This window comes from Chrysemys picta, chromosome 2 (genome assembly GCF_011386835.1).
Source record: "Chrysemys picta bellii isolate R12L10 chromosome 2, ASM1138683v2, whole genome shotgun sequence".
Classification (NCBI taxonomy): domain Eukaryota; kingdom Metazoa; phylum Chordata; order Testudines; family Emydidae; genus Chrysemys; species Chrysemys picta.
In genome coordinates, this window is record NC_088792.1 from 139,706,921 (window position 1) to 139,851,099 (window position 144,179).

Below are 144,179 nucleotides of genomic sequence, written 5' to 3' on the forward strand. Positions count from 1 at the left end.
CCAAATATGGGTTGAGAAGACCAGCTTTTAGGCACTTATATTTGAAAATCTTGGCCTGTAATGAATCCTACTGAAACTTACTGTGTGTAAGATTCTACAGCAACTCTCAACCTGATTCATGTTATGGATTCATATTACTCAACAAATAACTTTGAATGATATAGAGAGATAAAATGAGGCAGTTTCCCACCTCCTCTCCTCACCATTATGTCATTCTATTAGTACAAAGCCCAGCACTGTGAAGTCAGCAGTGAAATCAGGGTGGTACCTGAGTGGGAGATGAAGTCTCTACTACCATTTTGGGCCTCATCTCACTTTGCTGGTCTGACCGGAGAATGCAGCTGCAGCATAGTGAGAACAGAGTGGCTAGGAGCACAGTCTCCTGGGGATGCACAAGAGGAAGGTGAGGGAAAGAGAGAGAGAGAGAGAATAGAAATAAAAGAAGTCAAGTAGAGATTCAAGAGGCAACATTATTGTGTGATAATTAGTGTCTAAATGTGTCTCAATGTGTATAGTGGGGCTTTGGGACAAGCCTGGGGAAATCTCGAAAGAAGTGTGGCTAATAAATGGGGAACTGTTTAAGAATATAAGAATGGCCATACTGGGTCAGACAAATGGTCCATCCATCCCAGTATCCTGTCTTCCAACAGTGGCCAATGCCAGGTGCCTCAGAGGGAATGAACAGAACAGGGAATCATCAAGTGATCCATCCCCTGTCACCCATTCCCAGCTTCTGGCAAAAAGGCTTGGGATGCTTCAGAGCATGGTTTTGCATCTCTGCCCATACTGGCTAATGGCCATTCATGGACCTATCCTCCAGGAACTGCCCATTAATTTTATTTGGTGGCCCCTAGTTCTTGTGTTATGAGAGAAGGAGTAAATAACACTTCTGTTAGTCTTAAAGGTGCCACAGGACCCTCTGTTGCTTTTTACTTCCTTATTTACTTTCTCCACACCAGTCATGATTTTGTAGACCTCTATCATATCCTCCCTTAGTTGTCTTTTTTCCAAGCTGAAAAGTTATATTCTTATTAATTTCTACTCACATGGAAGCTGTACCCCTAATCATTTATGTTGCCCTTTTCTCTTTTTTGAGATGGAGCGATCAGATCTGCACGCAGTATTCAAGATGTGGGCGTACCATAGATTTATATACAGGCAATATGATATTTTCTGTCTTATTATCTATCCCTTTCCTAATGATTCCAAACATTCTGATTGCTTTTTTGACTGTCACTGCACATTGAGTGGATGTTTTCAGAGAACTATCTTCAGTGATTCCAAGATCTTTCTTGAGTGGTAACAGCTAATTTAGACCTCATCAGCTGATATGTATAGTTTGGAAAACATAATCGCATGCGCATTACTTTGCATTTATCAACATTGATTTGCTTCTGCCGTTTTGTTGCCTAGTCACCCAGTTTTGTGAGGTCCCTTTGTAACTCTTCATAGACTGCTTTGGACTTAACTATCCTGAGTAGTTTTGTATTCTCTGGAAATTTTGCCATCTCACTGTTTGCCCCTTTTTCCAGATAATATATGAATATGTTGAACAGAACTGGTCCCAGTACAGACTCCTGGGGACACCTCTATTTATCTCTCTCCATATTTCTAATATTTTTCAGAAGTGAGTTGGGAGATTATCAAGTGATATCTTTCAAATATTGGTTTCATTCCTTTTAAGCCAATTTACATATGTTTAAAAAAAATCTGTCTTCTTGTGGGGGTTGGAATTACTTTTGTGGGACTGGGGACTCGATTGGAAAAGATGGTCTGGAGACAATGCAAGAAAGAGATTTAAAGCATCTGTTGAAGAACTCAGATACCACTGTGATACCACAGAATAGAATAATGGAAATAAATGTTACCACCTACTCTGGTTCAAAAGGGTAATAGGCTCTACAAGGCTTGTCAGGGGAGCTTGGCTGGGAGGTATTGCAAAAGAATTGAAGTCCTGACTATCTCTAGGAGTTTGTATCGGAGGGATTGATGCAGAGGGAATGGGAGATTCATGGGTCCCATAGTATTTGTTTTAGGGGATTGCAGCAGGTTCTTTTGGAGATGAGGCTGAATCTGTTACTTTTCTGCTACCCCTCTGCATCTTACAGCACTACAGGACACTTCTTTCTTACTGAAACAGATGATAAATTAAGTCACCTTACAACGTGCAGAAAGCTATAATCCACCCTAACAAAGCCATCAAATGGAGACTTTGGGGGAGCAGAGCTTCTCCTGGTTCTAACGGCTTTCCTTCTCAATCTGTACTTTGCCTGAATGTTAGTTTTGTGCATTAAACATAAAACACACCATATGCACTACTGCTAACTCCCAGCATTCAAAAAAGATGAGTTCACTCTCCCCACCCCATCACATGATTGGTTTAAAAATCCCAATTGTGACTCGAGTGTTTAGTTGGTGACCTCAGGTGTATAAATGGGCAGTGAGGAATTCTGGCTTTTTCTATGCTCCTTCGTTATTCATGAATTTATACATGTCTTTCTGTGTGTGCATTTAAAGGTGTCTAGAATTTGCAGAGCAGCTGCCCAACCAAGAGTAAAATACAGAGCTTCCAAATATCAGGCAGCTCATGTGACACTCATATGTTTGGCAGCCCTCTCACGCCTGCCCACATCTCAGCTGGATTCGGATGCCTGCAGCTGAATGGTAGGTAGGCTTGGCAGAATTCTTTTTATATATATGTATATATAATTTCAATGGATAATATCAACATTTATTTTTAAGCATTTTTTCAATTTTTAGTGATTTAAATTTTTCACAGTTGTGCAACATTATGGGTTTTAAGCATTTTTTCTGAATTCTTATTTATTTAAATTTTCACAGTGGAGGGCATTATGGGGTGAGGGGGTCGTATCATTAAAACACAAATTGTCAGCAACACTTGCCAAAATATACAAAGTAAAGATCATTAAAGTCTAAGAAGTTCTCAAGTAGCATTTTTTTCCTTTGCCTCTCTGTAAACGTTGATGATTATCAGTGGAAATATTTTTTTATCGGTTTGTGTGCGTACAGTGAAATCGATGTTTACTGATATCTACCAACACAAAATCTAATTCTTCCAAGCATAGCTATAGCCAGTCTGCAGGCACAGTGAAACCCCACTATAACACGCCCCGCAATAACGTGAATTTGGATATAACGCGATCATAAGGTGGCTCCGGCCGCCCCAAGCAAAAAAAAGCGTCCGGAGCGCCACCAAAGCACACAAAAAAAAGCACCCGGAGCGCCGCCGAAGCAATAAATAAATAAAAAATGTGCCTTCCCCACTGCCTCTTTCCCCTACCCCCGCTTTTCCTTTTGGCGAGAAGAGCCATTCTCCCCCCCAGCTGCTCCTCGCTCTTCCTCTGCCCCTTGCACGTCTCCCCCGCTCTCCCCAAGTGTTTCCCTCTCTCGCTGCCTGGCTGAGAGCCCCCGCTGCTGAAGCTGCACCCTTTCTGTTACTGTTATGGGCAGTGCGCAAATGCAAGTCATTTTCTGCCCAAGAGAAATTGACCAGCTTGAAACTGACTGGCTTGAAATGGTAAAGTTTTGTAACCTCGCTATACCGCAACCCCGCATTTATCGCGATTGAATTTTTTGGACCCCAATCATCGTGTTATAGCGGGGTTTCACTGTATTTGCTGTGCTGACAGCAGCACAAAGTGAAGGGATGGATACTGCCCCAGGCTCTTTCATACACCCCAGAAAACAGGCCCAAGCACCTTATTACCAATCCAACCCCAGCAAGCCCCCAGGCACGCAGCAACCCGCCTCCCCAGACACCCAGTAGTAAATCCCACACATCCTAGGAACCCAGGCAACCAGTAAACATGCACCTACTCTAGCAGCACCTCCAGCTACCCCAGCATCTCTGGCACCTCAGACAGCTACTAGCTAATCCACGAGAGCCCTCAGATTTCCAGCACCCACCAAACCCAGCATCCCGATATGGTAGTACCCTGAAGTACTCACCCACCCACCCAGCATCCTCAAACATCTTCCCACCTACCCTAGTGTGGCACAGGGGTGCCTGGGGCAGCCCTTACTGGAAATGCCAAGGTCAGGGCACGCTGCAAAATGGAGAGCAAACACTCCCAAAATTGGTGATTAACACTAAAGTTAAACTCGTCAACCAGTCACAAACTGTGCTCCTGATCCCCCACACTGGAAGCAAAAAAAAAAAAAAGAAATCACACAGCCCCCTTCAGTGCATTCCAGTTCTCTGGCTCCCAATCAGCACCTAGGTGCAGTAAGGTAAGGAGTTGTTTAAAAACTCTTCTCACTATGACAAGGTCAGCTCCCAGACTACTGCACTGGGCAACACAGTATGGGGAGGAGGTGAGCAGCCCTCCGTGGTGAAAGAACAGGTTAAGGAATATTTAAAAAAGCTGAATAAGAACATAAGAATGGCTGTACTGGGTCAGACCAAAGGTCCATCTAGCCCAGTGTCCTGTCTACCAACAGTGGCCAATGCCAGGTGCCCCAGAGGGAGTGAACCTAACAGGTAGTGATCAAGTGATCTCTCTCTCCTGCCATCCATTTCCACCCTCTGACAAACAGCCACGATGGGTAAGGAATGGTGTCCCTAGACTCTAATAGCCATTAATGGACTTAACCTCCATGAATTTATCCAGTTCTCTTTTAAATACTGTTATAGTCCTAGCCTTCACAACCTTCTCAGGTAAGGAGTTCCACAAGTTGACTATGCACAAGTCCATGGGTCCATATCTAATGCATCTAAGGGTGCTGAGGGAGTTGGCTGATGTGATTGCAGAGCCATTGGCCATTATCTTTGAAAATTCACTGTGATCGGGGGAGGTCCCGGATGATTGGAAAAAGGCAAATATAGTGCCCGTATTTTTAAAAGGGAAGAAAGAGAAACCGGGGAACTACAGACAGGTCAGCTTCACTTCAGTCCCTGGCAAAATCATGGAGCAGGTCCTCAAGGAATCCATTTTGAAGCACTTGGAGGAGAGGAAGGTGATCAGGAACAGTCAACATGGATTTACCAAGGGCAAGTTATGCCTGACCAACCTGATTGCCTTCTATGATGAGATAACTGGCTCTGTGGATATGAGGTAAGCAGTGGATGTGATATATCTTGACTTTAGCAAAGCTTGTGTTACGGTCTCCCACAGTATTCTTGCCAGTAAGTTCAAAAAGTATGGATTGGATGAATGGACTATAAGGTAGATAGAAAGCTGGCTAGATTGTCGGGCTCAACAGGTAGTGATCAACAGCTCGATGTCTAGTTGGCAGCCGGTATCAAGCAGAGTTGGTCAGTCCTGGGGCCGGTTGTGTTCAACATCTTTATTAATGATCTGGATGATGGGATGAACTGCACTCTCAGCAAGTTCGCAGATGACAATAAGATGTGGGGAGAGGTAGATATGCCGGAGGGTAGGGATAGGGTCCAGAGTGACCTAGACAAATTGGAGGATTGGGCCAAAAGAAATCTGATGAGGTTCAACAAGGACAAGTGAAGAGTTCTGCACTTAGGAAGGAAGAATCCCATGCACCGCTAAGGGCTGGGGACTGACTGGCTAAGCAGCAGTTCTGCAGAAAAGGGTGGAGAAGCTGGATATGAGTCAGCAGTGTGCCCTTGTTGCCAAGAAGGCCAACAGCATATTGGGCTGTATTAGTAGGAGCCTTGCCAGCAGATCGAGGGAAGTGATTATTCCTCTCTATTCGGCACTGGTGAGGCCACACCTGAAGTATTGCATTCAGTTTTGGTCCCCCCATGACAGGAAGGATGTGGACAAATTGGAGCGAGTCCTGCGGAGGTAACAAAAATGATTAGGGGGCTGGGCACATGACTTACAAGGAGAGGCTGAGAGAAGTGGGCTTGTTTAGTCTGCAGAAGAGAAGAGTGATGGGGGATTTGATAGCAACCTTCAACTACCTGATGGGGGGTTCCAAAGAGGATGGAGCTCAGCTGTTCTCAGTGGTGGTAGATGACAGAACAAGAAGCAATCGTCTCAAGTTACAGTGGGGGAGGTCTAGGTTGGATATTAGGAAACACTATTTCACTAGGAGGGTGGTGAAGCACTGGAATGGATTACCTAGGGAGGTGGTGGAATCTCCATCCTTAGAGGTTTTTAAGGCCCGGCTTGACAAAGCATTAGCTGGGATGATTTAGTTGGTGTTGGTCCTGCTTTGAGCAGGGGATTGGACTAGATGACCTCCTGAGGTCTCTTCCAACCCTAATACTCTATGATTCTATGATTCTATGCAAAATGTTTTTCTGAACCCCAAAGGGCCAGCCACATTGCCAGGTCAATATTAGGTTGGATCTTACCCAAAATACCATGCTGCCAGCCAATCCTTTAGCATCTAAAACTAAAGGTTTATTATAAAGAAAAAAGAAAGAGCAAGAAGAGAGTAGTTAAATGTAAAGCAGTCACAGACATATAAAGCAGGGATCGGCAACCTTTGGCACGTGGCCTGCCAGGGTAAGCATTCTGGTGGGCCGGGCTGGTTTGTTTACCTACCGCGTCTGCAGGTTCGGCTGATCATGGCTTCCACTGGCCACGGTCCACTGCTCCAGGCCAATGGGGGCTGCGGGAAGTGGTGCGGGCCGATGGACATGCTGGCCGCTGCTTCCCGCTGCCCCCATTGGCCTGGAGCGGCGAACTGCGGCCAGTGGGAGCCGCAATCAGCTGAACCTGTAGACGCAGCAGGTAAACAAACCGGCCCAGCCCACCGGGGTGCTTATCCTGGCAGGCTGCGTGCCAAAGGTTGCCGATCCCTGATATAAAGACTTCAAAGTCCATATATAAGGTTCTTAGCAGTATTGGTGAGTTTTCTGGCTTAAAAGTCTCTCTGGAACACATCCAGAGCTTGGATGGGTCATTCAGTCCATTGTTCAGAGCTTCAGTTTGTAGTAAAGCTCCTCCAGAGGTAAGAAGCAGGAATGAAGACAAAATGAAGATGATGCAGCTGCCTTTTATAGTCTTTTGCCATGCAGCTTGAATTACCTTTGCTTCAAACACAAGCTGCCCAGCACATGGCCTGGAAACCTTAGATTTCTGGCCATAGGCATGTCCCCTCATGCCTTGCCGAGTCATTAGGTATAGCCCCTGACCCTTTCAATGAGTTCATTGTACAGTTGATGTCCCCTGATGGGCCATCTAGGCAGTGCTGATGCCAATCTATTTGGGGGTGTCACCAAGATGCACAGCACCAGTTTGGAAATACAGATATACCATTCAATATCTATAACTTACAATACAAAGGTGATATAAACATATAAACAAGATTATCATCCTTTGCAAATCATAACATTTTACAGATACCTTACATGGCATATCTGGTCAGATTCCTTGCAATTTTACAATATTGGTATCAGCAATATTATAAACTGTCCCACATATTCCATACAGCCCTTTGGGGTTCAGAAAAACATTTTGCATAGAATCATAGAATCATAGAGTATTAGGGTTGGAAGAGACCTCAGGAGGTCATCTAGTCCAATCCCCTGCTCAAAGCAGGACCAACACTAACTAAATCATTCCAGCCAAGGCTTTGTCAAGCCAGGCCTTAAAAACCTCTAAGGATGGAGATTCCACCACTTCCCTAGGTAATCCATACAGCATCACACCGAGTACCACTACATGCCATCACTCCTACCCTGATATCCACAGGTAACAAATTTTGTGTAGCTTCATTTCCTAACCCATCACTGCTTGGGCTAGGACTAATTGAAGATTATGCTTATATACAAATTAGCCTATCAAATGATTTGCATAAAATGTCACAGCTGCACAAACTTCTAATATTTGTGGTCAGTGATGACTAGAAACTCTCTGATAGATAGAAAAGTTTGTCTCACATTTTATGGTTGAATTGCTGCAGGGGTAGAGGTTAAGGTACTTTGCTGGAGTGTTTGCTTATGATTGTACTGGCTGATGCACATGTATTGAATGATGCCAGGTGAGGATTGTATTTTATATAAGCTTTGGTTAATTGGTTGCTGTGAGGTAGATTTGATAGTTTAATTTCTTAGTTTTTAATATTTGGGTGGATGGTGTCTGTATTTGAGAAACCTGGACTGAAGTATTTTTATATTGGATATGGAACAAGGAGCTATTTAAGGGCCATCTTCTGCTATCTTTATTCATGTTGAATAGTAACTTATTTCATGATCAGTCTCATCGATTTCAGTGGGACTATTCCTGTGATAATGTACGTCTCAACTTGAGTAAGGTGCAGGGGGCAGTATCTGATGCTAATTGAATTTTATATTCTGGTCTTCTGATGAACTCTGATTGAGTTCTGGGCTGCAGTCATCAAATCCTTTTCCATCCCTCCCTGTTCAGGAGATCCTATTCTGAAAGGTCCCAAGAGAGGAATAACCTTAGCTACTATGAGCTAAGCAGCAAGGCATCATTCTGTAACTAGTGAATTTGTGCCCTCTCATTCTCCTTTGCCATCAAAACTAGTTTTGATTCTTTTATGAATGAAGTGGAAGCTGTTAGATTAGAAGACTCTGAGTATGTTCTCTTCTCTGGGTCTCTTTACTAGCTCTCTGCCCTCTGCAAGGCTACAGAGTGAACATATAAAAGAATGTAATGGTCAGATTTCTGACATGCTGAATTGTCTTTTATTACTATGTGCAAAAGTGAATAGCTAGCTTAATTTATATGATGCATTTCTAAAGAGAGTGAAATGCAAATGCCTAATAAGTACTCAAGGCAGTGTCCTTTTTGAGGGGTAGTTAGGAGTAAAAAAGGCAGCATTTCCTTACAGAAATATCAATATCACACTAACTGTCCATTTGTATACAGAAGCTTTAAAAATAGATTGAATAAAATCTGGGGCTAGGGAATAAAACAGGCCACATTGAATGTTCATGCCAGACATTACATTGTGAAGGGACACATCTGTGTTCTGTTACTTTAATGGTGTTTTGATTAAAATAGCTCTCCCCCTACTCTCCCTTTTAATATTCTCCTTTTAAAAAACAAGATCTGGATTAATTTACCAGCAATTTTTTCCTCACAAGTTTCTCCACTGTCAGAAATTGCTGATTTAAAATACAGAACACATGGAATAGGGTTAACTGGGGTCAGCATTTGTCATTTCAGTTTTCTTTCTTTGACAGTTAAACTCTGAAAGGAAGCAGCATGATGCTCAAATATAAAATTGGGCACATATGAAACAGTATCTTTAATGCTACTTCCCAAGACCAATTCACTAGGTGATTTCTGTCTACAGTAACCATTTTCTAGTTAATAAAAATTACACCCACCATGTGTTCGAACAACATGGAGGCTTTTGCTTTTGTCCCACTGTTAACAGATATACAGTGAACCAGTTTATCAATACTATCTAAGTAGATCCAATGCTCCAATGAGCGTAGGCACTGTTGGGCTTATAGATCAGGGTCAATAATTATGATTTTAAGTCTGCATTTGCTCCAGTAAAATACCATTTCATTTTATTCCCCAATTTACCTCTTTTTTATATGAACAGAAACGATTTCATTGTTCTAGTAAAGATGTTCACTTTTTTGTTTTTTTTAAAATGTGTATTATGCACATCTTCTTTATTCCCCAAAGATCTGGGAGCATAATGCTGATTTAGAACAAGATTGTGGCTTTCTGTATGTGCCCATTGTGACCCCTGATGCCTTCAGTGCCAACTGGCAAAAGGGTTACAAGAATATCTTGATCCTGGTATTTGCATTCTGGCTCACCAAAGAATATGATGTGAGATCTTAAATGAAATCTGGGATCACATTGCTCATTAATATTGTGAAATGTGTGTACAGTTACTATGTAAGGAGTGATGTACATATATTGAAAATATCTTCCTGAAGTTTGTATTCAGGCAGAGTTAACAAACAGGTTTTTCTGCCAGACAAAAGATGTTTATTTACCTCAGTCAGCATGTAAATGAAGCATTGTAAGCCAACACAATGGGAGCTCCATTTACATTCAAAGTCAATGGGGGGGGGGAGGAGGAAGTGAACTCAATGAGGAGGCAGCACTCCAGTGAATAAGCTACAGGGATGTTATTCTGGCTCTGGGTACAAACTTTGGGGGATATAAGGAGAAGGCAAGGAAGACACCCCTTTATTCTGCACCTAGGAAGTAAATGGACAGTGCATTTACATTCATGAAAATGGGATCTTGACCAGGCCTGGTTGAAATGCTGCAAAGAGCACTTGGGGTGAGATAAACTTTAGACAGAAGGTTAGCCTGCTAAATTACATTTAGTCTCTAGCATAGAATATCAGGGTTGGAAGGGACCTCAGGAGGTCATCTAGTCCAACCCCCTGCTCAAAGCAGGACCAATCCCCAGACAGATTTTTGCCCCAAATCCCTAAATGGCCCCCTCAAGGATTGAACTCACAACCCTGGGTTTAGCAGGCTAATGCTCAAACCACTGAGCAATCCCTCTCCTTGAGCCTTACTTACTATCTCTTGACTCCCAAATTTTAGCTAATTAACTTGTTGTTTTCACTATAAATATATCTCAGTGTTATGGTATTGTACTAGGCATGATCCTGAGTAGAATTATTTAAGTTGGGGTGAACACTGTTCCCTAGGGTACAGCAGACCTGGTACTCTTGTGAGTGTTCAGTGGAGAAAGGACTGAACACAACAAGAGAATGCTTCAAAGGGGCTTGAGGACTGGGATGCACCTATTGTTAACCTGCAAGACAGAGTAAGGGTTAGTGTGGCCCAGAGGCGATTGTTTGAGTAGCTAACAGGCTGGTGGAGTCAGGGAGTTGACACCGAGTTAAGCACAAGCAAGTCTCCATCTTACTGGAGATAGGGTGATAACAAGGTGATTCATAGTCCTGGATTCCCCGAGAACCGTCACACAGAGGACTAAAGGGGTGTAAGGTGACCCTTTACTCCTCTGTGTGGGCTACCTGTATCATGGCTAGGAGAGTAGCTTCTTCAAGGCACTGCACGTGGGCGTGGAGTGGGAGAAAAGGGATGAGAATGGATGAAGCCTTGATCTGTACCACCAAAGTGCTGGCCAGTGTGGTTTAGCCAAATTGGCAGGGGAAGTAATCTGCTACTGGAATATACCAGCAGCAGATTATTATCCTCCTAGAGCAAATAGGAGCCAGGAAGAGAATTGTGACTCTCAAAAGTTACAATTCCCTTCTTGGGCTGCCCTTAGTATGGGGCAGCTGGACATTGCCCCTTACAATGTAGGCTGAAGGTAAACATTCAGTTCTCAACAAGTGACAGAGACATTTGGTCTGAGCAAAATTTTTAAAAAATTGTGTCAGGGCACATATAATATTTTTATTCAATTACATATATAGAGAGGAAAGAAAAAATAAGCAATGGAGATGATAAATTACATATTCCTCTATTCTCTGTTCTATAGAAGACTTGCCCTTTTTTTCCCTCATCAGTCTAATGGTGGAGACAGCGATAAGACTAAAGTGAGGTTAGTTCTGAGATAGATTAAATGTGTCAGTGTACTCTAAACTTTGGCAGGACTCCAATCAGCCTGAAAGTTATTGAACTGAGCTGAAGAAGGTCTTTACAAAGCTGTAAACTAAAGACATGTCTGCATGCTAATACCTCACATCCAGAAACGCCTATGAGCTTTTCAAGAAATACCACATCTGCTTCTAGTGATAAACAATATTCTTCTTCCTAATTATCCTCAAACTGGACTATGTATATCTTCTACCTGACTTGCTGGCAACTGTCAAGTTTGGATACAAAGTTCTTCTGTTAATATTTTTAGATTATTTTTAAATATGTAGGCCATGTACATTGAAGGCGAGAAATTTAAAGTACTGGCAGTAATGCAATCATTTGCAGTCAATACAAATACAAATACATTCTTCCTGTATCCTAACTCTGACAATGCATTTCAGCTCTGACTTGATCTACCCATATTATTTCAATATCTGGGTTGAGTAGAAGACAATATCTGGGGCTGTCTTTTGATATTCACAAATGGGAAGTGGGATAGGAGCACTGTTATGGGGTTCAGCTGCAATCCAGACCAGTAAGGGGTTTGTGTCACCTCTTACCCTGTAACCTTGGTTGGGTTCCTCTAAGTGCTTCACTGCTGTAACTTCCAACCTGTGATGCTCCCACCCAGCCTACAAGCACGCAGGTCACACCCAGAGTGTTTGTGTGCTAGACAGCCCTGGTTCAGCATCTCTGACCCAGCAGCCTCTATACAACCCCACAGCCGCATTCTGGCTTCCACCAGCCTTGGTTACAACCAGTAGGGTGACCCCAACACGCTCACAGTCTTGAATTTTCCCAAAGCCATATGCTCTGCAATGTCCAGCTCTCTTCTGGATAGTTCATAGAAATAATGTTTATTTGTTCCTCTAAAGACACAAAAGCACATCCCAGCATATTAACTTTACTGGGGTAAATACATCCTTCCCTTTAAACACTGCACTGAGTTGGTTTATAGTAAAAATGAAACAAATTCATTAACAACAGGACATAGGTTAAGTCAGTGGTCCCCAACCTTTTTCATGGGGCGGACGCTGGATGACTAGCTGCTGAGGACTGTGGCCGTCGGACAAGCAGCCGCCAAAATGCTGCCGTGAAGTGGCAACGTCAAGAGGCGTCACTGCCAAAATGCTGCTGTGAAGCAACGTCATCAAGAGGCGTCGCCGCTGAAATTCAGCGGCATTTCGGTGGTAGCACTTCTTGACGTTGCCGCTTCTCGGTGGCATTTCGGCAGCTGCTTGTCCGGCAGCCAGTAGGCGGGCACACATGGATGCCCCGGCAGGCACCATGGCACCCGCGGGCACCGCGTTGGGGACCCCTGGGTTAAGTGATGCCAAGTAAAAGGACGAAAGTTTGGAAGGGTTACAAGCAACTAAAAGTGAAAACATGCATTTAAAGTCTAAAATTTAATCTAGCGAAGTACAGGCTTTGTTCAAGATGGTTTCTCTAAGTAGTCATTCGTCTTCCCAGCCATTGCTGACTTTTCCTCAGTCAGGAATCGGACCTTCCACAGAAGTATAAGAGGCACCTTGTCTTCCTAGGTGCAAGGTCTTTGCCTAAGTAGGTGACTCACCTATATTCAGTTTCCAGAGACTTCAACCACTGCTTGTTTGAAGGACCCCTCTTTCTCAGCTTGCAAGAGCTCTGTTCCCTTGTGTCTGTCTAGTGATGGATGTCAAGGATGACTTCTGTCTTTGAATATATCTTCCAAAGTTCAGTGACTTTGTTCAAGAGGCAGGATGACCTCATGCTGTTTTTCCCCTCCTGTGGCCTTCCCATTCTCTTGTTGATTACTATGTAAATGGGGCTTCCATTATTTCTGGTCACTTCTTGCTTAATTTCATTGGAGAGAGGTAGATAGCTGCCTTCCCTTCTAGCTGGGAAAAAGCCTGTTTCACCCTTTGTTTGGTCATAGACTGAAAGCATAAAGTATCCATATTTCCTCATTCAAACTTCACAGCATGTCATTAGCTTTCAAAAAAGACCTCGCTCTATACACTCTCATAATACAGTCATATTGTATACAATCAGTTGATTCAATTGCTTATCACTTGAAGTTCAGACCCCCTGTCTTTATAGACTAGTAAACCTAGGGTGACCAGACGTCCCGATTTTATTGGGACTATCCCGATATTTGCTTGTTTGTCCTGCGTCCCAACCGATGTTCGGTCGGGACACTGGACAAACAAACAATTTTGCCCTCCGCTCCAGCGCACAGGCGGAGCCCAGAGGGACTCTCGCCCCCCCCACCCCAACTTCACCCCTTCCTTCCCCCATTGGATCTCTCCCCAAATCCCTGCCCCCTTACTGCCCCATTGGACCCCGAGCCGGGCCTGGGGAGGGGACGCCTCTGTGCAGCAGCCTGGGCACACGGGCCATGCCGGCCGGGGCCGGGAGCGCTGCAGTGCAGCACGGAGGCTGCTCCAGCCCTGCAGCCCATGGGGCAGTGCGGTGGGTCCGGGGGCAGCGCGGAGCGGGCAGGGCCCGGGTGGGCAGCGCAGCCCGGGGGCATGGGCCACCCGCCGGAGACACGCGGCGGAGAGGGGCTGCGGGGGCGAGACTTGTCCCAGGCGGGGCGGCCTGCGGACAGGGGCGAGGAGCTGGCCGGGGTTCCCCGAACCGATAAACTTTCCCGCTGCTGCCGGGGAGCCCCGCGCCTCTCCTGCTCGGCTGCGCTCCAGCGGCTCCTTCCTGGGAGAGGGAGAGGCGCGGGGCTCCCCGCCGGCGGCAGGACGCGCCGCATGTGCCCGGGGCGGGCTGGGGGGTGGGAGGCTCAACCCCGTTTTTTTTGCTCCGCCCCCCTTCCCCTTCCCCTCACCCCCGCATCCCGATATTTCATCCCTGTGATCTGGTCACTCCAAGTAAACCTTTGAAATGGATTCTTCTGTGGGTTATCTCTCAAAGTAAAGGGTATTCAAGTTATGAGGAGGGTGACATGGAGTCTGGTGTCGAAGTAAGCTCTATGCTCTTTCTTCCCCCACTTGTTAGCTTAATAGCTTTGTTTACCTAATATGTAAAAATAGACCTTCCCTGTCTTTTCCTGAAGATTGGGCTGGTCAGAGAATCAAACACATACTCCTTTGTCTAAGGCAGACCCATTGCCAACTTCTCCATGTATGCCTAGTTTAAACACACTTTAGTCATAATACTAGTATATATCCATAACTCTTAATGCCCAGAACCTACATACATTACAATAGTGTGTAGGGTGAGAATACAAAGGTGCTTAGTGTCACAACCTCCCAAATCAATTCTTCTTCAGTCACCTGCACTGGAGAGTGGGCAAAGTTTTTTTTTTATCATTAAAAAAAAAAAAGAGAAAAGAAATGCTGGATGCGTTTTTGTTGGATTGCACCACATGTCATGTCAGATCAATTTATGCTGTGACATGAAATAATGTATCCTGGCAAAATGCAACATCATGTCTACTTTGGCATCAATGAGAAAATCTTATTTTTTTAAGCAAGATATCTGCCTTTAATTTAGAATGTGGAAATTTGATCAGTTTTGACTGCAGGGGTGCAAAATTCATTTACAAAAAATAAATAAATAAAAGTTTTTTCTGCAAACCAGTCGGTATCCTGGTTCACCAGCCTTTTCAGTTCTTTCCACTTGTTCAAATCTTGTTCAAATCTGTTACAACAGAAATTTTCATAGGAGCAACATTTTATAGTCTAAAACATATCTGGCACATAAAGTACTTAACTACAGAAGTCAGCACTGACAACAGGGATAGTAAGATGCAATTTTGGAGACTTCATATCAGCTACTACTAAAATCTTTCAAGCAAGAGAACAGATATGGAATTGATTCCACTGTCACAGATATAAGCGAACTAGTTTTTCTTTCTTGTTTGAAAAAAAAACCCTGTCTATTATGCACTACTGTAATTAAATAATAATGGGTCCAATCAAGTCTGAGACCTGGGATCATCTTTTTGTTCTGTGTTTGTACAGTACCTTATGTTGTAGAGTCTTGGTCCATCACTGGGACTCATAGGTGCTATAATCAATAATAATTGTGTTTAGATTATTATTTAAATATATTGTTATAATATCATTATTATTAATATAATAATATATTGTGATATTGTTATACTAATAATATCATTAAATAGTGGTTTAATATAAAACAGTGATTTTTGTTTTGTGATACCAAAGACAGTACGAATTAAAGTAATATATTTTTTAGCATGGCATCTCCAATCCTACTTCCTCTGCTGTCAACAGCAATGTTGCCACTGATGAGGCCCAATATAAGCTCCCGACAGTTAGTAGGTGAACCTCAGTCTTTTACAAAAGTCTTGGGGAAAAAATTGTTTGGAAGTGTATGTGAATTATCTGAACACTTTGACTTCAGTGGAGTTGATGTACACCTGGTCTGAGTTAGGTCTTTTGAGTCTGCAAAATAGTGCTGTAAAGTACAAAGTAGGTTTTCTCATGAGATTCCCAGCAGCTGCATTTCTATCCCCAAACTAGAAATGCAACAACAGGCAAAAATGAAAGCAATTAATGAAAAAAACACAAACAAATAAAAACTTCAGAATTTTCAACAAGGTTCGGTTCTAAAAACAGGCTATGGCTTCGGGGGAGAGGAGGGCGGGGGGGGGGAATAAAAGTGTGCTCTCTCATTTAATGAAATGGGTTCATCCATACTTCCTCCCGACTGGCTTGTTCTGTCATGATATAGATTCACAGTTAAGGTTGAAAGGAACTTCTCACATCATCTAGTCTGTCTTCACTGCTCAACCCCATGAATCCTGCAGTATTGATTTACCTATGAACTCTGATATTGCTTCCGAAAAGTATATATAACCTAGTGCAGAGAGCACTGGATTGGGGTTCAGGACACACGGGTTCTATTCCTGACTCTGTTACGAGCCTGCTGGGTGAGCTTGGGCAGAATGTTTCACTTCTCCATGCTTCAATTTCCCTATCCATAAAATGGGGATGATGATACTAACTTTCTTTGTAAAATACTTTGAGATCTACTGATGAAAGATGCTCTACACAAGGTAGGTATTAATAATAAATTATTATTGTTACTATAACTTCATTTAATGTCTGATCCAAATCCCATTAACTATAATGGGGTTTGGATCAAATATTTACAAAGAAGTTTGGTGGAGATTATATGCATCTATGTTACCTGGACCCAGCATTTAGATTTTAAAAGCCACAAAATCTATGCTTTTTATTATTTTTTTTAATTCAAAAATATGGAAAGTTATGTTTCTTTGAACTAGTATCATTGTGCCTTTAGACTATCATTGACTATAAAAAAAATTGTTTGCTTTTTTTCTTTTCAAGTTTACTGCTTCAGAGTCTATTAAGTGGGATTCTTGGATGAATACATTTTGTCTAACCTAACTGAATATAACAATCTTTTAAATAGGGTTTCTGAACCACCTTATTTTCCATGAGATAACTTATGAGTTTTTTTTTAAAGATGTCCTATCTTCTGTTCCTGTAAAATAGTAGTGAACATCTATGAAGTCCTAAACATCCCTGAGTCCTGAGCATCCACGCCGTACCCCAATTTTTCCAAATTGTTCATCCCCAGACCAAAGAAAATCCACCTTCAGTCACCCTAAGACAAATCCCAAGCAATATGTTTAGTGAAATTGTAAATTTCCACTTTGCTAATGCATGAGAGGTGACCTAGACACCGCACTGTTCTGTTCTTATATATAATTCTCTACAGAACAGCTCTCTGAATACTTTACTATATTAAATTACATGTATGAATTTCACCTGAAAGCAAAATCCAAATGACCCACACAACTCAAACTACTTTTGAATTTAAAATAGTCCTGCTGTTTCCTAAAGGCAAAGTAGTTTAGGCATTGTGGACCCATTACATCTAAATTCTGTGGGTAGGAATTTAAAAGCCTGGTGTTGGCTTAACTTTCTACTGAAGTCAATAGGAGTTTTATTGTTGACTTCAATGGGACTACTCAGTTTGTAAAGTTAAGTATGGGAGCAAGTCATTGCATAGTGAGGGCCTTAGGCAGAACCAGTAAAGGACCACTGTGCAGCACAAGCTGTGTTCCTTAGTCTGTGAGTGCTAGAGAATCTGGGGACACTAATGTTTGTGTTTGCCCAGCATCCCAGACATAGCATCCCCTTTGTGTTTATTACACCTGAGTCCTACGTCTTCTCTGTTGTGAGGGACACTCCACTTTCTGCATTTGACAGCATTCTGAGTGAGATTCTGTGTTGCACCTCTAAGACATATCACAGAACTTTCTGGCTATGGAAGAGAGACTAAGGTGGCTTTAAGCCACCTTTGTGCTCTTCCAATTATGGGCTTCTCTGTAGACAGGAGTAGCCCCTGACATAATTTAGACAGCACTAGGAAGCTGCCTATATTATGACAGTCTGTCCCCAGCTGCCCAAGGTCAGCAGCGCAGCCCAGAATTTCTGCAGTGCTACATGCTGAGGGCCTGTCCTTGACATGTCCTTCCCACCCCATTTCCTACAACAGGGCTTGCAAATCAAGGAGGTCCTTGGAAGGCAGCCATATGGCTGTCTTCCTTTGTATCTGGGCTGGGGAAATTCTTCCTGTGCCAGAACAGTGTGTGTGTGGTTTTTAGGGCCCCTTCATGCCACTCAGGACACTCACCAGGTGGTTGAGAATCTCACCCTTTGTATGTAGTCAGTTTTATTGTTTTCCTCTGTTGGTCAGTTAGCTAGACAGGTTCACCTGTTGTTTGTGTGGGTCTTTCACACAGCAACTGGGGAGAAAAACAAGGTTTAAATAGGAAAATGTGGGCCAGGCAAAAAATGATAGTGCTGTATGGTGTGGTTCCACTCAGTGTCTGCTACCAAACAGCAGAACTTCACAGCATACTTCGCAACAGGTCAGTGCCCCTGCAGCAACACCTGAAGGGTGGCGTTGGCTGTACACTCATCACTCGGATCATTAAAGATCATAGCCATGGCTTGAATGAAGTTCTCAAGTTGGCCCATGAGTGGGTTCGGTTTCTCTAGGATGCCCACGCCAGAGCCTCCCCAGTCAGCTGGCTGATGATCAGTCCCACCCCGGATTGGTCCCTGGAGAATGACCAGCAGAAACAGGAGCCAACACTGATTAAAAAACCCTCTACATTTGTCACTATCACCATTCAAGTTGTCAGGAAGGGGAATTTTTGGCTCACAGGGATGGGGGTCAGAGTTGGGGATGACGCTCCCTGTCCCTTGTGGTGCCACAGTCTGCACATGCAGGGTGGACACTTGGACCTGCAGGGTCTGTAAGGCATCCACTATCTCTGGCCAGGAAATATTGGTCTGGGAGGAATCCACACTAGTCACTGGGCTGGACCACTTATCAACTCTTCTTCCCTTTTTTGGTTGGAGCTGCTCAGACTGCCAGGGATGGGACATGGGCAGTCATGCCTAGTGGTTAGAACAGGAGTTGGTAGCCAGGAATTGGAGCTGAGGATCAGAACCAGAGTCAGAGACCAGATGCCAGAGCCAAGGGGTAGAGCTGAATGTCACAGTAGACAATAGCATAATGATGTTAATCCATCCTTTGTTGCTTAGTGATACCTTCACCATTCGGATCTGTTAGACCCTGGATAATGCTGGCTCCTCACCATCCCCTGAGTTCAGGTTCCAGTGTGGAATTCTCTACCACAAGGGCTCTATACACACAGGAGGAACAGTCAAGTTCTGAAGTTATGACATGCCCCTTGCAGGGCACTTGGCCATCTCAAGACCTGGACCCTAATTGTGGAGAGTTTCTGGTTGCCAGGTTTGCACACCTCAGTCAAGAACTACATAAGATCCTGTGACCTTTGCGCCCAGACCAAATGTCCATGCTCAAAACCATTCTGCCTTCTCCAGGCCATGTCCCTTCCATCTCAGCCATGGGCTACCATACGCATTAACTTCATCATGGAGCTGCCCCATTCCCAGGCTCATATAGCAATCTAGTCGTGGTCGATTTCTTAAACAAGATGGTACACTTTCTGCCATCCTTACTGCCCCAAAAATGGCTCTCCTCTTCTTGGAGAACATCTTTTGTCTCCATGGATTATCAACAGGCTTTTGTGTCAAACAGAGGTTCTCAGTTTGTTTCCCGGTTCTGGTGGGAATTTCTAAGAGTTCTGAGGATTGAGCCTCTCCTCCCATCTGCCTGTTAATGGAGAGATGGAGCAGGTCAGCCAGATTCTCGAGCAATACCTTTGCTGCTTCCTGAATTATCATCAGGATGACTGGTTGTCTCTGCTTCCATATGCCAAGTTTGCTTATCATAATGTCACCCATGCTTCCACCTAGTAAACACCCTTTTTTATGGCCAACTACAGGTTTCATCCTCGCTTTCATCTGAACATCCCTTGTACCAACTGTTGCAGATCTAGCTACCCATCTCTGCCAAGTTCAGCAGGAGCCCAAGGAGCAATTAAAAACTGGCCAAGAAAGTTATAAGCATCACACTGACTAGGGCTGTCAGGCCTCCCCTGACTTTGCTGTAGGAGACAAGATCTGGGGGTCCACCCACACTCTTAAATTGAATTGCCCCTTGGCCATACTGGACTACCAATAGCTGGGCCTTTTCAAGATTGAGGCACAGATCAACCTCGTTCAAATTGCAATTATCTAAATCCCTGAAGATTCATCCCATGTTTCATGTCACTCTTCTGCAGCCATATAGCTAGAACCCCTTCCTGCACTATTCCAGATAGTAGCAATCCAAAGGCAAGATGAGTACATAGCATGACAAGTCCTTGACTCCTGACTTATTAGGAGACAACTCTAACAGTTGGTGGATTGGGAGAGTTAGGGCCTGAACAAATAGTCCTGGGAACCAGTGTAATGCATCCATGCCCTGAATCTGTTGTGAACTTTTCACACAGCCTACTCTGAGAAGCTGGGCCCGGGGATGCCAAAATAGTGCCTCTGAAGTGTGGGTACTGTCAGGAATAAGGTCCTGCAGCTGTGCTTGCTCAATCTCCTGACAGCCTAATGAGCACAGCTGTGCTGCACCCGCTAGACCACCTGATGGAACGGAGCACCTCACCCGGGTGGTTGGAAGGGTATGCAAAACAGCTCTTAAGCCCAACAGTTGCAGCAGGAATTCAGCACTGTCTCAAAGTGTTTGCTCATAGTGGTGATAGCCCCTGTGCCTGCTTCTTCCCAGCCCCAGTCCTACCTCAGACCCAGCCTTGCCTCACTCCAGGTAACCTGGTTCTGACCCCCATCTCTGACACCTGACTTTTGTCTTCAGCTCTGACCCTTGGTCTGGCATCTGACTTCTGACTCCAGCTCTAACCTTCAACTCCGATTCCTGGCTACCGACTCCAGCTCTAACCACTAGGCATGATCACCCACATTCTGGTCTCTGACACATATGTTTACTCTTAAAAAGCACAGGTGAGTTACAGGTCTATGGAAAACAACAGACTTCTGAACACAATCCCCCTCAGGATCCGCACTATCTCTGTAAAGCCTGGGTTTCATCTGAGTCCTTAGGCCAAGCAGCTCTTCTGGCGTTCTTGGCCTGACCATCTTGCTTTTGTTTCTGGTAGTGGAATGGCTCCTCTTCCCTGTCTGAGATTGCAAGGGCAGAGCAGTCTCTTTGTGTCTTCCTCCCCACCCAGCTCTAGAGGCCCCAGCACAATCCGGCCTTAGTAGATGTACTGATAGGAGTTGGCTCATATATTTATGTCTTTATGACAATTTGCATAATGTTACCCAGGACTCTCTATTGCATATTTTTGTTACTGACAAGTATTATCATTTGGCAACCAGCCTCCAAATCTGGTTAAGGGATAATTACGACACTTCATCTTTATGAATGTTAGAATTTTTATTAAAAGAAAATCACATTTAAAGGGATTTTTATTGCATGAATTTAACAAATGACATGGATCCAAATCTGCAATGCCAACACTGTAGGAGTTAATGAAATTCAGCTTCAGGAGGGGATGAAAGAGTACATAATAGGAGCCCATTCTTTTATGTAGTCCCTTATAGCAGGCATTAGGGCATGAGCAGCATACTCTAGTGAGCGAGAAAGGATTGTTAGAGGGAAAATTGCTTGTTGGAATTTCACCAACGAGAAGGAATCAGACGAGAAGCTATTAGGCAGCATTATTGTTCAGTAATATAATCATAAAAGAATGAGATCTGTGAAGACACAGATAAGCTTCAACAAAACAATTTCCCCCCAACTTCCTCAGCAGTAGTTTCCTTCCAGAAGTAATAGGGGTGCTTTGAAGAATATCCCTTTCCTCCCTGCGCTTTCTATCTGGGAGCCTGTAGCATTATCTTTGAAAGAGGATTTACGCCCAAACTCTTGTCTCCCTTGTTGTAGTCTTTCTCTTAATCAACCACCAACCATAGCACTGTGAAAGGCAACTATTTATAATTAATTTTTGAATAATCTTTTTTTAATTTTGATAGGCCAGTAAGGGTGACAAGCTTTTTGACGGTGTCTTTTTATTATAGATTGTGGGTAGAAATCCTTGCCCTTTCGTGAGTTTCTTTTCGATGGTGCGTTGCAGTGCTGTGCTAAATCTCCAGATACCTGCTTTTATGTTAGTGTGAATGATTCTTTTAATCACTGCAGCTGAATTTCCTTTCAAAACTTCCTTCTCTGACAGTGCTCCAAGAGATAATGTGTCAGAGTGGCTGATGCATATTATAGCAAATCCCTAGAAAATTATTCAAACAACACACTGCCTAGAACTTCCCAAGTAGTTAAATACATCCACTAGTTCCCTGAACATGTGCTATGAGAACTTATCCTTCCACCTCCCCTTTACCTACAGATAACACGGACCATTGCAGTACATTATTGCTTCCAGATGTACTTCCCCTGGCAACTGAAAAATGATTGACTGATACTGTGGTATCTCTTTTAGAAGCATAATAGAAACTAACATATCAGATGACATAGTATCACCTATACAAAAATAGTGGGATGGGTATAGCTGCCCACTAAGGCCCCACCGCTGTAAAGATTTACACACATGCTTACCTTTGCATATTGCAAATAGCCCCATTGGCTTCAGTGCGGCTACTCATAGTACATAATGTCAAGCATAGAATATCAGGGTTGGAAGGGCCCTCAGGAGATCATCTAGTCCAACCCCCTGCTCAAAGCAGGACCAATCCCCAGATTTTTACAGTTCCCTAAATGGCCCCCTTAAAGATTGAACTCACAACCCTGGGATTAGTAAACTAATGCTCAAACCACTGAGCTATCCCTCCCCATCTTTAAAGCCCCACAGGATCAAGGACTGTGACATTTACCCTTATATTGTGATGTACAATTTACTCCAATTTTCATGAGTGTATTTATCACATCCATTCTTAAAGCAATGCAGTTGTGTTGGTACATTAATTCACACCCCTTTAAATATTCTTTTCTCTTTTAACTGGCAAATATACAACACGGTCCATACCTCTGACCCTGCTAAGGCATATAGATGGGAAATTGAGACCCAAAAGAGTGACACGAGGAAATTAATGCATGAAGCTTTAACTCCCTGTTTTATTTTAGTGTTGGCTATCATCACATTGTGTTAAGATTTTAAAATCACCAGGAACCTAAACCAAAGCGAAATATGAGTGGGAATGTTACCAATGGCATCAATTCAATACTTCAGTATTCCTGCAGCTACTTTGCAGGGGAAATGCAGGTCCCTGTGCTAATCGCTAGAGTTGGTTGAAAATATTCCTATGGAATGTTTTTCTGTTGGAAAATGCTGATTCAACAAAATCTAAACATTTCACAAGAATTCCTCTCTGCCCAGAAGCCAATTGGGAGCTGGAGCCTGTGAATTCCCCAGTAGAAGTGCACTGGCAGAAAAGGTGTCAAGGCTATTCTATTCAGATTTCTAAATGGAGATATGCCTTCACACATAAACAGACTCTAGCATTTAACCACAGTTACCATCACTCTGGCAGCAAAATGAATGTAACAGAAATGTAATAAATCTCACCAAAAAATGTGCACCATTCAACTATGAGTGTGACTGTCTCACTTACAGCAGTTTTACACTTGCGTCACGCCACTGACTTCAGTGGAATTACTCCAGCTTTACACCAGTGAAGAGTGGGAGCACAATAATGCCTTAAAATCCAAAAGCTTACAACGTGTTTAAAATGGTATTAGTCGTATTTAGAATTGCATATTTCTTCCTACTATGACCTCTACCACTAATAGGTGACAATCTGAAGGTTTTACTCAGTTGTTACTCAGGCAAACTCCCATTGACTTCACTTCAGAATCTGTCCTACTACATACAAGACATTATAGAAATTTCTGTCTCATATAATCACTGAGAGATTTTCTACAGAAAAGTTTGTTTTAGTTACAAACAGCCAAATCCCAAAGTCCCTATGCTGGCAAAACTCCTATCGAATTCAGTAGAAGCAGAATGGTGGTACAGATACCAAAAGCTTAAAGTGGCTTATTTTCCTTAGGTAGATGAGAGGGCATGTGAGCTTGTTGCTCAATTTTTAAAGTAAAATTACTATTTGGCTTAGTTTTCATGAAAAAATTACAACATGTACAAAATGTACCAAAATAGATTTATTATGAAATACTCCCATGCTAGTGTGGTTACGATATTGTATGCATAAGAAAGAATGCTGGACTCAGGAGTCAGCTCTTTATCAAATGAAGCACTGATATAGCTGCCAAGAGATTCTGCAGCTAAGTTTTGACCACAACATTTATCACCCTACACACCATTCATCTATGCAAGCACAAAAAAGTTAGGAAAACAACTAAGACAGAAGTTATTTTTATTAGTAGGCCATTCTCACTCTCTCTCTCAGCTGAAGTAACTGAACAAACAATAATGTTATGCTACCACAAATGTCTATTTGAACAGAATTTTTATGTGGAATTTGTGTGAATTCAAGAAAAAAAATTGGTTTGCTATTATAGAAATATTTGCAAATAGCGTTGCTCTGTTCACAAAGCACAGAATGCATTACTTTTGTAGTGATAATCAAGATGGCCCATTTTAGACAGTTGACAAGAAGGTGTGAGGATTCTTAACATGGGGGAATAGATTCAATATGTGTAATGGCCCAGCCACTCCCAGTCTCTATTCAAACCCCAAGTTAATGGTATCTAGTTTGCATATTAATTCAAGCTCAGCAGTTTCTCGTTGGAGTCTGTTACCCAGAAGTCACCTACTACAGGACAGGCACAACAAAGAAAATAACAGAACGCCACTAGCCATCACCTTCAGTCCCCAACTAAAACCTCTCCAGCGCATCATCAAAGATCTACAACCTATCCTGAAAGATGATCCCTCACTCTCACAGATCTTGGGAAACAGACCAGACCTCACTTACAGACAGCCTCCCAACCTGAAGCAAATACTCACCCGATGCCAACTCTGTCCACATATTTATTCAAATGACACCATCATAGGACCTAATCACATTAGCCATACCATCAGGGGCTCATAATGGAAATTTCCAGAGGCAGGTATAAATATGCAGGCAAGAATCAGTATGTGAGGTCCAACTGCTAGCAGAGGACCTCACCCTCCATGATTGAACAAACCTCGTTATCTCCATACTGATTCTTGCATATTTATACCTGCCTCTGGAAATTTCCATTACATGCATCTGACGAAGTGGGCATTCACCCACGAAAGCTTATGCTCCAATACATCTGTTAGTCTTAAAGGTGCCACAGGACTCTTTGTTGCTTTTTACAGATCCAGACTAACACGGCTACCCCTCTGATACTTGACGTCAGGGGCTCGTTCACCTGCACATCTACCAATGTGATATATGCCATCATGTGCCAGCAATGCCCCTCTGCCATGTACATTGGCCAAACCGGACAGTCTCTATGCAAAAGAATAAATGGACATAAATCTGACATCAGGAATCATAACATTCAAAAACCAGTAGGAGAACACTTCAGCCTCTCTGGTCACTCAGTAACAGACTTAAAGGTGGCAATTTTGCAACAGAAAAGCTTCAAAAACAGACTCCAACAAGAATCTGCTGAGCTTGAATTAATATGCAAACTAGATACCATTAACTTGGGTTTGAATAGAGACTAGGAGTGGCTGGGTCATTACACATATTGAATTTTCCCCCCTAGTAGTTTGACATTGATCAGGGGTGTCAGGTTTGTAGAAATTTTGGTGGTGCCCAGAATGCCCAGAGCCCGCACCCCCAAACTCCACCCCCCACCTGCCTAAGGCTCTGGGAAGGAGTTTGGGTGGGGGGAGGAGGTCTGGGGTGCAGGTCCTGGGCTGGGGCAGGTTATTGAGGCGCAGGACGGGTGAGAGGTTGGGCTCTGGGAGGGAGTTTGGGTGGGGGAGGGGGTCTGGAGTGTAATCTCTGGGATGGAGTTTGGGTGCAGGCTCCAGGCTGGGGCACGGGGTGGGGGTGCAGGAGGGGGTGAGGGGTGCAGGATCTGGGAGGGAGTTTGGGTGCAGGCTCTGGGAGGTAGTTTGGGGGTGGGAGGGGGTGCAGGCTCTGGGAGGGAGTTTTTGGGTGGGAGGGGGGTGCGGAGGGAGGGGGTGCAGGCTCTGGGAGGGATTTGTGGGCTTGAGGGGGTGTGGAGGAAAGGGGTGCAGACTCTGGGAGGGAGTTTGGGGGTGGGAGGGGGTGCAGAGGGAGGGGGTGCAGGCTCTGGGAGGGAGTTTGGGGATGGGAGAGGGTGAGGAGGGAGGGGGTGCAGGCTCTGAGAGGCAGTTTGAGGGCCAGAGGGGGTGTGTGGGAAAAGGCTGGGGGGTGCAGGTTCTGGGAGGGAGTGGGGGAGTGGTGCTTACCTGGGGCTCCTAGGCAGGTGGTCTAGGAGGCCTCCATGTGCTGCTACCCCCAGGCACTGCCCCTGCAGATTCCTATTGGCTGCAGGGGTGCTTGGGGCAGGACACAGACCCACCCCACCTAGGAGCCACAGGGAGGGGCCGGCAGCCACGTGGCGTGAGCAGGCAGGAAGCCGCTCAGCTCTGCTGCGCTGCTGGAGGTGAGTGGGGGACCCGGGCTGTTTTAAATGGCCTGGGGGATGTGGGAGGAGGCGCCCAGGGGCAGAAAGCGGGGCCGAGGGTGAGATCGATGCTGGAGCCAGGCCCGTGGTGCCTGGGCACCAGGAATATTCCTGGTGCCCAGGCACCATGGGCCCATGGAACTCGCCACCCATGCCATTGATTAGCTATGTTGACAGTTGAAAGGAATGATGATATTATGCGGAAGGATGGTCCAGTGAATAGGGAACTAGCCTAGGACTTGAGACCCTGGGGCCAGTCCCTGCTCCTCTAAAAACATACTGTGTAATCGGGCAAGCCACATAGTCTCTCTGGGCCAGAACCTAAAAGATATTTAGGCAGCAACTCCCACTTAAATCAATCACAGCTGATGTCAATGGGAGTTAGGCACCCAAATGCCCTTGAAGATCTGTGCCTCTGTGTCTGAATTCATTTTCTTTTGGTCAAGATTTATCTCTAAAATGGGGATGATTGCATTTTCCTACATCACAGGGATGTTGTGAGAATAAATATATTAAAGACTGAAGTGTTCAGAGATGGGAATGAGGGAAAAATAAGTACCTTAGATAGGTAACTATCAAAATCTTTAGGACCACGTCTGTCAGAACCCACATAGGCCACAACCATTGCATTATGTACTATGAACAAATTCAGAAAATGGATGGGCAGTAGAATTTGAAAGAAATAATGTGTCAGGACAAGTGCCTCTGATGTTAAGGCAGAGCAGCAGCTGCAGAAACACAGCAGGTATGTACCATGGTCAGGGACATTTGGAGTTACTTCAGTTACACATCATGGCAACTTATGAAGGAGGTAAGAATCAATTGCCCTTCCACCAGATGATGAAGGAGGTGGTGGAAATTAATATTCTACATACTGGAATGGCTGTACGGACACATCAGATGTACTCCAGTCAGATCCAGAGGGACACCAGTCAGCATCTCGCAACACAATAGCCTATCCAGATGGACTTTGTCAAATCTAATCAGCCATATGATAATATCATAAAATTGCATTATGGCAATGATGCCATTACTTGCTAAGCAATATGTGTCATCGGACTGCTTGAGAAAATTTAATTCTCCATTGTGCAACTGGGTGACCAGCTAAATACTATAATTTTTGCAAAGATAGCATATCAATTTTCTAGGTTCTTTTAGAATTCAAATAAAAAAAAATTAATGGAGATATCCCATCTCCTAGAACTGGAAGGGACCTTGAAAGGTCATCAAGTCCAGCCCCCTGCCTTCACTAGCAGGACCAAGTACTGATTTTGCCCCAGATCCCTAGTGGCCCCCTCAAGGATTGAACTCACAACCCTATTCAAATAGTTCTGGTTGTAAAAGGCCGCATAAGGATTTAAAATATTTAACCTGAACTATAAAAGTTATTTTATAGATGGGACAATCAGTGTAACCCCAATGGTTAGAAAAGGCATCAACAGCCTAGGAGATCAAAGGCAACGTCATTGAAATTTATGTATTATATGAAAGCCATACAATTTATATACACCTGTAGAAGTTTGCAACCTTATTCTCTTTCTGTACTGAGCAATAACAACAATGCATCTCTCTGCTGTACAAATAAAATATGTGATTTTATTATGTGTACTTGTAAAATTTATCTAAACATTCTTGAAACAGCTGTTTTGGCCATGGCTGCCAACAATGCATACCTATGGCTTCACCCATTGTAAAACAAAATCAGAAGCATTATAAATCCATGTCATTTATTATGTCTCCAGAACCTCTTGGTGCTATGACATTCTCATTACATTCAGTTACATCCCTGCCAAATTCCCTCACTGAGTGGTAGACACCTGCAATTTTTTGTGGGATGGGGGTGGGGGAGCAGTTTCAACACTTAACTCTCTGGCTTTGAAAAGTCAATAATGACTTCAGCCAAAACACTATTCTCACATCATAACATAGCATCATGATACCATGCTAAGTCAAACTAATGCCACATCTGTATGTTGCAATGCTATCAGTGCAGTTTATAATAGGTGGCAGAGCTCCTCATACTGTGGTCCACCACCTGAATCCACCTTCAGTTTGAAAGTCTGCATGATGTATATTACCAAATATCTCTTTTGGAGAATAGTAAAACACAGAGCAAATCTGAGATGGAAACCAATGGCAAACAATAACTGTGTTTCAGTGTTTCTTTATGATGACTTGTCAGAGTGTAACCATGCCAGGATCATCATGAAAGCTGTGTGAAATTTTCAAACCAAAATAAAGTACCTGATGCCAAACAACAGGTACCAAAACAACAGGTTTCGGGCAAAGCTGAAGAGGCTTTTTGGATCCACCTGACAAAAGGTGTTTGGATTCATCCAGAGACAATGTGTTACTTGGCTAGATCGTTAATGATAGTTATCTGAACTGGGCCAAGGTGAAGTCTTTACAACACTGAATGGCAACTCTTTGCCTCAGAATCCACTCTTGCTGTCACATTGTAGGGATATAAAAGAAGGTACTAACAGTGATTCCCCCAAGTGACAATGACCCCCCTCATAATTTGTCCCCCACACTTTAAAATCCAACAGTTTCACCAAGTACAAAAATCTCTTGGGTCTTCTGTTAAAACTTGTAAGCTACTGTCTGTAGAAACCATTGATTATATCTATCCTGTGAAAGATACTTTATTACTATGTAAAACTTACAAACAAATTAATTGACTTTGTTCTTGAAGTAATTGATACAATGTAAACAAACACTATAAGCTGTTAAGTGACTTTCACTTCATTCAACGGCTCCTAGGACAGAGCCCCACCCTCTGTGATTAAAGGGCCGGGAGTCTCAAATGAATTAGCACACACCCCGAAAGTGGTGGAGACAATAAATTAAAATATGGTTAAGATATGGAATGTATGTTGATGAATGCTTGATGTACATAAATGGTTAGGGAGGTGCCAGCCTAGAAAGGGAGTATCCATCGGCCGAAGAATGTGTCAAGTAGGACCACCAGACAACCCCCTGAGAGTAAACTGGGATCCACCCCATCACCTGGAAGGATGAGAAACACAAACTTTGGACAGTTTGGAGCCACCAGGAATGTGCCCAGGAATGTGCCATCTGCTGATTGAGTCAGCAACAGTTCCCATAGACTAACATAGGAATTAATTCCTATAAGAATGGACTCTAAAGACTGATGACTTTGAGTCTCTGGTTCTGCTGCCAGCCTCCAGGAGCATCAGGTGCACCTGACACAGACTCGGCTCCATACTCATGACCAAGATACCTGGCCAGTAACTTGGCATGAGCAACTTCTAGGCTGGTAACTATAACACCTATACAGAACTTGAATGAATGATTGTGTGAATGAATCTCTCTCTTGCTCTATATATGTGTGTGTGTGTGTGTGTGTGTGTGTGTGTATAAGAAATAAGTAGTCAAACAACGTTGTTTACTTTTATCTTTTGTTTTATCAGTATATTTACATTAAATGTGGCATCTTTGCCTTATCACTCTTAATAAGATCCTGCTGGTTTTTATTCTATTGGTATAACAATATGATTTCTGTATGACTTCTGAAGACAACAGTTTTAATTATTTCAATTTGTTCCAGACACTAAGGCTTTTAACCAATATTCAGCTAGATTAATCCCCAATATAAATCCATTGATGTCAATGGCCTTATGTCAGGGATAGGTTTTACCCTTGAACTTATCGAGAACTGAGTGGACTACTTAACAACAAATACCCGGAGAGCTTTAGGAATGTTATTGACAGTGTTTTCTTCAAATAGATTTTTCATTCTGAAAGCATTTCAGGTGGTTTTAGAAGAGTCTTATGATTCTGTATGTTATACTATATGTGAAAGCCTCATCCTCCCTAAGGTTTCTGTGGTTCTAATAGGTGCTCAGTGCTGAGGGCAGGAATGAGCCAGGTGAACATTTAGCTTCAGTTTGAAATATAATACTTGAATTTGTGATGTTCAAGTGGGCATAGCAATCTTCCTGTACAATTCATCCAGCTGCATACTGACATGGTTCAGTAACCAATAGGCAAATTGTATTTACTAAGTTATGCCTAATGCTGTGCTCAGCAAAGCTATTCATGCAAAGAACAGATAAATACTAGTGACTAAGGCCCAGATCCTTAATGGTACTTAGGCACTTAACTCCCCTTGATTTAGGCACTGAAATATCTTTGAGGATCACAGCCTGATTCATCTACAAGGGTTTACCATTGCTTTAGTGTTTAAGAAAAAAAATCCTAAAATACCCATATAATTTCACCTGTTTTCCAGTCCACTATAATATTAAGTAGTTATATGTGTCCTGGGCTTTCCATCTACTTGTGAGACAATGAACTTCTGCATCTGTTATGGCAAACAACGCTGACCAGCCAGAAGTAAAAGCTGGTGAAGATGGTTATTAAATGTGAGCTTCAGATTTGAGCATGGCAAGTAAGTAGCAAAACAATAGCATTGCGAAGAAACATGACTCTTTGTGGCTGACTTTTTCCCCATCCTGGAAACTTATCCTGGCCACAGAATAATACTATTTGTTTCTCTTTTTCTAATTAAAGCTAAGGTCAAGTTAATGAACTCTAACTCCCAGATAATTGAGCTAATTGTCTGGATCTAGTACCTACTCATCCCAAAGTAAGGGGCAAGATGTTAAGTGGCAATATACAGTGTTTGTTTACTTATAGTTAAGAGACTCCACAGTAAAAGGGCCCTATCCATTGCTTATTAAAGTTACTGGGGGGAAAATCATATTTAATGGGAGCAGGATTGGGTACAGATGGAGTGAGGGAACTTTTAGCATGCAATAGATGAAGCAATGATCGTGCCTTCTTTTTTTACTCCTTTACATCCTTTTTCAATTCAAATGCAGAAATAACCCCTGACAAACATCGCTGCTGCTACAGATAAACATCAGCTGATTTTACTTCTGCTTTTTTTACTAGAGTCATAAGTTTTCAGCTTTTTGCATTTAAGGAACTTGCATTTAAACCTTGGTAGCAGCTTTCATACCGTCTCTTGGAAGTTCCTCATAGTATTGGAGATGGGGTTTTTTAAATGTGCAAAGTTAATTTTCTGCAGCAACATGAACTAGTCCTTTCTTCCTGTAATCGTGAACTTTAAAATCCCTTTAATTGTAGAAAGTAACAACTGAGTGGTGATTATATCTCCATTTGCCAACCAAAGAGAGAAAGTTGCCTTAAAATGCGGAATAATCTCATAAAGCTGATGCCACAGAAATGTGTGACGCCAGCATACTGTAGATGTCAGCAAGAAATAGCCCAAGTGATTGTTTTCACTTTGTATTTTCCCCTTTCAATCCTAGGTAAGACTTTTAAGAAAGAAAACATTTTGGTGTTTCCATGCAGGTGTTGGAACATTTAGTAAAGCACTAAGAATCAGGTTGGCTGGAGAAAAGGTGGAGCATATTTTGTATTAGCTGCAGGAGTACTCAGCTCAAACGGAGTCAGGCAGGCTGCATAGGCTTCTGGAAGCACCTAGTTCATATTGGGCATGCTCAAAAGTTATTAGCATAGATAATCCATTACTGGTAACATGATACTTAGCCTTACCCAATAGACTTATACCTTCTCAATAGACTCCTGGGTGCTACTCTCTGGTCAGAGTAGGAAGAAAGGACTCATTTACAACCTTCCCTCAGGATGCTACTACTTAGAGGTTTGTGAACTGTTCATGGTGAAACTGCATGGTTTTGTTAAGGAAGCAAAATATTTGTAGGTTCAAGTGAATCTCCCGTTTAGGTTCAGAAACCTCTGATTCCCCACTCTGGGGATTTACTCTTCACCTCATACAGATGGCCAGCTGATGCATCACTTCCGTCCTGTTTTAAGGGTGTGGGTGCAGGCAATCTTTGTTCTCCCCCAGAGCCAGTGCTAGGCATAAGCAGACTAAGCGATTGCTTAGGGCCCTGAGCAGCTCAAGGGGGCCCCCTATTTGCTTTTTATGATAACAACATGCCTGCTTTAGTATTGTGTGTGTGTGTGTGGGGGGGGGGGGGGGGGGGATATTCCTGCTTAGGGCCCCCAGTGGGCTAGCACCAGCTCTGCAGGATGCCTCTGAGCTCTGGTGATGTGCAGTAGGCTTATTTCCAGGCTACCCAAACCTAAATTGCTTCTTCCCTGATGAGGAGCTGGGAGTACTCCAGAATGCTGCATGGCATTGGGGAGCAGCTGCTCCCTGCAGGCCTACTTCCCCTTTCTCAGCTGTCTGTGCTGCTGCTCCCTCAGGCTGGGTGGGGGAGTGAAGATGCACCCAGCAGTGTCTTAGGTCATGGGGGAAATGAAGAGGGGTGAAGAGCCTCCAGGAGCTGCTTACCATGCCCCCAGGTTTCTCAAGGTGTGTGTGTGTGTGGAATTAGAGTGAAATGCTTTGGGATGAGTTGTGGTGGGGGATTGCAAAACTGATGCTAGTGAAAGGGGATAAGTGAATAAAATATCTAGGTCTCACTCTGTTCCTCTCTTCTTGTTTGTGCTGCTCCCCTTTCTCATTCTTTTCTTTTCCCTCCTCCTTCTGTCTCTCTTTCAAGGTCCATGCAAATTAAGAAAATCCATTTATATTTATGGTCATTATACAAAATATTAAATTTCTGCAAACCGGTATTCTATTGATATTTTCCTACAAACTTTTGGCAGGTTTAGGAAACCTGTGTGTGACCTGAAAGCAATCGCTCACATAAAGTCTTGCTGCCAGTGCCTGAGATCTACTGCCAAAGGCTGTGGCGTGAGCAGTGCCAATACTGTATAGTAGATTAACACCTCTTTTAAATGTTGCCCCTTGGCATTAGGTATCCATTAGAGGTACCTACATGGCTATTTAGGTGTCCGGATTCCTATTTAGGTGCTGAAATCAGCTCAAGGGATTATCCACAGGACAATCATTGAGTCAGAGATAGAGAAAATATGAATGACTCTGTAGCCTAGTGGCTAGGGCACCCACTTGGGAGGTGAGACCCTGGGTCTGGTCCAGTCCCCCTGCTCCAACCACTCTTTCAATAATTATCCACAGTGGAATAGCTCTAACAGGAGAAATTGAGGGAGCCCCACATCAGAGTAGCTTAGAGGTTAGAGGTTTTTAAGATCAGGTTTGACAAAGCCCTGGCTGGGATGATTTAGTTGGGAATTGGTCCTGCTTTGAGCAGGGGGTTGGACTAGATGACCTCCTGAAGTCCCTTCCAGCCCTGAGATTCTATGATTCTAACTCTCCTGAAAAGTGGGAGACCCCATCTCAAATACTTTCTCCCCCTCAGGCAACTGAATGTGGGTTTTCCACATCCCCCAGGAGTAATCTAACCACGTGGCTAAAGTTACAAGGGGACCACCACCTCTTTCTCCTGGACTGGACTTTGAATGGTATCCAATCTGGTAAGTAGCTTCTGAGCACACCTACTGGATTGGGCCTTCCATGCAACTTAGGTAGCCAAATGCCTGTGGTTCTCTGGTTTGTGAGTCACTCTGAGGTGAGGTGTCTAGACACTGAGAGGGAGGCAGAAGTGTGCATGGTCAGAGGCAGAAACATAGGTGCTGAAGGAACTTTTACCATGAAAAAGTTGGGCACCAAGGGAATTTAGGCACTCCCGGACTTTGACAGAATTTTTGTGGCTTGTAGTGGAGCCAAAATTGGGACTTAGGTGTCTAAGTACTTTTGTGGATCCCACCATAAGTACCTAAAATAAGTATTTAAGTGCCTGTTGTTGTTATTACTATTATTATTTTGCATAATACATTTCAAAATTTGTTCCAGTATAAACAGAATATTCTATCTTGTGTACTTCTATGAATCCACAATAGTGCCTCCCACTGTTTCATGGATTTATCCTCACAACACCCTTGTGTGGTAGGGAAGTGCTATTATAATATTTTTTAAATAGCTGAGGAATTGAGGCACGGCGCGGCTAAGTGACTTGCCCATCACACAGGAAGTCTCTGGTAGTACAGGGGATGGAATCTAGGTTTCCAAAATCCAAGGATAGTGCCCACTATCCCTATCCATCCTCTTCAGATTACAGGTGCTGTAATGAGCATGCAATGTATGATTTGTTGTTTCTTTGTTTTATTTATAACATTAACATTTAATTATATAATTCCAAAGAGAGAAACCAGATATGTACTAGTTGTCACCTAACCCATTCAGAGTATCATTAAACCACTACAACCCATTCTCTGTGATGACCACATCCTGAAAGAATTTTTTCCTGAAACCCCTCTTCTGGCCTTCAAGCAATCCCCCTGCCTCTCCAAACTCATTATCAGAAGCAAGCTTACTACAGAGCAAGACACACCAACTCAAAGTAGCACCAGACCATGGCAGAACAACAGATGCAAAATCTGTAGACACATCTTGATTGCTACAATGATCAACACTCCCCATAACACACCTTTCAAGATCCATGGGTCCTACGCATGCCTGTTACAACATGAGGTGTACTTTATCAGTGTATTAAACACACCAATAACAACTATGTGGGTAAAACCAGATAATCACTATGCTCTTGAATGAACTAACCTGCACACACACACACGATAAAAATGATCACTCTATATTTGACCTATCAGTCCTTGTCCTCAAAGGAAACCTGCACAACACTTTCAAAAGCTGAGCTGGAAGCCTAAATCCATAACTTTGCTAGACACAAATATAATATAATTCTTCCCAGTACAACTAGATTCAACAAATTCCAATAGATTAGTACAAAAGACAGCCTGGGCCACTCAATAGGGAAAGGTAGCAAGACCTAAGTTTGTTTCCCAGCTTCTGCTGCAGACTTTGCTCTGTGGCATTAGGCAAAGGCACTTAATGTCCCTTTTTGTTTTGTACAGATGTAAGTTTAGATAACATGCATAGAATATGTTCAGAAAGTTTGGTGGGATGTATAATGCTTTAAGGATGGGCCTGAGTCATGCTCAACCCCAGAATAAGATCTGAATCTGAGAAGAGGTTTGAATAAAATAACGTTACACTATTTTTCTCTTTTTACAATTTGTTCTTCATTTTTACAGATTTGCATTAGTTTGTTTAAATTCCTGTATCTTGTAAAGGTTCTAGCTTCCAGCGTTCCCCCACTTCTTTCTTTCTTTCTTTCTTGGAACCTCCTACACAACTTGTGACTGCTTGAAAAAAGCCCTGTTACTGCTTCTTTCAGATTTCTCTGCACTCTGTGGTTTCCCCCCTAGAGGTTCACAAAGCAGAAAAGAAATACAGTACGTAGTGCTTTGGCTGTGGAAATTGGGGCCTGGGGGAACAAGGAGCAGAAGTCCTTGCAGATGTTGGAGATGGAAGGTGCAAACCTCCATAAGCTTGGATAAGTAACAAAAATCTGAACTTTTGAATGTTTATCCATACTGAATCTCCAGATCTCTTGAGGTTCACTCATTCTTAGTTGATTCTCTTATCCTTCTTTTCCAGCGAAATGTTGTCTTGTGAGGATGTTGGCAAAGCAGCATGCTTTTGTAGGGGAATGTCTGCTACTTAATACAATTATCTTCTCCTATATTTTCTATGTCATTCTGACCTATGAAACATAAATGGTAAATTGCCACATAACAGATTGAGCTAGAATACTTGCATATGTGCCAAGGTTTCTGTAGCTGGGTCTTCATTTATCATTTGTGTGACTGAGAAGGGTTTAATAACTTTGGTTTGCAGATGAGATGTCTTATAAATGAAACAATTTCCCCAGCTAGTTTATTCACTAAAGATAAACAATTTTTTTTATTCTTACACATTTTTATGTACTCATCCACAACCGTCCTCTTCCCTCCCCCCCCCCAAAAAGTTTATAAGAACAGATAGGGTATGTGTGAACACATCTGCCTTTGTGGTACCCTCTTTCCTGATGATATATACTGTTATTTACTAAGTGCCAACCAAGTGGTCAGCCCTGTAGAAGACACAATGTTCCCCTGCCTGAAACAGCATACTATGTGTAATAAACAGAGGAGACATGGGAAGCCCAGAGAAAGATTGCATATGGAGGTTTTATTTAATTAAATAACCTCAATTTATAAAACAAATATACAAGTCAAAAACAATACCTTAAATTTCACCCAGAAGTGAATAGGCCATGAACATCTAACACAGGCCATGAAGCAAGATGCTTATGGCAAAATATTCTTCTTAACAAGTAGGCAGCCTCACTCTGCCTGTTCCAGTGGAAAGGGAGGACTCCTGTTAACTTCAGTAGGCTTTCAACTGGTCCCTAAATTAAATGTTTGAGTGGTTTAAGGTGTGTATTACAATAGTGGCAAGAGGGGATATCTGTAACAAAGTCCTTATCCAAGAGACAAGATTGCATCCATTTTACCAAAAGTAGATGGGGAAAATAAGTCTTAGCCACAGGTAATTCCTGTTCAGATATAGTCCAAATGATATTTCAGTGCCATCAATTCAGTGTTCTTGGACTTGGGTGATATGAAATGTTATTATATTCAGAAACAATTTTAAGAATGATTTATTTTACTGTGCAGTTGGAGCTGGACATGGTAGTGATTACATAAGCAGAACAAAACCATAAGTTAATAGGCATACTTATACCCCAATCCTGAAATGAACTCTGCATGTGTGCCGGGATATACTCACATGAATCTCATTGCAGGATCAGCACCTTATAATCAAAAGATCATATACTTATATCTTTCTAGGTTTTTTTTTTTAACAGATCCATTACATCACTATTTGGTTCAGACTATAGTTTGGAAACGAAAAGGTACTTGTCCAAAGAATGTTATTTTGTCATCGTTTGAGATCCTATGGTTGAGGGTAGAGTGATGTGGCCAGTACGTTACAAGCAACTGAAAAGCAAGATTTTGTAGCTTTAACAAAATCCTTCTGGTTGAAATTTCATAAGCTTGGCTTCAATCCTAACTTATTTTTTAACCCATTAAGTTTCTTTTGAGTAATGTGGCTATGACAATTTATATTTTTTCCCCTAGTCTCTCTCTCTCTCTTTTTGGGGGGTGGGTCGGGTGGGGGTGGGAATAACTTAAAAAGGACTATGAGGAGTCCGGTGGCACCTTAAAGACTAACAGATTTATTTGGTCAAAAGCTTTCGTGGGTAAAAAAACCCCACTTCTTCAGATGCATGGACTTCTTCAGACTCCATGCACCTGAAGAAGTGGGTTTTTTACCTATGAAAGCTTATGCTCAAATAAATCTGTTAGTCTTTAAGGTGCCATCGGACTCTGCATTGTTTTTGTGGATACAGACTAACACAGCTACCCCCTGATACTTAAAAAGGGCTGAAATTCACAACTACTATACACAGTTTGCAGAGAAAATTTACAGTAGCCATAGATTATCTTTTGTGTAGTTACATTTTCAGTCTTACTGCTGTTCTAGCATCATTTTTGTACTTATTTTACTGAAAAATTATTTGTAACTGTAGTAATCTACTTTGAAGGCCGTAGCCTCCTAATGTTCCTCACTACAGTGAGGGTCTATTCCTGCGCTCATTGAAATCCATAGGAATTTTTCCATGAGCAGGATTGCATCCTGGGACTTTTAGCCTAATTTATATGAAAATTTTGCAACATGGCATTTTCCACACTATGGAATTATTGAAATGATTCTTCCTTTCATAAGCTCCTGGATCTCTCGGGCCACCGCTATTCAAGTTACATCAGAGGTGGTGGATCCAACAAGGGCATTCACATTACTTGTTTTTCCTCTTGTGAAACTTAAGACATTTTCAACTTGATGGTCCCCTGATCACTTTAAAAAAAATTCACTTGGGAAACAAACAAACAATCACATTTACCTTACAAATGGGGTTCCGGAGTTTAGCTGCTCAGCTCCTATTATAATCACCATACCTTCCCCAGATTGTATTCATGCTATATTGCTATTGGTCCTCCAGTTCTCCTTTTGTGGGTTTAGGGATTGTATGTATCTTCCAAACTATAGCCTGCAGTAGTGCCAACTCTGCTCTTTTACTTTCCTTTTCCATGACAATATCACAGCATTAACGGCCCAATCCTGCAGTCCTTTGGTATGCAATATTCCATTTCACTGCATTAGGGGTTGTGTGGGTGTTTAAGAGAGGTTATCCTAGGCTGGTATTTTCAATAATGCAACCACCCTATGTCTGGCTTACTCCAATATCTTGAATCAGTGAATCAGATTCAAAGCTGATCTATTGATTAAGCCACAGTCCTGCTACCCTCCTTCATAAATGGCTAGTGGTAAATTAAGGCAACATTTTAATACTATTTCAGATTTTTCATTTCTTGAGACCTTATACTGTACTTGAGCCAGTGAGGTTTGGATAATGAAATATGAGGCCTTAAGTCAACGTCAAACCTTTTCTGTCCTGGTATGGCTCTGATGTCAGTTGTGAAGAAAACCAGTTACCCAATGTTTTTAATACATGCAGCTAAAACATTGGGGAACTGCAACATATAACCTGTGAATTGGTAACTGGATATGGAGACATTTCTTTTTAGTTCCTACCCCGGGCTCTCCATGTCCAAGAGTCATTACTATTGAAGGCTATTCGGTAAATGTGTGAAATGAATTGCTGTTCTCAGACCAATTTAAAGGCTTGACCAAGCCAAAGTCAGCCTACCTCAAGAATTATCTGGCCCATGCTTCTCGTAGGCCGGAGGTCAATGAAAACTGGTATCCTGGGGTTGTAGTCAGAATACAAAGCAAAGGGTTTCTTGCATCTTGAGGTTCAAAACAACCAAAAAGAATGTAGCTTCCTATGGCCTGAGTCTTTTCAGCCCAGAATACAATTTTCTGAAGCCAGAATCTTTGAAGGGAAGAACATGTAGGGTTTTATCTTGGTCTATTTTGTTTTCTCACATTAGCCCTTTGTGTGTGAGAGAGAATTTCCGAACATTTGCCTTTATATTGCTTTGTGATGAAGAAATAATTCCCAATTTGTTTGTCTCATTGCCCTTGGCTAAGTCACATTGTAATGCCTGCTGTTACGGCAGATATCTGGTGCCCATCCTGTTGGGAACGACTGGATGGGGTACATATGGCCTGACAGTAAGATATAATTCCACTTCAGGTTATGGTAAATGTATAAGAATGGCCATACTGGGTCAAACCAATGGCCTTTCTAGCCCAGTATCCTGTCTTCCGACAATGGCTAATGCCAGGTGCTTCAGAGGGAACAAACAGAACAGGATAATTATTGAGGGATCCACCCCCTGTTGTCCACTCCCAGTTTCTGACAGTCAGAGGCTAGGGACATCCAGAGCATGGGGTTACATACATGCCCATCTTGGCTAATAGCCATTGATGGACCTATCCTCCATGACCTTATTTAATTATTTTTAGAACCCTGTTATAGTTTTGACCTTCACAACATCCCTTGGCAATGAGTTCCACAGGTTGACTGTGCAGTGTGCGAAGAAATACTTCCTTTTGTTTGTTTTAAACTTCTATTAATTTCATTGGGTAAAATGAAATTAATTGGTTCTTATGTTTATGTGAAGGAGTAAATAACACTTATTTACTTTCTCTTCACCATTCATGATTTTTATAGACCTCTATCATATCCACCCTTAGTAGTCTCTTTTCGAAGCTGAAAAGTCCCAGTCTTTTTAATCTCTCCTCATATGGAACCTGTTCCATAACCCTAATCATTTCTGTTGCCCTTCTCTGTACCATGTCCAATTCTAATGTATCATTTTTTTGAGATGGGGTGACCAGAACTGCACACAGTATTCAAGGTGTGGGCATACAATGGATTTATATAATGGCATTATGATATTTACTGTCTTATTATTTATCCCTTTCCCAATGGTTCATAATATTCTGTTAGCTTTTTTGACTGCTGGTGCACATTGAGTGGATGTATTCAGAGAACTATCCACAGTGACTCCAAGATCTCTTTCTTGAGTGGTAGCAGCTAATTTAGACCCCATCATTTTGGATGTATAGTTGGGATTACATTTTCCAATGTGAATTACTTTCAGTGTTGATAAATGCAAATTTATACACATCGGAAAGTGCAGATCTGTGCCAATGCTTAATAACTAAGATTACATATAATTTAAGACTGGTCATGCTAAAACAGTTGATAGCACAATCTGGCTGGCTAGAGTATACAAGATCAAGCTATGTTCAAACATTTTGTAGGTTGGGTGCTGTAGTGAAGATAGGGCCTAACCGGCATCCTTACTGACAGTCTCAGTGAGGCCACAAATTGAGGAGACGTGGAAACTTTAATTGCCCTTTTGCCCCAGGGATGGTCCATCAAGGTCAGGGGGGAGGCACATTGTTTGAACAATGGAGTGAAACTTGAACTGCCCAGGCAGTGGATGAATAAAAGATTTCTGGTTCCTGTGCTATCAATTTGGTTCATTTCACCACCGATAAGTTCATTTAAAAGGAAAAGGAGGAAGAAAAGGTAATTGCAATGTCAAAGTACTTCATGAATGAATGACTTAAAATAATTTTTGTTCCCTTTTCCTTTGTGCCATGCTTTTTGATACTCTATGGGGGGAAAAGCCATATTTAAAAAGACACTGCTCTCCATATATTAAATAAAGGGAAGTTACATGCTTTATTTATTAATCAAAGAAATGGGTTTTCTGAGTATAGTAAGCCAAATGGGGAGTTTTAACTCGTATCTCTAGCTAGCATATCTCAGTGAGACACACCACACTCTACTCATGGGTTTGTATCAAAGAATACATTTCTTACATAATATTTTCCCATAATAAGTAATAGGCTTATGGCTGGTCAGCCCTGTCATGTTGCTATAATTGTTCAGCTAGGCTTGCACTCAGATTTTCATCATAATAAATAAAATAATAATAATAAAACAACTTGTTGAGGGGGTTTTGTGGGTATGGAGCTTAAAAAAAAATAGAAGAAATTGGACTTGTGTATTGAGGTTTTTCTGAGACAGAGAAACATTCTAGTTCTCCTTTCCATGAAGTGTATGTGGTCATAGCCAACAAGGGTGGATTATACCCTTGAGAGACAATGTTTCAATTCAAATGGTGATCCAAATAATAATTGCAACATGTGGGGGGTGAATCTTTAAAACTCAAAATAGCTGCTAGCTGGGCCAGGATTCTCTCTGGAGAAACAGGGGAGTTTTACAATGGAGGAAGGATTTATTTATTTATTTATTTTTGCCATTGAAGGAGCTTTAGTGTATCATTCTTAGAAAAGGAAAAAAGAAACAATATAAGGAGTTTGATGAAGTGCTCTGAAAATTAAACCAGATATAAAATATCAGCATCTGTCTCAGATTACATTCCAACTGAGAGAAGGCCTTTCAAATAAAAACATCAAACAAATAAAAAGACATTTAGAGGAGTTCTTGGCTTCTAGTCAAAGTCACCTTGCAAAAACAGTGAGATGCTTACTGATTATAGACATTTATTCTACATCACGTCACACACTTTTTCTCTAATGATTTAAATATGTCTATTAACCCTAAAGACTGTTTTGATTTGAATTTCTTTCTGCTTAATACAGGGGCAGAATTCAGTGTCTGCCTAAATTGTGACCTTACTTGAGGATCCCCTGGAGCTTTGGTATGATCTAGGCACCTGGGTATGTAGATGGATGCAGCTGTGCATGTGCTCTCTGGTAGAAATTCAGGATCCTACAGAGTTTGGTGGCACCTACAGGGCTGCCCGGAGTGTGTGTGGGGGAGGGGCAAGTGGGGAAATTTTCCCCAGGCCCCGGGCCCCACAGGGCCCCCCCCCGAGAATATAGTATTCTATAGTGCTGCAACTTTTTTTATGGAAGGGGCTCCTGAAATTGCTTTGCCCCAGGCCCCCTGAATCCTCTGGGCGGCTTTGGGTACCTAGGGTATTTGAGGACCTCACTGGTGCCTAAATGTTGAAGTTAGGCGTATTGTGGATCTATCCCTTAGGAATAATTTGCAGAAAAGTTTCTGTACACAGCATTACTCAGTGTTTGCGAGACATCTACATCTCAAGTAAAAATTCCACATTATTTAAAAAATATGGGCCAGATCCTTAGCTGGAGTAAATCAGCATAGCGCTATTGACTGCATCAGTTTTACACCATCTGAGGATCATCTGGCCTTCTATATTTTTGTTTAGTTGCTATTTTGCAACATGTTCAATATATTTGCAATTTACCTTTAAGACCTGGGATCAAATAATTCAGACCTGGTGTGAGGGGGTCACTATTACACTGAATTCAAAGGACTTGCATCCACTTATACTAGGGCCATATTAGCCCCTTGGTCTTTGAATTTGCAGAATATAGTTTTCAATTGTTACTGTCAAAATATTTGTAAACTTTAGGCCCCCAACCCTGCAGACACATAAGTATTTAACTTTGGCCCCTCATTCCATTGAACATGTGGGTGTTTGCCTGCTAGGGAGCTTAGTGTGCAGTTTGGTCAATCTATGGATCTACCAAAGGTTTGATTAGAATTTGCGAACATTGTCTGAAAAAGAAAGTATTGCCTCCTACTAGCTAAGTATAGACAAGTAGCTCTCCCTTCCATCATGGATGTAATTCACATAGGATCATATCCCTTCTGTCAGTTTTAAAAAGACTCTTTCATGGAATAAAAAAAGCATAGAAGTTGCCGGCTAACTTCCCAAATCCTCATAACTACATGTATTTACTAGATTCCCGATGGCCTTTTTTTTACAGGTACCTGCAAATTGAAGATCTTGGATCAAATTCTTCCCTTAGTAATCAGTGAAATCCCAGTAAAACCAGTTCAATTCCCAGAATAAGTTCACTTGTGAAATGAAAGGCCACAGTGTAATCAGATAAAGATTTACAAAATTAAGGGCCAGATTGGTTCAAGTGTTTAGGTGCCTAAAGATGCAGATAGGCACCTGGTGGGATACTCAAAAGCACCGCAGCACCTAACTTTGTTTTCAGGGTTTTTCAAGCAACTTCTTAAAATCACATTGTGGTTCATTTTGTAGTAATAGGTAATAATTCTGATCCTGGTTGTCTTACTCAGCCAAAGTTCCCACTGAAATCAATGAAAGCCTTGCTTGATCAAGTGGGGGAGGATTGAGTCCATTACCTACCTTGACATTGTAGTGCAAGGCTTAGCTAATATTTGCAAAACACTTTGGAAGCACGGAATGAAACAAGTTCAAAGTATTATCAATTGTGCTGTGGGTACAAACATTTCTGCAGAGCTCTATATGCTGCTCAAGGTTATACTACATCACCGTGTGCTGAATACACAGATAAAGGGAGTTCCCACTGGTAGAACAAGTAGCATGTATTAATCTCACCTCTCTACATTGCATCTTCACTCGCGCTTGGATAATTATCATATCAAAGATGAAAAGCCAGCAGCCCTGTATCTGCTGTGCACAGAATTTGGTTTCTAAGGTTATTTTTAAGGATTAGGTAGTTTTTTCTTTAAAAGAGAAAAATCCCGTGGTTCCTAGGCAACTACTATAAATACATCTCCAACTGCTGAGAAAAAGAGAGAGGATGGAGAATTCTCTCTCTCAAATGGAATTTAATTTATATCACTGAAGATGAGAGCACAGTGACACAAACCACACAAAATATGTGAAGGCACAAAGAGTATCGTTATCCAGGTTTTCTTAGTTGTGGAAGTACATCTGGATTGGCTGCGTTTCCAGCAAAATATTTTAGTGGTTTTTGGCGAGACAGGTATTATAAATCAGACTCTCGCTGGATTAGCTAAAATCTGTACTGTGATTTAACTTAATAGAGGAACTTGTTAATGAAATTGGAGAGTAAAAATTATATAGTGAAGGCTCCCCAACAGTCTCGGGGTATCAGTTACTTCATTCTCTGTTTAAAAAGCTCAATATAATTTTGTTACGAAATAGAAGAAAAATAATGAGTATAAATTAAGGAAGAAACTGTATCTAATTATTGACTTTTGACAGAAAATAGTACATGTCTCTCTTCTCCATCCTGCTGTGTGGCTTAGTCTTTGGCTTCTAATTTTGTGCATGCTGCTGGCATTTCTCTTCTACTCATGATCTTTGGTGAAGACTCTTGAAGAACGATTAGCTGATGGTAAGGGCGGGGCATCTTCTGATGTCCTTTGTCAGGGTGGAGGTTTCAGAGCCCCAGGGCTACTATTGTGCAGGCTCTACCTGTGACTCCCTCCAGTTTCTACCTGTAGCCTTGTTACGTGCAGTATGCCAGATGATCGTAGTTACTGTGGTTGGTCCCAAAAGAGAAGGTGGCTCTATTTCATTTGGAGATTTAGATCAGTAGCAGATTTCAAAGTGGATCAGGTAGTGAATGGGAAGCAGCTTGTGAAGCCCCAACATGTTAGGTTCTCTTTGGCTTATCTGATATATGACTTGAATCATGGCCGTATGCACTAGCTGTTGCTTGTTTGTGAACTTCTCACTTAGAACAAGGTAGAGGGAATTACAATAGTTCAGTGGAGAGGTGACAAATGCATGCATCTCCTTGACAGGTCATTCTTAGAGAGGAACAGATGGATTCTTTCTAGATAGAGAAGGCACTTTGGGTCCCAGTCATCAGCATGACCCAAAGCTTGCACCTTATCTTTATGGAGGAGAGAGTTTCCATAGAGCAGGGACAGTGCTCCACAACAGACAAGATCAGCATTGGTCTTACTTGGGTCTGGTCTGTGTGTGTGTGTGTGCATGTGTGTATGCTAGCCGCACTCTCCTGCTTAGCCAAGTAAGACAATGACATGGTCTAACCCTAAATATTTATCAAGTCTGACTGTCCACCTCATTAATAAGTTTCCTGCTTTTTTTCTTCCAAACCTGCAGCTTGGATTTTTCTCCATCAATTTTAGTTTTGCTCTGCTGGCTGGTGGAAGAGGAGTGGAGAAGACACATACATGGTCCTACTCTCACTCCAACCCTGCCTAACCCCTGTGGCATTGCTAGAACAGGAAATGAGGACTGTGACTGGCCCTTCATAGGATCACAATGTGGGAAAAGACTCATGTTCTCGCGCTCTCTCTCTCATCCTTGAACACCGGTATAGATCCAGTCACAATCAGGCCCTTCATCTCTAAAAACCTGCCTATGATACCCATACTCACACTGAGCAATACTTTTCTCCACAGGAGATCCCTCTCAAGTTAAGGAGTAAGGTACTACTCATTGTTAATAAAAATGTTAGAATTTATCCCTAACTAAAGTGTTCAATTTACCTCTGTCCTCAGGGGGGGTTGAAAATATTTATTTTTATCTCTATCCCAGTTATTCCATATAGCCTGGCCTTCATTGACTTGGTGAACCATTCTTAAAATATGGCTTAATTCCAGTGTAGACAGGATCTTAGAGGAAAATTGTTCAGGACAGCAGCACTGACTGTAGGTATCTGATTTTCTTGACTCTCTGCTACCGTATTATTATTCTTAATTGCATTAAAATAACTCTGAGATGAGATCATTTTAATTCCCTACTATTTTCAGGCTTAAAACTAGTGAGGCAGTTTGCTTCTTGAATGGCCTTTCTACTGATTCCAGTGACCATCTGGTCAAATTCTGAGTCCAGAGAAACAAGAGCCACAGGAGACAGCTTAATTTGTTTTGTTTTTTAAACCTAGTAATTTCTGCTTTTAGCTCATGAGTGCTGCTTTTTGAGCAGAAGACAGAAAATTCTTCCATTATGTCAGTGGTAGGCTTAGCCATCACACTTCTGCTCATAGAGCCCTGGGGGATCTAATTAAACTGTTGTGCAGACAAAGAATCTGTGACTCCCTCCATACAAACTATTGACCAGATTTTGTTTCCATCTTTGGCATCTCCAGTACAACACGTGGCATTACCCCTCTTTCCCCCTCCAGGGTCTTACTCTGACTTCAGTGGGAGTTGAATATTTCCATTGGCTTCAGTGTGGGTTAGATCAGCCCTGGCATAAGTGGGAACAATTGCATTGACTTCAGTAGAATTGTGTCTCTTTCCACCTGGGCTAAATTTGATCCCAAGAATCTCTTGTACAGCTTCAACATAAATTAGAAGCCAAAGGAAGAACAGTCCAAGTTTGTTTAACTGCACAGATTTGCAGGGCCAGCCCACAACATTTTGGCACCTGAGGCAGGGAGCTCAAATGATGCCCCCAGGCCTCTTCGCTTGGGCCAAAACTTTGAAAGGTCTCAATTCTGCCTTCTTCCTGTTCTACTCCTCTCATGATACTGCTCTGCTACCTACCCCAATAAAGGAGAACTAATACTTAAAATTTTTGAACAAGGCATTTTAAGTTAACACTTAACTTTCAAACGCCTGAACAGCAAATGTAACTTTTCTTGTCTGTATAGTAAACACTGGTATTTTTATCTACAGTATTTGAATAACCAAAGTGGTGCTTTCCGTGCCTTCTTGGTTGCAAAGATTTGAACTGCTTCCTGAAGGTCCACAGTCTGGGCCAACTCTATTGAGATGATTCCAAGGCCGACCAGCCTCTCCTGTGTCATTGTGAAGCGTAGATGGGTTTTTATTAACTTCAGCTTGGAGAAGCTGCATTCTCCACTGGCAACTGTTACAGGAAGTGTTAGAAGTACGTGCAGAGCAACAAAAGCATTTGGAAGGAGGGTGGTCATTTTATTTGTGCACATATATTCCAGAACAGCGTTTGGAGTTGATCTTGCTGAAATGTATCTTGAAAGGGCTTTCAGTTCATCACCTAAATCACTCGCATCAATATCGCGCATGTCATCATGTGTCAACACTGTCTCTAGTACCCTGCATTGCTGGTGTAGGTCTTCTTCAGGTATAGTGAGGAGTTTTGAAATATCATACAACATACCAAATATACTGCTGTGTTCCTTGAGCTGCATGAAATGTTCTTCAACTGACTGTATTGCACAATCTAGCATCTGGTTAAAGATGTTTGGTGTCTTTTATGGGATTATCCCATGCCTCATAATCAAAATGTCTTCTTCTTCGGTGACTCTTGTATTCTTGAATGGGTGGGAAAATAGCTTCAGTGTGAAGTTCCTCTGCCAACTTCTGTGCACTCTTCAGAACGTTTTGAAATCCCTCATCTGACCGGGAAGACTGTAGGTATGACTTTGCTTTGTCCAGTTGTTCCATTGCTGCAGATATATCAAGGTTAACACCTTGGAGTCTCTTGCTTACAATATTTATTTCAAACAGTATGTCATACCACAACACTAAGCCACACAAAAATTTGTAGTTATGTATGTTTCTGGTGATTCCATTTCCCTCTGCCACTGTTCTCCCCCGAACAGTTTCTGTCATAGCATTTCCTGTATAATGGCAACTATGGGATCATCTATCTTCCCAATTTGGTGTTTGATAGGCTTTATCGCCCCTCCCTCCCCGTCTGCCAGACCCAATCCCCCACAGTGCACAGGGAGGGTGGTGCGGTCCCCCTCCCCCAGCCCCAGAGCACCGGGTGGGTGGGCAGTGTGCCTCCCCCAGCCCCAGAGCACAGGCCAGCCCTCATTAGTCCCAGTCTGGGGCCCCAGCCACAGGGGGAACAGTGCCCCACAGCACAGCGCTGGGAAGCAGGAAGGAGTCGGGGGGCAAAGTTTGGGTGGGGCCACGCAAGTTGTTTAGGAAGGCTCAGCCTTCCCCTGCCTTTGATACCCACTGCCTGTGATGCCGCTTGCTCTGATGACACCTCATATATAATATACTGTGTGGAGAAAGAGTTATTGATGCAGTATAACTTTATGGTGTGGGTTCACGAATGCAGAAAGAGTTCTCTGGACCCTACCATAACATTAATTACTTTAGAATCTCAATGGAAATTTTGCTTTTTCCAGAACTGTCCATTGCTTGGAGAGTCTAACAAGACAAAAGCATCTTTATTTTGTGTAGCACCTTTATGCAAACTAGGTGACTAGAGGAGTGAGGGGATTTGTAAAGAGATATAGCACCTGTAACTGGACGTGCTCCATTCCCATCCCCTGATGCCCCAGAAACCACACAGAATATGTTCAGTAAGTGGCAGCTTCATGTGAATGTATTTATATTTCCATCACCAACACCAGTACAGTCTCACGCAGCAAAGTATTTACAGTGTTTCTTGCCCTCTAACCCTTTTCCACTGGGGCACTGTGCTTGGAGATCTCTTCCTTGCAATCTCCAAGCATAGTGGGCTCAGCTAACCCAGGTGCTCCTGCTCACATTTTTTTTATAGCTCACATTCCAGAAAACACCATCACAGCCAACACTATCTGGCATCCTTGTTACCAGTCCAAGCAGAAGCACCAAGAAGTGAAGGGAAGACTGAATTACAGTACCCTCCAACCCATAAGAGTGGTCCCTCCAGGACAGCATTGTGGAGCGTGGATGGGAAGTGAGGAGGAAACCCATGACAATGTTCCATGAAGAAGTCAGTCTCTAGGGCACTCAAACAAATTTCACAAACAAGACATTTCCTCTTAAAAATCCACAGTAAATCTATTGCAAAGTGTTTTACAGAATTAACTTGATGCTGCCAGGAGTTAACTATTTTCTAGCTGAGGCACCAGCTAGTGGTAGCCAGGAGTTGCTTGCAGTTGACTTCACATTTATTTATACCTCCCAAATTTAAGAAAGGAGCTCCTTGTCTTTGTACTCTTGTAACTGATTGGAAGAGATGCCAGTTCTCTAGGCAGCCAGTTCAAATCCGTCACTTCCAAAAAAGCACTGATTTTTTTACAATATCAAACCAACACACACCTCTTACTAATCTCAGCACATGGCTGGGAGGAGTGTTAGTGAGTAGAATGGAAAACTAAGGTATGTTTGGCCGCTCGTTATTAAAGTCGTAACAACTGTTAAAAAGAACTGACCCTGGCTGGTGGGGGTTTGGAAGAAGGAAGCACAGAACACACTAGATTGTCAATTAGGCATGACTGTGAGTAGGGGTTAATGTGGAAATTGTTTTTGAATATCATGGCCAAACAATTTCTTTTAATGGAAGGTTTTTTATTTATAAACAAAACACAAAACTACAGTTTGGGTAATCAGGGATAAATGCTTAGACTTAATGCTAAGAGCAGCACTCATCTTCTCTCAGATTTTCAGAGTGCAAGAAACCGGGAAATACTTCTCAGTTTTATTCTTAAGTAGCCGAGGAGACAAAAATAAATGGAATCTCCAGAGAAGCCAGAAACTCCAGTCCCCATCCATACAAGTGCTCTAATCAGACTGTTCCATAATTCCACAAAACAACCAATCAAAAGGGCCTAATTCTTCCATCTTTTTAATAGTACCACGAATGCGCTCATTGATTTCAGTGGGACTACTTGTGGAATAAAGGACTATAGTATGCAAGACTAAAGGTGGCAGAATGGGCTCAATTTACATTAGCAAAAGCCACTCTTCTTCTTTGTTCCCCTTGTCAAGGTAACCAAGTGTGTGAAGTTTAAATTGAGACTGTGAGCTATGACAAAAATAACTTATATAAATACTGTTTTCCCTCCCGGGAATTTTACCCATCGAGTTTAATTAAGCTTTTAAAATGAGAGAGAACTTGCCTGCCGGGGGATGTTTTCAAGTTTTCACAGCTCTATTTTTATTTTTAATTGAATTTACTATGTTAGGGGTTGATTGATGGTACTGCAGTTGAAATTGAAGTCCTCTGTCAATAGAACTCGTGCAGACCACACAGGCAGTGGAAGTTTTGCTTCCCAGTACTGCCTTGTGCCTCATCCCTGACCTGGTGGGGTCAGAAAGGTAACCATAATTCACTGTCCCTTTCCTGTCAGTCCTGGGCCTCTTTTCTGAGGCTGTCAACAAGGGTGCCCATTAGTGCTAATTGTGAGGATGAGTTTCATGATCAGGATGCCTTTCCATAATAAAATGGGCTGAGAGAACCAAAGATTCTTGGTCCCTACTGACCCGGTGCTTTATATTGCTCACAGCTCGAATTTTAACCGTTCATAGATTTTATAGCCTTTAAGGCCAGAAGAGATTATTCAGATCATGTAGTCTGACCTCTTACATCACATAGACCATGGAATTTCAACAAATGATTCCTGCATCAAACCCATAGCTTCTGGTTGAGCTAGAGCAGGGATCGGCAACCTTTGGCACATGGCCCGCCAGGGTAAGCACCCTGGCGGGCCGGGCCAGTTTGTTTACCTGCTGTGTCCGCAGGTTTGGCCGATGGCGGCTCCCACTAGCCGCGGTTCACCGCTCCAGGCCAATGGGGGCTGTGGGAAGCGGCACGGGCCAAGGGATGTGCTGGCCGCCGCTTCCCGCTGCCCCCATTGGCCTGGAGCGGCGAACTGCGGCCAGTGGGAGCCGCGATCAGCTGAACCTGCGGATGCGGCAGGTAAACAAACCGGCCCAGCCCACCAGGGTGCTTACCCTGGTGGGCCGTGTGCCAAAGATTGCCGATCCCTGAGCTACAGCATATCTTTTAGAAAAAAAATCCACTCTTGATTTAAAGACTTCAAGTGATGGCAAATCCACCACATCCCTAAGGAGGTTGTTAATTACTCTCTCTTTCCGTGAGAAATTTCTTTGACTATCTTATTGATAAGAGTTTGCTGAAGTGTAATGAGAGGACCTGGATCCCAGGACTGGAAGATTTAACATGCTTCCTTGGTTTTCTTGTTGTCAGTCTTTATTTTGGTCAATTAAAGTGTGAGAAAAGAGTGTGAGTACCAACCTCAAGACAGACTGACAAATTTAGGGCACAAACCACAAATTGGTTGTTTTTTCTAAACTGAGATTTCACCCAACCAACTGCACCAAGTGCAAACTCCTAAGGCACTTTAACAGCCTAAACACAGAGTCACAGATATCCCCTTGGGTTCTCTGGTCAGTCTTGCCACCCAGGGGATCATATCTCTGTGATAGTTGGCCCCTTACATCAAGCATCACCAATATTCATATTACTACTAATATCAAAGGACCAGTCACTTACCCCTGATGAATTGTGCTTTAGGTCTCGCACCAACGATGTTTGTAGCCAATCCTATAGTAAACTATATGAAGATTTGTTAAATACAAAAAGGAAATTAGAGTTATTTACAAGGTTAAAGCAAGCAAAGATACACAAATGAGTTACAGTCTGTGCTTTCAAAAGCAATATAGGCTTCTATAATCATAAGAACATAAGAACGGCCATACCAGGTCAGACCAAAGGTCTATCTAGCCCAGTATCCTGTCTACCGACAGTGGCCAATGCCAGGTACCCCAGAGGGAGTGGACCTAACAGGCAATGATCAAGTGATCTCTCTCCTGCCATCCATCTCCATCCTCTGACAAACCGAGGCTAGGGACACCATTCCTTACCCATCGTGGCTAATAGCCATTAATGGACTTAACCTCCATGAATTTATCCAGTTCTCTTTTAAACGCTGTTATAGTCCTAGCCTTCACAACCTCCTCAGGTAAGGAGTTCCACAAGTTGACTGTGCGCTGCATGAAGAAGAACTTCCTTTTATTTGTTTTAAACCTGCTGCCTATTAATTTCATTTGATGACCCCTAGCTCTTGTATTATGGGAATAAGTAAATAACTTTTCCTTATCTACTTTCTCCACATCACTCATAATTTTATATACCTCTATCATATCCCCCCTTAGTCTCCTCTTTTCCAAGCTGAAGAGTCCTAGCCTCTTTAATCTCTCCTCATATGGGACCCGTTCCAAACCCCTAATCATTTTAGTTGCCCTTTTCTGAAACTTTTCTAGCACCAGTATATCTTTTTTGAGATGAGGAGACCACATCTGTACGCAGTATTCGAGATGTGGGAGTACCATCGATTTATATAAGGGCAATAATATATTCTCTATCTTATTCTCTATCCCCTTTTAAATGATTCCTAACATCCTGTTTGCTTTTTTGATCACCTCTGCACACTGCATGGACATCTTCAGAGAACTATCCACGATGACTCCAAGGTCTGTTCCCTGACTTGTTGTAGCTAAATTAGCCCCCATCATATTGTATGTATAGTTGGGGTTATTTTTTCCAATGTGCATTACTTTACATTTATCCACATAAAATTTCATTTGCCATTTTGTTGCCCAATCACTTAGTTTTGTGAGCTCTTTTTGAAGTTCTTCACAGTCTGCTTTGGTCTTAACTATCTTGAGCAGTTTAGTATCATCTGAAAACTTTGCCACCTCACTGTTTACCCCTTTCTCCAGATCATTTATGAATAAGTTGAATAGGATTGGTCCAAGGACTGACCCTTGGGGAACACCACTAGTTACCCCTCTCCATTCTGAGAATTTACCATTAATTCCTACCCTTTGTTCCCGGTCTTTTAACCAGTTCTCAATCCATGAGAGGACCTTCCCTTTTAACCCATGACAGCTTAATTTACGTAAGAGACTTTGGTGAGGGACCTTGTCAAAGGCTTTCTGGAAATCTAAGTACACTATGTCCACTGGATCCCCCTTATCCACATGTTTGTTGACCCCTTCAAAGAACTCTAATAGATTAGTAAGACATGATTTCCGTTTACAGAAACCATGTTGACTATTGCTCAACAGTTTGTTTTTCTATGTGTCTGATAATTTTATTCTTAACTATTGTTTTGACTAATTTGCCCGGTACCGACGTTAGACTTACCGGTCTATAATTGCCGGGATCGCCTCTAGAGCCCTTTTTAAATATTGGTGTTACATTAGCTAACTTCCAGTCATTGGGTTCAGAAGCTGATTTAAAGGACAGGTTACAAACCTTAGTTAATAGTTCCGCAACTTCACATTTGAGTTCTTTCAGAACTCTTGGGTGAATGCCATCTGGTCTCGGTGACTTGTTAATGTTAAGTTTATCAATTAATTCCAAAACCTCCTCTAGTGACACTTCAATCCGTGACAGTTCCTCAGATTTGTCACCTACAAAAGCCGGCTCAGGTTTGGGAATCTCCCTAACATCCTCAGCCTTGAAGACTGAAGCAAAGAATCCATTTAGTTTCTCCGTAATGACTTTATCATCTTTAAGCGCTCCTTTTGTATCTCGACCATCAAGGGGCCCCACTGGTTGTTTAGCAGGCTTCCTGCTTCTGATGTACTTAAAAAATATTTTGTTATTACCTTTTGAGTTTTTGGCTAGCTGTTCTTCAAACTCCTCTTAGGCTTTCTTATTACATTCTTGCACTTAATTTGGCAGTGTTTATGCTCCTTTCTATTTGCCTCACTAGGATTTGACTTCCACTTTTTAAAGGAAGTCTCTTTCTCTCTCACTGCTTCTTTTATATGGTTGTTAAGCCACGGTGGCTCTTTTTTAGTTCTTTTACTGTGTTTCTTAATTTGCGGTATACATTGAAGTTGGGCCTCTATTATGGTGTCTTTAAAAAGCGCCTATGCAGCTTGCAGGGATTTCACTCCAGTCACTGTACTTTTTAACTTCTGTTTAACTAACCCCCTCTTTTTGCATAGTTCCCCCTTTTGAAATTAAATGCCACAGTGTTGGGCTGTTGAGATGTTCTTCCCATCACAGGGATGTTGAATGTTATTGTATTATGGTCACTATTTCCAAGCGGTCCTGTTATAGTTACCTCTTGGACCAGCTCCTCCGCTCCACTCAGGACTAAATCTAGAGTCGCCTCTCCCCTTGTGGGTTCCCATACCACCTGCTCCAAGAAGCAGTCATTTAAAGTATCGAGAAATTTTATCTCTGCATTTCATCCCGAAGTGAAATGTTCCCAGTCAATATGGGGATAATTGAAATCCCCCACTATTATTGAGTTCTTAATTTTGATAGCCTCTCTAATTTCCCTTAGCATTTCATCATCACTATCACTGTCCTGGTCAGGTGGTCTATAATAGATCCCTAATGGTATATTCTTATTAGAGCATGAAATTTCTATCCATAGAGATTCTGTGGAACATGTGGATTCACTTAAGATTTTTACTTTATTTGATTCTACATTTTCTTTCACATATAGTGCCACTCCCCTCCCCCCGCACAACCTGTTCTGTCCTTCCGATATATTTTGTACCCTGGATTGATTGTGTCCCATTGATTGTCCCCACTCCACCAGGTTTCTGTGATGCCTATTATATCAATATCCTCCTTTATCACAAGGCACTCTAGTTCACCCATCTTATTATTTAGACTTTTAGCATTTGTGTACAAGCACTTTAAAAACTTGTCACTGTTTATTTGTCTGCCCTTTTCTGATGTGTCAGATTCTTTTTTATGTGAATGTTTATCATCTGATCAGGGCCTTACATTATCCTCCTCCATCCTCTGCTCCTGACTATAACCTGGAGATTCTCTATCATTAGACTCTCCCCTAAGAGAAGTCTCTGTCTGATCCACTTGCTCCTCTGCAGCAGTCGGCTTCCCCCCATCTCCTAGTATAAAAACTGCTCTACGACCTTTTTAATGTTTAGTGCCAGCAGTCTGGTTCCACTTTGGTTTAGGTGGAGCCCATCTCTCCTGTATAGGCTCCCCCCATCCCAAACGTTTCCCCAGTTCCTAATGAATGTAAACCCCTCCTCTCTACACCATCGTCTCATCCACACATTGAGACTCTGAAGCTCTGCCTGCCTACCTGGCCCTGCGCGTGGAACTGGGAGCATTTCTGAGAATACCACCATAGAGGTCCTGGATTTCAGTCTCTTCCCTAGCAGCCTAAATTTGACCTCCAGGACATCTCTCCTACCCTTCCCTATGTCACTGGTACCTACATATACCACGACCACCGGCTCCTCCCCAGCACTACACATAAGTCTGTCTAGATGCCTTGAGAGATCCGCAACCTTTGCACCAGGCAGGCAAGTCACCATATGGTTCTCTCGGTCATCACAAACCCAGCTATCTACGTTTCTAATGATCGAATCTCCCATTACTAACACCTGCCTTTTCCTAGCAACTGGAGTTCCCTCCCCCGGAGAGGTAACCTCAGTGCGAGAGGCAACCCCAGCACCATCTAGAAGGAGGGTCCCAACTATGTGAAGGTTTCCCTCTGCTCCTGTTGACTGCTCTGCTTCCCTGGACCTTTCATCCTCCTGAACAGCGCAGGGGCTGTCTCCGGAGGTGGGACAATTCTACAGTGTCCCGGAAAGCCTCATCAACATACCTCTCTGCCTCTCTTAGATCGTCCAGTTCCGCTACCCTGGCCTCCAAAGTCCATACGTGGTCTCTGAGGGCCAGGAGCTCCTTGCACCGAATGCACACATACACCACCCACCCACAGGGCAGGTAATCATACGTGGTGCACTCAGTGCAATAAACTGGATAGCCCCCACTCTGCAGCTGGGCTTATGCCTGCATTGTCTCCTAGTTAATGAAAGGGTTATTTAAGCAAGAAGTTTTTAATGTAGTTTGGTTAATAGGTTTTAAGGGGAATAAAAGGGAAACAGATAGAACCAGCAAGGGATCCCCGCTCCCTTCCCACTCCCCTTCCAAACTCTCTTGCGAAACTCCCTGTTCGCAGCCCCTGTTCGCAAAAGCTAAAAAAATAAAATAAAATTTAGAACTGGAAGGGACCTTAAAAGGTCATCAAGTCCAGTCCTCTGCCTTCACTAGCAGGACCAAGTATTGTCCTGGTTTATTTATTTATTTATTTATTTGTCCCAGATCCCTAAATGGCTCCCTCAAGGATTGAACTCAACTCTGGGTTTAGCAGGCCAATGCTCAAACCACTGAACTATCCCAGACATAATCAGTAAACTTTTTGTCCTTTAGGGCTAACCCAGGCTAAGCAGCTGGGGATCTCTTGCTTATGCCTAGAAAAACATTGCTCTCACAGAGTCAAAGCAGCATAGAGAGTCTTAGTTCCTTTGCTTTCGGGTTCTATCCCCCTCCTGCCATGAGCTCTGAGCTGCAAACTCAGCTGATGGGAGGAGTCCACTTGTATGACATATCTTCACGGGAAGGAGAGCAGAATAATAATAAGAGTCTTTAGTCCATTTGCTGATGATTCCTCAATCCAGATGTGGGAAGTTTCCAGTTGCAAGATCCAACAATCGCCCATCTGGTATCAATGGGTCTCCTCTTTTGGAAGGGGCATAACAATTTCTGAAGAAGAGCAGCATTCATGCTAATTAATGTCCCTCTACTGTTTGGCGATTCATACAGGGTCTATACAGCAAAAAAAAAAAACCATGGCTGGCCTGTGCTAGCCATCTCCGGCCCACGGCTCTTGGGCTCTGCGGCTCTTTCATTGCTGTGTAGACTTCAGGGCTCGGGCTGGAGCCTGTGCTCTTGGGCTGGTGCCCAAGCTCTAGGACCCTGAAGAATGGGAGGGTCCCAGAGCTCAGGCTGCACCCTGAGCCCCAAAGTCTACACAGCAAGGAAAGAGCCCCATGAGCCAAAGTTGGCTGGCATGGGCCAGCCACGAGTTTTTCTTTGCTGTGTAGACATACCCACAGAGGCTCCAATACAACTGCTCAAATAACACATTAAGTATGGAACACAGACATTACAAGTAAGATTCATACATGCAGCAACTCACAAGCACTCAAGAGAGTGCAAACACTAAACACTTTCTTATAATTCTGATACCTGGTTTATAAATATTAACCCACAACTGAGCCAGATGGATTCCAGCCATGTATCTGTCAGTGTCTAGTTGAGACACACAGGGGACCTTGGCATAAGCTGGCACCTGGCCTGCCAACATAATAAAAACGTATATAGTGAGATAGAAAAACTAAGAGCAAAATTAGGAGAGACTCCATGGTTTCTGAATGTTGTCTTAGGATAATGGTCTCTGGTTGCAACATGAATATCAAAATGAAGGAAATACATTTCATAGCCACAGAGATTGATCCTTTAATATAGTGGTTCTCAACCAGTGCTTTGTGTACCTCTGGAGGTATGCAGAGGTTTTCCACAGGCTACATCAACTCATCTAGATATTTGCCTAGTTTTACAACAGGCTACATAAAAAGCACGAATGAAGTCAATACAGACTAAAATTTCATACAGAGAATTACTTGTTTATGTTGCTCTATACACTGAAATGTAAGTGCAATATTTATGTTCCAATTACTTTATTTTACAATTATATGGTAAAAATGAGGAAGTCAGCAATTGTTCAGTAATAGTGTGCTGTGACACTTATCTTTTTATGTTTGATTTTGTAAGCCAGTCGTTTTTAAGTGAACTTGGGGATACGCAAGACAAATCAGACTCCTGAAAAGGCCTCATCCACTGGTACAAGAGAGCAGAGAAACTCCATTAATTTCAATAGAATTAACTGCAATTCTCACCAGTGTGAGGGGAGAATGAGGCTCAGTTTATTCTATGATGAACTGAGCATCAGAAATCGGAGCCCCATATGCAATGCACACACATACATCATGAAAGTGATGGGCCCTGCCTCAAACAATTTACAATCTAAGCATATGATGAGGGCCAACAATTATATTCAACAAATACATGCGTAGGGAAGGGGGAGGGCGGCAAGGGAACAGTGAAATGATTATATTTAGTATAAGCAGCAGTTACAGCATACCAGCTGATAGCTACATGAAATTATGGCACCAATATTCTCCTCACAGTTTGCATATATGAATTTAACCCCTGTCTGCTCTGAAAATATACACAAGCAGTTCAACATTTCTCCAAGTCTATTAATAGTTTGTATTTAGTAGAGAAATATCTTTTCATAATTTTCCATAACTGGGACTGTATGACTTGGTTGTGATTGGTCAGAGAAGTTACATAATATTGTTTGTTCTTTGACTGAATGAATGTGCAAGCATTTCTGGTGCCAATTGTTCTTCATGGACATTCAGAATTCAGTTTCTATGAACGGTCAGATGGGACTATTCATAAACATTTGTGCCAGTAAAACTCAATCGCTTCAGTAGTCACAGAAAGCTAATGCAAAAGCGGCATAGTCGTGGTGAACAAATGACTATCTGTGAGAAATGTTTTGCAGTATTCACCCAAATCTAATTGTGCACGTTGGCCTACTGGAAATCATTATAGCCATAAAACTGTGTAGATGGGCCAATGGCCTGATTTTCAGTGGTGCTGAGAACCAACTGTCCTCAATTCAAACCTGGGTGTCCATGAGTAGACACCTAAATCTACTTTTAGACATATATTTAAGTTGCCTAAAGTCCATGAGGATTCGACAGCGGATAGATCACTTGATTACCTGATCCGTTCATTCCCTCTGAAGCACCTAGCATTGGCCACTGTCGGAAGACAGGATACTGGGCTACATGGACCTTTGGTCTGCCCCAGTATGGCTGGTCTTATGTTCTTATTGTTTGTTCCCAGCACCTCTGAAAAATCAAACCAATTATTTCAATACCTAGTACCTAGCTCCTGCTCCTATAGTGCATCTCATGCAAGTGCCCAAAGCTCATTGCACTATCAGGGCCTACTTTGCTTTTTGATGGCTGAAGTTTTACTGTTTTTTTTTTTTTTTTTTTTTTAATAATCTATTTTGAAATGTAGTCTTATGGTCTTTACACAGGCAAAATTCCCAATGAAATCAATGGGAATTTTTTTCTGCTAAGCAATGCAGGAAGATGCCTTACGTAGTCATTGTGCATTCAGCAGTCTGAGAAGTGTAAATTCAGTGTATGCACTGAGGAATTTGTTTATTTCTAAGCTGACCATCTCTGTATGCAGTATCTAGGCTTACAGAAAACTAAACAAAAACTGGGCCCAGTGCCCAGAGAAACCAACCAGTCCCTCAACTTCCTGAACAAAAACAATGTGCTGACACTTCATATGCCTGACATAACACCACTATGCCTCTCCAGCTTGAACACTGTAGAGAAAATGACCCCTTTGGTTCATGCTAATGAGGGTTTCTTTGCAAAATTTGTTTTTTACTTTAATTTCATGCATGATAAGCATTATTATTTATTATCGAAGCATCCTCCAATAGCGTCTTCCTGGTTAGACAGTAAATAGGTATTTCTTATATCAGTAGTGATATTTTTTTTTATTCGTGTGTTCAAACCTGCAAATCCTATACATTTACATCACCTTTTTTACTAAGGCTGATTTAGAAGGTCTGACCTCGCACTCCTGAAACACTGTGGGAATCTTATTTTTGGTCTCACAACTGAGTTAATTGTCGTGCCCTCAGATCAGTCACTGTGGGAGTAGCTGACAGCAGAATTTACACAATTCGATCTCTGCTCAGGAAATCCCCCAAAATAAGCAAATCATTTTTTTTTTTTGAACAGCAAATCTATTCTCAGCTCTGCAGAGAGTGGGCCGCAGCAGACGTGGAGGCAACTGGTGAGGCTGTGCAGAAAAGATCATACTATGAGTTTTGTTTAATAAATAATTGTGCTCTTTTTACATGGAGACATTGAAGCCTTTGATCACAAAAAAATGGAGCCTGTGGTTTTCTTTATTCATTGGTGGTTTCCCCCCCCTTCTGTTTACAAATGACTGACTCACCACTGTGTGATCCTGAGGGGTGCACAATCTAACAATGGAGTGAATCAGCCAAAACAGAGTTACGTCCTGCGTTAAAAGAGCTGAACATGCATATTCAGAAGCACCCTGGCTTCAAAAAGCAAAGTGGCAACATTGCTGACTATTAGATCCAAATGCAAAGGAGCTTGTCCTTATGATAAAGCGCTGTTGGTGCTCTCTAGTAGGGATTTTGATTCCCGTGCCCCAAGATAGTTGCAAGCCTTTGGTCGGTCCTGCAGCAAGGAGACATTTCTAGGGACATTTGAATGTCTGGAAAGCTGACATCATGGCTGGCAGGTACCAGGAAATCTGTGACTAAGGCTGATTAAATGGAGTTGCTGAGTTGCATGTGCCACAGGAGGGGGGACTTAAATCTCCATGGCCATGCATTGGCTCTGCCACAGGCATAGAAACACAGAGCTACTTCATTTAAACAACAAGATATCATATCCTGGTAGGATACAGACATGATAATTAATGCATAGCTAGATAATATCATAGGCCTGATTTCCCCACTGCCTAGCACTTTGTCAGTTACTCCTGTGCAAAATGAATACAAAATGAGTGTAAAATGCTGCCAAATTCGAAAAACAATGTTTTATACCCACTTTGCACAGGTATAAATAACTCCACAAGGAGTGAGGCAGGTCCAGATTATCAAAACGCTTTAGACTGACTCCAGTTTCTTGTGTCAATGCTTCATATGGCTCCATTATAATTAATCTAATACTAAAGGGAATGACTGTACACACTGAAGGAAGAATATGCTCCTTTTTAACACGAATAGGAAAACCTGCTGATGCCCTGGGTTTTGTAAAGCCACTTGACTTTCTTCAAGTTCAAGTCCACAGTCGACATTTGTACTTGCAAAATGTATGGTCATATATGCAATTTTTCATGAACACATTGGGAGGCTGGGGTTGAAAATGTATCCCTAATACTCCAAGTTAAAATAAAGACCATGTCAAGTTTACTGAATACCTGATTGAAATCCTTTAGAAAGGACAGGCTGACAAAATATTCACTAGAGACATGTTGGTGAGTCAGTTGTCTTCTACTACTCAATTACAAACAGATAAAAAATAAATGTTTATATTGCTGTAGCTATGAATACTTTATATCTGGAAAGAAGTATCAGTGGAGGTTTCAATTACTGTACCTCTTTGTATTGCCCTTCTAGCATTTTTCTCTGAATCTCCTTTGTTGCAGTAAGAGTGAAGGACAGTCATTCAGTGGTAGATTTGAAAGAGGCCAAGGAACAGAAAACACTTAAAATTGTTAAAGTGCATTAGTGTTTCTTAGACCCTGACACTCTCATGTACACACAATCAACATAATGCAGCCTTGATAACACACCCATTTACTCCTTCTTGGCCGCTTGTCAACATTAATTATTCTGAGCTTTCTAGAATTTCATCATCATTCACATTCATCAAATAATCCTTCAACATGTAGTAAGGATTTTTTCTAACAAAGAACATGAAGAACTCACTCACTCCTTCATGTTTTATTAGAATCAGACCTACAGAATTCAGGGACAAACTGCAAGCAGAGCTGCCTATAGTATTAGTAATTATTTGTATTACAATAACCCCTAGAGGCCCCTATCAGGTACTGAACGCAAACAATTAAAAAGCAGCCCTGTCAGGACTGAGATCCCCACTTTGAACTTTAGGGTACAAATGTAGGGGCCTGCATAAAAACTTCTAAGCTTAATTACCAGCTTAGCTCTGGTTCGGCTGCCACCATTTTCAATGGATTCCCTCCCTGGGAAACCTTGAAAAACCTTCACCAAATCCCTGGTGAAAACAAATCCAACCCCTTGGATTTAAAACAAGGGGAAATTAACCATTCCCCTCCTTCCTCCCACCAACTCCTGGTGAATCAAGATCCAAAACCCCTTTGGATCTAAAACAAGGAAAAAATCAATCAGGTTCTTAAAAAGGAGGTTTTTAATTAAAGAAAAAGGTAAAAATCATCTCTGTAAAATCAGTATGGAAATCAACCTTATAGGGTAATCAAACTTAAAGAGCTCAGAGGACTCCCCTCTAGTCTCAGGTTCAAAGTACAGCAAACAAAGAGAAACACTCTAGTAAAAGGTACATTTACAAGTTGAGAAAACAAAGGAAAACTAACACGCCTTGCCTGGCTATTTACTTACAAGTTTGAAATAGGAGAGACTTGCTTAGAAAGATGTGGAGAACCTGGATTGATGTCTGGTCCCTCTCAGTCCCCGAGAACGAACACCGTCCCAAACAAAGAACACAAACAAAAGCCTTCCCCCCCCCAAGATTTGAAAGTATCTTGTCCCCTTATTGGTCCTTTAGGTCAGATGCCAGCCAGGTTACCTGAGCTTCTTAACCCTTTACAGGGAAAAGGATTTTGGAGTCTCTGGCCAGGAGGGATTTATAGTACTGTACACAGGACAGCTATTACCCTTCCCTTTATAGTTATGACAAGCCCCTTGTTCCAAAGATCTTACAATTTTGACATATAATTACATATAACAGGTAGATACACCAAACAAATGGATGGGGGAAAGGAGGGTAGAAGAAACAGGAAAACAATCATTTTCTATTACAATAAGTCGCAGTCACAGCACACAAATCACCTACCCCCAGTGAAATTACAGCACCAATGTTTGCTGCTTGATTATTTGTATGTGAAGATGTGAGCCATGCTTTGTTGTCAGTCACTTCAATTAAATGATCTGCCTTTACATAGTTGTAGCTGACATGAAAATCTGGCCTATGAATTTTTAAATTTATTTCCCTCATTTTACCAAGCAGGGAGCATTTTTCTGAGTGCTACCTGAGAGATCCCTTTGCCACACAAGTGGAGGCTATCAGCTGAATGACTCCTCTAACGGAGGCTCCCAGAGGTTCCTACCAAGGTTGAATTAAGTCTAAAAATTCCTATTTATTCTTGTTTGGGGAACACTAGGGACAGTGTTTCTCCCAAGCCAATACTGAAACTTAGGGGCCTAATTTTGGCTGCTGAATTCCACTTTGGACATTCAAATTGTCATGTATGCTCCAAATACCCATTTAGGCAACAAATTTAGATGTCTTAATTTAAAGGCCTGCATTTTAAAAATTAACTCCCCAGATTTAGTGAAAGGAGAACTCTGCAGTGCTATTGTAGGAGTGTTGGTCCCAGGATATGCGAGTGACTACTTTCATTGTATAGCTTCATGCACTTTTATTAGCTGTATTGTTAATGCTCAGTGCACTTAACTCTGTGAGGGGTCCCTGGTTGTGGATCGCCAGCAGAGATAAGCTTGCCCCTACAGCCTGTATTTAGGCACCTATTTCCATGAGAGAATCAGAGCTTAGAATATACACCTCTTGTCAGCATCTCCCAATGCATAGCTTAGGCAGGGAATTGCCTGGTGTTCTGGCTTTTGTTGATCCTATTGTTAGGCCTACCTCTCCCCATTCATTGTATTGGGAGCCTATGCACCTACCTCAGGCTTTGTGGATCCCATTGTTGTTCTAGTACTTTTCTAGGGTGAGCCTATGTCCTTTTGTGGACCCAGGCCTCTAGGAGAAGCAGGTATAGAATCCAGTTCTTCAGGGTGGTGTTTAACTGCCTTATCCACAAGACCATCCTTTCTCTTCCTGCAATCCCTAAACTCATTCACTATCCACCTTCCAACTTCTGTAACAGCAAAGGCAGGGATACCACAGACAATCATAGAATCATAGAATATCAGGGTCGGAAGGGACCTCAGGAGGTCATCTAGTCCAACCCCCTGCTCAAAGCAGGACCAATCCCCAACTAAATTATCCCAGCCAGGGCTTTGTCAAGCCTGACCTTAACAACCTCTAAGGAAGGAGATTCCACTACCTCCCTAGGTAACCCATTCCAGTGCTTCACCCCCCTCCTAGTGAAAAAGTTTTTCCTAATATCCAACCTAAACCTCTCCCACTGCAATTTGAGACCATAACTCCTTGTTCTGTCATCTGGTACCACTGAGAACAGTCTAGATCCATCCTCTTTGGAACCCCCTTTCAGGTAGTTGAAAGCAGCTATCAAATCCCCCCTCTTTTTTCTCTTATGCAGACTAAACAATCCCAGTTCCCTCAGCCTCTCCTCATAAGTCATGTGCTCCAGCCCCCTAATCATTTTTGTTGCCCTCTGCTGGACTCTTTCCAATTTTTCCACATCCTTCTTGTAGTGTGGGGCCCAAAACTGGACACAATACTCCAGATGAAGCCTCACCAATGCTGAATAGAGGGAAATGATCACGTCCCTCGTTCTGCTGGTAATGCCCCTACTTATACAGCCCAAAATGTCATTAGCCTTCTTGGCAACATATCCTTTGACTCATATCCAGCTTCTCATCCACTGTAACCCCTAGGTCCTTGAACTAGCAGTGCATGGGATTCTTCCATCCTAAGTGCAGGACTCTGCACTTGTCCTTGTTGAATCTCATCAGATTTCTTTTGGCCAAATCCTCTAATTTGTCTAGGTCCCTCTGTATCCTGTCCCTACCCTCCAATGTATCTACCACTCCTCCCAGTTTAGTTTCATCTGCAAACTTGCTGAGGATGCAGTCCACACCATCCTCCAGATCATTAATGAAGATATTGAACAAAACCAGCCCCAGGACCGACACCTTGGGGCACTCCGCTTGATACCGGCTGCCAACTAGAGATGGAGCCATTGATCACTACCCGTTGAGCCCGACGATCTAGCCAGCTTTCTATCCACCTTATAGTCCATTCATCCAGCCCATACTTCTTTAACTTACTGGCAAGAATACTGTCGGAGACCATATCAAAAGCTTTGCTAAAGTCAAGGAAGAACATGTCCACTGCTTTCCCCTCATCCACAGAGCCAGCTATCTTGTCATAGAAAGCAATTAGTTAGTCAGGCATCACTTGCCCTTGGTGAATCCATGCTGACTGTTCCTGATCACTTTCTTCTCCTTTAAGTGCTTCAGAATTGATTCCTTGAGGACCTGCTCCATGATTTTTCCAGGGACTGAGGTGAGGCTGACTGGCCTGTAGTTCCCTGGACCCTCCTTCTTCCCTTTTTTAAAGATGGACACTATATTAGCCTTTTTCCAGTCATCCAGGACCTTCCCCGATCGCCATGAATTTTCAAAGATAATGGCCAATGGCTCTGCAATCACATTCACCAACTCCTTTAGCACCCTCAGATGCAGCGCATCCGGCCCCATGGACTTGTGCTCCAGCTTTTCTAAATAGTCCTGAACCACTTCTTCCTCCACAGAGGGCTGGTCACCTCCTCCCCATGCTGTGCTGCCCAGTGCAGTAGTCTGGGAGCTGACCTTGTTTGTGAAGACCGAGACAAAAAAAGCATTGAGTACTTTAGCTTTTTCCACATCCTCTGTCACTAGGTTGCCTCCCTCATTCAGTAAGGGGCCCGCACTTTCCTTGACCTTCTTCTTGTTGCTAACATACCTGAAGAAACCCTTCTTGTTACTCTTAACATCTCTTGCTAGCTGCAACTCCAAGTGTGATTTGGCCTTCTTGATTTTACTCCTGCATGCCTGAGCAATATTTTTATACTCCTCCCTGGTCATTTGTCCAATCTTCCACTTCTTGTAAGCTTCTTTTTTGTGTTTAAGATCAGCAAGGATTTCACTGTTAAGCCAAGCTGGTCGCCTGCCATATTTACTATTCTTTCTACACATCGGGATGGTTTGTTCCTGCAACCTCAATAAGGATTCTTTAAGATACAGCCAGCTCTCCTGGACTCCTTTCCCCCTCATGTTATTCTCCCAAGGGATCCTGCCCATCAGTTCCCTGAGGGAGTCCAAGTCTGCTTTTCTGAAGTCCAGGGTCCGTATTCTGCTGCTCTCCTTTCTTCCTTGTGTCAGGATCCTGAACTCGACCATCTCATGGTCACTGCCTCCCATAGAACAACTATGATTTGTACCCTGAGCACTATCCTTCCTGTACATTGAGTGAGGCAGGGGACCTAGGGGAGGGGAAATATGTGATCACGTAATTCAAAATTGTATCATGCTGCATATACACAAGAGGGTTTAATTAAGGCTCCACAAGCAACCTTAATTCTGGCATTTCCTAATTTCAAGTGTCTCTCTTTGCATCCTTAACGTTCTTTAAATGTACGCTACTGTCATAACTATAAAGGGAAGGGTAACAGCTGTCCTGTATACAGTACTATAAAATCACTCCTGGCCAGAGACTCCAAAATCCTTTTCCCTGTAAAGGGTTAAGAAGCTCAGGTAACCTGGCTGGCATCTGACCTAAAGGACCAGTAAGGGGACAAGATACTTTCAAATCTTGGGGGGGGGGGGAAAGGCTTTTGTTTGTGTTCTTTGTTTGGGAGTGTGTTCGCTCTCAGGACTGAGAGGGACCAGACATCAATCCAGGTTCTCCACATCTTTCTAAACAAGTCTCTCCTATTTCAAACTTGTAAGTAAATAGCCAGGCAAGGCGTGTTAGTTTTCCTTTGTTTTCTCAACTTGTTAATGTACCTTTTACTAGAGTGTTTATCTTTGTTGCTGTACTTTGAACCTAAGACTAGAAGGGAGTCCTCTGAGCTCTTTAAGTTTGATTACCCTGTAAGGTTAATTTCCATACTGATTTTACAGAGATGATTTTTACCTTTTTCTTTAATTAAAAGCCTTCTTTTTAAGAACCTGATTGATTTTTCCTTGTTCTAAGATCCAAGGGGTTTGGATCTTGATTCACCAGGAGTTGGTGAGAGGAATGAGGAGAATGGTTAATTTCTCCTTGTTTTAGATCCCAGGGGGGTTGGAACTGTATTCACCAGGAGTTGGTGGGAGGAAGGAGGGGGAACGGTTAATTTCTCCTTGTTTTAGATCCCAGGGGGGTTGGAACTGTATTCACCAGGAGTTGGTGGGAGGAAGGAGGGGAATGGTTAATTTCTCCTTGTTTTAAGATCCAAGGGGTTTGGATCTGTATTCACCAGGGAATTGGTGAAGGTCTCTCAAGGCTACCCAGGGAAGGAAATTAGCCTTGGGATGGTGGCAGCGGACCAGAGCTAAGCTGGTAGTTAAGCTTAGAAGTTTTCATGCAGGCCCCTACATTTGTACCCTAAAGTTCAAAGTGGGGATACAGCCTTGACAGCTACATTGAAAACATTTGCATTAAATTCAATTGATACAGCGCTACCATACCACCTATTTTTGTCAACATGTTGGGAGACCATTACTCCTTACGTTTACATACATTTTTAATAGTCCATAGAAATAAGGTGTTGTGTGGAGTTCTGTGATGCTGGTGACTTTTGTTCAAGATATAAAGGTGCAAAAAATTCTTTTTCTGAAACAGTTTTCAGTTCTATCACAACTGAACAAATGTACACAAATCACAGTAATAATTGTTGATACAGGGAAGTGTTGCATGCCTGTGAAGCCAATGGGGCTCTGCGCAGGCACAAATGTACACTTTTGCACATCTTATTTCAGGACTGGGGCCATAGTTAAGTATATAACCTCACCAAATAAATTTTCTTGATAGTCATTTCTTAGAGATAGGTGTCACATTCCACCTTAAGCTGTCTGTCTGGAAGTAGTAACTTGGGTTTGATCCTCAGTCATTTTTAGTTTTTTCAGCTCTCTCCTCCATTCCTTTACTCCCTTGATGTCATTTCTCAGTCATCATGCTTCATCTACTCAAACTCCCTGTGGCTGCTTCTTTCAAACTTCTTCCAGTAGCTTCTTTTATACTTCCCACCTACATCTTGCAGGCTTCAACAGCACAGGCATAAAATCTAATAGCTGAATGACAAATGACGTACATGAGAGAGACAATGTAGGTGAGGTAATATCTTTTATTGGACCAACTTTTGTTGCTGGAATGTACAAGCTTTTGAACTACACAGGGCTCTTCTTTGCTGAAAAACTTGTATCTCGCTTATCTTGTCTCTCTCATATCCTGGGACCAACATGGACACAACAACACTGCAAATGCATACATGACAGAGAGTGTGTTTGAAGGACGAGCGAGAGAGTCTGATAACAATGAATACAAAATACATTTTTTCTTCATATGAATGGTAGGATACAATATGTGTATCTTTCTCTATTGTGAGAGACATTTAGATGGGAAGAGATATACTAATGTTAGCAAAAGATGTCATTTTTAGCTTTATGCAGTCAAAATTGTATTTTCTTTTCAATACTGTAATTTGCCCTAAAATACACAACTGCTTCAGACTGAGTCAGTGTCTTTGTACTGAAGCTCTAAGGGGGGGGCGGGGGGGCGGGGAAAGGAACAGCAGTTGCTTTCGTGCTAATGATTGCTCCAGGGAAGTGCTTAATTTTGAAATTCATAAATATCATTAGATTCTACTTTATAAACATAATCCTCTGAAGATATAAAGGGCCTAATCAGACAAAGCCAATCAGACCTTCTATATGCTTTTTTTAATACGTTGTGTCTGTCTGGACATTCTCAATCTTATGATGGCCATTAGACTCTATTAATGAGAGCACTGCACTGAACCAATCTCCGCAACTTGCAGCTCTACCAGCAAAATGCTCTCCTGAGGAATATTGATTTCCCTTCTTGGCTGTCCTTAAGCAAGGCTGGCACTGCAGACATCTTAACCTGCATGTGCATTAGTCTCCGGAATACTGCTGCACTACAGCCTCTTATTTATTCTGTGCTTTGGGAGGGGTGTTATCTGAGACATGCATCAAGAGAAGGTCTGTAATAGGCCACTTAACAGTAACTAACATGCAGAGAAATGGAATTAACATTTTCTCAGAAACCTGCCCACTTTCCTACAGTAGGCTGTTTTGACGATTATCTGTTTCTGGCATAAAAAAAACAAGAAGTGGTGGGGAAGCAGGGGGAGGGCACAGGATGTAGTACTAAATTCCCTGGGGGTGGTGGGGAAAGCTGGCTGATTTCCCAATTCTATTAAAATATACGTTTAGCATTTGTGTAAAAGCTTCAGCAAGAGCTTTGCAACAGCTGCTTGGAATCCTCAGTGCTCACAGTTTTCAGGATAGGAGAGACGACTGGTGCCAATGCCTCTGTTAAAGATTGCAGGAAAGCTGGGCAAATGCACAAAAAATTATTCACAACTATTCTTAAAAATAGAGCCCACTAATTTGCTTTGCTGATATTTGTGACACTCCCCGCCCTTTCCCCACACCCAATATGCACTTGAAGTGTGAGCATACAAGGTTGTATTTACAAACCGGATCATGGGACTCAAAGGTGCTGTGACTATTAGGATGAATAAACATTTGCTGCTGAAGTGTGTACACCTGCACTCGCACTTAAAAAAATAAATGACTGAGACTAGATGTAAGAATTCATTAGTCCTCAGCTGTGACGAGAGGCACATCTACAGGATAGTTGCATGTTTGCATGGCCATTTTGAAAAGTATGTTTGGGGATTTAGAAGCACGAGGATGAAGTTTCTTGCAGAGCAGAAAGAGGAATACTGAACAAACCCACTAAATAAAATGTGCAGCAATAATCATGTGGATATGAGCTGCAACCATAACCAGGAGAGGCTGTAAGTCATGGCAGCACTTCAGGCATGGTGATGCACACCTAGTCATTCAGCTGTGTGCCTGGAGTATATCCAGGCTGTGAGAAGGAAGAACAACTAGACCCCCTGCAACCAATTTTTAGAAGTTACATTCAGAGGCTTATGCTGCATTACATGCAACCTGCGGAATCACTGCTCTCCATGCCACAAGCACTGCTTGGGCTTCCAGGATTGTACAACAGAGGGAATGCTAACAGGACCACCACCGCCAGAGGATGAGGACTGCTGTAGCATCAGGCATAGTGGTGATGGAGAAGGACCTGAGACTGGGACCTCAGGTGCAGAGAGAGGGCAATCGAAGGGCTATGTAAATTCTGGCAGCAGGGGATCAGGCACTGATGGAGAGAACTGTGACTGCTGGCACTGCAGAAGCATGTTTTGCAGGAGGGCCAGTGCCTGCTCTGGGAGCAGCAGGAGGAGGCTGGTGTAGGGTAGGCTTTGTTGAGATGGTGGGTCTGCAGTCTCTTCTTGTGCTTGCTGCTGTGTTGGATTCTGTGCCAGTTTACCGTGCCAGTTTGTGATTCTTGTATTGAACAATACAGATCTTACTACTGTCTGCCTCCCCACTAAAGTGGGGTAAATGATTTGGTATGGAACATATAGGGTGGTCTTCCAGTGCAACCTTCCCTTTCCCCATCTCCTATGCATGGCCTGTCTACAACTCAGTCCTTCCATTAACCATGACCTTTGTATTAAGTTTCAGGTTTTGATTTGAAATAGCTTAAATTTGAGGACATCTGGATTCAAGGTTCTGGTCTGGGCCAGTCTCTCCTTTTTATTGGTCGGCTCCAAAGCCCATCAAAGTCAGTAGACTCCAATGACTTCAGTGAGCTTTGGGTCTGTTTTGTAAACTTAAACAACCAAATGCAGTGTGTTGCTATTTTACAAGTAACGTTTTTTATTAGAAATTAAAATAATGGCTGTGAATTTAGACATCAGCTATGGGAGATTCAGCTCACATGGTGTCAGGGCTGGGTCATAAGCAGCCAGACCTAGCAGTCAGAGCCAGAGTCTACAGTCAGGAGTCAAGAGTAAGGTATCCAGGGTAAGGATACCAGCAGGTCAGAAGCAGGAGACAACCTGGAGATCACAACCACAATTGGAGATCTGGAGCCAAGCCAGGTCGGACTACCAGGAAGTCAAGCCACGGGAGCAGGGAGCACAGGGTACACAGTCCAAAGCAAGGTGTACCTCAGCTGCTTGGACAACTTCCTGTGCCTGTTGATGGCTTAAGTAGGGCCAGTGGGCCAATCAGCTGCTCTGGGACTCTGCCAATGGGACTTCACGGGCAGAGAACCTCAAATTGGGGCTTGGCTTCATGGGGCCTGGGTCAGCAGTTGTCAGCAGGCTTCCAAGTGGAGGGTTGAAGTATGGCTGCTCCTGTGGACCCAGGTTTGAAGCCTGTGGGACATGACATGAGGCAGAACCTTCTGAGTGGCTCCAGTTATGTAATTTTAATTGGTTCCAGAAACATTTCCTGTGGTAGTGAGCTACATCTAAAGCTTCAGTGTGATCTTGTGTGGTCCTGCCCACCTTGGTTAAATATAGCTATAGGGAATTATCTCTCTTCAATTCTGAAAACACTATTTTATGTATGATTTCCTCAGATTTAGTTTTCTTTATCTTTCCCCTAAGCTGCATGGCCAGCTAAGTGTGGTGTATTTGCAATATTCAGCTTCAAAAAATGTAAATATGGGCCAATTGAGATAGTGCATGCACCAAACATGTATAGGTCTCAAATATGGCCATAGCGAACTCAAGTCTTGTAGATATATAGAGCTATGTAAGATATATGCATGAATTCCAAAAATGGCATGACATGTATTTCCTACCTGACTTACTCAACAAACATCTTCAGAATAAAAATCCTGTCATCAAGTTGATACAATACATACCATAAAAATGAATCAGCTAGTGTGTATAGTGACCACCGGATGGGGTCAGGATTGCTCAGTTGTTTGTCATAGGCCACATATTGCCAAAAGTTAATGAAGATTCTCTTGTAGCTCAAGCAGCAGGGGGCTCTGCTTTTGGAACAAGAGGATCTAAATTCTGTCCCTGATGTTGCTAAGAAGTGATGTGCAGCAATGACAACTGTGGCACTGTAGATGACTGATGAATTGTTACAACATCTTTCAGTTTTTGGCTCATCTGCACTTTCTGGTTCCAACCAGGATCAAAATGGGAAGGGCCAAAATACTAAGCCAAAAGGTGTTTGAATTTGTATTTCCAGCATGAGGTGAAACAGAAACTCCCAGAAATATTATGGAAACTTGTTCTCCCAAAATTTCCAGCCCAGTGTTTTGGACTCAAGAAGTTTGAATGAGGTTCAGAAGATCTTATCTGAACCAAGCCAAACCTCCAAATCTTTTCTCTGTCTCCCACATTACCATAATCAAGATGATCTTTGAAAATGTACTCTATAAACAGCCTCTGAATTAGGGTAATCTGAAATTGTTGCTGGGTGTGTCAGAAGTTAAACTCAGGACATCCCAGGAAAGATGAGAGGTTTTTTTTTTTTTTTTTTGCACCCATGTTAAATTGTATGCTTTTTCCATAAGACAACTATGCCTGCTGAGTCGTTTTTGGCAGGGAATCAATACTTTTCACTGAAGAGGATTTATTGATTCACTTTGTGCTGAAGCTACATTGATATAGGCATTGCAATTTTTAAATGATGAATATAAAACTGTATTGATGCATCTTTTCAAATCTTTGCAAATGTAATTTGCTAGCCACAAGAGTGGTTACATTATAGTTACAAGACTGAATTCTAATGCTATCGATCATATATACTAAAACATTCATGTTTGTTTTCAGGTTTACATTTTCAACACTTAATCTTTTGCCAAACTATGCAGCAGAATATTTAAGCATTTTCTATGGAAGCCATAACAAAAATAGTACAATACTCTTATTTTCATGAGTGTTTCCTGCTGCTCCAGCTGAAGTCCTGGAGGACAGCATACTCTGACCACACATTGATCAGATCTTTGTTTTTAGGAGCGTATAACTGATGGTTCTGCACATCCAGATCAGATAAGATTAACAGTATAAACTCTGAAGTAACTCTCATCGACTTGCTTTACCTTTTTAAAAAAGTGTGAATGTATTCCTCCTGAAAGGTTGAAAGGATTGTCGATCATGGAGACCTAAGTCCTCCGTTTATGTTCATAATCCCGTCTCCTGTATCTGCAGGAAACTTGCTTTCCCCCACCTCCCCTGCCTCATCATTTCCTTGTCCTCCACTTCAAAAGCGACAGTCTGCTCTGGATTGACCTCAACTATCCAAGTCATTAAGCCTTGTTGTTGTTTTTGTTTAAAGTATGTATATCTATACATAGAAGTTGATATTTGTGTTTTATATACATAGTAATTTCCAGACTGGTTCAGACCTGAGATCCATGTAGCACAGTATCTTGTCTTCAACAGCTTCCAGCACCAGATGCTTCAATGGAAGGTGTAAGAACCATGCAGTTGACAGAGGTCGGATAATCTGCCCCCCACATTAGGTCTCATCCTGAGCTCTAATTAGAGATTGGCCTAACCCTGAAGCATAAGTTTAATATCCCTTTCTATCACTTATTCTCCTAGTCAAAACTTCGAGACTTGCACATGTAGCATGTATGACAAATAACTACATCATTTGTTATGCTGCTTCTCACACCTGTTTTTATTTATTCATTATGTGTTGCCTAAACTTCAGCTTGGGGGGGTCACTGGGGCATGGAATGCTTCCCCAACGTTTAGAGACTTGGTGAATAAACAATAATTAGTGTTTGTGTCAGTGAGAAACAAACTTTACTCACAAAATGTTAGAACGGTATCGAACCCATTGGGGATTCTGGTTCTCATTTTCTCTTGTTCATGTAACCCTTTCACAGCAGGGTCTAAATAGGCAAACACATACATGCTTAACTTTATTCATGAGTGTAGTCCAGCTGAAGTTAATGGGAAGATTCATATGATTAAATTAAGCATGTGGATAAGTATTTGCATGATTGAGGCTTTAGCAGTCCAAGATATAGGCTGGGGGATTTTTTTTTTTTATAGTTTGCAAAATTAAGAATTGATTTAACCCATTGAAGTCAATGACAATCTTCTCATTTATTTCATTGATGACTGGGTCATACCCCATATGCATGAGGTTTAGTGACTTTTTTTAATGCTGTTTGCTGGACCACTTCTTTAATATGGCAGAATTAGAGGGGGTTCAGAGAAGGGCAGAGAATGGTTAGGGGAATAGAAATTCTCTCACGAAAAGAGATTGAAAAGATTGGGAGTTTTCTTCAAAAAGGCTGCATGGTAACAGGATAGTCTAGAGAAGATAGAGCTGGAGTTTCTGTTTTCTGTCTCTCATAATATAGGGGGATATGCAATGAAATGGTAAGGCAGCAAATTCAAAACTTGGTAAAAGGAAAGGCTATTTCACAGAATGTGATTAAAGTGGGGAATTTATTGCCACATGGCACTGTGCCAAAAACATAGCAAGATTCAAAGAGGATTGGGCACATATATGGGTAACAAGAATTAAAATAGTTAAAGCTAAGAAGTTTGGGAAAGGCTATAAATCCTCATGTTTGAGGGTTTAAAATAATCTCTAAATTAGGGATTAGGATGAGAAGTTCAGGGGGGCAGTTTATCCTACATCTGTCAAGTGTGGGGCTTCTTGTGCCTTTCTCTGAAGTAGCTAGTGCTGGCAACTATCGAAGACAGGGTGCTGGACTAGAAGGATCATGGTTCTGATGCAGTATGGCAATTCCTATGTAATACCATCCTAAACTGATCTCTCTTTTCTATGACTGGGTTACAGTAGTCAAGATTTGTTTTCTATGTTAGCTGGTGCATTATAGTAGTTTAGGCTGGCAATGTATCTAAATGAACTGTTTTTCCTCTGACTGTCTCTCTTGTCCTCACCTGGTAGGGAACTGTAACTGAGGGCGTTCATTGTATCTGAAGGTCTCTCTCCTTCTGTTTCTCACATACGCAAACCCAGGTAAGTGTTTGGAGCATTGCACTTCAGGCTCAAGCTTTCCTTAGAGTAGTTAATTTACTATACTTGTTTTTCCTCTTTGCAAATAGAGATATAGGAATATATAGCTATAGATATCTGTGGGGTGGTTATAGGCAACCCATTTTGTCTGTTGTATTGTTTTAGGTGTAAACCGTCTGTTAGATTACCAGGGGATATGAGTTGTTACTGACTACAGGGCTTTTGAGTTCTTGACAATAAAGCTCTCAATCTCTAAATACAACCCTGTGCTTTACGTTTTTTCCTACTTTCCCTCCAGTTACATATCTTGGATCTCCTCCTTCTCTGTGTCTAATGTTCCTTTCTTTTTTTTTGTCCCACATTCTCTTCTCTCCCATTTGTCTCTGCACTTCTCCCCACTCTAATTTCTCCCTTGCCTTCCTGCACTTGTAAAAATGTCCCCTCATCCCCCATTACCACCCCTCCTTCCCTCCCTCCTCTTTATACAACAGTGAGGGATTTCATCATCTGCATTATACACTTCCAGTACCAGGCTATTATTCACTCTATCGCTGACACCAAGCCTTACTATATCTACTCCATGTGACTGTTTGTCAAACTGAGTTGGGAAATTTAGCTGTTGTATTTTTCCCTCCCCCAATACCAGCTGTACCCTACTTTCCTTTCCTTCTCCAGGTCTGACTACCACCTAGTTAGGAAGTGCTCACAGGACTAGCTCTCAGTGTATCCTCTGGAGCCTGTAATCATGGCTACTGCCAGAAAACAGTGCTGTGTGGCATTAAGCTTGCAACTTCTTTTCCTCCTCCTTGCCCATCAAGGAAAGGAGAGAAGAGCTGAAATCAGGATGACCTCTGGTTCCAGCCTCTTCCCTTCTCTGTTCCATGGAATGGAAGGGAGTAGTGTCAATGAGGGTTTACAAGGTGCCAGAGCTGTGTGGGGCTCTGTCACAGGAGTACAGAGGCAGCGGTAGTACTGTAGATCCCTAGGGAAGCCCTTTCAGCCTCTCCAGAGGATGTGGCACAGAGACGGAAACCCCTGCTTTAGAACAGTGGCTCTCAACCTTTCCAGACTACTGCCCCCCTTTCAGGAGTTGGATTTGTCTTGCATATCCCCAAGTTACACCTCACTTAAAAACTACTTGCTTACAAAATCAGGCATAAAAATACAAAAGTCTCACAGCACTGTATTACTGAAAAATTGCTTACTTTCCCATTTTTACCATATAATTATGAAATAAATCAATTGAAATATAAATAAATGTACTTACATTTCAGTATATAGCATATAAAGCAGTATAAACAAGTAATTGTCTGAATGACATTTTAGTTTGTACTGACTTCGCTAGTGCTTTTCATGTAGCCTGTTGTAAAAGTAAGCAAATATCTAGATGAGTTGATGCACTCAATGGAAAGACCTCTGCATAGCCCTGGTTGAGAACCACTGCTTTAGAATATCCGACATGATTCCAAACTTGTTTTAAACTTTCTTATCTTGAAATTGGGCAGGAACTCTCATGCGATTTCTAATTAAATCCTCCAATTTCCTGGTTTGACTCCAACACACTCAGTGTATCCCTTTCGGATTCCTCACCAAGACTGGAACAAAAGATGATATTCCTTCCAGGGAATCCAATACAGGTTGTAATACTATTGGAAGTATTAGCTATCTGTAATAGTCCCATCCCAGATTTTACAGAGTCCAATGCCTGTGGGGACATAACTTTGGTGTATAGTCAGTGCTGTGTGGATACTCAGTACCTCAAAGTTTATATTGAGTACCTCTATCAAGAGATTGTGCTTTGATATAAAGAGCTCCCTAGTAAACTGGAGCATTATAATGTCCAGAGGGAAATCCTATTTGGAGAGTCTTGCAGCATTTTGATATTTTTGTTTCTGGATGAAGTTTTTTGAGTTAAAGTTCAGCCCGGAACTTAGTTTAGTAGAACGGTTTCATTCACCCCTACTCAGTGCTTTTCTGACCATATATTACATGGGCTCTCATTATTCTCGGTACAATTTAGCATCTGCTTTTCTTCTGGCAACTAGATATTAGATCTCAGCAGGTATACATCAGCATAGCTCCTTTGAAACCAATCAAGCTATTCCCGTTTATACCAGCTGAGATGCCCTGTTTTTAGGAGGTGGAGATATCAGTTCTCTAGCCCTTGTTGCCATGTAACAATGGTGAATCTACAGAAATGAGTAAAATTAAACTATAAAAGACAAGGGTCCACTTAGAATGCACTAACATGTTATAAGTGTAACAAGTTGTACATGAGAACCTGCACAACTTGCATGAGGCTTATAAATCTTTCTGTTGTTTTTTAGGGTGTCTTGAATATTTTGTCCTTAGATAGTTTATAAGGTGTAGAGAAGAGTTGTTTTCAGATGATGTACTTAACAGTGGACTCATTAGTAGACTTGCAAGATTTTTTTTTTTACTCAAGACTGAAGGTAATCTTGGATCTTTTTTCCCTTCCTTTTTAAAGACTTAGTGGAAAGAGTCCTGTCCTTACTTTCATACAGCTCAGTCCAGTAGTAAAAGTGAAGTAGTCCTGGCCACCTGTCGAGAGCCATCCTGCCAGTGCAGAGTCAGACAGTTCAGGTTAGTGAGCAGGAAGGGGAAATGTGCTGCTTGGCATGTTTTTCAGTCACTCAGACTAGTGCATGTTGCTCTCCACAAGAGCTGGTCAGAAAAACTTTAATGGGACTATTTTCCATCAGAAAATGCATTTCATCGAGATCTAAATGCTTCATGAAATCACCAAAATATTTCAGGCTTCACTGCATTGCCTCATGGGAGTTGTAGTTCAGGTGCCTGATGCCTCTCTTCTCCCCTGTGGACCAGGTTGCCTGATACATAGCAGCCAGGAACTCCCATGATATGATGAAATGTGGTGGCTCAGGAAGAGCGTGGACTGTGGTGAATCATGAGACGTAATCTGGCTAGAGATCCCATGTTAGAGGGCTTATTCCTTCACCCGCTCACTTCCCTGGTCCTTCTCGCATGAACAGAGAGCAACAATACCCGAAGTCTGAAGGTGCAAACAATTAGATGTTTATTGGAGTGAACTTCCAGCAAGCATGATTCCAGTTTCCTTCCTCAGTGTCCCCCTTCCCAGCTCTGACACCACAGAACCTTGCCTGTGTCTCTGTTCCCATTCCCCTCCCTTTAGCAAAACATGATTCCAATTCCCCCACCCCCATTCCCTGTTCCCATTCCCTCCCTTACTTCCTGATTGACTGCAGACTATATAGTAAAACTTGAGTTCTTCTTAGCTATACCTTAACCAATCATTTTACTGAAATTTAACTAACCAATCCTAACATATTGTAACGATTATTTAACCAATTATATCCCACCACCTTAATTGGTTTACACCCAACAAAATTAATTATACAGCAGACAGAAACAATCACAGAACCAGACAGAGATTATACAGACAAACAATAGGGAAATAGGGACTACAGTGATAGAACAACAAAGAAATGAGGATTTCACATCCCAGCTATTGATAAGTGAGTTCTTGGCAGACAGGATGCTATCAAACTAAGTTTCCTTTTACATCTTCTAGGCTCTTCCCTTTCTCTGGAGGTGATAGGCATTATCAGGACAGGATTGTATTCCTAACAGCCCAATAGTACCTTATTTCAATGTGACTAGTTTGGGATGTGAGGATGTGACCGTTCACTTCCCAGTTTATGGCTGCCTCTGCTGCTTAGCCGAAGGCCTCAGAACAGGGCCTCAGACTGTCACAGTACGAGAAGGCCCTTACACAGACGGACAGTGATTTTGATTCTTTCTTTTATACCTCTATAACTAGCTAAGTCATAAGAATACACCTAGATTCTTAAAGTATAGGCCTTTGCAGACAGGCCTGAATATCTATATCCTAACAGCCCAGCCCTAGAGGAGAATGAGGGCACGAGGCATCCAAACAATGACCCCCATGCAGCACAGTGACACCATTTCCAAATCAAGTTTTTGCCTTTCAGCTGAAAGTTCTTGTTCATTTTGTAGTTTTTCATGGGTAAAACCTCATTTTCCAATGAGCTGTTGTTCAGACCCTGCAGTGTTAGTGAAAAGGCAGGACCTATGCTGTTTTACAATGCCTTTTTCAAAATAAAGAAAGCTGTTGAGACTTGGAAAGCTGTTGGAAAGAGAGCTTTGATCTAATAGCAGCCCAACCTTCACTTCCTTTTCCATCCCCCTGACCAAGAGCTAATTGATCTGATCCACAAATAAAGAAGAGCAAAGGGGAGACAAGCCAATGGCTTGGTGATTGTAGTGTTCTTGGCACAAGCAGAGTGGGTCATTCGATTATCTACAGAGAATTGGTCTGTATAGAGCTCTTGAATGATAAAGGTACAAGAAAAGGCAAAGCCCTCTGATTAGGGGAGGGAAAAGATAGATAGATGGAACAGGATGTACAAAAACATGCTTTGTTCTGTGTTTTCTTACTGTCTCTTGCTCATTTTGAAGAATAGTTAATGCTGTTGATATGGCATTGCTAGTGTTTTGGGGACCTTCATCTTGTGCATCAGAAAAAAAATCTGTCCTTAAAGTTGACCTGCCTAATAGATTTAAAATATTGGATTTGTGCCCTTTTTTGCTTCTAGTATATAAACTATCAGGCTCTTTTTATATATTTATTCTTTAATAACCTAACATTTGGGTAGAGCTTGTTAAATTCTACAGATGTGGCTTGCAAATAGTTTCACATATAAACATGGTGAGCTCACTGTGATTTGTGGGATTTTATTTGTTGTTCATGGGTATTTGTAGGCTTGTCAGTTATTTCATGAAAATGTTTGCAAGTCTTGAAAGTGTTTAATACTTTGTTGCAAGTGTGGTTCTTAGTCTTAAATTCATGGTGGAAGTGCATTCTTCGCGAGCCATACTTCATTATTCTCTTGTTTTACAAGTTTTAGTCATCCGAAGAGAGAGCAGAAAGAACACTACGTAACTAATCACAGATCATAAATAACCATAGTTGAAATAACAGTTTGCAGACAACCCAATAGCTGAAGTTTCTTCTCACAAGGTATTTGGTGAGTACTTGAGATTAACAAATAGAGATGCAGAAATCAGTTTGAAGTTTATCTGAATTAAATGCTGTGCATAAACTGTACATTTTAGGATAGGCTTCCCTTGTTTTGCTGGGATTCAGTCTTAAAATTGATTATAATTGAGTCTGAAACAAAGTACCCCTTATCTGAAGTTTTCCTTGGAAGTGGTATCTCTTTAGAAACTGCCTCTAGCCTTGGAAAACACAACTTATATAAAAGGATCTTGGACTTGATCTCAATGGCCATGTCTACACTAGCATTTTTCTTGAAGTTTTCCACTCTTCACTACCACAGGTGCAGCTTTTTTGTTTGTGAACAGAATACTAAAAGCAACCAGTGTTTTAGTCATGCTGTTTTGATTTGCTGTGAGCACAGCTAAACCCCAGTGGCTAGTCTGCATTAGTGCTCCCAATGTTGCTACCAGCAGTAGAGCTGTATTGGTTGTAGTTCAACAGTGCAAGGAAAATGGCTGAATCTACGCTAACAATGTGTCAGGAGCGAAACAAACATCTTTTCAAATGGGGGCAGTGACTAGAACAAAAGTTATGACACAATATTTACAAAAGTACAACACATGCTATTTCCCTTTTCCCGTTACACTACTTCTTGTTTTCCTTTAAAATGTACCCTTTTAATATCTGCCTTCTTTGCATAATTTCAAACATATGTTTCAAAGCACACGCAGTTTGCTCCCTGTTATCTAGTTAATTATCTTTAACATTTTCTGTGTGCTTCAGGCACAGTGAAAAAGTTGATTGACATTAAGGGCCTGATTCTCAGTTACACTAAGACTCCTTTATGCCGTCAGATTAATGAAAACAGAAATCAGGTTTTACATAAAGGGAGAGTGAAACATTTAAGGCAAATACAAGGTTAGAGAACAGTCAGTGTAATCCCTTTGAGAATCATCTATACACAGATTAAAAATGTAACAAGCTGGGCACAGCCAATGGTATTTTCACTTTTAGAATAGCAGGGGAAATTAATGAATTTGCTATTGGGTTTATCTCTTAAAACAGAATGAGTAATATGTAATTGGACTTTAGCATACCAGTGCTATGCAGGTAAACTGTTAATTTCCACATGAATATATTATTTCATTTTCTACCACTCTTACAAATATCCTGGGAAATATGACACAGGCCTTTGTTACTTCTATAATGTTTTCTCAATGTGCCCATTGTCCTTTGCCTCACTAAGGATGAAATGGTGTGTACGAAGAGAGAACTGTGAAACATACAACAAAATGTCAAGATAGGCCATCTGTATGAGGAGAGCATTTGTAATGGCATAATTCATTTTTGTGAAGGATGAAAGACTTTTCGTGACATTGTTTTTGTAAGAATAAGAATGATAGGTTTGTGATAATAATTCACAGTCTTTTAAACTATTTCTTTGGCTTCTGAAATGAACTAAAAATGAAAGGAGAACTGTTTAGGGTCAGCACTGAAACCAATGTCTGTTAGCAGTAGCATTTTTTTATTTGTTTAAAAGGTATTTTAATGCATTCATCCCTAGTAACTGGGTATCTCACAAACATTAATGTCACATTTGCCAACAAGTACATTTTTATTGATGTTTTCCTCTTGTCTTTGGTGGCTAACATGCCAAATTTTCCTGTGTTATCTTGACGGATCTATAAGTGTTTTACAAGTGCCAAGATTTTTACATCAGTTAAAATACTTCTGTTTTTCAGTAGTTTCCCCTGCCACTAATTCTCTTCACCTGTGTCAGCCAATCTGAATACTGAATAGCAGATCTGGTTAAAACCAATGATATAGGGCTACCATTATGTGATTAGTCCCATTGGATTCAATCTGATTAATCACAACAGTCCGTATCTTCATATTGTATTTCATTCAGAACTCTTATTACTGAATTTGAGTTTAAGCTGCTCCGTAATCTCCTCTGTTAGAATTTGGTCACCATGGCTTTCTTTTTAAAGTGTCTTTGGAATAGGAATGTCCCCGTAGCCTTTGGTAGAGAAGCCAAAGGATTCACTGGATGTTTCCACCACTTCATCCTGTTTAATTGCCCTCTTGGTGGTGTAAAGGGCATGCAGTTACATAATCTTCTTTATCTCATCTATTGAAATACCTTTGTCTCACCTTGGTATCAGTCAATACAATTTGTTCATAATATCCTAGTTTTGCACTTTTATTGCTGATTTACTACTCGGGTAAATTTTTAAATGCCCGAATGACTTAGGAATCTAAATACTGTTTTCAAAAGTGACCCAGGAACCTTACGAATCTATATTGTAGGTTAAATTAGACCTTTTAATTGGGTCACTTTAATTCCCCAGCCTCTTGATATTTCACTAGGGACGAGAGAGTGAATATGTAGAGTACCATCAATGTTCACAAGAAACAGTTCCTGTTCCAAATTTTTTCTAATTTATTAAATAGCTTAACACTTCAGCTATCAAAAGGATTCTGTTCAAGTCAATACATGAGGCACAGGGTTCATGTGTGCTGCTCACATTCTTCCCATGAGCTCACCTTCCAATACAGTATTTGCATTCTTAAGAAATATCTCTACTTAATCAGATATGTTTGATAATGATGTATTATAGCATTTTCCAACAAAACCTGCGCCCAAATGTTTTACAAACTCTTACTGATTTCAGAGGCTATATACATTAAAACACATTGCTCACTTTTGAATAACCGCCACTTCTGGGGGAAACATGGCAACTGTTAATAGCCCACAGTGGTTTGGGACAGGAAGTGATACCATATCTGTTGGGAATTCCAGAGGAGGGATGCATGTTCTCAGTAACATTCTGCAAGTGTATTTCTGAGGCACTTAGTGGCATCATTTCTCATATAAGTCAATGGGAGGGGGAGAATGCTCAGTATCTCTAAAAAGACAGTTAGTACATTGCAGACACAGGTCCTGATATAATTTTAAAATGCATCTAACAGGATCAGGCTTGTCATTATTTTTACGTGCCTGCATATTCTCCTGATCCTAAAAGTGACAGAATCAAGATATCTCAAGAAAGGCAGCGCTCAAATTTGTGGTCCAAAATAAGCAGAAAGGGCCATAAATCTAGCAATAATTCTGCTCTTGTGAAATTTCCAGCCCAGTTTTGCAAACTCAAGAGGTTTAATGGCTCTGATAAGATTCAGATTAACATCTAAACTTTAAGTGCTTATCTAACCAAACTAGAAGATCTTGAATTTTGCTTGTTGTTAGTGACAGATACTGAGGGGCAAATACGGTGCATATTTACTACTTGGTGTGCTCTTATTAATGAGAGAGACCTTACATTTTATTTGAAGAGCTTAACAGTGAAATCAGAGGGAAGAGGGCTGATAAAATTAGAACTACTTCAGTAGATAGGCCAACTACAAATCAAATAGTTCAGAGCCAAAAAATGGAAACCAATACATTTCATTTTTTTTTGTCTCTGAGCAATTTGATTTGTAATCAATAAATTTAAATTTCAGAAGTATCAATGCTGAAAATACTGAAAGAATGATCTGAATGTCTAAATATTTGTAGCAAATATTTCATCCATAGATGTTGCTTTCCAATCTTTTCCTATAACTTCAGCAGGACCCTTTTGTGAATGGTCTTGTGATATCCTTCATTATAGCATGACATTCAGAAAAACATATAGAAATTCCTTTTAGTTAAGCCAATACAACAATTTTAGCCAAGTTGCCTGCTCCTTTGCCTCTGGGTTTGGTCATGCTAATCTAAAGGTACCTGTTTTCCTATTTTATACTCAACTCCTAGTCTAAATATTGTGTTCCTAGTACCTATAAATTCATGCAATTTACAGCCACCCTGGGGGTAGAATTTCAACAGTGGCTGGAGTGACTTAAAGCCCTGAACTTGCTTTCATGGAAGCAAATGGCAGAACTCACTGACCTCAACAGGAGCAAGATTAATCAAATCTAAGGGACCATTATGATCTAGTCTTACCTCCTGTATCTCACAGGCCAAAGAATTTGGCCCAATAATACATGCATCGAGTCCATTTCTTGTGGTTGAGCTAGAACGTATTTTGTAGCCAGCCATTCAATCTCAATTTAAAGACTTCAAGATGGAGAATCAACCACATCCTCTAAGCTGCTGCTATGTTTAATTTCCCTCACTGTTTAAATATTTATACTTTATCTCTAATTTAGCAGACACAGGCATTACAAGACCCAATGGCTGGAAGATGAAGCCAGATGTCCCTCTTTAATAATCTGAGCCTTTGAGGTTTAAGAGGAAGAGAGTCCAAATAGGAAACTTGATAATAGAAAACCGCCAAGAGGAAATGAATAAACAAAGTGTACATGTGAGTGTGACACTCCCGAGGGGTACCCAGGATTTGAGGCACCTCACCACCATGTGCACTTAGCGTGAGGAAATCTTGTCTGTGACTGCTGTGGATTAGCTCCCTGTATTCTTCAGTCTCTGACAACAAAAGCACTCCCTCTCTTTCTCAGTACAGGTAGCGATAGGCACACACTAACCACTGAGTCCTTGGAGCATTCCCTGTAGTATCCAGCCATTTATCCCCCTTCCTACCACTGTTATGAATAACCTCAACTCTACATATCCTTCCACACCTTTAGTATTTCTTCACCCCCAGTCCAGCCTGCCTGTCTTGACCAGCGAAACTTAGATACATCTTGACTTCCCTTCAGCTAAATGTCTCAGTGCCAGGTTTACAAAGGTTTTTAGGTGTTGAAAGATGCAGATAGGCAGCTACTGGGATTTTAAAAAATGCCTAAGCTGGTTGTCTAAGCAAGTATCTAAGTCTCAGGCATCTAACCTGCCTAGGCATTTCTGTAAATCCCAGTAGGCACCTATCTGCATCTTGACCCTTAAAAACTGAAGATGCTCCTCTTCCATTAAGGATAAGCTCCACACATCACACCATCTCCCTATAAAAAAGTAGTATTCTGATTTCTTCTCCATGGTCCATAATTAAATAAAGGCCCAAGCTTTCCAGACTCTAGGAATTCTTCTGCCATTATCACTTCAGATGTACAACCAAGAATGAGTGTGCTATCCTCACCCTCAGTTATGCTGGCTCTCTGTTCATTTCAGGACCCAGTTCAAACGTAAAGATTTAATGTTGACTTTTTCCCTTGACTTACCTCATGGGTCTCCTTTCCTCTTCATTCTTTTCTGTTCCTTAACATTTGCTTCCTCTGAGGCTTCCTACTGTTGGAGGTAGGGAGAGAAATCTTCTTCCCTGCAGCTCCTGTCTTTTTGAGCAGTTTTCTTATATCTCTTGATCTCACTAATTTTATCTTTTTTTCAGATTCCCTCTTTTTCTCCCTACACAAACCATCTTAGTGAAGAGTTTCAAAGTAGTGCGGGAGAGGGGGGGCGTTTAGCCACATCTGTCATAGAAATTAACAGAAAAGGAATATTGCTAATTCCCCTGCACTACTTTGAACAGTCTCTACTCTAATTTTCCATTCCTCTGCTATTAGGCTCTAATGGATTGTATTTACATTTGCTTTGTAAAGTATTTTGAGAGTCTCAGTGACAGACTAGGAAATAAACTTTTAAGCTTAATTGAAAGAAGATCTGTGTTTTATGTCCAAACATGCAATATACTATTACTGATTTTAGATCTTAAATAGTCTTTAAATGATTGCCACTCATTCTCCTGCTTTAAATTAGCCTTGCAATGGAGGGTTATTTGCATTTTTTTTAATACTGGAATAAAAATGTTTTGTTAAGCATTCCTACAAATGTCTTTGCAAGCTGGTAGTTTTTTCTTCAGTAGTCCCTTGGTAAATGCACTGGATTTCTATTTTTTAATTTCCAGTGTGTGATTAACCTTAGGCTCAAGTGTTTGGCGTGTGAAATAAATCATATGGCCAAAAGAGCAAGAATTTACAACTCAAGCTGAAACATTTGCTGCTGTTGTTACATTATGCTCATGAACCCATGTGGATTCTAATGCAAAACTGCAGCTATGATATGAGTGCAAAATTGATGTTAGGATGCAGAGGGAGATCTATTGAGTATGAGAGAGTGACAATTTTTAATAATATAATAGCAGGAGAAGATTTTCCAGATTGTTGCAAAAAATAAGATGACCTGTCTAGACCTTACCATATGTAATTTTACTATGTAGCCCTCCTATACACATCTTCAAAATGCTATAATCTATTAGACCTGATCCCCCTCATCTTTAATCAGCATGGGATTTGCACTGGTCTCAGCCCTGATACTGCTGTCCTTCTCAGATATGACTATCTACTAAGTAGGGCTTGATCCTGTCACCTATCCTGTGTGACAGTTCCAGTTCAATGTAAGGAAAGGCTCCAGATCAGACCTGTAACGTTGTGATCTTCACTGTTCCAGGGATCAGTCAATCTAGGCAAATGCCATTTTCAGGCGACTGGTATCCCCCGTCCTTCACTGATATATTGTTTTATATGCTGAAAAGCCTGAATGAACTAAAGGAGAGTCTAGTGTCATGTGACATTTTGGTAGCTAGTTGGGAGCACTGTGAATACTGGTATGCTAAATCACAGCTTCATATGACACAATATTCGAGCAAATAAAAGGCCAACATTCACATCGCTAAACCTCCCCCTCCTACTTGCATAAGATGTCTTACAAGTTTTATTCAGGTGACATTAATTTCACTCCAATTGCTCAACTATTGCCACCACCTTTCCTCCTTAGTTGAAGTAAGCTTAAGCTAGCGGCGAAACAGAGTGTAGCTTCAGAGCATTGAGCGATGGCTCTTGCCTTGATTTAGAAGATTACAGTTAGATAAAAATATATCCCACCAGCTTTCAAAGTTATGAATTGTGACACATTTGTCACTTATGCCAGGGTTATAGCATCAGTCAAATCCTGCAGCCAGCAACTGTAGTAATTATGTTGTCCAGTACTGTCCTATCTAATTATTTTAAGGGACATTTCCAGAGCACAAGACACACAATATTTTTAACTGCAGCTGCATGGAAACAATCAACATATTCATTTAACAATAAAACAGTCTTAAAATACTGCCTGTTTGTTCATGGTATATTCAATTATACTACTCATAAACTTATACCACTGACTACTAATGCACACGCTTGTTTGCCATTACCATCTCCTCCACTACTCCTTCCTATCTCTTGTGTATTTTCCAAATGCCAAATCAAGTTTTGGGGTAGAGACTGTGTGCATTACGTTTATACAGTGCTCCTTATGCCTGTTTGGTGTCCTCAGGTATTACTACAACAGAAATAAATATTAAAATGTAGATAGGACTTGAAGGCAAGAATCAAAATGTCTCCATTTCTGCACAAAAGCATGATAGTGTTTTAAACTTAATATGCTAATATCCAGTTTAGTTTTTTGCATGATGTATACTATGTCCATGACATTCCATGGCTAGGTCGTCCTACTAGTTACATTCCACTGGAAAAATGAAACTGATGACCTAAAGGGATTTTAGTTCTGTTCTTATTTATTATTTTTTAAATACAGTATTTAAACTGTCTTAGGAGTGTGAGCCAGCAACGGGGAATCAGCGATGTGGTATGATGAAGGCACTGCAGGAGAAATGTGAAGTTTGTATAATATATGGGATCAAGGAGGTTGTTCTAGATGTGGGAGAAATGTGGGCACCAGTGGAAGATAGATGCAAAGGAACTGAGACAAGAAGCAGAATTGGGACAGAAACAGGGCCTGAGTGTAGGTGTGGCTGGAGATGCAGAGAAAGTCAGCTCTGTGTAGTGCCTTGAAGACAAGGAAAGTAAGTTTCCGCTTGATGTGGAGGCAGTGAAGAAGTCTGAGAATGGGATGAGGTCAGACCAGGCAGAGGATGGTGATTAGATGGGTGGGATGCGAGGCAAGTTCACGTAGGCCAGAGAGATGGTGTTTGCAGTAGTTCATGAGAGAAGATTACCAAGGCACGGACAACAGATTTGGTGGTAGTGATGGAGAGGAGGGGACAGATTTGGTAAATATTGTGGAAGAAATAAGATTAGCCAATGGCCTAGATGTGAGAGGTAAATGGGAGGAATTGAGGATGAAGGGAGGTTGCATGCCTGGGAAACCAGAAGCCTGGTGTTGTTTTCTACCATGAGAAATAAAGTAGGAAGGACGTAGGGGGAGTGCATATGTTGAGTTTGAGATGATAGAAGTGCATTCTGGGAGAAAGAGAGACATTTTACTCCTGGGGGAATTCTGTACCACCGCGCATGTGCAGAATTCATGTCCCCTGCAGATTTATTTGCTTCCCCACCGAAAAATAACTTTCTGAGAGGGAAGCAAAATGAAGCTGCAAGAGCAGCCACTCACCACTCCCTAGCAGCACAGGTACATTGTTTCAGGCACCCAGAGCAGCCGGCAGAGAGGTAAATCTCTGCAGGGTTGGGGACACTCCAGCCAGTGGCTCCTACCCTGAGCTGCTAGTCCTGGCTGGGCTGGAGGCAGGAGAGGACTGGACTTCTTTTTCCTCTGCAAGGAGTGGCCGGGGCTGTGTCAGATCCACCTCCAGAAACCTTCCCCAACTGCAGGAAGCTCGGCATACTCCCCGGCTTCCTCCCCCCATCTCTCCTCAGCTGTGGGGTGAGGGGTCACTGTATGGGGAGCTGCTCCACCGTCCACCCAACCCCCATCCATCCAGACCTCCCAAACTCAGATACCCCTGCCTACCCTCACCGGGTACATCCAGAACCCCGCTAGTCCTCCATACCCAAACCCACCCCACTGAACCTCAACCCCTGTCTCTGGATGCCCCCTGCTACACTCAGACCACACCCCAATGAGCTCCCTGCACTCAAACCCCCACCCTGATGCCCCACCCCCTATACCACCCTGAGCTCTCACATCCAGACCCCCATGCCACTGACCTCCAACTAGCTGCACCCAGACTCCCCCAGCCACCCAGACCCCTCTGCTGAGCCCCAACCACCTTCACCTGGAAGCCCCTGCAAAGTCCCATTTCCCCTGCACCTGGAACCCCTCCAACAAGCCTCTGTGCATCCAGATCCCTTCCCACCAAGTTCCCCCCCACTGAGCTGCCTGCACCCAGATTGTCCCACACAGAATCCTCTTACCCCACACCTGAATCCCCCCACACTTAGCCCCTCTACACTTGGATCTTGCCTGGTTGAGACTGCTGGCCCCATACCTGGGGTGCCTGGCACAGAGGGGCAGGGCCTCAGGATTTTTCTGGGGGCAGGTCCAGGCCTTGTGCTGTGTCAGGGTTGGGTGCAGCCTGACCACTGAGTCTATGTCCCCCAGGTTGGGGGACTGCAGGGTGATCTCCCACCTTCATGCAGCCAGTGGCCTCTGCTCCCCACAGCCATGCTGGAGCCTCTACATTTATTTATTGACAAATAAAACTTGCAGAATTTTGCAGATTTTTAAAATATTGTGCCCAGAATTTTTAATTTTTTGGCACAGAATTTTAATTTTTTTTGGTGCCGAATGCCCTCAGGAGTAACATTTGCAGATGGAGAACTGCTTGCCTGAGCTAAGAGCAGGCTCTGCTTTGTGGGATATTAAGTGGATGTAAAGTTAAACAAATAAGATTTTATTCTTAACAAGCAGTTCTTTTGTTAATGAGATATGAGAGTCAGCTACAAATAGGTTTAAGTTGTTTTCAGGTGACTGGATTGTTGCTGAATATTGTATATCCTGTCTGTGAATGGAGTGTCTATTGGCGTTTGGTCCTTATGATCACTCAGTTGTCAGTTAATGTTACTGGAAGATGTTAAAGTTAATATGAATAGTTTTGATTCAGCAACTTATTAGAGAAGTCAGCACAGGACATATTTAGAGCAATGTGATTGGATGAAGAAATCCAGGGATAAGCTGTAGAGGAAGAAACCACAGACTGAATGCTGAAGGCCACTGACAATGTGGGAGGTGGGATAAGGGGAAATCAGAGGATATTCACTCCTGCTGCAAACCTCAGATGCATTGTTTTATATGTGGGACTTACCTAGTATGCTTATTTTGTATGAATGTATTTGCCCTTTAGTGGCACTCCTATTCCCACAAGGAGGTCTGTAGCTCAACAGATAGAGGTCTGAGTTTGGAGTTCATGGACCAGGGTTCTTCTCCTAGCTCTGTGTGTGTTTCATTACATAGTAACTGTTGGACTGCAGTATGTAAATTTACTCAACTCCTTACTTCCATCACACCTTGTATTCTTGCCCATTCCCATATCTCATGTGGCTCTTTTGTTCTGCATCCCCTTTGCCCTGAAATCTCCCATAATCCCCCCCCTTTTTTTTATACTAAGGAGTCCTCTTGACCTCTCCTGATGGTCTAACAGCAGCAGCAGTTTTCTTTCACATTCAAACTCCTTGACTGAGCTGTCTGTTCCCAGTGCCTTGACTTCATGTGAACTCCCCTGTGCAGTCTGGTTTGCCCCCTTCTCTCCACTAAGACTGTCTTACTGGGGCCATTAATAACCTCCTGGCAGGCAGCTTCTCTACCCAGGGACCATAGCTGCTGGCCCTTAATGCCCGGATCTGCAAGATGGCAGGGTAAGGTGAGTGTCTCCCAGTCTTCTTCAAATGGAAGTAGAGAGAGAGGCTCTGGATGGAAGCAAAGGCCACTTGGGCTGTGAGCCTTGAACTGGAGTTTGCCCTAACACTGAGATATGTCTAGCACTTTTTCTCTTCTTGTAGCCCTGTTTGGAGAAGTTTGGTTAGTTTAAAGGGGCAGGATGCTATTTTGATTTTTGTTGATTAATAGGAGAGCAATTAAAAATCTTTGTCCGATTTTATATTGGTTTTCCAGATTTAGTAAAGCATCTACTTCCTAATGCATATGGTTTACATACCATGTCAGGGAATTCAAAATTTAGCCAATTTTCAGTTGTTCCTGTGATTTAAAGTGTGTGTAACCCAAATTTCCCTCTGGTCACATCATCCCAAACCTCTAGCTGATGTCTGAGTTCATCCAGGAGGGATAAATCATCAATTACATGATTATATAAATAATTCAAAAATGGCTGAAGGATTTTTCTTCAAACCTTCAAAAAACAAACCATGCCAACCACCAAATTTCACCTTTGGTCACAGCTTAAACACAGAATTGAAAATTGACATCCAAAAAGGGGAATGTGTCAGGAAGTGTGGAGTGTGAAAACATGATGGTGTTACAGGAAATGTTTTTGCAACCTTAAATGTAGTGATCGGTACAAGTAGCACTGCAATACTGTAAACTATTTAATTTCATTACCATTTCTCTCTAGAGCATTAGGTTTAATAAAATCTCTCCTCAAAACTGAATTGCTGAAATCTATCCAGTGCCTGGTCTTTAGTGTAAGCTGCAAATAAACAAAAAAAATAAGCACAAATAGGCTTTTCAAATCTTTGAAGGCCAAACCAGTCCAATCTTTGCACTACTATGGAAGAAAACATATTGCTGGCATTGCTAATGACAACAGAAAGCATTAATTTATTTGAGTAGCATTAGAATACAGGACTCCTGCAGTGCTCACCAGTGACTTGCTTGGCACAGCTGCCTTCTCAGCTGGGTGTTCTGAATCAGCCCCGAGAACAGAGAGAAATGACCATAATGCATTTGTTCATTACAACAATTTCCCTCACAGTGATGGAAAGGTACTGTTCAATTAATACCCTAGCCTTCTGTTTTCTAACAGACTTGCTCCCATATTTTTTTCATTCACTGTATAAATTCAGTCAACTGAAAATGTCTTGGTGCTTGTAATGATGGTACTAGGGAGCTGGTCTTTAAATAGGTCCACTGAAAACAAAGAACAGAGCTAGCGATCATGAGACATACATATTATATATTTACTATTAGTGGTAAGTGTGTATTATAGATATACAAATATTTGTACCTATGCAGGTCTCTCTCCACAAATACACAGTGTACTTAATCCTTTGGTCTGATGAATTCTTCTCTGTGCAGAAACTAAGTTGAGGGCAAAAGTGGGTTTATGTGAACTTCATGTTACACCTGACCACCCCAGGTCTGATCAGGGATGTTACACTGGCTGAGGGACACAGTACAGCAGCACTCCTGGTATACTTCCCCTGGCCATGTCCCCTATACCAAGGGGATGTTTAAGGGAGGGCTTAAATTGGCTGCACTGTCTGTATTACTTGGGGCTTCCTCCCTGCTGGGGGAATCCTTAACATCTGAGTGGTAACATTTTACACTCACTTTGCACTAGTGTAAATAACTAAACAAGGTGCAAGGCAGTGGAAAATCAGGTCCTTCGATTCTATATCTATTCCAAAATACACAATTCCAGCAGCAGCAGCAGTATCCCCTACTACCATTGTGGGGCAATGGTTTAGAATAGGCTAGACGGGGAGGGGATGAGAAGAGAACAGAACCATCAACTGAATCACCAGTTCAGTTGCAACACCTGTTCAGAAGGGTGTATTTAACATATTTGTTAAAAGCTAAGACACTCAACTGACAGAAGATATACGTGGTTTGCATAAATGCCTTTGACTCTATGCTTATGAAAGTCATGGATTAACAGGCATAGGATGAGTTCATTAGATAAGCTAGGGGTGTGTGTGTGTGTGTGTGTGTGACACTGAGATTTAAGTTTCAAAATGCATCAGCCGCAAATGAATACCAGCTATTTTTTAGTGGTTTATATGCATTGCTTTCCACATTACACTGCAAATGCTGCATTATATCTGAGGTGCTATATAGACTGGATGCACGCATACACAAATCCCATTTATTTCAAAGAGATGTTGCCTACTAAGATTTGCTTTGTGATAGATATTCAGAACATTTTGCTGGGATTTTGCATGATATGGATGGCACGTTATTCCACTGGTATTCTTGATGGGAACAGTGCACAACTGAAGGAATTCCATTAACATTTCATTGGATTAAACAGAACTTCGTATCCAACAGTGTCCGTGGTAGAAGTGGCCAACTCCTATTGGTTTCTGTGAGAGAGCAAAGGGAGTAAGAGGGTATGAGGGAGCTAGCTGCCTTCAAGAGACTTGAAGCCTGGAGCAGGCTTGCTAAATGAGCTAACCAGAGACACCTGGCACAGGTAGGGAACTGCAAGGAGCTAGTTCCTTATAAAAGAGCCGAAGCAGTTATTTGGGGGAGCTGACTCTGGGAAGTCAGCTCCGAGCAGAACAGTGACAAGCCAAACCCAGGCTCTCAGGTAAGAACCATGCCTGGGAACAGATTTGTGGAACTCTGACTTTTTTGTTTTTGAATTATTGTCTGAATAAACCCAGACCTGTAGCAAGGTGGTGATTGGATAAGCAAGTGTGTGGAGTCTCTGTAAGGGAAAAGAGCCTAGAATTGGGAGAAGAGAGGGCATAGCAGAGCAGAAGCACCTTGGGCACAAGGGGCCAGGTATCTCCTCTACAGTTTCAAAATATCAGTGGAAATTCTGCCTGAGCAAGGACTGCAGGGGCTGGCCGCTATAATGTCAGTAGGAAATTTCTTTATAGTTGTGCTCTGCTAATAGTGGATGAAGCTATTAGAAATGCAAATAAGGTGCTGTGAGAGGTAGTTGTTAGGGTTTTAGCTTGGGTCTTGGGAGAACTGGGTTCAGTTCCCAGCTTTGTCTCAGACTTCCTGTGTGATTTTTGGAGAAGTCCATTTAAGTCTGCCTTAATTCTCCACCCGTAAAATGGGGCTAATAGGTGAGTGTAATGTCTCATAGGGCTGTCATGAGGATATCATTAAAGACTGTGAGGTGCTCAGATATCACTGTGATGGGGGGCCGTATAAATACTGAAGACAAATAGCCATGTCAGCCAAGGTAAGCACTAACCCAAACACCTGAGGTCCAAAGAGATTTATATTTTATGTACCTCTCTGGTCCTGGTTCACAGTGGATTATTACATATATTCAGCACATGTTACTCTGAACACAGGAGGCAAATTCTTATCTGGGGTAACTAGACTGACTTCAAAGGAGTTGCTACTGCAGAGATATTCATGCTCCAAAGGATGCCTCTACAACTGTCTAACCTGTGATGAGGAGGGTATGCGGGGGGCAGAGCAGGTTCAACAGATGGCACAGCAAAGAGGGAAGAGTGATGCCAAGTTTCCATTTTCACTGAAGATGCTCTACTTGCTTGACCGGCAAGTACTTGGAAGTTGTCCACCTATCCATCAGTCAACTGGCTCCACTTGGGTCAACCAGCACCCTTTGGAACTGTGGGAGCAGCACAAGGAGTTGTTGCTCAACAGAGGTATAGCAGAGAGCTGCAACCCCTCTTGTTGGTGACCAGTAGATGTGGCTATGCAGAGAGGGACGAGAGGAGCCATACCGCTGTAGGCTTGTGATGGAGGTGGTGAGCTGAGGGCCCAAGACAGTATAAGTAGAAGGACTGTTTAAGGAGAAGTTTATGGGGGTGGGCCACTTTGATTCTGAGCTTGGGAATCCATCCAAACATTGTTATGCCCATGTTCAATGGAGTTGTGCCAGAGAAGTTTGGTTATGGCTTTTGTCTGAAAGCAAAAATTGACAAATACATTCAAAACTTGGCCCAAGTTCACTTAAAACTTGTGCGAACCTCAGTGAAAGCTTTTGGCAAACCTAGCCCAAGTTTCACTTGATTTGGAGTTTTGTCACAAGTTTAACACTGCTTTATTCTCTACTTCCTGGCTTCTGACTAGACTTGAGTTTTTCAGTCAGGTATGGAACCTGATGTACTAGTAGTTTAAGAAGCTATTATGATAGTCTCAACTAATTCAGAACAAGGAGACACTAGAAATCTTACTAGGCATCCTAATATTGAAATGAAAATTCAATTCTGAAGCTTTTTAAAGCAAGGCCTATCCATTGAAAGGAAAGGCACTGACTATGTAGTTAACAATTTCCCTTCCTTTTTCCATAGGTCTATATTTTAACTTGGACTACACATCGACACAGGGGAATATGAGCCCTCCTTAACCCCTACCCCAATGTATCAGTCCCTAATCACTCACTCCTTTCTGGAAGCAGGTGCATGAGGAGGGGAGAGAATGGCTTGCTGTTTAATGTAATTGAGATCATGTGTGGTAAAGGTTGGAATTTACTGCTGATATAGGCCAGCAGTAAATTCCATCTGTCTAGGAGGGAAGAGGGGACGAACTGTTGCTCAATGTGTATTCAGGTCACAATTGCTCCTGGGTCAGCACATCTTGCTCAGGGCTGTGCTGAAAGTCACAATCTAGCCCATAGTGTGGTGTTTATTTTGTTTGTTTTTTTTCATTACTTATGTTAATGAAAGTTTTAGAAAATTAAGATGTACTGAGAGATAGTAGCATAAATCAAATCTTGGACCAAAGAATGTGTGTAGCAGGGCTTTGCTCTACACATATCATTTCCATAGGCTCTGCAGCCATGAAGTATGCACAGGGCTCTGTGTTCCCATGCTTGGCTTCTCCCAGGATGGGTTTAAGCAAATCTGGACTCCCCTGCCAACTAAAAGATTGGGACCCTGGGATACAAGGTCTAGAAGTCAGCATGTGATCTCTTGTATCCCCCCAATTCCTATGCCACAATGCTGGAGCTGAACCCCCCACAACAGGAAGAAGGAGAATAGAAAATATGTCCAGATCTGCTCTGACAGTTTGTGATGTGCGTTAGGAAAAATGGCTGGAGAGGAAAAAAGCTGGTGATGTGTCCTAGAAAGGGTCATGAAAGAGGAGGAGAACTTGAGCACCTTGGGGAATTAGCACAACATCACAACAGATCATGCTGTCGGCATGAAGCAGCACATCATGTGGCAGTGGGGCTGGAGCAGTAAACATCATGCTAGCTTTTCACCTGTCCCTGCTGGGAGGAGGTCCCGCCCATCAATGACTGCAGATTTGGCAGTGTTGTCTGAACCAGCACTGATTTCTCCCCTGCTTTGTCTGCTGTTGCAGTGGAAATGCAGAATTTCCATTGCTGTTGGGTCTTCTGTGCCCTTGTGACTCGGATACTATTTACTTTTTTAAAATGCATTGCTGAAAGAGGAGTACCGGTGTGTAAGTGTGCATCATAGATTAAATTTTGTGTATACAGTTGTATGTATTTGTATATATGTTGAGGCTGTCTAGCATACTAATTTAGCCACCTGTTCTAGCCTCTTTGCTGCACAAATTAGATTGTCTCAAGGGAGCCTATGCAGTTGATTGGGTCTGCCTTGTTACTAAGGCAACCATTTTTCTCTCTGCTATATGATTTAGACAGTGCTTATAACTCAGGTTCACCAGGCAAGAAATACAAGGGAAAAAAATTGGTCCAGACCTTGGGGATATCAGTACTTAATAGATGCTCTTAGCACACTTATTTATTCAGACAAGAATACAGTTCCCAAATGTTGTTAAAGTATTGAAGCAAGCAAAGTCAAATATAACAGCACACGGTGATGCTGATAAAGACCAAATTAAAGATGTGGAATAATTTCTACTGCAAATAGAGTATGAATCTTAAGGGAAACTATTATTCAATATACTGTACATATTTCATGTGACACTGTCATTACACATACCAGCAGTTGTTCCTATCAAGGATAGCTATGTCCAAAAATACGTATGCAAGGAAAATCCAATAATGTAGGGCAAAATTCTCTAGCCATATCCACAGGGTGGATGTGCTGTGCGGCAGAATGGTGGTTTGTTAATCTCAAAATGGAAATTGCTCTTCACTGGCTGCTTCCACCTTTTCGATAGTGATTTGGGTTTATTCAGAACATTGCAGATGAGGTGTGCAAATTCCCTAAAATGTGAGGTGGTTTAGCTACAAAAAGGGCCTCTTAGAGTCCTTTAACAACAATCCTATCCATAATCAAGCCAAGTAGTGTAAAGGACAAGTAGCTGGTGTGCAGCACTTAATGCAGAGGGGGAGCTACTACAGCTACTGATGGACTTATTGGCACTATGGGCCAGACTTATTTTTTTTTATATATAAGGTTTGAGGTGCACATGGGAAAGCCTGTATACGTATGCACAAGCAATTACACAGTTGCATGAACATATCCGGCATCCTAGGCATATAGAGTCTGATTTACATGGAAAACCACCCATAAACAGAATTCCCTCTCTAATTTTGTATTTGGTGGGTTCAAATGAAGTTGTTTGACATCTTTTAGTATTTGTGCTCACCATGCAAAGCACAAGGCACAAACTTGTGGGTATATTTATTTGCAGATGCAATACTGTACTTATGAAAGTAGAGCAAGTTGAGACCAAACTGAAAGTCAGGACCCTCATGAGCAATCTGTATGCTCAAATGAGTTGTGTATGCAACTGTAACTTCTCCCATAAATGTAGGTGGACAGCACAAGTGCCCTTTCTTGTGTGTGGATCTCTTAATTAATTTGAACCTGTGTACAACCAAATGTGCTGAGGCCAGCTCGGGAGTATGGACTTTAGAAGTATGGACTTCCCCTTCCACAGATCTGATTGGGGAGAAGGAAAGGGGAGCACCACTGTGATGGGTTTGGAGGGTGGAGCAGAGGCATGGTAGCAATGGTAAGATGAGAGGTGAGGAAGTTCTCCTGACTTTCATGGCATCCTAGCAGCTGTGAAATTCTACCCAATTACCCACTTCCCTCCTTTAGATGGCCAGGTATGACTCAGTGGGTAGCACTTTGGATTCATTTCTAGGTTAGGCTCCAAAGGTTCAAAAACACCACTGCATACAGTTTCTGGTGATGGAACTAACTTTGACTATCAAGCTTTCATTGAAAGTCTGTCTCCTACAGCCCATAAATATTGGCTGACAAGTTGTGACGGACATGATCAGATTACCATGTCTCAAAGGATTTAACACATAAGATCAGAATATTGGTCCATCAAGGCCAATTTGTCAGTAGCAGTACCCAATACATAATTCTTCAGAGGAGTCCCCTCTATACCTCCATACCTAATGCAACTATTCTGGTAGGCACCAATATACAAAAATCCCTTCCTTGAAACATGAGATTTGGTACCTTTACATTATTTGCAGTAGGACCAGTGATAGGTATCATAAAATGAGCCAGGTCTTGTTAAAATGTAGACTAAGTATATGACTCAATGACCTTCACTCTAGGATGTGTGAAGGAACGATTTTATTTGTTCTAAAGCTCTTACCTTTCCATGTCAAATAACCCCTTGGTTTCATTAGGAGAAATGGTAAATATATATATTTTCCACAACACTTCACAAATTTTAAATTCCTAAATCAATTGCCACCCAGCACTTGACTCTTCCTGAAAAATACAGAAGGCTGGATTCTCTTCTCACATTTTTATACTAGTGTAACTTTGGCTTCTGTGAAATTATTCCTGATTTGTAACTGTTTAGTGAAAGGGAGAATCAGGCTCAGAATTGATTAGTTTCGGCAATCTGTCAGATCTGATTTCCACTAACAATCTTTTTTTTTTTTTTTTTCCTGTGGACTTTTAAAATCTGACCTAGATCAGAGAAGTTGAAAGTGGAATGTGAACAGTGCACTGAATGTTGGCAAACTCCCTTCCCCTTTGATGTAAATGGAATTATTTTCTATCCCACCTAGAATGCTCCCACTCATCCAGCTTGTTTTATTAAACTACTGCTGCACATTAGGTTGACATCTTCATTCAGCTATCCAAAACTGCTCCTATGTATTTTTCCCCACTGAGAGAATCCTATAATTTCTCAGATCATTGGTGTGTTTTGGGAAGTTAAGCTATTTTTGCCAAATGCATGTTACCTCACATTTATCAAATTACATATGCTGTTGTGCTGCACAACCTAATGCATTAAAATCCATCTGCAGTTTCTCACAATCCTCCAGATTATTACTATCTGAAATAACTTGCCCAGTGGCATTATCAACAAGCTTCAACAGCCCATCCAATCTCTCCTCCAAAACATTAATACAGGCAATAGCCTTGGTCACCAAGCGCCTGTTTCCTAGTGGTTGACCATTTTTAAAATTCCACATTTTGCTTTTTTCACCCTACACGTATTTATTAAAGCTGTAATGAAGCAAAAACCAGGGCTTAATTTGACCTTCATTTTGAAGAAGCAGGCTGCATGTGAATTGGCTGTCTCCATTCCTCATGGAAGTAGTGCTCTCTAGGGCCCTACTTCAACAAGGCATTTCAGCATGTACTTAAGTCTACCCCTATTAAGCATGTGTTTAGGCACTGTGCTTAACTCCAACTGTAGTCAATGGGATTTAAGAACATGCTGAAGTGCTGTGCTGAATAAGAATAGACTGCTTGATTAGAACCCAGGCTCATAAATCTTATATTTAATTTGTTTCTATTTTTATTCTCATATCCAACAGATGGATTAACTTGGTCAGCAATTTCTTGCAGCTCTGGTGGTGTAAATATTTAAACACATTATTTATCTATTTTTGACTTCCTGTCTGTTCATTCTAGCATTAACTCCCTATAGGTCCATTAATTGAATAGACATATCAGTACCACAACTGGAACCAGCTCTGCTTACTATAGAAATAATGTGGCACGAGGAGAAAGTCGATGTGTATGACCAAAGACCACTTGGGTCTCCAATCCCAGGGGGATTGGCTACATAAGGCGGGCAGGTCCTAGTGCTGACACATACATGATGCCAAACCTATTGTAAGTATCAATAGGTTAGGGTCAACCATAATAAAAACTGAAATAGAACTAAGAAATTCAAGGGTGCTGCATAGCTTATCACAAGAATGGCATGAGATTGAATCAGGCTGTATATGGAATTGTCTTTGTAGGTTCAGCACCATGTAATATTTTGTTTGCCAATGGGTAGGTATAATCTATAGGCAGCAATTCCATATCTAAATAAAATGGTCAGATCCAAACAGAACAGGCTTTACTATTGTTTGTATGATCAGCTACTGAAACTTTATTTCTCCTGACAATAAGCATTTCTCTAAGATCTAGTTGCTATTCACTTAGTCTTGCACGTTCTGCTTATTTATCTGCAATACTGGCAACTGGAGATTCTTACTAAGGTTACGTTGTAGGCAGATGAGGGCTGAAGCAGGACGGAGACCTCTGGTTGTGCCTTTAGAAAGTTGCTTAATTATGTCTTTGACGGAGATCTGCAAATGGAAACTAAGATCCTGGTCTACAATGCAGTAGTCATCCCCTCTCTTTTATGGGTGTGAGACATGGGTGACCTATTGAAGCCATCTTAAGCGTCTGGATTGGTACCAGCCCTGCCTTAGAAAGATTCTCTATATTACATGGGAAAACCATCACACCAATGACAGCATTCTCTCTGCAGAAAACACCTTTTCTCTACTTAGTCATGGTAAGAGGACCCACGGGGGACAGAGGAAATGCTACAAGGACACACAAAATATATCTTAAGAAGGGAGGCATTGACCCCACAAATTGGGAAGAGCTGTCTGGCAATAGACTGCAATGGTGTTGCATCATACATCAAGCCTCAGACCGTTTTGAAGAGAATTGCTTTGTTCAAGAGGCTGGGAAATGGCAGAGGAGGGAAAGGGTGTAGCATCCCAGCCAGCAGTGGTGCTCTCTCCAAGCAACCACCAGTCACATATGTGGAAATAATGGTAAAGCATGGATTGGAAACCTCAGCCATCTTAAGTCTCATCAATTACTTTTTTACCCCAGCAGACATCCTCGTACTGAGGGATAGCTGATGACGATGACATTGTAGGAGCTACAACATAAAGCATTACATTATACAGTAAACAGTAATAACACACACCATGTTATGTGGCTATTTAGTTGTATGCACTTTGAGTCTTGGAGACACTTTGCTCATGCCCAACGCTCCCGGCTTCAAGCTGTGCGCCTCCTGCGCTAAGCCTATGCCCACGAGCGACCCGCACGACTCCTGTCTGAAGTGCCTGGGAGAGTCCCACCAAACAGATAAGTGCAAGATCTGTAAGGCCTTCCGACCAAGGACCAAGAAGGAGCGGGACTTTCGGCTCAGGCAACTCCTGATGGAGGCGGCACTTAGCCCGGACACTCCTTCTACGGGCCAGGCTCCGGCGCCTAGCACCTCGGTGCGCAGTGCCCCGGCGGCACCGGCTATGACGACCACGCGAGTGGCGTCAGACAAGCCTCCCCGGCACCGGACTTCGTCGGCACCGCAAGCACAGCAAGTGCCTCGGCGCCGGTCATTATCCCCGGGGCATAAAAAAGCCCATAAGACGGGGACATCCGTGCCGAAGACGCCGGCTCCCCCAGTGCCGGGGGTAGAGCCGCGTCCGCCGGTGGAGCAACGAAAACAGGTGCCTCCAGCACCGTCGACTCCGGCGCCGAGGCCGTTGAGTCCGGTGCAAATAGCGTCTCCACCGAGGCCGGCGGTGATACAGTGTCTCCCGTCGACTCCAGAGACCTTCGCGGCGGCGAGAGACTTAATAGCTCTCACGGAGCCGGCACCGCCTCAACCACCGGCACCGACTGCACCGTTGACTCGCCCGGTCCAGTCGAGGGGGAAACCTGCCTTGATGCGCCCTCCATCACAAGGGCTGGAACCTCGGCACCGATCCAGGTCCCGAAGCAGGTCCCCACGCCGCTCGCAGTCCCGGCACCGAATATCGTCTCGGCACCGGTCGTACTCGCGGCCAAGATCTTCTTCGCGGCACCGCTCTACGTCTCGGCACCGATATGATCGTCGGCACCGATCAACGTCGAGACGTAGTTCTCGGCACCGCTACGGTCGACGCTCGACGTCGAGGGGCCGCTCCCGGCACCGGGCATACTTCAGGTCCTCGTCGAGGTCCAGATCCGACTCCCGGCACCGACGAGGTCATCGGCACCGGTCGCGGTCCCGGCACCGATCGCCGGCACCGCGCAGAGATAGATCATCTCCGGACCGGCACCGTGCGGCACCGCAGCCCACGGGGATCGTTTCATCTCTCTCGGCACCGCCATGGCCGTCAAGATCGGTGTCTCGCTCCTCGGAGGACCTGTCGAGATCGGCATACCCCCCTCAAGGGCAAGCCGAGGAACGAAACTTGGGCCATTGGCAGGAGATGGCAGAGGACCACTCTCATGGACCATCTCACTGGTCGTTTTGGACCCCGTGGGCGTACCACCAGGAGCAAGGGGCTCCAATACCATCGACCTCTCGCTCGGGTCACTCGGTCAGAAGGGCCCCAGAATCCACCATCTCTCGGCCTCCGCCAGGAGGCATGGAGGCTTCCGTGTCCACGCCACCCGACACCATGGACCCAAGTGCAGGTGATGCTCCGGCCCAAGAGCAGGGGGATCAGGACCCCCCCTTGGATCCAGTACCACCGGAGGCATCCTCCTCCTCCTCTCCGGATGAGGCAGTGGCGGGCACTTCATGTACGGGTCCCCCTCCGATAGATCTTCGGGCTCACCAGGATCTCCTGCGTAGGATGGCCCGTAATATGGACCTGCAGGCGGAGGAGATAGTGGAGGTGCACGACCCGATCGTGAATATCCTTGGAGCGGATGCCCCATCGAGGGTGGCGTTACCCCTGATCCGCACGATCCAAACGAATGCGGATACGATATGGCAAACTCCTGCCTCTATTCCACCCACAGCGAGAGGGGTGGAAAGGAAATACTTTGTCCCGTCTAAGGACTATGGGTACTTGTATACCCACCCCCAACCGTGTTCACTGGTGGTGGAATCAGTGAATGCACGAGAGCGCCACGGCCAGCAGGCTGCAGCGCCTAAATCAAAAGAGGCTAAGCGGCTCGATCTGTTTGGCCGTAAGGTTTACTCAGCCGGAGGGCTACAACTTAGAGCGGCGAACCAACAGGCGCTACTGAGCCGCTACAATTTCAACTCCTGGAACTCTATGGGGAAGTTTAAGGAGTTGATTCCCCAAGAGTCCAGGGAAGAGTTTGGAGCCATGGTAGAGGAGGGCAAGAAGGTGGCTCGGACCTCCTTGCAGGCCTCCTTGGACATTGCAGACTCAGCTGCGAGGACCCTGGCTTCGGATATCGCTATGCGCAGGATCTCCTGGCTTCAGGTTTCGGGTTTGCCTCGGGAGCTGCAGCAAACCCTACAAGATCTGCCCTTTGAGGGTCATGGATTGTTCTCAGATAAGACGGACTCTCGCCTGCAGAGCCTCAAGGACTCGAGAACAATCATGCGCTCCCTGGGGATGCATGTTGTGGGCCCTCAGCGCAGGCCATTTAGGCCGCAGCCTCAGCGCTTCTACCCCCCCCCGCCTCGTCAGAGACAGGACTCGGCCCGGAGGCGAGGGCGAGGTGGTAGAAGAAGGTGGACCGGCCCTCAACCTGGTCAGAACCAGGGGCCACCTAGACCACCTTCAGGCCCTAGGCAGAACTTTTGAAGGTGCAGTCGAGGACGGCGCCCCAGTCATCCCCCAGGATCCAGCCCCCTCCTTTCGGGATCGCCTCTCCCACTTCCACCGTGTTTGGTGCCTTATAACTTCGGACCGTTGGGTCCTTCGCACGGTGGAGAGGGGATACGCTATCCAGTTTTCTTCAATCCCCCCCTCCCACCCCCCTTCCCCGTCCCTCTTCAGGGACCCTTCTCACGAGCAACTTCTTATACAGGAGGTTTCTACGCTCCTTGCTATGGGGGCCATAGAGGAGGTTCCAGTGGAGTTAAGGGGCAGGGGATTTTATTCCCGTTACTTCCTCATTCCCAAGTCCAAAGGAGGTCTGCGACCCATCTTGGACTTGCGCGGACTCAACAAATTCGTAGTAAAGTTGAAGTTCCGCATGGTCTCTCTGGGGGCCATTATCCCTTCCCTCGATCCTGGAGACTGGTTCGCCGCCCTCGACATGAAAGACGCATACTTTCACATCGCAATTTACCCGCCTCACAGACGCTTCCTGCGATTCGTGGTAAACAGGGTGCACTACCAATTTGCTGTCCTTCCCTTCGGCCTATCCTCGGCCCCACGGGTGTTCACGAAATGTATGGCTGTCGTGGCAGCGTACCTTCGTCGGCAAGGGATACAGGTGTTCCCGTACCTAGACGACTGGCTGGTACGCGGTCGCACCAAAGAACAAGTTCGAGATCACGTCCACATAATAGTGCACACATTCAACAAGTTGGGTATCCTACTCAACAAGGACAAATCCACTCTAGAACCTACCCAGAGAATAGAATTCATCGGCGCGGTTCTAGACTCCAGACGCGCACAAGCCATCCTGCCAGACAATCGCTTTTGCACCATCACGAGCCTCATTCAAGGACTCAAGGCCTTCCCAACTACCACGGTGAGGTCGTGCCTTACCCTGCTGGGTCACATGGCTTCCTGCACGTACGTAACCAGGCATGCCAGACTTCGGCTTCGCCCACTCCAGACCTGGGTGTCATCAATATACCGCCCACATCGGGACAGCCTGAATATGGTGGTCACAGTCCCGAACTCGGTCCTGACCTCCCTCACATGGTGGCTAGATCACAATGTGGTTTGCGAAGGGATGCCGTTTCACGCCCCACAACCCTCTCTGCACCTGGTCACAGACGCTTCATCTCTGGGTTGGGGCGCCCATCTCAACGAGCACCATACACAGGGCCTGTGGTCTGCACCCCAGCTAGCCCTGCACATCAATGTTCGGGAACTGATGGCGGTGCGCCTGGCGTGCCAGGCATTTCTCAATCTCCTACGTGGTCGTTGTGTGTTAGTTCTCATCGACAACACCACGGCCATGTTTTACATCAACAAGCAGGGAGGAGCACGTTCGTCAATTCTATGCCAAGAGGCCATTCGCCTGTGGGACTTCTGCATCGCCCACTCAATCCTTCTCACGGCATCGTTCCTCCCTGGAGTCCAGAACACTTTAGCGGACCGACTCAGCAGGTCCTTTCAAACACACGAGTGGTCTATCCGTCCGGACATCATACATTCCGTTTTCCAGAAGTGGGGGTTTCCCCAGATAGACCTATTTGCATCTCGAGACAACAGGAAGTGCCACGTGTTCTGCTCCCTGCAAGGTCGAGCTCCCGGCTCCCTCTCGGATGCGTTTCTCCTTCCCTGGAAGGACCACCTGTTTTATGCCTTCCCTCCGTTTCCTCTGGTCCACAAGGTACTGCTCAAATTGCGCAGAGACCAGGCACAGGTGATTCTGATCGCCCCAGCGTGGCCGAGACAACATTGGTACACCACGCTGTTGGAACTCTCGGTTCGGACACCGATCCCGCTTCCATTATGTCCGGATCTCATCTCTCAGGACCACGGCCGGCTGCGTCACCCCGACCTGCAATCCCTCCACCTCACGGCGTGGCTGCTCCATGGTTCACCCAGGCAGAGCAGCAGTGCTCGCACTCTGTCCAACAGATTCTGCTGAGCAGTAGGAAACCCTCAACACGGACCACATACTTGGCCAAGTGGAAGCGGTTCTCCTGTTGGTGCGAACAACGAGCCACGTTCCCGTTACAGGCACCTATCCCTCTCATTTTGGAATATCTCCTCTCCCTAAAACAGCAAGGGTTGGCGATATCTTCAATTAGAGTTCACCTGGCCGCTATATCGGCCTTTCACCCAGGGGAACTCGCGTCTTCGGTATTCTCTAACCCGATGGTTGTTAGATTCCTCAAGGGCTTAGACCGGATGTACCCACAGCAACGTCAGCCCGTTCCGACGTGGGACCTCAACCTGGTTCTTTCCAAGCTCACAGGTCATCCATTCGAGCCACTGGCCACCTGTTCACTTCTGTACCTATCCTGGAAGACAGCCTTCCTCGTAGCCATCACCTCAGCAAGGCGCGTTTCTGAACTCAGGGCGCTTACATCCGAGCCCCCTTACACAGTTTTCCATAAGGATAAAGTGCAGCTTCGTCCACATCCTGCCTTTCTCCCTAAGGTGGTTTCTCCTTTTCATATCAACCAGGATATATTCCTCCCGGTCTTTCATCCTAAACCACATGCCACTCGCCAGGATCAACGTTTGCATTCTCTGGACGTACGCAGGGCCCTGGCCTTCTATATTGACCGCACAAAGCACTTTAGAAAGACGACGCAACTCTTCGTTGCAGTGGCCGACCGAATGAAAGGCTCACCGGTCTCCTCACAACGCCTATCCTCCTGGATTACGTCTTGCATCCGGACTTGCTACGACCTGGCAGGTGTCTCAGCACCACACCTCACCGCTCACTCCACGAGGGCCCAAGCTTCCTCGACGGCTTTCCTGGCGCAAGTTCCGATCCAGGACATTTGTAGAGCTGCGGTTTGGTCGTCAGTCCACACGTTTACAGAGCACTATGCACTAGTGCAGCAGTCCAGGGACGATGCTGCCTTCGGGTCAGCGGTTTTGCACACAGCAATGTCTCACTCCGACTCCACCACCTAAGTTGGGCTTGGGAGTCACCTAATGGAATGGATATGAGCAAGCACTCGAAGAAGAAAAGACGGTTACTCACCGTTGTAACTGTTGTTCTTCGAGATGTGTTGCTCATATCCATTCCAAACCCGCCCCCCGTCCCCACTGTCGGAGTAGCTGGCAAGAAGGAACTGAGGGGGCGCCGGGTCGGCTGGGGTATATATTCAGCGCCATGAAGGCGCCACTCTAGGGGGCTCCACAGCCGACCCGCCGGTGTTGCTAGGGTAAAAATCTTCCGACGATCGTGCACGCGGCGCGCACACACACCTAATGGAATGGATATGAGCAACACATCTCGAAGAACAACAGTTACAACGGTGAGTAACCGTCTTTTCTCCTTCTACCCTCAAATTATAGTAGACAAAGCCCAGGAAAAGGTAATACTGTCCTGTACCAGTGAAAGATTTCATGTCTGCTCTCTCAGAACCCAAAAGGGCTAGAAATGCAGGTTGAGATTTTAAAGACCTCTACAATATTTAGAAACCACTCTAATGAATATTAATCTGCTCTGAAACTTTCAACCAGTAGCTTGATACTATTGGAAAGGAGAGCTTCCCAATGGCTATCCAGCATTGGCTTCCAGCCCTGGAAATTCGTGAGATCTTTTACATTCAAATGATATTTTTAGATGTCAGTTAACATTTCTGTGCCCTGTATATTTGCACTCATGATACTAGTGGATCTGCAATGAGGTTAAATTGCTTTGGGATTTGCCATGGTAACTAAGGAAGCCTGGTTTTTCAGAATAAATGTGGTAAAGTACCAATAAAGTTTAGAACTTCTAATATTTACAAAATATTTTGCTGTCAAATGTTCTACAGGAGGCATGATATCCCCTACTATCCTTTGTCATCTCTTTTGAGAGCCATGCATGCATGGAGCGGAATCCTTTAGCTGAGCTCTTTACTAGTTAGCAAGATAACAAATCTACTGTGTATGCTGAATGTGATATTTTGTAAAGCTCAGAACTGTCATCAAAACAAATATTCACTGCAATACTTAAAAGCCCTCAATGTAGAAAAGTGTTGTTTCCAAGCCAAATCTCAACTTTCTACCTCTGGCCATTTTGGCAGTAGAGCTGTTTAAAACAAGGTCTCTCTCTCTCTATTTTTAAAGGATAGTACAGATATTTAATTCAACCTGCTACTGAACTATTTCTCTTTTTTTCTCTCAAATTTTCCCAAAACATTTCTTTAGTCAGAGAAAAGGACATCGTGCACACACAGCTATGGAAAGTTACAAGTGACTGAACTACAGTTGTGGTTTAGGATTGAAACAGTGATGCATTCTTAACAATAGTGGTGGATGCTACTCCTATTGTGTATGTGTAAATATATATGATCTCCAATTGATTTTTATGTAACTAATTTATTATCTAAACTCTTAATTTAATAGGAAACATTTTGCAAACTTTTCTCAAACATTTCCATGAAAGCAATGGCCATTGCAAAGTATTCTGGGAGATTTGTGTATAGGGCAGTCATTAACTATTTATTTAAGCAAAGTGTTAAAATATACCTTAGACCATGTGTTAAAATAGGAGTTTGGATTTTGGTATGTCAGGTCATCCCTTATGTGAGCATGTGGGGGGCAGGGGATATGGTACTGAATCTCTGCCTTGCATCTTGTAAAATTATTTATATCTGAGTAAAATGGGTGTACCACTAGCATTCTGATGTGGTAGAATTTCACACCCACTAGGTACAAGTATAAATGACTGTACAAGATGCAAGAATGCAGTGTTGCTGGAGCCATGTCAGTCCCAGGATATTAGAGAAACAAGGTGGGTGAGGTGATAGCTCTTATTGGACCAACTTCTGTTGGTAAGAGAGCAGCTTTCAAGATTCCCAGAGCTCTTCAAGTCTGGGAAAAGTACTTGGAGCATCACAGCCAAATAGAAGATCAAACTGGGGTGTGTGCAGGAAGTTAAATTTGACCCCTTTTGGGGGAAGCTCACTGCCCTCTCCCATCCCCCCCAGGAGGAGCTTGCTGCCCCTCCCTCCTTACCTGGCCCTGGCCCAAGCCTGATCTTTGAGCTCCTGCCCAGAGCATGGTGAATCTTCCCTCCCTCCATGCTGCCCCAGCCCCAACAGGAGCTCAATCTTTCCTGCTTCCATGGCCCCAGGGCCAGAGAAGTTCTGTGTCCCGGATGATTATTGGGGGGCGGAGGGGGAACCCTGCTTGACACTCTCCCCATGCCCCCTTTGTGCATACTCCTAGATTGAACAGATAGTTTGGCAGAAGTATCAGGGGGTAGCCATGTTAGTCTGAATCTGTAAAAAGCAACAGAGGGTCCTGTGGAACCTTATAGACTAACAGAAGTATTGGAGCATAAGCTTTCGTGGGTGAATGCCCACTTCATCAGACGCAAGTATGGGAAATTTCCAGAGGCAGGTCTAAATCAGTATGAGATAACAAGGTTAGTTCAATCAGGGAGGGTGACGTGCTCTGCTAGCAGTTGAGGTGTGAACACCAAGGGAAGAGAAACTGCTTCTGTAGTTGGATAGCCATTCACAGTCTTTGTTTAATCCTGATCTGATGGTGTCAAATTTGCAAATGAACTGGAGCTCAGTTTCTCTTTGGAGTCTAGTCCTGAAGTTTTTTTTGCTGTAAGATGGCTATCTTTACGTCTGCTATTGTGTGGCCAGGGAGGTTGAAGTGTTCTCCTACAGGTTTTTGTATATTGCCATTCCTGATATCTGACTTGTGTCCATTTATCCTCTTGCGTAGTGACTTTCCAGTTTGGCCAATGTACATAGCAGAGGGGCATTGCTGGCACATGATGGCATATATCACATTGGTGGAAATGCAGGTGAATGAGCCAGTGATGTTGTAGCTGATCTGGTTAGGTCCTGTGATGGTGTTGCTGGTGTAGATATGTGGGCAGAGTTGGCATCGAGGTTTGTTGCATGGGTTGGTTCCTGAGTTAGAGTTGTTATGGTGCGGTGCGTGGTTGCTGGTGAGAATATGCTTAAGGTTGGCAGGTTGTCTGTGGGTGAGGACTGGCCTGCCTCCCAAGGTCTGTGAAAATGAGGGATCATTGTCCAGGATGGGTTGTAGATCACTGATGATGCGTTGGAGAGGTTTAAGCTGAGGACTGTAGGTGATGGCCAGTGGAGTTCTATTGGTTTCTTTTTTGGGCCTGTCTTGTGTACCCAGAAGCCTCCTGCTACATCTGGCTCTGTTGATTTGTTTCTTTGTTTCCTTGTGTGGGTAGTTTTGAGAATGCTTGGTGAAGATCTTGTAGGTGTTGGTCTCTGTCTGAGGGGTTGGAGCAGATGCTGTTGTACCTCAGCACTTGGCTGTAGACGATGGATCGTGTGGTGTGTCCGGGGTGGAAGCTGGAGGCATGAAGGTAGGCATAACAGTCGGTGGGTTTTCGGTATAGGGTGGTGTTAACAGGATCATTCAAGGTGAAGTGGGATGCTAACACCCCTGTAGTCAGAGGAGAAAAAGGGGGATTAGTGAATTATAGATTATTTGTAAGAAGCCATAAATGGTGTCTGAAGACCATGATTTTCAGTGTCTACAAAACTATGAATTTGAGTCCCCAGGCTCATCTTTTGAAGGTGTTGTGCAGGTTTCCCTTTGAGGGATGAGACTGATACCTCATATATAGAATGCAAACACTACACAAAATATAAAACAATTGAGAATCAGGTCCTTGTTTTTCCAAGTGCTTATGAAAAAGGGTCACAATTTAGGTAACTAGGGAAGACTTAGTTATGGTAGCTATGCCTTTATACATTTAGGAAGAAAGATTGCAGGCCATACCTATAGTGTGTATGTGTGGAGGGCATGGGGGGGGGCAGAATCCTAGAAAGAGTGACTCTGAAAAAGATTGGTGGCCAAGCAACTAAACATGAGCTCCCAGTGCAATACTTCAAATCCTTGGATGTATACACAAGTGAGAAGGAGAAGGGAGGTGATTTTTACCTGTATATGGCATGGGTGAGACTGATAATGGAATATTGTGCACAGCTCTGGTGTTTACATTTTAAAAAGGATGATGAAAAATTGGAGATGATGCGAACAAGCCACAAAAGTGATACAATGGCTGAAGAAAATACCTTACAGTGAGAGACTTAGTTATATTTGTCTAGCTCAAACAGAAGATTGAGAGGGGACTTGTTTGGTCATTGATTACTACAGTGGCATAAAGCTGCTACCAGTGACAAGACTCGGATGTGTTCTGTACAACTGCATATTTTCATTCATAAGAGGACCACTCTTTAAGCTGCAAAAGTGTACTTAGGCCTGGACAAGACAGATAATTTACAGAAAAGCAGTCTATTCTGTGTAATTTTTTTAAAAAATTTTTTTCACTCATCCCTGCCCTTCTGGCATGGTGAAAACAAACAGCTGGGACCTGTACCAACAGATTGGCAGGTTTCCTTCAAAGGAGGCTGTGACCATGGGTCCACACTGAGGGTATGTCTACATTGCTGCCTGCCAATCCAGCGGGTAATCGATCTAGCGGGGGTCGATTTATCGCATCTAATCTAGACACGATAAATTGACCCCCGAGCGCTCTCCCATTGACTCCTGTACTCCACCGCCGCAAGAGGCACAGGCGGAGTCGATGGGGGAGCGGCAGCAGTTGACTCACTGCAGTGCAGACACCGTGGTGAGTAGGTCTATGTTCGTCGACTTCAGCTACATTATTCACGTAGCTGAAGTTGTGTAACTTAGATCTTCCCCCTCCCCCCTCTTTTCTTCTCTTCCCCCACCCTCCCCATCCCCTCTCTAGTATAGACCAGGCCTGAGAAAGCTTAATCAGGGCAAACTGTTTGCACCATTCTTTGCAATCACCAAAACTGGTGGTTTATTCTTATAATTAGATTAACCAAGCCAGTCACAAAACAACTTCTGTAATACCTTACTGGTTACCAAGAAGCCAAAAATGCAGTTCCCCTTAAGCAATCTAGTTGTTGGCTCTCAACCAAACAGCCAAGTCAAAGGTAGTAAGGATTACTTAAAATTTTATTCACCAGATACAAAGTTCTACTAATCCCAAGAAATCGGACATATTACCACCAGATCAATGAAGTATTTGGGTAAAACCTGAAATAATGCTGATAGCCAATTCTTATTAATTAATCTAAGATTTATTAAAAGTTACGTGGTTAAAAGATCATTCTGCATACAGATATGAATAAAGTTCTTAGGTCAATTTCATAGTAGAGATAGTGAAGATGCTGATTTATAAAAAGTCTTCCAGAATCAATTCAATGGGTTATAGACCAATAGGCAATCCATGCATAGAGTTTGTTCAAATTCTTCCATGAGAATTTGCAGAGATATTCCAGCATAGGCCTGGAGACCTCAGTCTTGCAGCTTGAACTTCCTCTGACCAAGTTTAAGTAGATCTGAGATGGTGAGTGTCATAAACATACAGCTAAGGGTAGGATAAATCCTTCCTTACCCTGCAAAGGGTTAATCCCTTCTTTACTTGTAAAGGGTTAAGAAGCTCAGATAACCTGGTTGGCACCTGACCAAAAGGACCAATAAGGGGAGAAGATACTTTCAAATCTGTGGGAGAAGGTTTTTGATTTGGGTTCCTTTGCTCTCTCCAGGTCAGCAAGGAACCAGGGCAGGGAAAATACATCTCCCTAAGCCATATCTGAACTAAGCATCTAATATTACAGAAATAGTAAGTAATAGCAAGGAAATGCATTAGATTATCTTTTGTTGTAGCTTGTGAATTTTCCATGTGCTAAGAGGGAGGTTTATCCCTGTTTTTGTAACTTTAAAGTTTTGCCTAGAGGGGAAATCCTCTGTGTTTTGAATCTTTTTGTTATCCTGTAGAGCTATTTCCCATCCTGATTTTACAGAGGTGATTCTTTTATCATTTTTAAAAAAAATAAACTTCTTTTAAGAACCTGATTGTTTTTCAGTGTCCTAAAGACCCAGGGGAGTTGATCTGTACTCACTTAGTTACAAATAGGTTAGGATATTCTCAAGCCTCCCCAGGAAAAGGGGTGTAGGGACTTGGGGGGATATTTTGGGGGGAGGTAGGGCTCCAAGTGGTCCTCCCTGAATGTTTGTTTAAATCACTTGGTGGCAGCAATACCAAGGGCAAGGAAGGAATTTGTGCCTTGGGGAACTTTTAAACCTAAGATGGTAGAAATAAGCTTAGGGGGGGGTTTCATGTGGGTCCCTGCATCTGTACCCCAGAGTTCAGATTGGGGAGGAAACCCTGACAGTGAGGATCAGGCCTGAAGCTTCCTTTATAGTTCTCCAGAGGGCTAATAGCCTATTGATAGCAGACATCACATCAGAGGCCTTCCAGGATGAAGAATAGGCAGTGTATATTGTTTGGTTAATTGCCTTATGGTATTCAAGCAGTTCATAGACAGTTTATAGTAAACTTCAAAGAGACAATGATATTATTGCACCACCAGTTTCACCTAAATGTTAATATCCCTTTTGATCTCTGAATCAATATAATATAGTAATGAAACAGATAAGAAAAGTTTAGTGTCTACAACCTAATTAGACCACATTGTTAATCTTATAACAAGATATAGATAAACCCAGACAGATATAATTGGCACCTACTCATAATACTTTAACACTGCAGGTTTACATTTTAAAGAATTTAGTCTACTTAACATGGCTTTGATAACTATATACAAGAAATGGCCCTGTTTACCATTTCAATACTTCTATAATATGTCCTTAAAGAATGGGTTTTTTTGCGGGGGGGTCACTTAGCCTGCTGGTTGTTTAACCCTTGCTGGCTCAGTGTCAGAGGCATCAGCCACAAGCCTAGAATATATAGTAGCCAGCCATAATTCAACAAAGCACCACTTGACACTAGACTGTTCAAAATACCACCATCCATTTCTAAGCAATTGTCGGTCTCCAGCACAGCTTTTTTAGCAGTCAGTATTCTGATTCTTTCTGAGTATGGTCTTGTCGTCATTAGAGGAGGAAAAAAGAGTGTTGTTAACATGTTTAAAACTGCCTTGTCTATGCTAGTATTTTGTGTTAGCACATGTTAGCTGGTTAAGATAAAGTCAGGGCCGGCTCCAGGGTTTTGGCTGCCCCAAGCAGCCAAAAAAAAAAAGCCGCAATCGCGATCTGTGGCGGCAATTCGGCGGACGGTCCTTCGCTCTGAGCAAGGGACCGTCTGCCAAATTGCCGCCAAATAGCTGAACGTGCCGCCCCTCTTCCAAGCCGCCACCCCAAGCACCTGCTTGCCAAGCTGGTGCCTGGAGCCGGCCCTGGATAAAGTCTAAGTAAAATCTGTTAGCTGGTCGGGGGGGAACCAACCCACACACCTTTTTTGCCTAGTATAGACATGACTTACCAAGTCATAGAGAACAGTTGTTGGTCCTGTGGATGACTTCTTTCTGCTTAGAGACAAGGAAATTAAATTCATACTTCTGCTGCTGGACCTTACTGCAGCATGTTAGTATTGATCAAACACTCTCTTGTTTTGTCTCCAGGAAACTGAAGGGATGACCTTAGACACCCTAAAATGGTTCAAATCCTTCCTAGAAGAAACCCCAAATATATAATGGGCAACTGTTCTTGCTTCTCCAGATCTATCACTTAGAATCACATAGCTCTGATTTTTCTCTCTATCACACATGCATTTGGAAATCTCTGTGCACTGTCGCCCTATTAAATACAAAGTCCAATCTGAGGTCTGTGGTGATATTCAAAGTCTTCCATGGGATCAGCCCTAGCTGCCTAGGAAGTTGCTTCTCTCATCATGACCATATCTTTCCAGAACAGCAGTAATCCACTGGAACCATGAACCTATGGCTAATAGGGGGGACTCATTAACAAGATAGACAGAATACTCTCAGGAGCTGGGCCTAAACTAGGGAATTCACTCCCACAAGAGCTAAAAATGATGCCAGAACTGAGTTCAGAAAGAAATTCAAAACTTGTATTTGAGTTGGCTTTCCATTGAGAATGTTGCTCATACATATACCAATTTTCTGACCCTTCATAATCATTTTTTAAAATAAAGCAGATTTGTTTTAGATGCTATTGTCATCAGACCCATTTAAGTACCTAGAGCGAGAGAGCTACATGAAATGTGTACTGATCATGATTTACACTGACCCTTAACAGGCCAGATTATATTTGTAACTAGTGACTTACTAAACAGTAAATCAATACTAATACTATGGTAAAACTGCATAACATTATATTGCATATAAATTGTGCAAGATGGGAAGAAACAATTACCAGCAGCCCCCACTAAATAATAAGCTGGCACCACCAGTGTTTGCTTTCAGAGGATGTCACTGAAAACACTTGGGTGAGAGTAGATTTCATTTTGTTGCCAAGCGGCTATAGAAAGGGAAGCACTAGGGCTCAGCAGGGAGTATCTCCTCTGTAATTCCTGTGTGCAGGCAGAGCTGTTCCTCAGAACCCCTGGTGAGTGAATGTGTCTTTGCTGCTGAATTGCTGCTTAATATCGGTCACTATTCAAAACTGCTATCTGTAGGAGATGTAAATATTCTAACTAAATGTAGTCTATTAATCCTGTGTCTGTGGCCATTTTTTGCTTTCCTGGAGACAAAATAATCCCCTCCCAATGTCCAGAGCTTCCTGACCATGTAGGAGTGGTAACAGTACTCTAGGCAGTGGGGAACTGCTATCTTTCTTAGAAGCTGTGTGTGCTTACCTGTCAGCTACACTTTCTTTTCATCAGATACTGTTGCTAAGGAAACCACCTCCTTTATATGTGTTCAAAGTAGCAGCCTCATTTTGGAGTGTGAGTCTGGGATTCTAGCCAGACACACAATTCCCAAATTCAAGATTACTGCAGTTTACTTAACCTCTGCAGGGGCCAGAGATGCATTACATGGCATTATTAGCTTCCTCCTTCTCTCTCTCTCTCCCTTCTCTTCCCTCCCCCCCCCCAGGCTCCCAAGAAAACTGGAGCAGTACCAGGTCTGAGCTAGGGGCGTGGTGGAACCTCTTACAGTTTAACTGTAAAGAAGGGCTAGTGATTCAAGTCCCAGCTTGGAGGATAATTCAAGTCCACTTTGAAATTCTCTAATGCTGCTATAATAATGTAGTGTAAAGAGAAGCAAATGTTAACCATCAAACCATACCAGGATAGTACTTTTTAAAACCTATTCCTCATTGAAAATATTTGACTTAGGCTGTGCAGACAAGTTCATAGATTCATAGATTATAGGACTGGAAGGGACCTCGAGAGGTCATCGAGTCCAGTCCCCTGCCCGCATGGCAGGACCAAATACTGTCTAGACCATCCCTGATAGACATTTATCTAACCTACTCTTAAATATCTCCAGAGACGGAGATTCCACAACCTCCCTAGGCAATTTATTCCAGTGTTTAACCACCCTGACAGTTAGGAACTTTTTTCTAATGTCCAACCTAGACCTCCCTTGCTGCAGTTTAAACCCATTGTTTCTGGTTCTATCCTTAGAGGCTAAGGTGAACAAGTTCTCTCCCTCCTCCTTATGACACCCTTTTAGATACCTGAAAACTGTTATCATGTCCCCTCTCAGTCTTCTCTTTTCCAAACTAAACAAAAAGATTCACAAAAGATTGAAAACAAGCCTGAACTGTCTCCTGTCTCTTGATTTTATACAAAGCATAAACTGTTTAAAAATATATGGTGGTTCTCAATATAAAACTAAAACAAGACCAAAACATAATGAGCAGGGCCGGCTCCAGGCACCAGCCGACCAAGCACGAGCTTGGGGCGGCACCTTATAAGGGGCGGCCAGTGTTGGGGTGGCAGGGGGCGCTCGCGGTGTTTTTGTTTTTATTCGCAGGGCTGCACTCAAGGGTGGGTTTTTTGTTTGTTTTTGTTTTCGGTGGTGCAGCGCTGGGGGGGGAGGGGGCGGGGGCTTCGGCGGCATGGCCCAGAGTGGCGTAGCGCAGCGCTCCGCTGGTTTGGGCAGCCTGGCGCAGCGCTTGGGGGGGAGGGGGCAGGGGTTTGGCCGGCACGGTGCTCTGGGGGTTTGGGCGGCGCAGCGCTCCGGGGGGGTGGGGGTGGGGGGCGGCGCTCCAGGGGTTTGGGCAGCCTGGCGCTCGGGGGGGGGAGGGTTGGGCGGCCCGGCGTGGCAATCAGGGGGGCGGGGGAGTCGGCAGCGCGGCACTGGGGGGGGGTGTTACGGCAGGGCGGCGCTCTTCTTTTTTGCCTGGGGCGGCAAAAAAGTTAGAGCCGGCCCTGATAATGGGACAAGTAGCCCTCTTCCCCCAAGAGATTCAGTGTTCCAGACATGGCTGCCACATCTTGCCTTCCCTCACAAAACCCTTCAAGGGACAGTAGAACTAGATAAGCTTCCTATTCCATGCCTGACACCCACCTTTGCAGATCTGATTGTGGGGGGGAAAGCCACAGTAGAGCCATGTTGCTGCTGAATTAGAATGTAGTTTAAACACTGGAGGCATATAATCTCACAGCACACAAAGGTTTAATTTAGTGAGAGTGGGGGCCAGCAGAATGTCTGCAAAGATTATTTTCCTCCTGCTGCCATAGAGGGCTGTGTAACCTCCTCTGACTTAAACATTGCTGTTGCTATATGGAGGTGAGGGATAAAATGGTCCCCCTTAAAAATAATCCTACTGCTGAGCTGGATATGAGGGAGCACAGATATCCCCTGAAGATTGTTCTCTGCACAGATGGGAGAAGAGGACCATGGATTTGAGGAAGGAGAAGTCACAATGACTATCAAAGGCAAAGATGGCTATTGTGGCTGGAGGGGGGAAAGATGTGGGCCTATCAGAAGGAACTGGAATCTTTTTGGGAGTAGACCATGTAAAATAGGGGGAGAGGGGAATCTAGATGGTCATGAAAGAGGAAGGAGGCTCTCAGGAGAGAGCCTAAAAAAATCAATGAGCATCCTAACTTTTGAATAATTATCCTTAATAAGGCCCTAATCTTCTAAACTTACTCATGTTTTCAGTGGGATCACTGTCCTTGTGCAAGTCACCATTGGTAGCAACTCCAGCCTTTTGTGGTTCATCCATTACATTGATCTGTTAGCAGGAGCCTTGTGCTTTAGTGGCTAAAAATCATTTCATGTTCTACAACATTGTGTTCCCCCTTGATATTCTGGCTGAGCCAATTTTTATCGTGTTGATTTTGGGCAACTGGGTTTATTTAGTGATGTCAGAGGTTTTATTTAGTGTCTGCATACCTCATCACAAAATCCACCCACAATTTAAACAAAATGCAGCTTTTAAAGCAACAATACCTAGCGGTACACAGGCTAATAGAAATCTAAATTATGTATTTTTATGGAACCCAGCAAAGCCTCAAGTGCTGAAATTGCTATCCAAAGACAGTGAACTAAAGATAGTATTACTGAATCAGTCAGTAGGTATGTAGACAACTGAGACTTCTGTCAGGACTCTCATTAGACTGTCAGAACCCCTCTTTGGCAAGCTCCAAGGAGTTGTGCAGGTTTATTGGCTTTCAAATTTTGGTAGAGAGGAAGAATGGCCCAGTGTTTAGGAAGCTTGCCTCACTCAAGTGACCCAGGTTCAGTTCCCTTCTCTGTCACAGACTTCCTGTGTGACCTCAGACAAGTCACTTAGTCTCTCTGTGCCTCACAGTTGGGATAATAGTAATTTCCTACCTCACAGGGGTGTTCAGGGTAAATACATTACATTGTGGGGTGCTCTAATACTATAGTAATGGGACTATACCATACTGCATGACGGTACATACAGTAAAGACTATTTTTGTGTGTGTGCAAAGTTTACATTTCATTGTTAGAAGCAATTAGATTTTTCAGCAAATGTTTGAGAAGATACTGGACTGGGACTCAGGAGATGTGAGTTCATTTCTTGGCTCTGCCCCAGACTGCATGGTCTTAGGCAAGTCTCTTAGGCCCCCAGTAAACCAGCACACTTAAATACTTAAAATTAAGCACATGAATAGTGCTTCTGAGGAATCAGGATGTAAATGTTTATGCTTCAGTCCCCCCCGCCCCAAAACTGAGAAAATTGATAGCCCCTTTCTCCCACCTGCTGTCCCATTAGATTGTAAACTATTTGGGGTAGGGGTTGGCTTTCTATGTATTTACACAGTGCCCAGCACAATAGGGCTATGATCTCAGTTGGGTCCCTTAATTGCTACCATAATACAATAATAGCTATAATATGATAATTCAGAATGCATATCTTGCCTTCTCAGCCCACATACTTGACCCTTGTGTTCATCCTCAAATAGAAGAAAATTTCTTGACCATAAGTAAATAAAATGGGACATTTTACATTCTTTTTGCTCATCATGTTTAATATTCTTACAGTACTTAAAATGAAGCAGTCTGTAGGCATACTGGTGTATGCAGTTTGCATTCAAGAAGGAACCAGACAGACACAGTACACTGTTTAATTCTGAAATTCATTTCTTCAGTCTGTTCTGAATGCCTTTCCCTGAAAAATGTGAATTCCTGTATTCAGCCGTCTTACCTGATTCTGTCACAGAGGTGGCTAAGAAATCTCTACAGCCAGATGTTTACTGTTTACTCCCATGACTGGGCTCTTTCTTCCATTTCCCACGGCTAGGAGATCTTCAGACATAAATAACAGAACTGATTCTTTTTGAACTTTGTTATTCATAAAATTTGCATCCAGTCCTCTGTGATCTCCTGACACAAAGCACATGATCACAAATCCTGCCACTCTCCTCTCCCACTCCAGCTATAGTTGTAATGTGGGAATATCCTACACGGCATACTGATAGGTAAGTGTGCTGGAGACAAGACACATTTCTGGGCACAAGGGGGGAAAAAGACACAGGCTCAGCTTTTAGGGGGGAAAAATGTAGCCACACATACTTCAAAAGTAGTTCTAAAGAACTATTGCCTAAAGAAATATGGATACTATATATAATATAAATGAACATAGCCATTATAGGGCAGCCTAACTTCTTGACAGAAGTCTTTACAAATTCCCATATTGTTCCTATTAGACAGCACCCAAATCCTATGATTTCTGCCCTGGGTCCCAATGAATCTAATGCTGGCTCTGTTTGGCAGACCCTCTGAAACCTGGTCTCAGCCCCCAGGGGGCCTCGGACCTCTGGTTGAGAACTGCTGCTTTAGATACCCAGGGCCGGCTCCAGGCACCAGCTTGTCAAGCAGGTGCTTGGGGCGGCCACTCCGGAGAGGGGCGGTGCGTCCAGCTATTCGGCGGCAATTCAGTGGATGGTCCCTCACTCCCACTTGGAGCGAAGGACCTTCTGCCGAATTGCCGCCGCAGATCACGATCGCGGCTTTTTTTTTTTTATTTTGCTGCTTGGGGCGGCAAAAACCCTGGAGCTGGCCCTGTAGATACCTTACATGTTACCCTGCATGGATAAATACTCTGTAATATAGGTTGGTATAGTGAGTTTGTCAGATCAGATATGAGGGTTGTTTGCAAAGACCAAGGGACCCAATTGCTTATCCACCTGATCCAGTAACATAATTCCTGTGTTATGACACTTAGATGGATAAAATGTAGTTACCTGAATAGGGAACTCTAATGACCACAAACTATTAGGAACTTGGCTACAGAGTTCACTCCAATGTCATGCTAGGGCATTGCTTGTATATACACATATAGGGAAAAGCTGCATACTGAATTATCATTTGTAGCAAGTAGCTATTTAAAAGTCTCCTGTTTAAGTATTGCCCTAGCTTAGCTCATGGGAGTTGAGATCACAGTGCAAAGTGGTAGGGCCACAAAATGTCAGATAATACTGCTTTACAAACAGAGTGAAGTGTAATAGTATTGGAGACATGGTGTCCAACAGAATAAATAGAGCCATAACGCGTAAGTTGCTGGCTATCTCATTGTAGGGTTCTGGTGATGTAAAAGTCACAATAGTAATGTATGTACTTGCCAGAAACTTAAACTTAAGATTCAATTCAAAATATTCATGGAAGCAATTTAAAAAACAAACAAATAACATTTGCTCTCCTGCTATGTTCTGTCCCAGGTTAACAGCCAACTTCTATGACAATAGTTAGTGGTACTGTACTATAGAAGATTTGATTGACAGGCTAGCACAATGTCCAGAAACATGGAAAATAAGATGGATCATACCACATCCATCTCTATGCAATTGTAGGAGATGGACTGGGTGACTATAACCTTCCTAGTCTTAAATCATCCCTGCTTAGTGTGCCCGTTCCCAACTTCAGGAGACCCCAAGTGTGATGTGGTATGCATGTAAGAAAATTAATTGGTGAATTGTTAATTCCATGTATGCCATGAGATCCAATTACTCCCCAGTAATGAAGTGTATCCTAACTCTCAAACTGGCATCCTGCCCTACCAGTCTTAGAGCATTCAGGTACAATAGCTGTATCTCTTCAGTAACTGTCATTTACAGCAATGCTGTTATGAGCTGGGAAGCTGGAGGAGTAATAGGGTGACCAGATATCCTGATTTTATTGGGACAGTCCCGATTTTTGGGTCTCTTTCTTATATGGGCTCCTATTACCCCCACCCCAATCCCGATTTTTCACATTTGCTGTCTGGTCACCCTAACTAATAGTGGCATCAGTTTAGTGGGCTTCAGCTCTCCTGGGGGTGTTATTTGTACTTGGGTCATCCAAGAAATAGCTCTCTTCAAGCTGTGTTCAGATTCATCTGCCATCAATAGTTAATTACTATTTTTTCCACTTAAACGTGAGATCAAAAAATGGTTGTACATAAAACTGTATTTTGTTAATTTGCAATGGCAAAGTTTGATTTGAAGACCTTGGTTTATTTTTTTTTTAACAGCGCTATCTGCTTCTTGCAAGCTTTGCTATCACTCTCCAGACAAATGTAAATATGAAGAGCAGCATATCAGTTAATAGTAGCAAACAAGAAATTAGCAACTGAGGTCAGATCTGTTGCATTTATAAGATAGGACAGGACAGCTAAAAACCATGCAGAAAATTAGCATTGTTAAGGTGTACTATGTGAGAGACTTGTGCCTGTGTGCTGTCTGTTTTTTACAGCTTCATTAGTGGACAGTAATGTCTAATGGTTTCAGAGATGCTACAGTTGGCAGCTAAGATGGCAGTTTAATTCTACTGTAAGTCCTTCTTTTCAGTTGCTTCCCCCAAACTTTTTTTTTTAATGGAAATTTCTCATGTCTGCTCATAGCCCAGAGTGGAATATTTATAGGGAGCTTGAAAAGTCCATTCAGCCATTTCAGAGATAGTCAAGCATTAAAAACCAGTGTTTTCCACCAGTAAAGATATTTGTTCAGATTTTTTTTTTTTTTGTGCTTGGATAAGTCAAAGGATTTGAATTCAAACTTTCAAACTCAGAACAGGCATAGCCTGCAATAAGGAATGTGCATTTTGCTAAGTTAGAGTAAATATAACAGTGGCAAGCTATCCCTCCTGAGCTAGTTCTCCATCTTTTAAGACTACATCAGAAGGGTATGGCAGACTTTTGGCTATCCATTGGCATCTCCAAATTCAGTCTGTAGTTTAGTCCCATAGCATGCAATATCTGAATAGAATGACAATCTCTTACACTCAAGTGAACATTCAGTTCAGTGGTATTAAACACATGAATATAGGCTGTATACACTGTACAATAGTAAGAGAATTTCAGTAGTGCCTTTTAAAATTTGAGTTAAATACTGGTATGTATTTCAGTCACTATATAAATCAGGTACTCAGTAAACTAATCTTCCTCTAGAAGTTAGGTGTGTGCGCGCACTCTCGGGCACTGGAGACTTAATTCAGTATATGGCAGTGGGCTGACAACAACAACGCCAACTAGCCGTGTTCCCAAACCACTTTCATTAGTCCATTAGGAATTGGATTGACATCACAGATTTCAGACAGGTCACTGAAGAGACATGAGGTCTTTGGTTCAACACTAACCAGGGTTGAATTCAAACTGGTGATACAGAAGTGAAAGACCATTGATAATGCAGAGCCAAACATGCAAGATATCCAGACTCTAGTCAACAGGTCCCATACTCCTACACTAGATTTTAATGGATGAAATAAAAACTACAACCACAGTAATAGGGCTAACCTTATTTTTTGAGCTTCAATGGAACTATTTGCCTTAGTGAGGCAACCAGAATTTAGCTCTGATTTAACAGGTAGAGATAGTTACAGTTTCTATCTATAAAGAGAACAATGTGTTCAAATGTAGGATCCTAAAGTTAGGCACCTAAATCTATATTTAGGCATCTCAATAAAGGAGACTCCTAATCAGTGCAGATGCTCATCGTCTGGAAATCAGGCCAGTTATTTAGTGTAACTTCAGGTTCTCACATTTGAAAAGTTTGCCCGGACCTAAATAATGCTTGTATTGTGGAGGTTTTCACAATTTAAGAAAATCCAAAGCCTTGGATGTCTAAGGCTTCCAGAGACATCTACACTGGACACATACATGCACAAACACCAAATTTGCATGCACACTTTCTGATGTCTAAACACATAAGTACATGCAAATATTTGGGTCATTTTATAATGAGACTAATTACAGAGTAATTGCAATTACATTAGTTCTGCTTTTTGATATCTGTATAATTATTAGTGGTATCATACTGTAATAAAATGCAATATATAAATGAGAATAACTGGAGTGTAAATACAATGAAGCTAATATAGCTGGATTCTAGTAGTATGTGCCGTCATAAGAACAATAAAGATAAGTCTAGTGATGCATGTAATCTCCTGGTAATATGAATTGGTTGTGTTAATAGTTAGAAAAGCAAAACCATGGTGTAATAGCACTCATTGCACTGTAACTAATCACTGTAACTAAACCAGTTACCATTATAAGGCATGGCTAACTTTGATAACCTGATCCTAAATATATTCGATGTCTACGAATGTTTGTGGCAGCAAGAGTTAATATCCTTACAAAACTTTTTCAAAAATGGAGGTACCCTTCCCCCTGCCACCATCCCATTTTTTTCCCCTAGCTAGAGTGAAGTGTATGCCATGCAACAGGGTCTCTCAGCAGTTGGGTTGGGACTTGTGGGTGCTATGTCTATGTAATACATCCTGAGCCAGATCTTGATCTTCTAAGAGATGAGTTATCCCCATGTGCAGGAATAAAAGGCATCAGCCTCTACAGGACTGAGCCTAAAGATACTCAGGCCAGCCTGAAAGGGGATATGACACAGCTTTGCAGAGGAGACAGACATGCTGAAAGGAAAAGAACTCATGCAAACAGATCACAGATCAACCTCCCTACTTCCAATAGGTATTTTTGTCCCCTTCTCTCAAAAAATGGAGTGTAGGGGTGCTGTGCCATCTCCTCTTCCTCTCTTTCTCTCATCCTTGTTCAGGGGGTGATGCTTGGCCTTTGATTCCTGTCTGTAAGCTCAGTTTTGTAGCTGTCAGATGGCATTGCAAGCAAGGGCCACTCAGTCCCTTCACCATCTGCCCAGGTGTTGCTCAGCTGGGGAACTTAGCTCTCAGTGCCTCTACTGCCATCTATGCCATCTCACTCTCCTCTAAGGAAGGTGGCCAGGCTCCATGTCCACATTCTGATTTTAGGCTGCTGTTTTCAGTCAAAAAATCAAGTATGCCCTGTTGCTTGTCAATTCAGCTGAAGAAATTGGTGAAGTCAATGGGAGTCTTTCCATTGAAATTAATGGATTTTTAGAGCACATCCTATGTGAAATTGCTTAAGCCTTAATACATTACTGGTGTGTGAACATCAGTGATCTGCTTTATTTTTGGCTGTAACATGATGGAAAACATTCTATTAACAATTCTCTATGGCTTATACAACTAAGCATTTTCTCCCCCTCAGCCTCTTGCTTAGGCTCTTGGGGAAGCCTCCTTTATTGGTGCATCTTCTAATGAGGTATTGTAATTACTCAAGGAAATAATATTAGTGAAGTAAAGCATATTCTGATTTCCAGAACAGAAAAAAGTCAATACGTGAATCTCAAACTAAAATCCCAGTTCTCCCTAGGTTTTAATATAAAAATGAGCAAGTGAATGGAGGTTCTTTGATCTCCTGATAAATAATACTATAATAAACCAAAAGGAGATTTAATTTAATAAGAAAATGTTTGTGTAAAGTAGATTTCCTGAGTGCATTTTAATTTACTGCTACTGATGTTATATTATAATTACTAATTAGAATTATAGAAAACTTCTCCCCGCCCATATAAATTTGAAGTAATTTGATATTCTTGTGAAGTGTGTGTTGATGAATAAGATCAAAAAGTTCTATTAACAGAATCAGGCAATGAACCTACATTCCAGTTAACAAAAATAAGACTGATCTTGTTGGTACATTACTTACACCATAAAAATGAACTTCCCTTCACCCCCTTCTCTAGTTGTAAAGAGTTGACTGTTACAGCAACAGTGAAATGCCTTTTGAGATTTATAAGCTGTGAATAGATCAAGGCCACCTGGCTTGGTGGAAAGGCAAAAGAAAAAATAACTCAGGCTGGCTTATTTGTTTAAAAACCTGGGGTTCAATGGGGGAACAGATGCAAGTGTAAATTTAGTCTTGGCCCTCCCCTTTCATAAATCTTGACTGCTAACATTTTCAATATTTACTTTTATCTCAATGAAAACATACAATGTCATGGCTACATTTGATAAAGGCCCAATAAGTTCCTGTATGGTGCAAATCTGCCCTGATCCTCTTTTAGCAGAGGTTTGTTTGTTTGCATTTTGCACTGAATGTACAATGTTTCTCTTAAGACTAAAGATTTAGAAACACGAGCAGCGTTTACATGCTTTTGCAAACAGCAAGTTATGCTAGAGATGGAAATAGCTGAAAAGCCCCACAATTTAGGCCCAAGGAAAATGAGAACCATTCTTCTGAGAGAGATTTGTCTGTGTTCCAAAAGAGGAAACCTCCTTTAACCCTTGTTTTGTCTAAAATGTACACTTCTAAAAATTTTACAAGCATTTAATAAAAAATGCTCTATCAGTGACTTGCATTGCCTTAGTCACAATAAATGGATTGCTAAGGTAGGAAAGGGCAGTAAATGTAGGCTTCTGTCTATTCTACCTGACATCAGTTCTGTCTGGACAACCTGCTGTAAGTGGGGTTGAGGAGGAGTGATTCAGGATCAGCATGTGCACATCCATAACAAATTGTGGGTGTTGCACTCTGTACCTTGGGGAAACATCCTGCACCTCCATGTTCATCCTTATAATATGATTGTGTGGTATCCAATGCAAAGTTTGTCATGTCGGGTGTCTTCAGAAGGCTCATGATGCACTGAGGATTGTTATTATAGTAATGTTATAGGTTCATGTATATAGTGATGAGGCTGAAAATGTGTTTTCATGGCTTAAAACAAGCCCATGCAAAACTCTCCAGGAGCAGATGGGCAGTTCACACCTCATCAGGGCATGTATGGGACAAACCCAGCCCAGCCTCACAGGAACAAAGGACACTGGCCTAGGCAGCAACAAAGGATCTGTTGGACTCGTGTGAGTCACCCCCTTCCTTTGGTCCGTTTGGGACTATGATGAGGTAATGTTCACCTGACTCTGAAGGGGGGGGGGCGGGCAAAGCCAAGAGGGAAGAAAGAACATGATAAAAGGGAGAGATATTTGCCATGCTCTCTCTCTTCCACCTCCATCTATAGACACCACCACCAAGCAACTGAAGCGCTAATCAAAGGGGAGAGCCTGGCTGAAGGGCAACCAACAAGCCTGTGGTGAGAAGCATCTAAGTTTGTAAGGGCACTGAAAGTATTAAGATCAGCTTAGAATGCATTTTGCTTTTATTTCATTTGACCAAATCTGATTTGTTGTGCTTTGATTTATAATCACTTAAAATCTATCTTTTGTAGTTATTAAATTTGTTTGTTTATTCTACCTGAAGCAGTATGTTTGGTTTGAAGCATGCCAGAGACTCCCCTTGGGATAACAAGCTTGGTGCATATCAATTTCTTTGTTAAATTGATGAACTCATAAGCTTTCAACGTCCAGCGGCATAGCTGGACACTGCAAGATGGAGGTTCCTATGGTTGTGTCTGGGACTTGAGATATTGGCTAGTGTCATTCAGTTGCACAATCCAAGCAGTGGCTGGCCAAAAGTGCTCACTCACATAGCTGGGAGCAGCTTACATGCCACAGGCGGTGTGTGAACCGCCCAGGAGTGGGAGTTCTCACAGCAGAGCAGGATAAGGCTACCTCCCAGAGTCGAAGATTGTAGTGACCTAGCAGATCACTGGTCCAGATAACACCAAGGGAACATCAGGGGAGAGTGGGGACATGCGGATCAAAACATTGACTCTCTGTGTTTTTTTTTTGGAGGGGGGGAGGGGGTCATGACTTCATAGACAGCCTTGATTTGACTTCTCTGAAAAGTTCCCCAGTTACACCATGTTATGCTGTGAAAGTGTGTTTTTTGGGCGTGCATGACTGTGCCTTTAGGGCATGTAAGGGAACAGCACTTTGTGTCCCTTCCAGCTCTTCCATTGCTATCCACGTTCTCCAACTTTGTGTCATATTCACTGCTTTGTCTACTGAGGTCTCCTCTGCCTTTGCATAGAGTCTCCCTAATCAGGGAGGTGTGGCCCTGCTCAGCAAGAGGGACTTGACATTCTGATATTTCCAAGGTAAAAACAAGCAAACAAATACAACTTAAAACACAACTCCTGTTTTAGGTACCAAATCTGCCTCACTATAGGTTTTTATTTTTTTTTAAACTCATGCTTAGCCTGATCAGGCCCCAATCCTAATTGGGACTTGTCATAACTAAAAGGGAAGGGTAACAGCCCTCCTGTGTACAATACTATAATCCTTCCTGGCCAGAGACACCAAAATCCTTTTACCTGTAAAGGGTTACGAAGCTCAGGTAACCCGGCTGACACCTGACCCAAAGGACCAATAAGGGAACAAGATACTTTCAAATCTTGGTGGGGGGAAGGCTTTTGTTTGTGCTCTTTGTTTTGGGGGTTGTTCGCTCTTGGGGCTAAGAGAGACCAGACATCAATCCATGCTCTCCAAATCTTTCTGAACAAGTCTCTCATATTTCAAACTTGTAAGTAACAGCCAGGCAAGGCGTGTTAGTTTTTATCTTTGTTTTCTCAACTTGTAAATGTTCCTTTTGCTAGAGTGTTTATCTTTGTTTGCTGTAACTTTGAACCTAAGGCTAGAGTGGGTTCCTCTGGGCTCTTTAAGTCTGATTACCCTGTAAAGTTATTTTCTATCCTGATTTTACAGAGATGAATTTTACCTTTCTTTCTTTAATTAAAAGCCTTCTTTTTAAGAATCTGATTAATTTTTCCTTGTTTTAAGATCCAAGGGGATTGATCTGGACTCACCAGGAATTGGTGGGGAGGGGGGAAAGAAAGGGAGGGGGAATGATTAATTCCTCCTTGTTTTAAGATCCAAGGGAATTGGTGGAGGAGTCTCTCAAGGCTACCCAGGGAAGGGAGTTAGCACATTGGGAGTGGTGGCAGCAAAAGCAGATCTAAGCTGGTAGAGAAGCTGAGAGGTTTTCATGCAGGTCCCTACATCTGTACCCTAAAGTTCAGAGTGGGGAAGGAACTGTGACGTTGTGCAGTCTATATGGTTTTATAAAAGCTTGATAATAAGTCAATATAATGTAACTGAGAGAGTTTTAGAGAAAATACGGTAATAAGTGAATGTAACGTAACTGGGATATGCTTCCTTACAAGAGACCTTTTGCATGTATCATTACAAAGCTTATAATCTACTGAGTATGATCATCTGATTTGTATAAATGTACCACTCTTGTATCTAAAACTAGAAATATAAAATGTAACTCTGAGGGCCTATTGTAATTGTGTAAAGTGTGGACCATTCATGATGGTTTGGAATCTTGATGACTCCCATTGTCTGCAGATGGCTGTATTTACCTGTGAGTCTTCCTGTATATGTGTGTGCTGGCAAGTGAGTAATGAAGTCTTGCAGTGACATGTGATCATGTCACCTGAACTGGAATCCATCTTTAACCTGGTGCTTTTCCAGTGAGGGGGGGTGGAAACCCAGAGGGACAAAGAGTTCCCGCCTTATGCAAAAGATATATAAAGGGGGGAAGAGAACAGAGAGGGAGAGGAGCCATCATGAAGAATCCCCTAGCTACCACCTGAGCTGCAACAAGAGCTGTACCAGGGGAAAGAATTGTGCCCAGGCCTGGAAGGTGTCCAGTCTGAGAAAAAACTTACTGAAGCATCTCTGAGGGTGAGATTATCTGTATTCAGTTTGATTAGGCATAGATTTGTGCATTTTATTTTATTTTGCTTGGTGACTTACTTTGTTCTGTCTGTTACTACTTTGAACCACTTAAATCCTACTGTCTGTATTTAATAAAATCACTTTTTATTTAGTAATTTACTCAGAGTATGTATTAATACCTGAGGGAGCAAACAACTGTGCATATCTCTCTATCAGTGTTATAGAGGGCGAACAATTTATGAGTTTGCCCTGCATAACCTTTATGCAGGGTAAAATGGATTTATCTGGGTTTAGACCCCATTGGGAGTTGGGCATCTGAGTGCTAAAGACAAGCGCACTTCTGGGAGCTGTTTTCAGGTAAACTTGCAGCTTTGGGACAAGTGATTCAGACCCTGGATCTGTGTTGGAGCCAGACGGGAGTGTCTGGCTCAGCAAGACAGGGTGCTGGAGTCCTGAGCTGGCAGGGAAAACAGCAGCAGGGGTAGTCTTTGCACATCTGTTGGCAGCTCCCAAGGGGGTTTCTGTGATCCAACCCGTCACAGGAACCTTGACAGGATTTCTATGCACTGCTATGATATAAGAAATTAGTGATAAAGCAGGAAGATATGGCAAGGTTTTTTACTTTTGCATTTCATCTATAATATTTAGCAGCTTTGTGGAAGATTGCTTGAATTCAAGCAGTGGCTTTGTACATAATACTTATAGCAATGAAACTGAGGAGGTGGAATTATCTCATTAGAAAGAGAAGCTTTGTGTAACTAACTTTTTGACAAGACTAGTATTAAGCAAAGCAAAGCCAAAGCCAATACATTACATAAGTGGCACTAGGATTCTGCTCTTGTGGTCCAAGTATACACCAAGATTTTATTTTTAAGAAGCTCTGTTACTGACGTACAACATCAGGCATGTCACAAATATATGTGCTAAATAAGGTATAACATTGAACATTGTGAAATAGAAACAAAACCAATATGGATTGCATATTAGAATTATGTTTTGTCTGCCAACTGGTGGCCAGACACTAAAAATCTAACCAGCTAGCAATCCCTCCATTCAGTGACTGGTCTTGATGGGCTTGGTTCTGTTTTTATTTATGTTGGTGTAAGTGGAGGATAACTCTGTCATTCTCACCTGTGAATTTGATTTGTGGGTGAAATCATTTATACCCGCAGGAGAGCCTGCATTTGGATGTGGAAAAAGCACTTACACTTGCTGATCAGTAGTCATATAGGTCTAATCCTGCTCAACTGAAATCAGTGGTAGTACAGATATAAGTATCTGACTTAAATGTGAAGCAATTTTTATGTACTGAATTTCTGTACATATCTATTGACTTCAGAAGTGGTTTTGGGTGTGCAAGCAATGTAGGATAGGGTTGTCTATACTTACAAGTGCAAAACTTCTTGCACAAAGTTGTTAGGGTTGCCAACTTTCATATAGCACAAAACCGAAGACCCCTTTCCCAAGGCCCCGCCCTGCTTGCTCCATCCACCCTTCCTCCATCGCTCGCTCTCGCTCACCCTTACTCACTTTCATCGGGCTGGGGCGGGTGTGTGTGTGTGTGTGTGTGTGTCAGGGTTCTGGCTGGAGTTATGGGCTCCAGGTGGGGCTAGAAATGAGGGGTTCAGGGTGTGGGAGAGGACTCTAGGCTAGGGCAGGGCATTGGGGTACAAGGGGTGTGTGTGCAGGCTCTGGCTGGGAGTATGGACTCTGGGGTGGGGCCGCGGATGAAGGGTTTGGGGTGCAGGAGGGAGCTCCAGGCTGGGGCAGGGGTTAGGGTGCTGGGGGACATGCGGACTCCATCTGGGGATGTGGGGTCTGAGGTAGGACTGGGGATTAGGAGTTTGGGGTGTAGGAGGGGGCTGGAGCAAGGTGTTGGGCGGTGGGGGGAGAGGCAGGCTCCGGGAGGGCATTTGGGTGCAGGAAGGGACTCGGGTGTGTGGAGCAAGAGGTTGGGGTATGGGGGCGGGAGTTTGGGGTGCGGGGTCCTGGCAGCACTTACCATGGCTCCTGGGAAGTGACCGCCAGGTCCCTGCAGTCCCTAGACGCATGGGCAGCCAGGGAGGCTCTGGACACTGTCCCACCGTGAGGACTGCCTCTGCAGCTCCCGTTGGCCGGGAACCGTGACCAATGGGAGTTGCAGAGGCAGCCAAGGAGGCTCAGTGCACTGCCCTCATACCTGCAGGCACCACCCCCGCAGCTCCCACTGGTCACAGTTCCCGGCCAATGGGAGCTGCAGAGCTGACCCTCAGGGTGGGGGCAGTGCATGGAGTGTGCCTGGCCACCCACCAGTCTAGGGGCTGCAGGGACCTGGCATCTGTTTCCAGGAGCCGTGCGGAGCTAGGGCAGGCAGGAAACCTGCCTTAGCCCCGGGTCCCCACTGCACTGCCGACCAGAGCCACCAGGGTCTCTTTTTGACCGGGTGTTCTGGTCGAAAACTGGACATCTGGCAATCCGAAAAGTTGTGGGCACAAAATTTAGCCTACTCATGAAAATATCACCCTTGGGTAACGTGGTACCCAGGAAAACCCAATAGTGTGAGTCCTGCTCTACATGTGAAATTTGATATTCCTAAACATTTTGATACTCCATTGACAATGTTTTCACTGTTCCTGTGTATCTGAATGCTTTTAGGATAGTTAAAAACCAATTCCCCAAATGCCAGACCAAAAGTGATCAGGAGCTCACACCTTATTACAAGCAACACTGTGAACTTAGTGTGCAAGATGGACATGTTTTATAGGGAGCATGGGTCATCTTTCCAAAGCAAGGATGTGAAGTAAAAAGGCATGAACTCCATCAGACAAACCCAGATACTACTATAGTGAAAGGGTTAGCCTGGAGTTACATGTATTGGCCAAAAATGGATATTGAGAGTAAGGTACAATCCTGTTTTATTTGTCCAGAGAGTCTAAAAGCTTCTACTGTGACTTGACTCCATCCTTGGGAGTGGCCAGATAAGCCTTGGAGGACAGAACATATTGATAATCCTGAAGGGGGTGGGGGAAGTGTTTTTAGTACTAGTGGATGCACATTCCATCTATGGAGAGATATAATATATAATTAAAGCCTAGAATCAACATTAAATTAACTGCACTATTATTAACTTATTAACATGCTATGTATATTTTACAATATGTAATTGCCATTAACATGTATATTGGGGATAAATTAGGGAGGTATATTGAAAAATTAGCTTTTATTTTTCTTCAGTGTGGCAAACTATAATTTTAAATCAATTCTTCATGGTCAAATGTTCACTAACATTAACAGTAGGGTTAAACCAAAATAACAAACACATCACTCTAGAGTTTTCTTCGGTCTCTTTTAAGAATGAGATGGTGGACTTACATTTTAGACTACAGACCCAGTCCTGTATAGATTGAAGCATGTGTCTAACTTGTGAGTAAAGATATGCATGTGCTTAAGACTTTGCAGGACTGGGGCTTTTCTTGCTCACTGTAATTAAAAAAAAAAAAAGACCCTATGCAAATCTCATTGAAAAGAGAACAGGAGTACTTGTGGCACCTTAGAGACTAACAAATTTATTAGAGCATAAGCTTTCATGGACTACAGCCCACTTCTTCGGATGCAACCTTCTGAAACCTATTGAAAAGAGAGAAATTCAATAAATATTAAATAATACAGAAATATAAAAATAGTGAGCAGATAGAAGGCCAAAGACTCAAAGCAATAGCAGGGTTTTTTTAGTACATCAGAAGCAGGAAGCCTGCTAAACAACCAATGAGGCCACTGGACAATTGAGATGCTAAAGGAACACTCAAGGACGATAAGGCCATTGCGGAGAAACTAAATGAATTCTTTGCATCAGTCTTCACGGCTGAGGATGTGAGGGAGATTCCCAAACCTGAGCCATTCTTTTTAGATGACAAATCTGAGGAACAGTCCCAGATTGAGGTGTCATTAGAGGAGGTTTTGGAATAAATTGATAAACCAAACAGTAATATGTCACCGGGACCAAACAGTATTCACCCAAGAGTTCTGAAGGAACTCAAATGTGAAACTGAAGAACTACTAACTGTGGTATGTAACTTGCCATTTAAATCAGCTTCCATACCAGATGACTGGAGGATAGCTAATGTGACGCCATTTTTTAAAAAAGGCTCCAGAGGGGATCCCAGCCAGTAAGCCTAACTTCAGTAACAGGCAAACTGATTGATTGCAACTATAGTAAAGAACAGAATTATCAGACACATAGATGAACATGATTTGTTGGGGAAGAGGCAACATGTTTTTTGATGAGGCATGATTTCTCTTTACAATCTACTTGAATTCTTTGAGGGGCGTCAACAAGCATGTGGACAAGGGTGATCCAATGGATAATAGGGTACTTAGATTTTCAGAAAGCCTTTGACAAGGTCCCTCACCAAAGGCTTTTAAGCAAAGTAAGCTGTTTTAGGATAAGAAGGAAGGTCCTCTTGTGGATCACTAACTGGATAAAAGACATAAAACAAAGGGTAAGAATAAATGGCCAGTTCTCAGAATGGAGAGAGGTAAATAATGGTGTCTTCCAAGGGTCTGTACTGGGACCAGTACTGTTCAACATATTCATAAATTATCTGGAAAAAAGGATAAATAGTCAGGTGGCAAAATTTGCAGATGATACAAAACTACTCAGGATAGTTAAGTCCCAGGCAGACTGCAAAGAATTACAAAGGGATTTCACAAAACTGAATGACGAGGAAACAAAATGGCAGCTGAAATTCAATGTTGATAAACGCAGAGTAATGCACATTGGAAAACATAATCCCAACGATACATATAAAATGATGGGGTCTAAATTAGCTGTTACCACTCAAGAAAGAGATCTTGGAGTCATTGTGGATAGTTCTCTGAAAACATCCACTCAATGTGCTGCGGCAGTCAAAAAAACAAACAAACAAACAAAAACTGTTGGGAATAATTAAGAAAGGGATAGATAGTAAATATATTCCCTCTATATAAATCCATGGCACACTCACATCTTGAATATTGTGCAGATATGGTCACCCCCACTCAAAGACACATTGGAATTGAAAAGGTTCAGAAAAGGGCAACAAAAATTATTAGGCGTATGGAACAGCTTTCATATGAGGAATGATTAATAAGACTGGGACTGTTCAGCTTGGAAAAGAGATGACTAAGGGGGGTTATGAAATCATGACTGGTGTGGAGAAAGTAAACAAGGAAGTGTTATTTACTCTTCATAAAACAGGAACTAGGGGTCACCAAATGAAATTAATAGGCAGCAGGTTTAAAACAAACCAAAAGAAGTATTTCTTCATACAACATACAGTCAACCTTTTGAACTCTTTGCTAGAGGATGTTGTGATTTAAAAAAGAACTAAATAAATTCATGGAGGATAGGTCCATCAATGTCTATTAGCCAGGATGGGCAGGGAAGTTGTCCCCAGCCTTTGTTTGCCAGAAGCTGTTAATGGGCGGCAGGAGATGGATCACTTGATGATTACCTGTTCTGTTCATTCCTTCAGAAGCACCTGGCATTGGCCACTGTTGGAAGACAGGATACTGGGCTAGATGAACCTTTGGTCTGACCCAGTATGGCCATTCTTATGTAAAATACATTTATTGTAGCACCTAAAAGCATGGCTTAGGATGAAGGCCTCACAGTGCTAGGTGTTGTGCAGATGTATTCTCCAATCCTGCAAACACTTATATGCTTAACTTGAAATGTGCATATTCCCATAGGGCTCAATGGAATTAACGATGCTTGCAGCACTGGGGCCTAAGTGACTCGCCTAAGGACACACAATAGGTCTGTGTCAGAACTGGGAACTGAACCCAAACTCCTAACATCCAGGCTTGTGCCTCAATCACAAGATTAAGGTTTTTTTCTCTAAAGTTACTCATGTGTAAGGCCCCAGCTAAGCAAAGCTCTCATGTTTAACTTTAAGGACATACTGTAGTGTATTTCAATTCAGCACAAAACTTAAATTTCTTGAAGTTTAAGCAGATGCCTTAATGTCTTGCTGAATTAGGACCTAATTTAAGACAGTCCTGCAAGTAACCAACATAAGGAGAAAATAGATACTGGTAACAGTTACTGAAATATGTTGTCACATACACTAGCTAGATGCACAAGTTGTCTGCTCAGAGTATCTTTAAATTATTGTTTTTAATTCTAAGACCTAAATAAATACATAAAATGGTATTCCCATTTGCCAACTTAATGATGGGAGGGAAAAAGCACAATACAGTTATGGAAATAGTGAACACCACACTTTCCAACGCAAATAATTTTAAAAATAAAGTACGTGACCGTAACAAAATATTTTTTTTCCAGACCACTGATACAGCACACCAAAACACTGCCAAAGGAAAGACCAGTTTTTAGAACACTGAACATGTCTAGTTTGGCTTCATATACTTTCATTGTACATTAAATGTGGGGGGTTTTTTTGCCCTTGGTTTTTTTTTTTTAAACAAAACAAAAATAAAATAGACCTGAAGAGTCATTTAAGATCCAGTCTGCTGTTGCTAAGAATGGCTATTTCCTAGAGGTTTTGGGGGTGAGAAATACAAAGAGAAAGATGTGGCACAGAAAAAACACAGGGAAGTATGTAGCCATGCTTTGAAATGTAAAAGATGCTTTGTGTGCGTGGTAACAGTATCTGAGTTTGAAATTAGGTTACACAAGATGTTGGAAGCTGTGGTGGTGTAGCCATATTGGTCCCAGGACATTAGTGACACAAGGCGGGGCAGGTAATGTCTCTTATTGGACCAACTTCTGTTGGTGAGAGAGACAAGCTTTTGAGCTACACAGAGAGCTCTTCTTCAGGTCTGGGAAACGTACTCAGAGGGTATATCTACACTAGAATAAAAGACCCACGGCATGGCTGCAGCTGGCTTGGGCTGCAAGGCTAAAATTTGCGGTGTAGATGTTTAAGCTTGGGCTGGAGCCTGGGCTCTGGGATACTCCCCTCTTGCAGGGTCCCAGTGCTCTGGCTCCAGCCTGAGCCCAAACAACTACAAAACAATTTTACAGCCCTGCAGCCTGGGCCCCATGAACCTGGGTGAGCTGACCTGGGCCAACTGTGGGTATTATTGCCGTGTAAACGTATGCGGAGTGTCACAGCTAAAATCAAGGTAGAGTAAGTAATTCACCTAGAATGGTCCCCTGAAATATATATTAACTACTTACTGTAAACAACCTGTTCCACCTGGTATTTAGCTGTGACACTCTCTAGGTACATTCCGCAGATCTGAAGAAGAGCTTTATGTAGGCTTGAAAGCTTGTCTCTCTCACCAGCAGAAGTTGGTCCAGTAAATGATATTATCTCCCCCATCTTGTTTCTCTGATAAGATGTTGAAAGCAGCTAGGAGACTTTAGCTAGGAGTAACTTACCTATGGCTAGGGAAGGAGATATGCTTTTTAAGATGACTTTACAATTCAGTCTTTCCTTATTGATTGGTATTAGTAATGTAAAGGTTGTGGTACTGGATCAGACTTTTGACCAGCTCAAATTAATAATAGGAAGAAATACATTAGCTTTTTTTTAAACTTTTCCCCATTTTTTCATGGACATTTTTAAAAAATTAACCAGCTCTATGGTTGGTTGAAAAAATGATGGGAAGAAGGGATTATGAAGTGTTCATATTTTTTCCCTCTAGTTTTCAATCAACTTTCATGTCATTTTTTTTTTTTGGCCAGTTATCCAAATTTGATCAGTTTAGACTATAATAAATAGTGGTTGATTCTTCCTTCTGGGAGTGTCCCATATTTAATGTTTTTATGGATATGGGAAAACTAATGATTTGAACATTGAGTCTGTACACACTTAGATTATTTAATTGCATAATCTTATGACTGCTACCTTCTTCCTCCTTTTCCTCCTATAGGCTCATATCCTCCAAACGCTTATGAAATGCTTAATTATTCTCGTGTGTAGATCTTTGACTTTGAACAGCATGTTCCATAACCTATAAATTTGTTTACCTCCATTTCCTGCTGCCATGAAATATGGGAATCACTCAAAAGAAATGCAGGGGTCCTCAGAGGTCAGAAAAAAAAAGATAATGAGAACTTGACTTCCTAAACAAGCTTTCAGTTAGCTGACTTCATATCCTCATTCATTTAGGAGAAACATTGACAGTAAAACATTTCCTCTATCCATTTCAAGCCAAAATATAAAAGGGAATTTTACATCCCATATTAAGTTGGATAGCAGATAAGAAACCCATCTGTGAAAATGAAGCTTTCATTTTCTCTTTCAAATAAATTAAATTTACAAGATAAACACCACCCACAAACAAACAAACAAAACCAAAACCCACCCTAGGTTAAATCTCGTGGTGTTGTCCACAATGGATGTAAAGAATTTGAATCTAGTTGTTGGGGAGTTGAGGGAAGGGAGAAGATTACAAATTTTCTGATTTAACTCTACTGAACGTGGTTACACCAATGATGAGCTTGGCTCTTCTTATGTATTATTGCCTAAAAAAAGCAACATAAATGCAATGTTAAAACTGAGCTTTAATCACCTGAAATTGAGTTCAAATTTGCACAGCTAACTTAACTTTGCCTCTTTGTGTGTTTATGCATGGCAATTAGTGATGGATGAACCTCAAAAGGTCTAGTGTTCAGGTTTGATCTGGCTAATCAGTCTCTAGTTATTATAGAAATGGAATGAAGGATATTTGGTCTGACCCAAAACCCAGTTAAGTAAATTGGGCTCTCTTCATTGACATTAGTCCCCCTGTGAGAACACAGAATAAATAATCTGAGGATGAAATTCACCCCTCTATGGCAGTCCCCATTTAAGTGATTCATAAGAATTGTGGTGGTCCCTGCAGTGGGGTGAATTTCACTCAGAAGAGGAATTACTCAGTTCTGGGGCTCTAGAACTGAGATGCTCCCCTCCCAAACTAGACTCCCAAGATGCCAGAGAGTGGCAGTTGGGGGGGGGGAAAGCAGGCTCATTAAGCTGGTTCTTGAAGATGCCATATGTGGGAGAGGCTCCATCAGGTAGTCAATGGAGGGTGCAAAAAATCATGTTGTGCAGAAAAAGTGAGGGTTTCTATCAAATATTTCAATACCTTCTAAACTTTTGGAGCCAGTCTAGCTTGTAGAACTGAACCAATATGTTTAGTTTACACATTACATTTTTTACACATTGCATGGTTCTTAATAATGCAACAGTTGTCAGTGTTACGTATCTGTTTCTCAACTGTATTTTACCAATTATGTCTTATGGTACACATCAGAAACAGACATGAAAATCTATCTAATATCATGTAAATATCTGCTTCATCAACAATCAGTTACCAAAAACAGCAGTTCAATTTTTGCCTCACACTTTTTCGTATAGTCTATTTTTTCAGTAATGTCTGTTCACCTCAACCTTAGGGTGTTTGCTCGTAGCACAAGTTCATTTTCAAAATATCCTCAGTTTAATGAGATGCACCAGGTGTCTTTGATATCTGGCAAGTTGGCTGTGCTTGACATTTTTATAGTTTCTATATTTTGTCATATTTTAAACATGTTTAACATATTACATATGACATATATGGTAAACAAGATTTTCCATTGCCAAACAATGCCTCTAAGATTTACCCATGTTTATAATCTATCCTGTCTCTTGGTATTATTACAGGTGGATTTGGCATCAGATCTGTGACATTTAGACTATATTTTTGCCCCAGTTCAGAAAAGCACTTAAGCACCTGCTTAACATTAAGCGGATAATCAGCTGTTTTTCTAAATTGGGATTTTTTTATGAAGAGAATAGAAGGTTAGACTGTGTTTCCTTAAGTCTGAAATGCTGCCATGATGACTCACATCTGTCCATGAAAGTGTTTTAAAACATGCTGTAATTCAATGCTGGGTTAAAAAAAAAACATAAACCAATAGAACACTGTTGGACTTTACACATCAGTTATTTATGATGCATCTGTATTTTATAAATCTGTTCTCACCAAAATATGAATCAGATATTGCACAGATTGGAAAAACACATTTAATCACTGCTGAAAATTATTAACCATTTAAAGACTATAGTAAGCTTTTAAAGATGCTGTGCATTGTTAATACTAAACTGTTTAACATATTTGTGCGTAACCTTTTTTAAATACATGACCATATGATAATGTAACCGTGCATTAGTTTAAACTCCATAGGAAATGGTAAGATAAAAATATTAAAATCTAAGTATTAAATTGCTCAGTGTGTGTACATATGAAGACTATATATTATGGTGTTGAGTAAGTATAAAGGTTTCATCAGCATGAATGTAGGATGGCTGCCTTACTCATGAAGCGATGAGTGAATTTTGCAGGTCTATGGATAAATCCTTTTATACCATACTACACTTCTACATATTCCATGTGTACCATATTGTGATGCTTCCCAGGGGTACCCAGAGTTGTGTTGTACCTCACAATCACCTACCCTTAGTGTGAAGCAGCATGGTCTGTGCCTGCTGTGCATCAGCTCCCTGAATCCACCACCCTCTGGCAACGCAAGAGTTGCTCTCCAGACCTCAATCCCTCTGTGCAGATTAGTGAATGGCAAACACCAACCCCCAAGCCTGCTCCGGGCATTCCTTACAGTGTCCAGCCCCTTATCCACTGAATACTCACAGGAACATCAGGCCTGCTGCTCCCAAAGGAACAGTACCAGCTTGTAAGATTAGACTGTGGATCAGCACAACGCTTAACACTACCGCACTCAGACATATTTATAGTGAAAACAAGAATATCTTTATAATCACAGACTCAAGTGATAATGAGTGAGAATATTGGAAACAAATGGTTACATAGAAAACAAAATCACAACATGCTTTCAAGAGACTAAACTTAATATAGGTTAACATCCTTCTAAAGAAGTCTTATCTCACCCAATTCCTCTTCAGCATTTTCAACCAAGGCTGGCTGAGATCCCATTTCTGTGAATGTAAACACATTGTATGTTTACTTTCCAGGTGCAGCATGAAAGGGTGTCATCTTTGCCTTCTAGAAATTACCCGAAAGTTCACGGTCTTCATTCAAAGACTGGATAATCCCCTGTAGCTTTTTTTGTGTGGTGTTCCTTCCCTGTTGACTTCACAGCTCTTCAGTAATGCTTGATTTTGCATGTAAAAGGACATCCATTGTGTTAGCTTACAATGCTTAATTTATGTCCTGACAGAGATACACATTTCTTACCTCCTGTCTGGGGGGAAAACCTGTTTTTCACCTTTGCTAGTGACTAATACTTTGATACAGACTTTAAAACCATTTGCCGTATATATACATAATTCCTTACATAGTAGCTGTTTATATCTGTCACACTAATCATCAATATAATTGTGAAACTAACTTTCATTTGAGATCCCCCCATTATATCCTTTGAACTAGAATGTTTACACTAGACTCATTGAGATTACTGCATCCCCTCTATACACCTTGCCAGCTGGCATTGGGAGGTTCTTGGATCTCACACATATATCACAGAAACTACAGTATTTGATAAATTGTTTACAAAGCATCTTACAAATTTGACAGACTTGTAAAGCCAGGTGCCTTAGCATGATTCCAACTCCTACAGTGCTCTTTTTAGATTATTGTCTCACTGTAACCTAAAATACCTTTTCTACACTCACCAGACTAATTGTTTTTAATAAAAAAAATCTTGGGATCTTCAAGGGCAATAAGCTAGCACTGTGCGCTGCTTTAGAAAGCTGCGGATTGCTCCATTTCAGTCATATAAAGCTCAAGTTTCGACTCCTACAGACTCATGAAATGCTAGATTTTTTTTTTTAAACATGGAGACAAATATGTATTGAAAATGCATCATTGGTGTAGAGATAAATAGTGTCTGCCCTGGGTCATTTTAGAGTCAGAAGGGACCAGTAAATCAGCTAGACCAGGGGTGGCCAACTTGAGCCTGAGAAGGAGCCAGAATTTACCAATGTACATTGTCAAAGCGACTCAGCAGCCCCCCGTCAGCTCCTCCACCCTCCTCCCAGCACCTCCCGGCCACCGGCAGCCCCACCAATCAGCGCCTCCCCCTCCCTCCCCGCACCTCCAGATCAGCTGTTTCATGGTGTGCAGGAGGCTGGGGGGGTGGGGAGGGAGAGGAGCGAGGGCATAGCAGGCTCAGGGGAGGGAAGGGGTGGAGTGGGGGTAGGGCCTGTGGCAGAGCCAGGGATTGAGCAGTGAGCACCACCCGGCACATTGGAAAGCTGGCACCTGTAGCTCCAGCCCCGAAGTTGGTGCCTATACAAGGAGTCGCATATTAACTTCTGAAGAGCTGCATGTGGCTCCAGAGCCACAGGTTGACCACCCCTGAGTTAAACTGACCTCTGTATATCATAGGCCAGTTAAATCCAATAACTTGTGTTAGGTTCAATCAGAGTGTATCTTTCAGAAAGGTATCCAGTCATGATTTGAAGGCATCCAGAGAGAGAATCCACCACTTCCCTGAGGAGTTTGTTCCAATGTTTAATTATCCTCTCTGTTAAACATCTGTGCCTAATTTGAATTTGTCTGGCTTCAGCTTCTGGCCCTTTGTTCTTGTTATGCCTTACTCCACTAGATTCAAATGCCCTTTATACCCAGCTTTCTCTCTTTGTGGAGGTACTTAGATACTGCAATCAAGTCACCTCTCAATCTTCTTTTGGATAAGCTAAGCAGATTTAGCTAAAAGTCTCACTGTAAGGCATTTTCTCCAGCCCTTGGATTGGTTTTGTGGCTGTCCCCTCCACCCCTGCATCCTTTTTAAAATGTTGTTGCATGCTTGAAGTTAGTAACAGTTGGAAACTATCAAAAACAGGCTGAAATGGAATAGTTATTCTAATATTGCCTAATCAATATTAATACAGCATGATACAGAATTCAGGGCTGGTCTACACTACGTCATTAGATTGACATTCCCCACATTAGGTTGAATTTATAATGTGCACGTCTACACTACAGAGCCCTTCCCGCTGACCTAAAGGGCTTTTAAAATTGATGCCTGTACTCCACCTCAATGAGAGGAGTTGTGCTAGATTCGACCTTCCTGGGTTGAATTAGGGTTGTGTAGACACACCGCACAGTGTATTTCAACTTGTTTGGCTCCAGAAGGTGTCCCAGAATGCTCCAATGTGTCTGCTCTGGACAGCACTTTCAACTCCACTGCACTTCAGCCAGGTAAACAGGAAAAGCCCTGGGAACTTTTGAATTTCCTGTTTGATCAGCATGGAGAGCTCACTGCCACAGCTGACCATGGCTGCCCAGGTATGCAAACGCGCTCCAGTGTGGAGCATACAGGAGACACTGGATCTGATTGCTTTGTGGGGAGAAGAATCTGTGCAAGCAGAGCTCCGAACCAGCAGAAGAAATGCTGACATCTATGCCAAAATCGCACAGGAAATGGGGGGGAAAGGCTACAGCAGGGACACACAATGGTGCTGTGTGAAAATAAAGGAGCTCAGGCAAGCATACCAGAAGACAAGTGGGGGGTGAATAGTCACTCTGGTGTTGAACCACAGACATGCTGCTTCTATGAGCAGCTGCATGCAATTCTAGGCAGGAACCCCACCAGTATCCCAACACTCTCTGTGGATACCTCCCAGGAGACCTGGGTGGCCATGGGCAACAACGAAGAGGACATTGTTGATGAGTAAGAGGAGGAGGAGAATGTGCATCAGGCAAGCGGAGGATCCATTCTCCCTGACAGCCAGGTCCTTTTTCTAACTCTGGAGCCAATCCCCTCCCAGGACCCACTGATGCGGGACTGAGATGGCGGGGAAGGGACCTCCGGTGAGTGCACACTTGTAATAACATTACAGGGGTTAAATGTAATTGTGGTTAATATTTAATTGGAGGTAAACAATTGGGATACAGTGGCGGCCAGTGCAGCCATGCAAAGTGTGTTTATTTGCCAAGAGTTTCCACACTAAAAAATGTCCCCAGGTGTGCCCTGACACTGCCTACCCTTTCGTGTGGGCTTACCATGCCTGCCTGCAAACTGAAGTCTGCTGCCCAGTGCTCTGCCATGTGTTGTACCTTATTGACAGGCTCTTCTTTTAAAACACAGAATTTGGCCGAGTACCTTAGGGAATGTATTTACTGCTGTGAATTGTTTCATTCATTGCAACAGTTAACCATTTGTTTTCAACAATGTATGCTTTTCCTTGCAGCTGCAATATTTTCTCTGGGTGCTTCCTCCACTCCAGCACAAAGGCTGTCTCAGATGAGAAGGCGAAAAAAGCGGACAAGGGAAGACATGCTCTGTGATTTGATGCATTCCTCTGAGGCTGACAGGGCCCAGCTGAATGCAGGCTCACACTCTCAGAAAGCACACGCACCGACCAAGAGGGCAGGAAAGCAAGCAGGGAACAAGAGTGTAACACACAAGAGGAGATGTTGTGGCTTATGGGGGAGCAAACAGACATGTTGAGGCATCTGGTTGCAGGAAAAACAACTAGACCTTAGAATCCTGCTGCACCCAGTGATGAACCAGCTGTCCTCACCAAGTTCCATGTCCTCCTCTCCCAGATGTCCTAGAATGTGTGTGTGTGTGGGGGCGGGGGAGAGTGGAGGGCAGGAGAGAATCTCCATTATCCCTTGAACTCAACTCCTGGGGATGGTTCATGGAACATAAAACTCTCATTCCCACAGCTTTGATTGTTAGACAGTGCAATTGTATTAAGCTATGTGTCCTTGCCCTTCCTTCCCTGAGGTCTAACCTAGTAAGTAAACTGCGCCAGTAACCCTTTAGACATCCAACGGCACATTCTACCACAAGTCTGCACTTGCTCAGCCTATGGTTGAACTGCTCCTTACTGCTGTCCAGGCTGCCTGTGTATGGCTTCATGAGCCATAGGAGGAAGGGGTAGGCTGGCTCTCCAAGGATAACTATTGGCATTTCAATATCACCAACGGTAATTTTCTGGTCTGGAAAGCAAGTTCCTTCTTGCAGCTTTCTGAAGAGACCGGAGTTCCTAAAGATGTACGCATCATGTACTTTTCCCGACTATCCCATCTTGATGTTGGTGAAACGGCCCCTGTGACCCACTAGTGCTTGCAACACCATTGAGAAGTAGCCCTTCCAGTTTATGTACTCTTTGGCAAGGTGGTCTGGTGCCAAGATAGGGATGTGTGTTCCGTCTATTGCCCCACCACAGTTAGGGAACCCCATCGCAGCAAAGCCATATACTATGTCCTGCACATTTCCCAGCGTCTCTACCCTTCTTAGCAGAAATGAATTGATTGCCCTGGTTGTTTGGATCACAGCAGCCCCCACGGTAGATTTACCTACTTCAAACTGCTACCAGTCAGTCGGGAATCAATCTGGCATTGCAAGCTTCCACAGGGCTATTGCCACTCGCTTCTCAGTTATCAGAGCAGGATATTTCTGTGCTTCACGGCTGGGGAAAGCAATTCGCAAAGTTCCATGAAAGTGGCCTTATGCATTCAAAAGTTATGCAGCCACTGCTCCTTATCCCATACCTGCATCATGATCCGGTCCCACCAGTCTGTACTTGTTTCCTTGGCCCAGAAGCAGCGTTCCACTTTGTGAACAAGCCCGGCTGCCTCTGCCTGAATGTGCAAATTGCTCTGTTCCATGGCTTCCAGCACAGCTATCGTGGCATCACATTCTTCCACGCGGCTGCTCCTGGCTAGGCTCTGCAAATACCACAGGAAAATGTGTGAGGTGTTTGTGATGCTCACAACAACAGCATACAGTTGAGCGGGGTCCATGCTTGCTGTGCTATGGCATCTGCACGAGTAACCCAGGTTTAGGTGTGAAAATGATTGTTTGCGATTGCTTTCAGGGAAGGTAGGAGGGAGGAGCCAAGTACATCACGGGAGGTTGCGGATATGAACCCAAAACACCTCACGAAAATGTTTTTGTCCCATCCGGCATTGGGAGCCTAACCCAGAATTCCAATCGGCAGCAGGAACTGTGGGATAGCTGCCCACAGTGCATCGCTCCATGAGTTGATGCTATCCCCGGTAGTGGGGATGCGCTCCGCCAACGGAATGTGCATAATGGGAACATACACCATCGATTTTGTAAAATCGGAGGCTACAGGTTGACTTTAATAAATTCGACCTAATTTTGTAGTGTAGACAAGCCCTCAGAAAGAAAACCTACTTTACTCTCTGTAGATGGTGAAGAGAAGGTAGTGTGGTGTGTTCCCTTCCTTTGTACCTGGTGGAATGCTGACAGTGTTCATTCCCAATCTAACTTTCCAGCCCTCTTTTCTTTTATAGGTTGTGAGACAAAAACTCCTTTTCAGAGGGAAAAATTCTTTCCCATGATTAATTTCATCACAATTCTGTTTTCCTAATTACTGATGGAATTTATGGTCCTCGGTTTACCTGGTTAGTGAGTAAAAAGGAATTTCTAACCAGGTCATTATTACTAACAGCTGTTGCAAACAACATTTCTTAATTTGTTAAAAACATCATCTTTCAATGGGCTATTATTTCTTCCATTACAGAACCTATCTGCAGTATCAAATATCAGTCATCCAGTTTTGTTTATACCCTACTTCTGTGGACATTTTTGGTAGTTTGAGGAGTCTTTTCCCTGGAGATCTATATTCCCATAGATTTGGAGATGCTGAAGTTAATTAGATACAGTCCAACACTCAATTACATAAAACATCCTGAGTACAGGTCACTCACAAGTTAAGAACCAACACTTTGGACATTAGAATTCAAACACATGCATTGCTAATA